Genomic DNA, 121896 nt, shown 5'->3' with positions numbered 1-121896 from the left:
TACTCCCATTTCCTTTTAAAGAGCGAACATCTATTCACTGAAAATACTTTCTTGAGGGTTCACATGCAGAATGTACAATAAATATTACAGTGGGACTATATTAAGGTAAGACTCTGACACTGCCGTTGTCTCCATACGTTCAAGCAGCTTGAAGTCTGGTTTGGGATATTGTAGCACCCTTCATCTATAGGGCATTATCTTCAAAGGCATGGAGGCACCAGAATGTCAGTAGTCTGGAACTGTATATAGGTTGTTTTATGTTTTCCTAAGCATGCACACATTTTTATAAATACATTTTATACAATTTTATAAAAATTTAAATTTTTACTTCAAGGAAGTGCTTTTATGACTTAAGTATATTAAAAGTTCCCCTATCACTACTCATATTGTGGCAGTCACTTCAACACAAGCACTATGATACCTCCCTGTCAATGTGAAAAACTAAAAGATGGCTTATATCTTGGCGAAACAGGTTAATATGGCACATGATTTCATCGTATTACTTAGAATGTTAAAATGTATGAGATGTTTACTTCTGTTTAATATTTATTGGATTATGGGTAGGCTATACATTAAGTGAAACTGTGGAAGGTGAAAGAACGCTTCTGTGTTTAATTCTTGTGTAGAAAAAGAAAGATAGAAAAGAAGTAAGGTTTAAGACAGACATGGAGGAAATAAATGTATAAATGTGCTATAGAATAGAGAGAATACAACACTTCAGGATGTCCGACCAGATGTCTCAGAGTTCAGAAATAGGCTGGACCCTCAAGGAGGGTTCCGTATAAGTCTGAGTGTCTTCCAACATACATGTGATTCATAAAAATAAAAAAATGAAAATAACTGCTTCTCAAAGGTAAGGACTCAGAGAAAGAAGCTGAGAACAATCATTGAGTCAGACCCAGGAAAGCCACAGGTGAGATGTGGGATGCACTGGAATGAACTTAGCCTTAAAGGCTGCAACTTTCTTCAGTAGATTGTACCAAATAACCCTCTTTCCTAATGTGACCTGGTGTCCTTCTTGCAGAAAGCATCTGATATGGGATTTCCCTATGTATGCTGTGAATACAGAATAAAGAAACTGCCTTGGCCTGTTCATAGGGCAGAACTTAGGTAGGTAGGGAAAACTAAACTGAATACTGGGGAAAAGGAGGCAGAGTCAGAGAGAAGCCCTGTACCCACTGAAGATAGATATTGGAACTTTGGCTGGTAAGCCACAGCCATGTGGCAATACACAGATTACTAAAAATGGGTTAAATTAAGATGTAAGAGCTAGCCAATAAGAAGCTAGAGTTAATGGGTCAAGCAGTAATTTAAATAATATAGTTTCTGTGTGATTATTTTGGTTCTGGGCAGCCGGGACAAACAAGCAGCCTCGTTTAACAAGCATCATTCAAGACCTTCACAGATTTGTTTTAAAGACTCAGTATACTGTGTAAAGAAACAGAAAACAGCAGAGAAATGACAAGGGATGACCAAATCTCATGGTGATGCTAAATGAAATGAACCAGCCTTGCAAAAGCAAGTAGCACATTCCCTCCACTATGTGGGATTTAGGGGAGCGAAAAGAGGGACATGGAAATAGACTAGAAAACTAAGGATAAAGAGGGGGGGAGTGAGAAGGAAATTTAATTTTTTAAGATTTATTATTTTATGTGAATGAATGTTTTGTCTGCATGTATGTGTCCCACATGTATGGTTGGTGCCCAGAGACATCAGAAAAATGCACCTTTGTCCAATGCTGGAGCGATGCTGGGATAAGAGAATTACCTGGAGTGTTCCTTCTCCTAGTGATTTGTTTGTTTCTGTTGTTGCTGTCAATAACAATCATTTTATAATGTTCTATGTTTATTAATTCATTTGGTTGCTTTGGAGTGCAGCAAACAACTCACACGTGAAGCCTGATAAGTCTGATATCCAGCATCCTTACAGAAAAGGAGCTTTCATGAGAAGGACCTGTCAATATAGCATGTATGCCACTCTTAGGACAAACCATAGGAGTCTGTGAAATCATTTCAAAGCTATGTAATGCACTTTCCATTTTAATATTAAGTAAAACCAGGATGCAAGATGTGCTGGCCATTTCCCATAGCAGTTGCTTTGCTTTATTTATTTTATAACATCATCAAAAGACACAGTTCAGCTTCTTCACATTTTTCTAATGACATATAGATATGAGTTTCTGATTGGGCTTAGTATTTTACCAGAATAACAGTACCCACATTTAAAATGACTTCGGAGCCGAGCAGTGGTGGCGCACGCCTTTAATCCCAGCACTCGGGAGGCAGAGGCAGGCAGATCTCTGTGAGTTCGAGGCCAGCCTGAGCTAGTTCCAGGACAGGAACCAAAAGCTACAGAGAAACTCTGTCTCGAAAATCCAAAAAAAAAAAAAAATGACTTCAGGAATGCTGTAATGAGCATAAGTATAAATATGCTCAAAGAAGCATAAACCTCAACACTTAGATTTTGAAAATAAATTATTTAGTAATTACTAAGTTCAAATACTCAAAATATATTCCTTAATACAAAATATACATCTATATATCTCAAAACCATGCTGAAAGCAGTGTATATTTTTGCTAAATCTTCAGAATTACATATTCTTTCAAATCAATAGTTTACTATTGGTACAACAACATTTTAAATAAATATTATTTTTTTATTTTTAATTTACATGTATGAATTTTTTGTCTGCATGTATATCTCTGTGCCACATCTAGGCAGTGCCCTGGAGGCCAGAAGAGGGTATTAGATCTGCTAGGACTGGAGTTACTGGTGGGATGTGACCAGTCATGTAGGTGCTGGGATTTGAACCTTGGTCCTCTGGAAGAGCTGCCAGTGCTCTTAACGACTGAGTTCTCTCTCTAGCCCCAATACTGAATATTTTAAATATTTAGCATATTATTAAATAATAATTGTTGTTCAGAAAATATTTCAGTCAAAACAAGTATTCTAATAGCAAGGTTAGGAATATACCAAAAGTTTTACAGAATTTTATTTCACTAAAAGTATTAATTTATAACTTCTTTATCTCAAAAAACTGTCCAACTAATTATAAGTAAAATCCTTTAACCTTTTGTACCAATTAGATTAAGGAAAAACAGGAGAGCCCAGAAATCAAAGACCTAATTCCTAAGGCTGGTGATGAGAATGCTCGGAGTGGATTATTTCAGCATCAGGTCCATGAGGCAAAACCCTTGTTATTGTTGATTATCACTTGAAGTGCTTCCTTCATCCTTTCCATTGTAGAATATTTAGGCAGGTCTAGAATATTGTGACATGTCAATGATCTTGGGTTATCCTCTTCACTGAAAGTTTGAGGACAACGAAATCTTATTCCATCAAACTGTAGGCCTTCTATGTGAAACCTATCGCATCCTGTAAGAAACACTAGAAAGGGACAGTTTTGTTAAGATATTGCATCAAAAAAAAAACCACTCAAGATAAATAAGAAGAAATTAAGGATTATGTTTAATAAATATTGAGTACACTTTTTGTACTGCACAGGAGCAGGAATAGCCTGGAAAAGTCATGACATTTGGGTTTTGTTCTCTACAAATTCATGCCAATAATATATGTTATCTCATTCCTAGAGGGATGAGAACATGAGGGATGGGATGGTTGAGTTGTGGGAGGGACAGGGTGGGTGTGCAATGAAAAAAATATGTTGATAGAGGGTTAGGGAGAAACCTGGTGCCAGGGAAATTCCCAGGAATTCACAAGGATGACCCCAGTTAAGACTCCTACAATAGTGGAAAGGGTGCCTAAACTGGCCTTCCCCTGTAATCAGAGTGACGAATACTCTAACTGTAATCATAGAATCTTTATCCAGTAACTGATGGAAGCAGATGCAGAGATCCACAGGCAAGCACTGGGCTGAGCTCTGGGAGTTCAGTCGAAGAGAGCGAGGAGGGAGTATCTGAACAAGAGGGGTCAAGACCATGATGAGAAAGCCACCCAGACAGCTGACCCAAGCTCCTGGAAACTCATGGACTCCGGACAGTCAGTTGGGGAGCCTACATAAGACTGAAATAGACCCTTTAATTGTGAATAACAATTGTGTGGCTTGGTCTTTTTGTGGGGCCCCTGGCAGTGGGACCATGATCAATGCCTGGTTCAGGAGCTGGCTTTTTGGAGTGGGATGCCCTGCCCAGCCTTGATGCAGTGGGGAGGGATTCAGTCCTGCCTCATCTTAATGTGTCAGGCCTTGTTGACTCCCTATGGAGGCCTTCCCTTTTCTGAGGAGTAGATGAAGGGGGAGAGGTAAAGAGAGAAGGTGGGGGGAGAAGGAGGAAGAGAGGGAGGGGGAACTGTAGTTGGTATGTAAAATTAATTAAAAAATTTAAAATTAAAAAAGAATGACCTGTTACATTAAAAATGAATACCTATTACAATACTTACAGAGGAATTTTTTCTTTTCATCCAAAGTTAATTCGTGGAAAGCCTTCCAAAAGAGTCGAATAGTTGGATGTGCTTTGTGATACTCTTTTTCATAGAGTGAATTCTTGAGAACATAGAAAAAAAGAGAGTTTTAGGGGGGATATGTATTGGTAATTTGGAAAAGTCAGAGAAGGTTTTAGGGAGCATATATATCAATAAACTTAAAAAACTCAGGTTATCACTTACATTTTCAAATTGTTCCCAGTCATAATCAGCATTTCCAATTATTGCTTTCATTAGTTCTTCAGGATGGAACTGTCTAATTATATCCTGGTTACACACTGTGTAAAATCCTCTATGAAATTCCTCATAAATGGTTTTTACAGAAGTATTAAAAATATAATCAACACACCTAGAAACGTACTTTTGCCTTGAGGGAAGAAAAATAAAAAAGATGGCATACTTTATCAGTGACTACAATATTATCTATTTTGATTTTTACTCTATTGAGAAAGGAAAGTATATTTCTTCCGTGTAGTGCTATACAAATCTATACAACACCAGAAGATGAAAACCTGGCCAACTAGAAGAAAGGTCCTTAGAGAATATAAGAGAAGGGTTCAGACTTTGGTATGTTCTGATTTATAATTCCAATCTGAACATAAGCGCTCCTTGACTTTCAATAGAGATATATCCCAATGAGCTCATTAAACATGGAAAACACATTTAATACAGCTAACCTACTAAACATTATAGCTTAGCCACTTTCCCTCACTGGCGGCTCTCCAGCATCCCGAGGAAGCATTGCACTTCATATAACTAGCTTAGAGAATCGTCAAGAATCCAAACTCTGGGGAGGATGCTAACTATGGGATGTCACGTGCTTTCACATCACAAGAAAATAGGGGTGGACATAAGTCCAACCATCTGACCCTTGCTTTTTCCCCTTTCTATGTTCCTCTCTGCCACTGTCATCTTGCTGCCTCTTGTTTGCAGGGAACCGTGCAGTGTAAACATTCTCTTTAGCGTGGCATGCTTCCTCTTTACCTGGGAACTCCTATCCAGTCATCAGATTGCCATACAAAAGTAACGTTCTCAGGGCAGGCACTTCTTTTCCTCCCCCAGTCTCTCTTCTAGCAATAGCTAATTTGTGGAAACAAGTTCTGCAAGGTCTGTCTTAGGCAGAATGCACTTTTCACGGTGTGATAGATATCCTGGTGGCAAGTGACGCAGTGTGAATGTGGTTTGACTCTGTCTCACAAAGATTTATATGTTGACATTTGTTTCTCCAATTGTTGGGTATTATGAAGATAGAAACTTGATCTGACTGTAGTATTTATGATGGGGCCTTGGAGAAAGATTCAAGTAACACAAAATTGCCACATAGAGCCCTGTGATTGAGCTCTGGTGGCCTTCTAAGGTGAGTGAGAAAGACCAAAAGGGACACATGTTCATGCTCCTTAGGTCGTGTCAGGTGCTGCCCGCTCACACTCAAGATGCTAAGATGCTGCCAGCGAGAAAGCCACAATAGATGTACTTCTTAGATTTCCAGAACTATGGGACAAAAAAAAAGTCTGTTCTTTATAAAGTTACCCAGTGTTTGATGTTCCATTATAGTGTTGGAAAGGAGGCTAAGTGGGGTTACTCACACACACCCCCATCTACCCCTTAAACTGCCTTTGTGAACTAACTTGTTTAAACCACCTCTTTTTATCCTCCCCATAACCAGTCATATGCTGCTGAATGGTTAACAGCCATTTTCCAAGAGGAAGGTGGGGGAGAGTAGGGTATAAAAAGACAGAGGAAGGGAAATACAGAGAGAAGGCAGAGGGAGGGAAAACAGAAAGGACAGAAAGGAAAACCTCATTTGTAACATTTGCCAATTTTTCTAATTATTCTTGCCATGACTGACATCAAGTTACTAATACTTTAAATAATAACCTTTGAACATTGATGAAAAATTTGCAATCAGATTCCATAAGCTTATACTAGCTGGTTTATTTGATACATTACATGGTGGTCTATTTGGGTATCTGCTTTCTACCCATTCTGATATAGGTTACACATTTTTTTTTTTTATTTTTGATTTTTCGAGACAGGGTTTCTCCGTAGCTTTTTGGTTCCTGTCCTGGAACTAGCTCTTGTAGACCAGGCTGGCCTCGAACTCACAGAGATCCGCCTGCCTCTGCCTCCGAGTGCTGGGATTAAAGGCGTGTGCCACTATCGCCAGGATTTTATCTTTTTTCACAACTCCATCACTAGTATCTAGAATATAGTTTAGCATAGAATAGGGCCTAAAAGTCTCTTAGATGACAGAAATATTTATTTCTGACCATTTCTTCTCTTCTCCTACTTGTTTATTATTTTAAAAAGACAAGGAACTAAAATGAACATCTGAGAAGTTCAAATATATTTTAAATTGTATTGATACAAACATGTTATGCCTATTCAAAGTGGATAGTTTAGGTCTTAGCTCTTACCTGTTGGTTTGGTTCACAGGTTCAGAGATCCCATTTGAAATTAAGCCAACATCTTTTTGATCCCAGTATATCTGTAACCAAAATGCAATTGACCGATAAATACAAACACAAGCCCACTGTTATTGTCAGTGCATTTTCCCTATAAGATTTAAAATGACTCAAGATAGATAACCATTTTTCAGTTCAGTCTTTTGTTTGTTGTGACAGAGTCTGTATATGTAGCCCAAGCTGGCCTCAAGCTTGCTATTGTGCCCTGTACCTCCTAGGACGCACCACCATGTTCAATTCCAGACTTTTAAACACACACACATGCGTGCGCACACACACACATTTAGTTTCTTGAGATTTTTGAGACAGGGTCTCTCTATGTAATCCTGGCTAACCTGCAGCTTGCTATATAGACCAGGCCAGCCTTGAACACAAAGAGATCCCTTGTTTCTGCCTCTCAGCTGCTGGAAATAAAGGCAGGAGCTACCATGCCCTGCCATATAAAAAAAATTTAAACCCTTCTTAATACATGTTATTTTTGTATATTTCAAGCACAAATTACTCTGTTTAGTTGAGAACATTGGTTGAATCAAATGAATGTTTGCTATATTCATATATAAAAAGTCTGTAGATATAAGCTATGCAAAATGAAGACCAGGTAAGGGAAAAATTTTACAGAAATAAATTATCTTTTAAAATGTGGATATTCCATGTTGAAGTTTCTATATTAAAATGGCAGTGTGGCACACATTCCTTGACATGTGTTCAATCTCCAGCAACTCCTTGCCAAAACAAAACAAAACAAACAAACAAAAAACCCCCAACAAACAAATTAAAGCCAACCTATAATCTAGGTTTTTCTGTTACTCACGGAAAAATACATGTCAAGTTCTTTGACATCACCAGCCTCACAATTGAGAACTTCTTGCAAATTCCTATTGAAAAATTAGTTTAAAATTACATATTTGATATTGTAAAATTTTAAAGTAATAATCATTCAATGGGGAAAAATTAAGTGTAAATTTTCTCTCCTACTCTTTCCCACTCATCTTCCTAGGATTATCTTGATTTAAAATTTGATTTGTTAGTCTACCTTGTTGATACTGCTGCGTATTGTGAAATGATTACACAGAGGAGCCCTTACCTCTAATGTGGGGAGAATTTATTTTGCAAAGTCTGGAGATGTCTTTGGTTGTCATAGTTAAAGGCTGTCATCTAGTGAGTAGTGTTCTCAGACACTATTAAACCCATGACATTTCCCAGAACAATGTCCCACAAAGAGAATTCAAACAACCAGATGCCTGAGATTATAGCACAGTAGATGTTCTTGTCCAAGAGGGAGGAGGCCCAAGGTTTAGACCCCAATCAAACACATTAATAGTAGAAAAGCTAAAAATCTCAAAATTACCAATCTTGAGAAACTCTGCTTTAATAAAAATCTACAACTAATAGTCCATGAAAAAGAATCTTTTCTCTCAATCTTTAGTCAACACTTTAAGGAAAACTTGTTGGCAGGAAAAGGATATTTCATGTAAATTCACTCAGTTACTAGTGACTCTAAGCATGCTTTCATTTTTTGATAAACTATATATATATATGTGTGTGTGTGTGTGTACTTATGGGACTATATCTATTTATAACATATATATTTGTACTTATGGCACTATATCTATTTAAAAATCACATGTATATGCACTTATGGTAGGTTAATTTATAAACCACACAAAGCACTATATTTGTAAACCACATCTATCTACATAAACTTATAGCGCTATATCCCCTTATGAATAATATCTTTGTATACACATACTAATAGCACTGTATATATTTATAAACCACATTTATTAATATAGTGCACTTTTTACATTCCATTTGTAAACCATATCTCTGTACACACACAAATTTATAGTACTGGATCTATAAACCTATAGATATAAACATATATAAATCTATATGCATATAGATTTCTATACCACTGTACCTATGTATAAAACAAATCTATACAACTATCCATTTATAGCACTATCTTTATTTATAAACTACATGTATATATGCATATACGTACCTAGTACTGTATCTACTTATCAGCCATATACATATGCACGTATACACTGCATATATTTATCAATCATATCTATACATGTATGTGCACTTATAGCACACTATGTATTTATAGGCTACAAACAGTAGCTGATGCACATTCTGAGAATGTCCTGAGCACTTTCCACCTTGAAAAACAGCCCAGGTCCAAACTCTTTTTATTGTGTTAGTAGTGATCAGAGGAACATCTGACTTTTCTTCGCTTTGAAGGCTGACAAGTCATGCTAATGATCATCTAAAGGGCACACAGCATTACAAGTGAAGACCTTCCTTGTGTGTGATATGATTTATGCTTCAGCAGCTGGCCTTAATACTGTTATTGACAAGCAACACGTGTACTTACTTCCCCAAGGGAAAACTGAGTTCTTTTAAATCTTCCAAAGTTGTCTTTTTTTTCAGAAGTTTTTTATACAAAGCCAGTGGGAAAGGAAGTTTGACAACCTTTAAATTGGATAGGGAGAGTCCACACAAGATCCCAAAGAAGAAATATCTCTCCTTCTCAAACTTAGGCTAGAAAATAAAATAGAAAAAATCCTAATGTATTATAAATAATTGATGGAGGTGGGTCTTGTATTTATCTGCTGCTTTCATTGGTTAATTAATAAAGAAACTGCCTAGGCCCATTTTATAGGCCAACCCTTAGGTGGGTGGAGTAAACAGAACAGAATGCTGGGAGAAAGAAGCTGAGTCAGGGAGTCGCCATGATTCTCCCACTGGACACAGACGCAGGTTAAGATCTTCCCTGGTAAGCCACCTCGTGGGGCTACACAAAATATCAAAAATGGGTTAGATCAATATGTAAGAGCTAGCCAATAAGAGGTTAAAACTAATGGGCCAAGCAGTGTTTAAAAGAATACAGTTTCCGTGTAATTATTTCAGGTAAAGCCATGCAGGCGGCCAGGTGCCAGGGATGCAGCCCCGCAGCTCTTATCACAACAGAGTGGCGCCCAACGTGCTAATAAACTCCACGTAAAACCTGAGAGGGCTTAAAAAGGACACAGAGAAAATTTAAGACAGCTTTTTGCTGTTTGTGGGTTGCGTGCGGCAAAGAAATTGTCCTGACTCAGCAACAGGAAAAAACTGGCTGTTTTAAAATGCCGGCTTTCTGGGCTGTGCCGCCATTGCGATCTCTGTCTGGCTCCTGCTGGAGACAGAGCTTTTGAATGGAGCATTTGGAGTAAAGTGCTATGGCTTGCTTGATGGCAATGTGGACTGCTGTGTGCCTGGAACTGTGTGTGGCTCAGGGGCACCAAATGGCTCTGAGGCAGGAGGGCTCAGCTCTGCCATGCTGAACTGTGCTGGTCTCAGGTAGGAACTACCATAATTACCATAATAACAGTGCAGTTAAGGTTTGGACTGAGCTGGACACAGGCGGTACCGTATTATCTGTACATGGTGCAACTTAAGTTTTTAAGAAGTGCTTAACATTTTAAAAAATGCTCCTGGATAGTAAAAAAATTACAGATTCACAATAGAACTGATTCATACACTGTTGGATGAATGTACGTAGGCTTAAGAGAGAGAAATATATATATGTAAAATAAAGTTAATGTCTTAATAAAAGGGTAAAGTCTTTAAAGAGACAGAGTACAGATAGTTATAGATTAAAAGAAATAAAGAAAAATAAGCCACGTAAAAATGGAAAATTCACAGAGAGTCTGGATTCTTTGTATTATTATGTTTTCTTTAAAATTTTTGACTGTAAAGGAGCTAAGTACAGAGAGACATTTTATTATATGGGCTGCCAAGCTAAACCAAAATGGATATAAGGGTATTATGATTTCAAAATGTGGGTCTAAGGATATGATGCTTTGGAGAGGGTCTTCTTTTGTTTTCACAGAGGATGAGACTCTGTGGATTGCGTCTATCCCAATATGGTATGATAGACCATGCCCTCCTAAAAGGTTGCTGTAAACACCTTCAAAAAATTACTTCATTCAACTGCCGACTGAGATGACCCTGACACACAGGTTACACCATAAAAGATCTAAATACAGCGCCCCCATTCAGCAGAAAGCAGTTTGGAGAAAAAAAACTGCACCCATATTCCCAAATATTGTTTATGAATATTCTTTTACATTTAAAGGGGGATATGTTATAGATATGAATAATTTGCATTGGTATAGATTTTAAGGTCAATTTTGTTATATGTATATGTATTTCTGATATTGATTAAGGTATTGTGATTGTGTAGTTCATTTAAAAATGTAACGTATATAGGTTGTTAATGGATAATCATCAATAATAGTAAAGCTTGTAGTCATGTTAGTTAGATTTTCTAGATATATAGAGATATATTTCAGTTAGATAGGCATTCTTCATATCTTTCAAAGACTACAGAATATGGCATTTTAAATGTTTTAATAATTTAGAGTTTTTCATGGCAATGAGACACGTCTGCTCCTGGTAGCACCAGCTACTTCAAGAAGAAGATGGGCATAGAAGAGACTCCTTATGGAGTTTGATAGCCATTTGGACATAAAACTGCTCATGCCTGGACTGTTGCATAAACTGGACACAAAGAACCCACAAAAAAAAGGACTGCTAAACTTGCCTAAAGTTGAGATAGTCTTTCGGGGTTTCTGATTCATAAAAGAGTCTACGAGACATTCTGCAGGACACAGCAGAAAGTAACTGAACTGTCTTTGGAATTTTCCTGCTTCATGGAAATGTCTGCTAAAAACCATGGGCCTGTAGGCCGAAGATGGATGCCCCAATGGTACAGAGGAACTTTGGATGACTGACTGTCCAGGCAGCAAGATGTCTCTGTCATTTCTAGAGTTTTCTTATTTCTTGTTTACTTAGGTAATATTATATCCTTCTGGAGTCTTTGATGGAGTTAAAAAATAAATAGATAGTTATAGTTTTCCTTAGTTATGATAAAAGATAAAGTAGATATAAATATTGTAACTGTAATTCTTGCTTGATAACTGTTTTGTTATATGTAATTTTACTATGTTAAAGTTAAAGTCTTTCTTTTTTTTTTTCAATATTTATTTATTAAGTATACAGTATTCTGTCTGCGTGTATGCCTGCAGGCCAGAAGAGGACACCAGATCTCACTACAGATGGTTGTGAGCCACCATGTGGTTGCTGGGAATTGAACTCAGGACCTTTGGAAGAGGCAGTGCTCTTAACCTCTGAGCCATCTCTCAGCCCCAAAGTCTTTCTTTTTTGTTTAAACAGAAAAAGGGGAAATGATGGAGGTGGGTCTTGTATTTATCTGCTGCTTTCATTGGTTAATTAATAAAGAAACTGCCTAGGCCCATTTTATAGGCCAACCCTTAGGTGGGTGGAGTAAACAGAACAGAATGCTGGGAGAAAGAAGCTGAGTCAGGGAGTTGCCATGATTCTCCCACCGGACACAGATGCAGGTTAAGATCTTCCCTGGTAAGCCACCTCGTGGGGCTACACAAAATATCAAAAATGGGTTAGATCAATATGTAAGAGCTAGCCAATAAGAGGTTAAAACTAATGGGCCAAGCAGTGTTTAAAAGAATACAGTTTCCGTGTAATTATTTCAGGTAAAGCCATGCAGGCGGCTGGGTGCCGGGGATGCAGCCCCGCCGCTCTTATTACAACAAATAATTAGTTATACAAAGACACAATTAGACTAATGAAGAACAAATTTTACCCCCCTTTTCTAATTAATATCACAAGTCAGACACAAACTGGGTTTAAAAAGAATAAACATTTTATACTCTTTTAAGTTATAATGAAATTTAAATATCTTCCATAACGTTCTTTCTGTTGTTTATGTTTGTTTGCTTGAGACATACAGGATGTTCTCAAAACTCACTGTAAAGTTGAGGGTGATTTTGCCTGTGCCTCCCCAATGTGGGATTATGGCCATGTGCCAGCATGCCCAGCTTCTTGCACAATTTTTACTATAAATTAAAAATACAGAACATTAAGTAAATAGACTTTTGTTATTGATAGCATATCTGAAATGTAGAAACAAATGCTCAGGTGCAATTACAGTTTTCCTTTGTAACTTTAAGGTCCTGGCCTTCCGACTCACGGAGAAAAACAACCGTGAGGAAGGAAGATGGCCCTGCATTGACGCTTCAAGTTAGCAGAACAAATGCCAGATGAGTGTGATGTGAATGCATACTCAGCAATGCAGCCCCACGTGGAGGTTGACCATTGGAGTAGCTCTCACGGGCCCCTTTCTCACTCTGGCATCCTGTCTTATCGTGGCTTCTCTTAGCCTGCAGAAGATCCTGCCATGATACCCTGTGCCCAGAGTCCTCCCGAGAGCCAGTGAATGTCAGCACTATGTATGCCCTTGGACTTCTAGAGCTCTGATCTACATAGGCTGCTTAACAAAGAACCCAGGTGGCTCATTAAAGTGACAACAAGAATAGCAGGCTAATGCAGCTGCCTTTACTTTTCCTCTCTGCATTGTGTAGTTCTGGGTAGAAAAACAAAACAAAACTTTCCAGGACCAAACTGCAGCCCAGGGGAGGAAGTATCACTAGAGCGACATTCGAGGATCCTTACTCCAGTGTCATTCTTGCTGTTAGCAGTCTGTGGGGGTCAGTAACTCACAGGGTGATAATTCTCCCCACTTTCCTTGACTTAGTAACTCCTCAGAGAGAATTTTGAAATCAGTAAAAAGTAGAGTACAATCTTGAAAGGCCTCTCCTAACCTAGTCTGTTTTCTATCCCTTAATTTGTAACACGTACTTTGGTAAAACTTTCCTCTTTTGTCAAGCCATATACTTTTTTTTTAAAATTGGGGGTATGTGTGTGTCTGTTTTCTACTGAGCAAAACTATGAATATGCATAAAAGTGAGGGCTTTGCTGAATGTGGTGCATGCCTAACTCAAGTACTCAGAAGATAGAGGCAGGAAGATTGTGAGTTCAAGGCTAGCTTGGCATACATAGTTAGACACTGTATAATAAAATGTATAAAAAGACAAAAATGAAAAAAAATTGTAGTCAAATTAACTAACTTTCAAACTCAAAAGTTACCTCTAGTATTCTATCAACAGTTTCTACTAAGTTGAAACATTATATACTATAACTCTCAAAATTAAGGAAAAATAACCACTCCTTAGAGATTACATAATCAGTTTTAGGATATCCATGCAATAGAATATCACTCCACAGTTAAAAAAATAAGAAATGAACTATGAGCACATGCCATGGCATGGATGCATCTCAAAGTAATTATATTCACTTGAAAAAGGCAGATACTAAATTTGACCATATTTAATTTTATTTATATAAAAATATGGTTCACTCTACAGTGACAGGAAGCAGAGCAGTGGTTGCTTAGGAAGGGTGGATGTGGAAGGAGTGTGAGAGAGTCTTTGGCAATGATGTATACATTTGTTATTTCACTGGTGTGTAAGTATGTCATAAAATTGGGTATTTTCTGTGTCTATTATATTTCAATGACACTTCATTAATGCTAAAATCTAATATGTATAGGAATCACCGAGGGGATTTTATATGAGTCATGAGTTCTGATTCTGTAGATCTTGAGTAGGGCCAGAGTGATGTTGTTTTATTTGTTTGTTTTGTTTTGTTTTTCTGAGCTCACCAGTAACAGTTCAAGCTGCCCTCAAGCTTTGCCCCTTTACATGTGCCTTGAACACTAGGGTTAAGTATGCAATATCACACCTACATAAGTCTGGTTTTCTACATGCTGCCAGATCATGCCATGGCACAGCTACTGCTCCATGAGTGAGGTAGTACTCAACATGGGGAAGCCATGTTGTACAGTCCTAATTTTACACTGTTATCTATGGTCTGCATATTGCAGCATTTACTATGTTTTATGAGAAAGACATAACTTACATTGACCGGAAACCACATGTTGGAGTTCTTTTCGGGATACACAAACATTCCATATTTGGGGTCTGTCATCTCTTCAAATATATAGTGGAAGAACTCTGAACTCACCCCTGCACTCTTAGCACTGACTTCGTTAATAAATTCAACCTATAGGAAGAAAATTTATTTCAAGGCTCTTAGTCAAAATATAGCTCTTTGTTTGCCCTTAATGGAAAAATCTTGGGCCTATCCTGACCCTTCCTCGAATTCTCTAGAACTGCCAGACCCACACATTGCTTTACCTTCTCATACTCTATTTTCCTTTAGTGTTTGCTGCCAAGCTGTGAAAGCCAGGAGCCCACTGATTCTCAGGTTGATTAGACCTTGAGTACATGGATGCTTTAGACTGACATACTCACCACTGGAAGAAGGAATAATATCTTGGTATAAATTTTGATATGCTTCAAACTCCCGAGCCATGACATTTTCCAGTTATTTAACCTTATTGACTGTCTTCATATTAGCTTTCAGACTGTGCAGACTTGTCTCTAATGGTCAGCCTTTGGTTTCTCCAGCCTCTGTGTCTGGTAAGCAGCCCTCTCAGTGAGTGTGAGCTAAGCACCTTTGCAGTAAGTTTGTTGCCATAGCACCCAGGAAACACATAGGTTAACCAGCTCCTGCAGCTGGATTTCATGACCCAGTACTGACTTCATTTTACTCTGTCTGCTCTGACAATTCCTTTTCTGGCTAATTCCATTTCTTTCATTCATTTATATATCGAATATATGGTGCTGGAGATTGAATTGGGCCCTCAGGCAGGCTAGGCAAGCACTCTGCCACTCTCTGGCCCTGTCGTTTGAATATGAGCATGCTTAAGCTTCATCCCTCCAGTGTTTGCTCATCTTCTACTCTAGCTGAGAAAGCTTTTCTGCTGGTCTTTGATCAAGCTCTTTGGCCTGGTCAGAACTCATAGTGAGGGCAAGGATTAGGAAGGACAGTCTTGTCATGCTTGGTCTATTTCGTATCTGTCTTGAAGCTAACATATTTCTTCTTAAGGACAGTCATTTTCTATAGAGGAAAGAATGTTCTAGCGATATCCCCAGAAAGTATAAGAAACCTAGACACAAAGGGAGTTTGATTTCTAAAATCAAACTGTTTTGTTTTCGATTTGAATTACACACTGAGAAATCATGCTCTCTGGTCTGAGCGTTATCCTCCAGGATTTGTTTTCTTTGGAAGCTTATCACATTCCATTCCCTTAATGGAAAGGGGGAGCTTCTAGAAACCTTAAGACCTTAATCACCATAGTTGTGAATGCAACTTCTTAATTATGAATGTCTCATCCCACAATAAAAAAGTCCAGCAAGACCTTTTACTTTACCGTTAGTGGTTTCCTAAGGTCAGACTTTTCGGCTTTTCCTAACTCATACAAGGCATCTTCAACCAGGTGACTTCGTCTGACTCTCAGTGTTAAGAGTTCTGGTCTCATGCTTCCTTGAGGTGCCATGGTGTCACACTTTTAGAAAAAAAAAAAAAACAATTTTCAGTTGATTCTCCTTTGGACCTTCAAGGCTATCAGGAATAAAAGCGAATGGTGAAACAGGCCTACGGTCTCTGTGAGTGGAAACTGGAGAATCAAACTTTCAAGATCTGGGGCTGGTGAGCTAGCTAAGAAGACGAAGGAGCTTGCTGCCAATCCTCCTAACCACAGCTTCCTCTCTGGAACCTATATGCTAGAAGGAGAGAATGGACCCAAGCAAGTTGTCCTCTGAACTCCGTGTGTGGATGGCAACATACACACAAACAACACATAAATGTAAACATGTTTTAGAAAGAAATTAAAGACTGCCTTGATGATATACCATGTTCAAATACAAGGCCAGCCTGGTCTACCTGATTCCCCACATTTTTACAAAAAATAACCCTAGCTTTTTTGTTTGTTTGTTTGTTTGCTTCTTTGGTTTTTCTCTTGCTGAAGATCTCACCAGGCAGCCAAACTTCCTTGAATTCATAATACACCCCTCCATAAACCTCCTGAGGGCACAAAGCACCGGGCTTGATTTACATCTAATATTTCTAATAAAATATCTTTTATATCTTACTGCCAAAACTCTATATATACATTTATAATTTAAGGAACGTGCTATTAAACCTTTACAATGTAAGATAATGTAATTATGGGATCAAATAAGCTGTGACATCTTGTGTTTATGTGCAAAAATTAGTGATTGGGCATGAACAGTCAAGTTATTAAAACTGTCTAAGATCCCTTACCGTAGCATCAAACATGCTAAGTGAACAATCTGCCATCAGTCTTCAGAAGCCCAGTTTTATCACCTAAACCTCAGAAATGACTCTAAGGGCTGTGGATGAGACAAGGGGAACTGTCAGCAATAGGAAGAAGACAAAGGGATGACATTCTCTGAGAGGATACGCTCTACAAATCATAACCATCCATGTTGGAAGTCTCTAAAACTGTGCCGCCAGGAGTCATACTGTTTTGGAGCACTGTTCTGACCATTCTAAACAAGAGTGCCTTGAGCCTCCTAAATCATCCATACTTCTTCCCTACCATAGGCCTTGGTCTTGCTTCTGTTAAATTCCTTGGTATTGGAAGTTTAACAATGGCCTTGGCTAACCTTGATTTAACCTTCAACACACCTTGGAGCCTTCAGGTCTACCACATGAAAAATAAAGCAATATTTAGAAATTAGGAAACAAAATAGCTCCCTTGGGGTCTGCCTTACAGTAGTGATTTAATGAATAACAAGTTTCTAGATCAGATGTGACTGCCCTTATAAGTTTTCTGTCATCGTAGATAAGGATGTTTGTGACTCTGGACTGGGGAATTCCTACTGCAGATCTCTGCAGCCACCACATACTGAGACATTTATACAGTTCTTCTAGATTGGTCTGTTATTCCCCTCCCCCCAATTCTTTATTGACTTCTGTGTTCAGGAGTCTGTAGTTCTGAGATGCTTCAGCTACACTGACTTGACTTCTAGACCACATTGTCCACGGTTCTGAGCGATGCACAGACTACTGACTGCAGCAGGCAGAAATACCTGTAATTTCTCTTGCCTAGTGAAGACCTGAATAGAGACTCTCCATCTGACCTTATGGTCCAAATTATCTCCACTTGTTCTCCATACACTTCTGTAGAGAAAATACTATACGTGGAAGGAATTGTTTGAAGGAATTTTATGGGGAGGTTAGGATTGGGGAGGAAAGACTTCACCTTTTCCCTTTATTAGAGTGTCAAGGAGATGAAAATAGGAAAGACTTGATTAAACTAACTGATAACAGTGATTACAAGAGCTACTAACAGCAGATGGGAGCCCTTAGTTTTGAACTGATAGTACTCGGACGTTCCTTGTATCTTGCTTGCTTATTGTAAAAACCTGGAATTTATGGCATAATACATTGGCAAAAGTCATATGTAATTAATGAATATAAAAGGAAATATTTTATTGTTGAAATGGCTTCTTTTGTGGATGTTGTGTCCTAAATTTATTGGTTTTATAGAGATGGTCATGATGTTTAAATTTATAATAAAATAATAAAGTTTATGATGTTGGATTCCAATGAATCATTAAAATCTAAATACCATAAATCAATATAAACCTTTCCTGAGAAATGACCTAGAAAACAAGACTTAGCAATCAAAAAATGTTTTAAAAACTATTAATACACTGTCTAGGGAAAGACCATTATATATCTAACAAGAAACTCAGAAAGAAAACATGTAAATATTGTGTGTAAAAATACAGTTGTGAGAGAGGAACAAAATAGTCAGAGTGGAAAGTAAGTTCTGTGACCAAACAAGCTGTCTTCTCAAAATCAGAAAATATATGTTGGATACAAAATATAGTTATCCCATTTACTATACAGACTTTTATTCTTTGCATGTTGAGCAGTTATGGGTTTCTGTGTTAATTGCTATGCGCTATAAGAAGCTATTTCTTTGATGAAGTTTAAGAAATTCACTAATAATCTATGAGTATAGCAAAAAGCTTTTAGTGGTTGTTTTGATGCCATGTTCATTTAGCAGAATAATAGTAGTGGGTTCTCCGAAAGGCCTAAACCCAGGTTCCTTGGCCCTAATAATGGTGCCAGGTATTGGTTTCATCCCACAGTGGGCTTTAAATTGAACCAGAAAACAGTTCGTTGTAACATGAAGGGGCCTGCTTGTTTGTTGGGGTTTCTGTCCCGCCCAGTCCCCAGCCGTTTAGTCCCAGAGAAAATCACACAGAGATCTCCACAAGTTATAAAACTGATTGGCCCATTAGCTCAGGCTTCTTATTAATTCTTATAGCTTATATTAACCCATTGTTCTTAGCACGTTAGCCACATAGCTCGGTACCTTTTTCAGCCGGGTAGATTACATCTTGCTTCTTGATGGTCTGGGCAGGAATGAGAAGAATGGGCTTCCTCCTTTCCAGCATTCCCCTGTTCTCATTGCCCTGCCTCTACTTCCTGTCTGGTTGACCTGCCTATACTTCCTGTCTGGCCAATCAGCATTTTATGAAAATACATGATTGACAGGATACAGATAATTCTCCCACACCACCTGGTTATTTCCATAACATTCACACCACTGTTGCACCACAGGGCATATCTTGCCAGGACAGCCAGTATTACAGCTTTCAGGATCCACAGATGAGCGAGACTGATGATTATTTTGCTCCTGAGGCAGTGTACTTAGCACTTCCCAGCACCATGAAAACTAGTCAGTAGGGATGCAGCTTCCAAATCTACTTCTTGATTTCTCCATGTTCTATGAGTCAAGTACTCAACATCTTCAGTGATAGGGTCTATATCCTACCCCTTCCCTACAGGCTCAGGGACTTTCACAGAAGAGAGTGTGGGAAAATTGTAAAACTCAAAGGCAGCGCACACAAGGCAAACATAAAGGAAGTGTTTTCAGAACACAATAGGGCAGTTGCACATATGAACTCATAGTGATTGGGACAGCACGCACAACAATTGAGCAGATTCAACCCAGACAAATCCCAGTGTGGAATCATGGGAAGGGGAGAATACAAACCCTCCACTCCTTGCTGAAGAGATACTGGTTTATGATAACTGTTCAGAAGGATGTGACTGCTGGTGGGCTCGACACCCAAGGGGATTTGAGCAGCATAAATTGGAGTAGGGTTTAAAAACGGGGCGGGCATGGGTGGAAAGAAAGTCCATGAAGTTGGGTGGGTAGAGAGGTGAGAATGAATCTGGAGGGGTTTGATGAGATGTTAATATGATGAAAATACAGTATATATGAAATTATCAAAGAATTAATAAAATAGTATTAAATATTGGTGCTTATAAGTCAAGCTCCAATGAACTAAAAAAAAATCTGAAGACCGACACTAAGATCATAGCAATAGTTAAAATCAGATAAAATGAGGAGAGGAAAAGAATAGCTTACTAGGGAAATGATGTCACCTACAGACAGTGAGGACTGGAATGCAAAATGAGAAACTCAAATTAAACCAAATCATGATTGACTGGTCAGACTGGTACAGGTCACAAGGTCATTAGCATTCTGCTTTGGTGAAAGACTGAAAGAAGGGCTTTATACATTGCTGGTGGGAACAAAGATTGGCAAAATAAATACAAAGTTTACTCTAGCAACATTTAATAATTAAAAAGAAAAAGTTAAACATTGAACTGCTTTGTTATGTTAGTAATCAAATAGCCTGGATTAACCAAGAAACATTTTTTTCAGAATTCTAAATAATGATTTAGATATGGTGGGATCAGAAATACTGCTCTATTGAGACCTTAACAAAAGTAAGAGATGAAATAAAATTATTAGGTAAGTGTTAAAGGTTGGTAAGAAATTCTAAAATGGAAGAGGCATGGGGTGACCTCTTAAATAATAAAATCAGTGCACACAAAAAATAAGGTAACTGGAATTAGAAGATTAAAGGATTAAATACTGGAAAGAAATTTGAGTTGGCGTTTTTCTTAAAATACTTCAGAAGAGAAAACTAGTAGTGACTGCAAAATAACTAAAGTGGTAGACCAACACATGTGATAAAATGTTTATACCTGATGACTTGGTCATGAGTACCACTATTTTTATTTTATATATGTTTGAATTGTTATGACAAAAATGGTAACCCATATTGGCTTGAATATCATTTGATTGTGTCTCCAAAGAATCCTGTGAAACTTTGTCTCCAGCGTGGTGATAATTAACTTCTAAACTGGACCTCTGGAAGACAATTATGGGACACTACCCTCAGAAGGGATTCCTATTAGCCACACAGAGGTTATTCCTTATCAGAACACGTTGTTATAAAGTGAGGCCAAACAACACAATTGGCCCCTTCAATAGAAGGAAAAATCCTTTAGTGTTTCTCCTATTTTAATGCTGGTGATGAGAGATAGGGTAGTGAAGAAGTGAGGATAGACACATTGTGATTCCTACATCACACTGATAAACTTCTACAACTACAAGTTAAAAAAAATCACTTTATAAAGTATACAGCCTCTGTTATGTTGTCATGGCAACAAAAACATACATACCCTCAGTTTTGCAAATGAGTCGCATTGCATCAACGTAAGTTTGGATTGCAAATTGAAACAAAATAAAAAGTCACTTAAAACAAGACCAGAGGATTCTGAAGGTAACTAAGAAAAAAAATGGAAAGAAAAATAAGCAAACAACAAATTGGACAATGAAAATAAAAGTAACATTCAATCCCTTCCTTAATTTTATCACTTTATATGTTGCTAGGATCTTTTGAATCTATTTTTAAGAATCTAATTAGCAAGAAGCACCCTGTTCCTTTTGTTCCTCTCTCTGCCTACTTGTCTTTCCTTGTTTGTTTTTAAGACGAAATGTCGTATATCCCAGTTTGACCTCAACCTAACTACATACCAAAAGACGACCTTGCACTTCTTTTTTTTTCAAAATTTAAACTATTTTTCAAATTTTAGATTACTTTATTCTTTTAAGTGTATGGGTGTTTTATTGTTGTATATATGTCTGTACCTCAGATGTGTGCAGTGTCTGCAGTGTCCAAAGATGCCAGAAGAGGGTATCTATTCCCTTGAAAAGGAGTTGCAGACAGATGTGAACCACCATATGGATGCTAGGAACAGAACCCAGGTCCTCTGGAAGAGCATCCAGTTCTCTTAACCAGTGAGCTATCTCTCCTGCCCTGACCTCACACTTCTGATCCTTGTTTCTTCACTGAAGTGTAGAGATTACAGGGATGCACTGCCATACCTGATTTATGTAGTACTGGGAATCAAGAACTCAAGCCTCAATTCATGTTAAGCAGACACTCCCAACTAAGCTACAGCCCAAGCCCTTGGAGGCACATTTATAGGACAATAATTTGTTTTGTGGGCAAAATGTTTTCAATGGCCATATGATTTACCCAATTTAGCATTATAATAAAGACATTTTTAATGCACAGCTGCTAACATGTCCTGCCTTATGTCATGAACATTCTCATAAGGGAATATGTCATACTTACCTGATTGCTATACCTGTAGAACAGTTTGTTTTCCTCCATAAAGAAGTTTGAGATGTCAGAAAGCTCATTTATGATGAAAGTACTTGCTGGCAGTCGACGGTTAACCTTAAAGAGAACATGGCCTGGAATTTCACTTTCTACTAATAAATGATGTAATGCGTGACACCTACGTTTACATGCGTAACTGAATATGCATTTGACAATGATGGAATAAGGGTGTTTTAGACAAGTTGAGTTTGATGGGATAAGCTTCATTCAGCATATTTCATCGAAGAGTCAAGAGTTTTTCACATGGTATCTATCAGTCATTAAAAAAAATCTGGCTTATCCATGTGTCTTTTCTAATGCCAATCCCTCTGTATATTTGCAGGACAGTTGAATTCTCTCCTTTACTTATACTACAAATGCTAGCTGTCTGTCAATTTGTATGTGTGTGTCTTTCTTGCGTTTTCAATTTTACATATATATATATATATATATATATAGCTTGAGGATATCCCTTATATATTTGAAAATAAATATATATAAGATACTTGTAAGCATTTTACAAAGATCTCAATAAATTCAATTAAAATAAAAAATAATCTTGAGGGGGACTAAATTCCATGTCAGAGTAATGATGGAGGTAGTGTAGGCCATGGTAGGAACACAGTGGTGAAGAGCTCTTTCCAATAGGGAATGTTAGGGATGGACCTCAAAGAAGGTGATGTAAGTGCTCTGAAAAAGGTCTTTGGTGACAGAAAAACCTCTGGTGTCACCTAGCATCAAAGAAAGCCACTGGCAATACAAAAGCAAGCCAAGAAGAATAAAAGTTCTGTTAAAGTTTTCTCTGCAGAGGGCTGGAGAGACGGCTGCTCCTCTGGAGGACCTGAAGGTATTGAGTTCGATTCCCAGCACCACATGATGGCTTACAACTATCTGTAACTACAGTTCTGAGGGACCAGGCACCCTCTTCTGGCCTCCATAGATACCAGCACACAAGTTGATGTGGGAGTGATTTCTTTCTAATCTGTTGCTTTCATTGGTTAATTAATAAAGAAACTGCCTAGGCCCATTTGATAGGCCAACCCTTAGGTGGGCGGAGTAGACAGAACAGAATGCTGGGAGAAAGAAGCCGAGTCAGGCAGTAGCCATGATTCTCCCACTCCAGACAGACGCAGGTTAAGATCTTTCCTGGTAAGCCAGCTCGTGGTGCTACACAGAATATTAGAAATGGGTTAGATCAAAATGTAAGAGCTAGCCAATAAGAGGCTGGAAGTAATGGGCCAGGCAGTGTTTAAAAGAATACAGTTTCCGTGTAACTATTTTGGGTGTAAAGCTAGCCGGGTGGCGGGAAGTGGCCCACCGCTCCACACAACAACAAGTGGTGCACGAAGATACATGCAAGCGAAACACCCATACCCATAAATTAAAAATAAAAGCTTATTTGAAAAACCAAGAAGTTGTCCGCAGGTATGGATTGCCCACTTGGATGTAATCAGAAAGCAATCACATATCTAAGAAATGTTTTCTGATTAGCTATGATGTAAGGGTACAACAAGGGTTCCCAGAAGAAATAATGCTCAAAAATAAATAATTTCAGTAAGCATGCATTCAGAGATTACTTGTACTACATACAAAAAATACAGTAAAATGTGTTATTCTTACGTTAGGATTATATGCACAGAAACACAAAAGTGGATCAAAAGATTAGTATCAACGGGTAAAATTAGCAACATTTCAACAAACTAGCGACAAATGGTTAGAAATGTAAGTTTCAAAAGAAGAAGTAAGGCTGAAGGCTATAGCTTATAGTGCTTGCCTAGAGAGCACGGATGAAGCCCTAGAGTCAGCCCCCAGTACCACATACAAACGAGAGGTGTAACACGCCTATACTCTCAGCTCTTTGGAGATGGAGACAGAAGCAACCTAAGTTCAATGTCCTGTTCAATTATATGGTGAACTTGAGGCCAGCCAAGGAAACATGAGTCCCTGACAGAGTAAGAGGAAGACCACAGAGAGACAGAAAAAAAGCTATTTTATCAAAATTATAAACTGTGAGATATGCATCAAGGCAAATGCCTAGAATCTTAGCACTTTGGAGGCAAAGTCAGGAAAACCAAGTGTTCTGAGCCAGCCTTAACTAGATATCAAAATCCTGATCCCATGCTTACCTAGTAGCATCTGGGAGGCCCTAGGCTGTACCTCCAGTACTATGAAAGAGAGAGAAAGAGAGAGGAAGGGAGGAAGGAAGACCACTGAAAAAGTGAGTAAAAGAAAAGGATGATCAAATGACAAAGACTCTGCATATATCTAACTATATGCACATACGTACACATAACTGTAACTCATAATAAAAACAAAGATAGATTAACTTTTAAATAAGCAAACAAATCTTCAAATAATATATATTAACCAACAACTACATCAAAGGATGTTCAGTCTTATCAACTATTAGTCAGCAGGAAAATGCAAATGAAAACAGTCATGAGATACCATTTATCAGCCACGATGGGAGCATAATCAAAACAGCAGGTAATAAGTAGTTGAGAAGTACATGAAAAATATAACTTTCCTACTTTCTCGATAGGTGGACAAAATTGTGCTGGTCTTTGGAAAATAAGCTAGTAGGGCTTCACAGGATGGAGCTTTTGTATGTTTCAACAATTCTACTCTTAGCTATATGTCCAAAAGAAATGAAAACATTTATTTACACAAGAACTTGTACACAACTGTAAATGATCAAGGTGTTGGAATAACCAAAATATTCATCAGTTGCTGAAAAGATAAAAATATGGCAGGCTTAGAAAATGAAAGGAAAAGCTCTATAAAACATAGAGAAAGCACAGAAACCAGAATAGTACAAAGGGACTATGGGGATTGTATTGGCTGGGTTTACTTGTCAACTTGACACAAGCTAAAGTCATCAAGAAAAAGGCACCTCAGTTGAGGAAATGCCTCTCTGAGATCCAGCTGTAAGGCATTTTCTCAATTGGTGATCAATGGGGGAGAACCCAGCCCACTGTAGGGGGTGCCATCCCTGGGCTGGTGGTCCTGAACTCCATAAGGAAACAGAATGAGCAAGCCAGAGGAAGCAAACCAGTAAGCAGTCCCCCTCCATGTCCTCTGCATCAACTCCTGCCTCCAGGTTCTTGCTCTGCTTGAGTTCTGTTTTGACTTCCTCCAATGGACTATGATCTGGAAGTGTGAGTCAAATAAACCCTTTCCTCTCCAACTTGCTTTTTGGTCATGGTGTTTGATTGCAGCAATAGAAACCATGACTAAGAGAGGGAGAGAGTAAGAGAGAAGAAATGCTTGAAAGGCAATAGTAGGATGCAAGTGATAGGAACAGGGAAGTGGGAAAATCAGGGAGACTACAACTGGGGAAGAGTTGGAGGGGTCAGTGCAGAAAGGAAGTCACAGAGCAGGTGAAACTGACATTAAGGATGTTTGAAAAAGCCATAAGAATCATTTTACTTTATACTAACCTAAAATTGCATGATTATGTTTATGTGTGTGTACATATATACATACACATATACACAACACAGACACACATATAATGAATTTATGCCACTTGAGATGACATTGCTCCCCATAAAGACCACACACTATCTAACAAGAACTCCAGTACCACATTAAAGAAATCTTTTTTAGAGTTATCGGTCAAGGAAGTTGAAGAGACTCCCAAAACATTATAGGCTATTGCTGCTGCCTTTGATTACTTTCCAGAGGCTGAAAACACAACACACTTCAGAAAAAGGACTAAGAACATTAGATATGGATCTGGCATGAAAGCCTCCTCCTGGGAATCTAGGTTGTAGTCTCAGAACGTATTTTGAAAGATGCCAAGGGAGGGAGGCAACCAAGAGTTTTACCTAGCTGTGATGCTTATGATTCATGGCAGTGCCAAATATGGCAAAATATTTCTGTAGGTACAGAAACCTTGGTAGTAACCAGCAGCTATCAAATTGAACTTAAGGTCCATTCAACAGAAGGGAAATCATGCCGGGTACTGGAAACCTAAACAACTATGCAGGGAGAGAGAGGTCAGGATCTTAAAGGAGAACCTACAACTACCACTTTACTAGACCAGTATTATTCCCCAAAGCATTCTAAACACCTATCCTTGTATCCACTATAATTGTAGCTCTTACCCCTCATCAAGGATGCTTCCCTTTGTAGCAGATGTGGACCATTACAGCTACAGCAAACTACAACTTATCAAAGTTCAGAGAACAAGTGATCTTGCGTTGTTCAGACCCAATGGATACATCTACGATGCCTACACCTGACTTTCATAGAACACTGTGAAAGAGGGGATGGAGAGAGACTATAACAGATAGAGGACCAGGAAACCTTGTTGTATGATTGTGTTTTCTAGAAATGATGGGAAAGCTTCACCCATGATGCCTCAATAATAAGGTCACTAAATGATGTCTAAGCAATGACAGTACTGATAGATATGCTATTGTGGAAAGTGGAAATGTCACAGTGTTCCTCCCTACACAAAGGACCACAGTCAGCCCGTTAGTCATCTTCAGGGATGATACCCCTAATTGGGTATCTAGCATTAAGTGGCCAGCCCTGGAATCGTTTACATAGAAGCAGGACTAAATGAAGGTGAACTCAACAGGGTGACTTCATACATATATGCATTTCTACACATATGTAACAACAATAATTAAAGACTCCATGAATTTGAGAGAGAGAAAGGTGAGGAGACATGGGAGGGTTGCTCTAGTGATATTTTATTTGTATTTTAACAAATAAAGCTTGCCTGAAGATCAGAATGCTGAGCTAGAGGCCAGGCAGTGGTATCACATACCTTTAATTCCAGTATTAGGGAGTCACACACCTTAATCTTAGCACTAGGGAAGTGGAGACAGGATTGATATGGCTGGGCAGAGAGAGGAATAAAAAACAGGAGGAGATAGAAGCTCGATGCAGTGTGAGGAGCAGTGCGGTCTGAGGACAGGATTGCCCCTTTGGTGTGAGTATTGATAGAGGTAAGAACTCTCTAATAGCTGGACACTTTGTTTCTCTGATCTTCAGCATTAACCCCTATATCTGACTCTGGGTTTTTATTATTAATACCAATTTTAGAATCTGTGCTACAGGTTGCAGGGAAGTAAGGGAAGGGGGAAATGATACAACTGTATCTTAATTTAAAACATTTTTAAGAGCCTGCTTCAGGGCAGAGGAGTCCAGAGAGCCAGCAGGGAGTGTTCCTGCTACTGGGGCTTCTTTGTATTGTCTCATCATGCCTCCCAAGCCTGCCTTTTTATCTGAAAGATCCTTGGAGCCCTGCAAGAGACCCTGCTTCCCTGCTGAGCAGATCAAGAGAGCACAGCCTGCTTCGGGGTGGAAGGGATCTGAGAGCCTGCTCCAGTGCTAACGGGACCTAAGAGAGGGCAGACCAAGAAAAACTCTCAAGTACACAGTCAGCCACAGCAAAAATTGTACCAAGACACCAAGACTCTCCTGGCCTCATTTGAAGGAAGAGATGGGCAGGCGCCAATGCAAGAATTCCTCCAACATCCTGAAAAGCATTATGTTAACACCAGAATCCAGCGAATACACAACAAGAAGACTTGAGCATCCTAACTCAGAAGAAGTAGAAGTAAACGAATTTAAACATAAACTAATGAAAATTATGGACACCCTTCAAAAAGAAGACAAAAACTCCCTTAAAGAAATGGAAGAGAAGACAAACAAAAAGTTAGAAGAAATTAATAAATCCCTCAAAGATACCCAAGAAAACCAAGAAAAAGCAATCAAACAGGTAAAGAAAATAGTTCAAGACCTGAAGACCAAAATGAAGGTAATAAAGAAAACACAAACCAAGGGATGGCTGGAGATGGAAAATCTGGGTAAACAAACAGGAACTCCAGAGACAAGTATAACCAAGAGAATACAAGAGATAGAAGAAAGAATTTAGGCTCTGAGGATACGATAGAGGAAATAGACTTATTGATCAAAGAAAAGAGCAAATCCAACAAATTCTTAATAAAAAAACATGCAGGAAATCTGGGACACCATGAAAAGACCAAACCTAAGAATAATAGGGATAGAAGAAGTAGAAAAAATTCCAGCTCAAAGGCCCAGAAAATATATTCAACAAAATTATAGAAGAAAACTTTCCCAACCTAAAGAAGGATATTCTTATGAAGATAAAAGAAGCTTACAGAACACTAAATAGACCAGATTAAAAAAAAATGCTCTCACCATATAATAATCAAAACACAAAACATACAGAATAAAGAAAGAATATTGAGAGCTGCAAAGGAAAAAGGTCAAGTAACATATAAAGGTAAACCTATCAGAATTACACTTGACTTCTCAATAGAAACCTTGAAAGCCAGAAGGTCTTGGATAGATGTGCTGCAGACACAAAGAGACCATGGATGCAGGCCCAGACTACTATACCAAGCAAAGCTTTCTTTCATTATCAATGGAGAAAACAAGATATTCTAGAACAAAAACAGATTTAAACAATATGTAACTACAAACCCAACATTACAGAAAGTACTAGAAGGAAAACTTCAACATAAGGAAGCCAATAACACCCACAATAGCACAGACAGCTGACAACCCTCCACCAACACAACTCAAAGAAGGGAAACACACAAACACTACCACCAAAAGAAAGTAACCAGAGTTAACAACCACTGGTCATTAATGTCGCTTAATATCAATGGACTCAATTCACCTATAAAAAGGCAGGTTAAGAGAATGTATATGAAAACAAAATCCAACATTCTGCTGTTTATAAGAAACACACCTCAACCTCAAAGACAGACACTATCTCAGAGTAAAGGGTTGGGAAAAGGTTTTCCAAGCAAATGGACCTTAGAAACAAGTGGGTGTGGCTACCCTAATATCTAACATAGTTGATTTCAAACTAAAATCAATCAAAAGAAATGGAGGACACTTTATACTCATAACAGGAACAATTCATCAAGATGAAGTCTCAATCCTGAATATCTATGCCCCTAATATAAAAGAACCCACATATGCAAAAGAAACATTACTAAAATTCAAATCACACATCAAACCCCACACACTAATAGTAGGAGATTTCAACACTCCTCTCTCACCAATGGACAGGTCAAACACACAGAAACTTAACAGAGAAATAAGAGAACAGATGTAAAGAAGCAAATGGACTTAACAGACATCTATAGAACATTCCACCCAAACAGGAAAGACTATACCTTCTTCTCAGCATCTCATGGAACCTTCTCAAAAATTGATTACATACTCAGTAACAAAGCAAACATCCACAGATACAAAACAATTGTAGTAACCTCCTGTGTCTTATTGGATCACCATGGAGTAAAGTTAGAATTTAACAACAATTCTACCCCCAGAAAGCCTAAAAACTCATGGAAACTGAACAGTCAACTACTGAACCACCCCTGTGTCAAGGAAGAAATAAAGAAATTAAAGTCTTCCTTAAATTCAACGAAAATGAAGACACAACATACCCAAACTTTGGAACACTGTGAAAGCAGTGCTAAGAGGAAAGTTCAAAGCACTAAGTGCCCACACAAAGAAAACAGAGAAATCTTACATTAGAGACTTAACAGCACACCTGAAAGCTCTAGAGAAAAAGAAGCAGACTCACTCAGGAGGAATAGAAGACTGGAAATAATCAAACTGAGGACTGAAATCAACAAAATAGAAACACAGAAAACAATTCAAAGAATCAATGAAACAAAGAGCTGGTTCTTTGAGAAAATCAACAAGATTGGTGAACCCCTATGCAAACTAATCAAAAGGCAGAGAGAGAACACTCAAATTAACAGGATCAGAAATGAAAAGGGGGACATAACAAGAGACACTGAGGAAATTCAGAGAATCATTAGGTCTTACTACAAAGGCCTATATGTCACAAAATTGGAAAATGTAAAAAAAATGGACATTTTTTAGATAAATACCATATACAAAAATTAAATCAAGACCAGGTGAACAATTTATATAGACCTATAAGTCATGAAGAAATAGAAGCCGTCGTCAAAAACCTCCCAACCAAAAAGAGCCCAGGACCAGATGGTTTTAGTGCAGAATTCTACCAGAACTTCCAAGAAGAGCTAATACCTATACTCCTCAATGTGTTCCACATAATAGAAACAGAAGAGTCATTGCCAAATGCTTTTTTTTTTTTTCGAGACAGGGTTTCTCCATAGCTTTTTTGGTTCCGGTCCTGGAACTAGCTCTTGTAGATCAGGCTGGCCTCGAATTCCCATAGATCCGCCTGCCTCTGCCTCCAAATGCTTTTTATGAAGCTACAGTTACCCTGATACCAAAATCACACAAAGACTCATGCAAGAAAGAGAATTACAGGCCAATCTCACTCATAAACATCGATGCACAAATTTTCAACAAAATACTGGCAAACTGAATCCAAGAACACATCAAAAAATCATCCATTATGATCAAGTAGGCTTCATCCCAGAGACGCAGGGCTGGTTCAACATATGAAAATCTATCAATGTAATCCGTCATATAAATAAACTGAAAGAAAAAAAACATATGATCATTTTATTAGATGCTGAAAGCAATTGACAAAATTCTACACCCCTTTATTATAAAGGTCTTGGAGAGATCAGGAACACAAGGATCATATCTAAATATAAAGCAATAAACAGCAAGCCGACAGCCAACATCAAATTAAATGGAGAGAAACTCAAAGCGATTCCACTAAAATCAGGAACAAGACAAGGCTGTCCACTCTCTCCATATCTCTTCAATATAGCGCTTGAAGTTCTAGCAATAGCAGTAAGACAACATAAAAAGATCAAGGGGATTCAAATTGGAAAGGAAGAAGTTAAAATTTCATTATTTGCAGATGATATGATAGTCTATATAAGTGACCCCAAAAACTCTACCAGAGAACTCCTACAGCTGATAAACACTTTCAGTGATGTGGCAGGATACAAGATCAACTCAAAAAAAAAAAATCAGTAGCCCTCCTATACACAAAGGATAAGGAAGCAGAGAGGGAAATCAGAGAAACATCACCTTTCACAATAGACACAAATAGCATAAAGTATCTTGGGGTATCACTAACCAAGGAAGTGAAAGATCTATTTGACAAGAACTTTAAGTCTTTGAAGAAAGATATTGAAGAGGATACAAGAAAATGGAAAGATCTCCCATGCTCTTGGATTGGGAGAATCAACCTAGTAAAAATGGCAATTCTACCAAAGGCAATCCTTATCAAAATCCCATCAAAATTCTTCACAGATCTTGAGAGGACAATGATCAACTTTATATGGAAAAACAAAAAACCCAGGATAGCCCAAACAATCCTATACAATATAGGAACTTCCGGAGGCATTACCATCCCTGACATTAAACTCTATTACAGAGCCACAGTAATGAAAACAGCTTGGTATTGGCATAAAAACAGAGACGTTGACCAATGGAATTGAATTGAAGACCCAGATATTAATCCACAAACCTATGAACACCTGATTTTTGACAAAGAAGCTAAAATTATACAATGGAAGAAAGAAAGCATCTTTAACAAATGGTGCTGCCATAACTGGGTGTCAACCTGTAGAAGAATGAAAATAGATCCATATCTATCACCATGCACAAAACTCAAGTCCAAATGGATTAAAGACTTCAATATAAATCCGACCATAATGAACCTGATAGAAGAGAAAATGGAAAGTAGCCTGCAATACATGAACACAGGAGACTACTTCCTATGTATAACCCCAGTAGCACAGACAATAAGAACAATGAATAAATGGGACCTCCTGAAACCGAGAAGCTTCTGTAAAGCAAAGGACACAGTCATTAAGACAAAATAGCTGCCTACTGAATGGGAGAAGATCTTCACTAACTCCACATCAGACAAATGTCTGACCTCCAAAATATATAAAGTACTCAAGAAACTAGACATTAAAATTCTAAATAACCCAATTAAAAATGGAGTACTGAACTAAACAGAGAATTTCAAATGGCCAAAAGATACTTAAAGACATTTTCAACTTCCTTAGCAATCAGGGAAATGCAAATCAAAACAACTTTGAGATACCATCTTACACCTGTCAGAATGTCTAAAATCAAAAACACCAATGATAACATATGGTGGAGAGGATGTGGAGTAAGAGGAACACTAATCCATTGTTGGTGGGAATGCAAACTTGTGCAACCACTTTGGAAATCAGTGTGGTGGTTTCTTAGAAAATCGGGAGTCAACCTAACTCAGGACCCAGCAATACCACTCTTGGGAATATACCCAAGAGATGCCCAATCATACTACAAAAGCATTTGTTCAGCTATGTTCATAGCAGCATTATTTGTAATAGCCAGAACCTGGAAACAACCTAGATACCCCTCAATGAAAGAATGGATAAAGAAAGTGTGGCACATTTACACATTAGAGTACTACTCAGCGGGGAAAAAAACAATGACATCTTGAATTTTGCATGCAAATGGATGGAAATAAAAAATACTATCTTGAGTGAGATAACCCAGACCCAAAAATATGAATATGGTATGTACTCACTTATTAGTGGATTCTAGCCATAAACAAAGGACATTGAGCCTACAGTTCACGATCCTAGAGAAGCTAAGTAATAAGGTGAACCCAAAGAAAAACAGATATAGATCCTCTTGGAAATTGGAAGCAGACAAGATCGCCAGGCAAAAGTCGGGAGCATGGAGGTGGGGGTGGGGTGAAGGTAAGGGGAGAGGGGAAGAGAGAAGGGAGAAAGGAAGGGTTGGGGAGAGCTTGGGGGAGTGGGATGGTTGAGATGTAGGAAGAACGGATACGGGAGCAGTGAGGAAGTTATCTTTCTTAAGGTAGGCATTGTGGGGTTGGCAAGAGGCTTGACTCTAGAGGGGTTCCCAGATGTCCACAGGGATGTCCCCAGCTAGGACCCTGGGCAGCGGAGGAGAGGGTCCACAAACTGGCCTTGTGCCGTAGTCAGAATGATGACTATCTTGAATATCACCATAGAACCTTTGTGCAGTGACAGATGGAGAGAGAGACAGAGACCCACACTGGAGCACTGGACTGAGCTCCCAAGGTCCAGGTGAAGTGCAGAAAGAGGGAGAATATGAGCAAGGAAGTCAGGATCACAAGGGGTTGGTCTGCCCACTGAGACAGTGTGCCTGGTCTAATGGGAACTCACCAAAGCCAGCTGGACTGGGACTGAACTAGCATGGGATCAAACTGGACCCCCTGAATGTGGCTGACAATTGGAGCAGACTGAGAAGTCAATGATACTGACACTGGGATTTGTCTTTACTGCATGTACTGGCTTTTAGGGATACTATTCTTTTGGATACATACCTCCTTAAGCCTGGATGGATGGGGGAGGGACTTGGACTTCCCACAGGACAGGGTACCCTGCCCTCTCTTAGGACTGGAGGGGGAGGGGGCAGGTTGAGTGGGGGAGCAGGAGAGAAGTGGGAGGAGGGGAGGAAATGGAAATTTTGAATGGTATTTATAAAGTAATAAAAAATTATTCGAAAAAATATTTTTGAAGCATGGGCTGGAGAGATTGTTCAGCAGTTAAGTTGAGCTGCTCTTTCAGAGGTCCTGGGTTCGATTCCCAGCAACTACACGGTGACTCACAACCATCTGTAATGAGATCTGAGGCCCTCTTCGGACCTGCAGACATATATGCAGGCAGAACACTGTATATATAATAAATCTTTAAAAATATATATTTTAAAGGTTTTTAACTGTCTGAGACCTAAAGAATTATTATTTAATAAATTGGTGTAGGCATTCCTCTAGAGGATCCTTACCTCATGCACATGTTTCATCACTTCTAAAAGAACTTTCAGACCATGTTGATCCTGCATCATTAAACTTGGATACCACAGCTGAGAGATGGCAATGATAGTGGTCTTTAGCATCTGGACCAGTGCACTCAGAGAAGAAATGTCCAAAGATTTCCAGCATTTTTCTGAGGGTATGAAAATCAAATATGGTAAATACATTCCTCCTCTCAGCCCTAAAATCCTGAAGTTTCTTCTGGGTTATTTATAACATATCTACCATCATAACCATAAGAAATATCCTCTATGGATATTATCATAGACACCACACTACTCAACAGATGGATTGGAAAGCTTTATTCTGAAAAAAAAATCGTTAAAATTAAAGAACTCAAACTCAGGATTTGAAGAACCTTGTTAATGGCTCATACTTATGATTAGTTTATTGACCATGTTTTTCTTTGTGTTTATTGATTTTATTTGATTTGCTATTTCTGAGATAGGGTATTGTTATGTAGCCCAGGCTGGCCTTGAACTTCTGCCAGGCTTCTCACCTCATCATAAGAGTATTGATTTCTTTACATCCAACCTAGCAACTTTGTCAAACAGCTGCAAAAATCTAAAGCTATTCAGATGAATATGCAATCAATATTATTCATATTATGCCTGCTTTCAGATTTCATAAACAACTGCATACAGATACACTTACTTTAAACAGCAGATAACTCACTTTTCACATTACTGAGATTAAACTGGATTTTGGTACTTTTAAATAGGAGTTCTCAGACAATAACTTTAGTAAATATTAAAATCAAAGTTCTCAGAAGGTGTTGGCAGGAAGATGGCTATCCTGGGTTACAAGAGACTCCATCTCAAAAAACAGCAACCAAAAAGGTTAAAATAAATTACCAAGCTAATGCAATTAAATGATATTACTGAGATGCATAACATGCAGATCATGGCCTCAAGTACACAAGAGATTTAGTACACTGCATATTCCAAAAATAAAACTTATCACTTAACAAGGGTGAAGGGGAAATTGAAAACTTGTCAGAAAGAAACAAAATCTAACTTCCATAAACTATATGGGTTAAAGATTTAAACATGAAAATTATAATAGGAAAAGAAATTCTGACATTTTAGAAACATGGATGAACTCAAGAACTTGTTAAATAAGCCAGGAACCTGGAATGTTTTCCTGAGCGTACACTAAAAACTTTGATCTCATAAAGGTTGAAGGAACAGTGACCATGGAAAGGAGGATAACTGACTGGTACAAGTGGGGTTGGAAGGACTTCCAACATCACAACATCGTAAGGCAGTTAATAGTAATAATTAATTGTTTAAAAACAGCCAGTAGAGAGAAATTCAAATGTACCCAACATAAAGAAACAATAAATGTTTGAGATAATACATATGTCAGTTACTTTGATCTGATTTGTATACACTGTAAAAATATCATACTGGGGCTGAAGATGGCTCAGCAGTTAAGAGCGCTAGCTACTCTTATGGATGACTGAGTTTGATTCGGAGCACCCACATGGCGACTCACAACCACCTGTTACTCCAGTTCTAGGGGATCCAACATTGTCTTCTGGCTTCCTTGGCCACAGGCATGAATGTGGAGCACAGAGACACATGTAGACAAAGCACTCAAGCACATTAAAAAAATCGAAGATAAAAAATGTCATACTGTACTCCACAAATATGTATAATTAGTATTAGGGAAGGGAGTGCAGAAAAATGCACAGATCAATAAAAGTAATAAAAATATCTTTAAAAATAAATAAAATGGTAGTGCAAAGGATTGGGAATACAGCCTAGTAGTAGCCTGTCTGCCTAGTATACACAAAGTGCCAGGTCCATACATACATACATACATACATTCAAAAATTATGGTGGGAACCTGGAAACTTTTTTTAATTTAAGAGTGAGGCAGGCCTTTTGAAATGTAACTCCTAGATCTAGAAAAGAAAAGCACTTTTTGAGACAAATTTTCATATAACCCAGGCTTCACTGTTTAGCCAAGGCTGTCCTGAACTCCTTCCTGGTCTTCTTCCTCTACCTCACAAATGCTGGAATTACAAAGGTTCACTCCCACACCCAGAAAAATCTCTTGAAAAAAATGCAAATGCTGGAGCTAGAGAGATGACTCCATGGTTAAGAGGCAACCGAACCCAGGTTCAGTTTCCAACACCCACATGATGATTCACAACTGTTTGTAACTCCAGTTCCAGGGCATCCGATATTCTCTTCATGCCTCCACCAGCTCTGGTACATGTATGATGCACATAAATTCACTTAAAGTGTACATACACAAATTTTATTTATATATATTACATATATATAATTTATATTTATATTTATTTATATATTTAATTAAAAATACACTGCTCATTCAATCAATACAAATGCACATACCATTTATTTTTAATTCTGTAACTGTGCTTTGCATTTTCCTTTTTCTTGCATGTCTAAGTTTATGTCCATCCAAGAAATACACGTCCTCACTACTATAGCAGCAGAAGAATGGAAGCACCGAATAGCACTGGCAATGTGAGAGTGATGGAAACTTTAAAAGTTGGTTTAACATAGCCCTTAAGCAACACCTGATCTCTCTCTTGAGAGAGGGTTGTTATAAAAGTGCATGTGCACACACATGCACACATGCACCTGCACAGAAGACAGAGCAGGATGTCCAGTGTCTTGATTAATCATTCTATGCCTTATTCCTTTGAGAGAGGTTCTTCCACTGAATCTGGAGCTATTCTAGTAGCCACAAGCCTCAGCTCTTCCCCTTTCTCTGTTTCTCACAGCTCTGGGGTTACAGGTACCCTCAGTCATGCCAGCTTTTCCTGTAGGGGCTGAGGACTGGAACGTGTGCACTTACCCACTTAGCCATCTTTCCAAGGACCAAAACAGGGAGTTTTGATGTTCACGCACAGAACTTAGAGTTTGTAACCTTTTTCTAAGATGCTTCCGGGATCGTTTATAGTTCACGTGTATAAACTTTTGTATTTTTTAAGCATCAGACCTTCAACATTCACTTAAAATTATGAAAATACCATGATTTTGAATAAAATAACAGTGATAAGTTTAACCTTGCTTCTTATCACTCTTCATTAAATGCTTGAAGTTTTCACAAAGTGAGCAAAAATTGTAAAGTCTTCACAAAACTTCACATACCATGTACTCGAATAGGTATTATGAAATGTATTCAATGTTTGCGACAACTTCTACCTCAAATGTGACTCTACTGAATATATTTGTAGAATGATATAAAACTTACTCAAGAATTCAAGTGATTCTGTATTCATTTTATAAATAGCCTTTGCAAATTCAACTGTCAGGGTCTCCCAAAAGTTCCTGGGACATTCTGGGAGCAAAAGAAAAACCAATAGAGCATCTTGATGTGAAGAATCGTATGGAAGACCTTTGATAATCATATTCTGAAGACATGTGATTATCTGTGAACAAAAGGGGGGCAAGGAACAAGGCTGGGGTTATACGAGACACATTATTGTGAATGAATACAAGTTATGACTGCAGGCTTTACTCAACTGTCTTCCAGTTAGGAAGTTCATTTAAGCCCTTCTGAAGCTTATCGATAAAACGCCATCAACTCTTACACACCATGTACCTTTGAGATAGAACTCATCTGAGCCTGCTGCCCATTTCATTTTAGAGTACTTGGAGGAAATAAAGTGAAATCACATGGAAATGGATGTACACAGTAAATAGTTGGTTTGAAACTAACGCAAAGGCCCCCAGAAACAATTCTGTAAGCTAATTGCTGTGGCTCACAGGTGGAGTCCATTACTCAGAAGGCTGAGGTGGGGGATGGTGTGAGCTCACAAATTAAAACCAAGTGGAGTGAGGGCTTGCCTACTGTGTCTGAAACCCTGGTGTTGACTCATATAAACCAGATGTGTTGTGCAACACTCAGAGAAAAAAGAATCAAACGTTCGAGGCCACCCAAAGAGATGGAGTCCCATCTGTGATATGGCAACCTTGTCTCAGAAAGAGAAAAGACGAAATGGGAAGAAAATGCTTTTACCCTCTCTCACACACAGACACACACAAAACCCACTTTTGTCTTTTTTTTTTTTTCACAGTCTACGTAGCTCTGAATTGATACTTATTTTACTCAGGGGTAGACTTTTAAGATACAACATACATAAAAGGTAACAGTAGGAATAATTGGAGGTTTGGTGGTGGTGGTTTGTATTTTATTTTGGAAAACAAATTTTATTTGGAAAAGTAAGGAGTCTTTCTGTGTACTTCAGGGTGACCTGGATGAAACCCTTGAGCCCTTGAGTGTCTTTACCTCAGCCTCTCAAGCGCTAGGATTACAGGCATGGGCCACTATGACTGTCTATATGGTTGTCTTTATATTTGTGTGAACATTTATTGAGTATGGATCACATGCCAAGGGATCACATGTGAATTATATTAATAATTGTGTGATGTAGTTTTTTGCTTTGTTTCTAACCTTTTTCCCTCTACAGATGAAGAGGAGGAATCTCAATTAAAATACAATAGAGAGAGAAAACTACTCAATTTAAGATAGCTCAAATACCCATCTATCTGGCCCCACATTGTAGGCCCATATTTCTGTATGGTGTGGCAGCCAGGCGATAAAGCCATAGGCCCCATCCGAAGGGGTCACGTAGCTCTGCAGACAAGCTGTCTCTGCCTAACAATGGTCAGGACGTTTGGAGGATATCTTATAGAGATGCTAATTCAGGCCTACATGACAGCTAGCATACATGTAGATTACGGACGTGACAAAAGGCCATTCACCTGGTTACCTAGGATACGAGTCTAATGTATTTTCCCACTCAATTTATGTGTTGGTATATAAACTGTTTGGATAATAAACGGGGGGAGATCTTCTGGAGCTCATCAGGAGAAAGGACCCTGAGATGCCCTTCCATGATGACCATGTAAATTGTGTCTGATTATTCCTTGCGTCTCCATACCAGTCCAGTTAGGGAAGATAATTATCTGTGTTGGTCCTGCACGGCCTCCAACACCAAATCAGCCTTGAAGAGAAACATTTTGTCCTATCTTCTTTCATTTTCCTTCTAGTGTCCTGTCAGATGGCATTTCTCAGTGTCCCCTGGAGCTGAGTGGAGCCCTGTGATCGAGTCCTAGCATCTGAATGTTAAGGAAAAATGCCACCCTTTCAGTTACGGCCTCTATGGCTTCTCATGTGACCAAACTCAGGAGAGCCAATGAAGGATTGTATAGTGTTAGGGTCTTAAGACATTGGAATGAAGCCAGAGTAAAGAAAAAATATCTTTGAGAAAGTTCTCCTCCATCCCTCATTGGACCTTAGTGAGAGGATTAAATCTTCATTGGATTAGGTCCTTGAGGTTCAGAAGTTGTCTGTCAGAGCAGCTAGCATTAAAATTCTAGTGGATCTTTGCTTTGTTAACTATAGTGTATATCTGTACATGACATAGGGCTAAATAAGATGATATATGCAACATTGAAGTGTGAAATTCTCCATGTTATTTTATTACATTTAACCCACTTACAGTTTGTTCTTTTCAGGTCTAACAGAATTCTTTAATTTTAAATAATTGAGTTTATTTTATCTTATTTGAAGACAGGATCTTATGTACTGCAGACTAGCCTCGAACTTGTCTCAGGGCTGACAATGAGCTTAAATTCTTTGAATTTCCTGACTCTACTTCCGGACTGCTATAATTACAGATGTCTTTCACCATGTCCTGTTTTTAAAGGGTTCTAGGGAGCAAATAAATAATAATTTCTGTGGATTGCTAGTAGGTGTTAAATAGAAAAGCTCATCACAATGTCAATAAGTCCAAGAAAAATAAATAGTAAAGTTAGACTTCTTTCTGTACATGACATCATGGAGTCTTGGATTTACTATTGTACATGATAATTCACAACACTGTGCAGCATTATTTCCCAAGGGATTTCACTAAGAATCCCCTTCCATGAACTTCCCATGATGTAAAGACTTCTCAGAAATACACGGAGAAGAACACCTGGAGTTATCTCCCTATCAACTAAATAAATTCTTGGCCCAAATGTACTGGATATCTACTATTCTTTATTTTGAAAATGAGAATATACTATTTATTACATAACAACCAAAAGTTCCCCCATTCTCTTCCAAATGTAGAATGTACTTGGATCCCTTTAAATGGCATGGGGATTAGCCATATGTATATATGTGTGTATGGTAATGAGAATTAAATTATGATTCATATAAGTAAGTGCACTATTACTGAAGATTACACCAGCACTGAGATTACTTTAAACTGAGGTAAACTGAGATATAGCTATGGCAAAAACAGTCATTTTGGAGCTCCTCCTACATCTGATTCAAGCAGAGACTCTTAGGAGCAAAGCTGTGATAAATCCCTTTGAGGTAGCTTTATTAATAAGAAGGAAATCAAGCACTCAGACCACATACACCTGGATGAGGAACTGTATAAGAAACACCACAGGTGAACATTTTTTCTATCTGTCTCTGTAGAAACCCATCTTTTCTGCCCATAGATGTCCTCTCTCTCTTTCTCTTTACCCTAGTAAGTTAGTACATAAGCCCAGTCCCTAACTTTCAATACAAATGAATACAGCCTGTCTTCCTTTCTCCTGAGCAACAGATTGTCTGTGTCTCCAAAAAGTTCATATGTTGAAATCCTACCCTTCAATACAGTAAAGAATTAAGACAAAAATTTTTGTTGATGTTTAGTTCATATAAATAGAGTCCTCATCAATGGGATTAGTGGCCCTATAAGTAAACCCCTATCCCTTTCTTACTACTACATGAAAACACAATAAGGACATAGTCTTCTATCAATTTCCCCCTTATCAGATACTGGTTATGGTGGCATCTGAATCTTAGAGCTTCCAAATATCCCAGCTCCAAAGCTCTAAGAAGTCAGTTTCCTTTGTTTGTAAGACACCCATACTATATACTATGTTGTGGTAATCCCAAAGTGCCAAGACATCCTGATAGCTGTCTATTGCTAATTTGCAGCTTCCTGTAATCACAACCTAAACTTGTAGTTTCCTTTCTACACAGTCCAGAACCACAGACTTTAAAAACAAACTTAAAATCATAGGTAAAGAAAACATTACCTAAAGAAAGGACAGGATGAATAGGTAGCAGAGGTGGTGTAGGAGGTCCTTCTGTATTTGTGTTGCTTTCATTGGTTGAATAAAGAAACTGCCTTGGCCTTTTGATAGGGCAGAACTTAGATAGGCTGGGAAGACAGAACTGAATGCTGGGAAGAAGGGCAGTGTGGCAGATGCCATGAATCTCCTGCGTGAGACTGAAGCTGGTTAGAATCTTTCCCAGTAAGCCTCAACCTCATGGTGATACACAGATTGGTGGAAATGGGTTAGATCAGCATGTGAGAGTTGGCCAAAAAGAGGCTATATATAATGGGCCAGGCAGTGTTTAAATGAACACAGTTTCTGTGTGATTATTTTGAGGCTAAGCTAGTGGGTGGCTGGGACCAAAAGTGGGCCCCCTCTCCTACTACACAGAGGTTCACCAGAAATACATCCAGAATTCATCTCAAAACAGACATGGGTCTTTTAAAACCACTCTTCAGATGATCTCCTGCTTCCTAAACCACAGTTCTTTTCATGTGCATTGGTAGATAGATGTTTTGTGTCTCACTATTGCTTTCCTCATACTGAAAACAAAAGACTACATCTGTTGTCCATTTAGTGGTTTAAAAAGAAATAAATGCCACCACCTATCACAATGTCTGGATAATAGTACCTTCATAATGGAGACTAGCCCCCTGTTTAGTCTCATTCACATGTCCTGGCCACCTACCTCCCACCAAAACTAAGCTGTTATTATATTATTCCTATAAAAAAAAGTGTGATTATGCTGTATCTTAAGTAAGTCAAATAAATAGTAGCTGTTACCAAGGAAGAAATCCATGGCACTTCTGCTAACTTCTTGAAGACATCCCTTGCCATTATTAAGTCCACATCAATGAAATTCTTCTCTCCAGGATCTCTATAAATACAGCAAATGTTAAAAACACATAAACAGATGAAAAAAAGAACAGCATGATATTATTTTGTTTTTATCTTACCATGCACAAAATATTTATTTAAAGCTTTCTTCTTTTCAAAATGACAGACTAGAGTGACACGGAAATTGTTCAATGTGCTCTTGTTAAAAAAGGAGAAAACAACAGCTTGTTATCTCTATGTCAGTAGCATCAAGTATGGGCTGCAATTTTAGCAGGATTTTGTTTTATGTCATTTTACTATATTCTACTTTATGGTACTAGGATTGAGCCCAGGGCTCAATCTCAGACAGAGGGCCTTACACCTAGTATAACATATACACAAAGTTACAACTTGATCCCTAGCAAGATGTTGTATACGAAATCCAAGAAGCCATCAACCCAGACTGTCAGTTTATTCTACAGACCGAATTGCCTCCTCTCCACGTATGGTTATATCTGTTTGTTTCCTTACTTATTTGCATATTTATCTATTACCTTTTGAAACAAAGTCTCACTCTGACCAGGCTGATCTTGAACTTGTGATCTTCTCACCTCAGCTTCTAAGTGCTAGGATTACAGGTGTGCACCGTTATGTTTAGCCGCCATTTCGACTTAAGTCTTATATTTCCATGGTTACATTAGAGTTGGAGTGATGCAATAATAGTGGTTTTATTGTGCCTTGTCAGCACAGAGGTTTGATAGTTCATTTTAGAAACTTTTTGAAAGATGCATTAACTCATTAATGGAAAACATTAACACACAGCTTGTGCATTGGGAATCTCTGAATCTCCTACCTCAAAGCCCTGCCCTTGCTATTTCCACCAGCACTGGATTCTTACTCAAGTCTTCTCAACCCCACCTCTTTCTGCACTGAAATAATGCCCAAATCCTGTCTAGTTAGCAGCTTGATTTGGTCATATTTCATGACCAGTATCGAGCAAGTCTAGCAGCTTAAAAAATAATAAAATAGTTTGTGCTTGCTGAATTAAATATCACTATTGATATTAGAATTAGAATACTTATACAAGTTCTAGCTGTAAATTTCTCTCCAAAATTCTTTCTCCTTTGCAATCTTTGCCTAGAAGTTTAAAATCCCCAGAAAGTGGTCATGGATATGTTTCTTCTTTTTAAAAAATGGTATTGTAGAAGAGGAAGAGGACACTTCTGCCTTGTTCTTGGCCCTGAGAACTCTTTGGGTAGGTCTAAAACATCAATTAGTATGAGGAAGATTATCAAAAGAAACACATACAAGTTTTATTAAAATTACATGTACATAGGGACAAGATAAGTCTGAAGAAATGACAAAAGCATGGTGCTCTATACTTTTAAACCAAAAAATATGTTTTTGAAGGAATGATAAGACGAATAGGTGGGTAGACTCAGGCAGTAACTCTTAAGGATATGAGTAGGAAGAGTGTGCATGTATGAGTGTGTGTGCGTATGTGTGCATGAGAGTGTGCACACACATGTATAGCTATGAAGGTTACTCCAGTGAGTATCCATATGTGTTCCTTACAACTCCCCTTACTATTCGACTTTCTTACTTTGATATAGGGTGACACCTTTCCCTTGGCCCTTAAATTTTGATTGCTTGCTGCATGTAGAAAGAAATAGGCCAGATAATCTGTTCAGTAGTTATCATGCTCTTGTGGGGTATTTGTACACAGGTATATTGCTGTGATTGCTATAATAAAAAGCTGACCAGCCATTAGCTAGGTAGGAAGTATAGGAGGGACTTACGGCAGAGAGAGGAAGTAGGAGGAAGAATCTAGGTGCATGAGGACACAGAGAGGAAACAGGAGGTGCAAGATGGAAGAGGGGTAAAAAGCCATGGAGTAAAACATAGATTAATATAATGGGTTAGTTTAATTTCTAAGAGCTAGTGGGACAAGACTAAGTTCTAGGTCAAACTTTCATAATTAATAAACCTCCACATTGTCTTCTGTGAGCTGGCAGCCCAAAGAAAAACCTGTTACATCATGCCTTAGGTGATTTCAGCTAGAAATAATCAATATACGAATTTGGAATATTTTGAGTTTGTATGATCTTAACTCCTGAACTATTCGCATAGGAAGATTCACCTTCATACAATAAGAGAGTCTGAGGCTAGAATAAAGAAAGTGGACGTCATGTGCCAGAGAGTCTTTCCCTTCCAAACTAAAAGGGACAAATGGGAAGAGATGGCAGAGTGAGTATAGGATGGCGGCTATTCATTACAACTACTCTTAAATAATTATTCATGCTGTTAGGTAATGTCAGCACTTGGGAGGTGGGGGCAGGGGGATCGGGTATTCAGGATTCTCCTCATCTACACACAAGACCAAGATTAGCTGGACTACATGAGTACTACGTGGACTACCAACTCTGTCCTAAAATTCCAAAACAAATTGACTAAACTAACCAACTCTCAGAATCAGACCTACTATTAAACCAAATGAGAGAGAAATTAAATTTTTGCGATATATGAAAAACAAAACGAACAAGGTCTCATTTCTTTATTGATCTGACTCAGCAGGAACCATAAAATGAACGTCTAGTTTGTAAACAGTAAAGAAATATCAGGCAGAGCTGATTATCCGTAGTTATAATAGCCTGAATAAAACACCATTCCCTCCAACAAGACAATAGAGGAAAACCATGGAGGAGTTAGTTTATAAAATGAAAGAACCCTTTGTCAACCAGAAAATTCTCTATGTTGGACTCTGTGTGCTGACAAAATTCACACTCAACCTGGCACTAAAATTTTCATTTTAAATACCCCCAGTATTTTAAATTAAGGTAATTCCCATTGAAGTTTTACCTTTTCTTCAAAAAGCTTGCAGTCAAACAAGCAGAAGATGAAAATATAGTGCTGATTTCTCTGTAAATATAATTAAAAAAAGGCAAAGTCACAACTGGACAGAGTGTCTAATCTTCTGAAATTGTGAGGTAACATTATCATATACCTGGTTCTCAACCTGTGGATCATGACCATTGGAATTATTCAGATATTTCCATTATGATTCATAACAATAGCAAAATTACAATTATGCTGTTGCAAAGATAATAATTTTATGGTTGTGAGTCATTACATTATGAGGAACTGTATTAAAGGGTTGCAGCATTAGGAAAGCGGAGAACTACTGTCATATACACATGTGCCGTGTGGTACTTATAGCCAGCCTAGGATTCGTGTGGCCTGTGTACTGCAGGCTAGATACTCTTAAAGCCTCCTTTATCTTATGTCTGAATAAAAAACAGAGCCCCACATTCATTATTAATATCCAGTTATGAATATATTACTTGTGGTGATTTCTACTTAGTCTCACTAAAATGCTTCATAGTTGACTTTCTAGGCATTTGAATAAAATCCACCATACTGAAGGCCTAAATTCTGAAATGCTAGTGAGTCAGCTATGAAAACCTGAAAACAATGCAGCTTACTATTAAGATTCATTCCTACATCTGCCTTCCTTAGAAAGATATGTGGGGTATACATTCTCTCTGTAGTTCTGGTATACTAAATAAAAGACTAATTGCTATGCACATCAATGGCTGATCCAACCAAGAAGTAGAAAAAGAGAATCACACCCAAAATAAAAATCCTACCATGACAAAGTCAAACCTTCTTTCTTACAGCTAGGACAACATGATCAACATTTGAGAAACATGGGAGTGGCTATAGGTCATCAAGCTGGGTCACCTTTCGGCTTCTTCACGCTCTTTATTTCTTCTTGCTGTTATCCACTTCTGTACCAGTGACTGGTCGATTCGATTAATTTCTGGCAGAATTTTCATGGAAACACTTGTAGACCTAGGATCCTTCAATGAAGAAAATAAAGGCAAAAATGACCAGGAAAACGCCACATGTATTGAGTAACAATCAATAAAGCATCTGGCACACACGAGTCCTGCCTTCTCGGGCAGATGTTTGGTCACTTGCGCTTTGACGTCAGGATGGTCCGAACATTTGGCTTCCTAACTTGGGTCATTTCACTTGATCTGCATTTTAAAAAGTGTAGTAACACAAGAAACATTGAAAACAGAGACTGAAATGGGTGCTTATAGATCAAAATTCATCTTACCATTATTCACATGGCCACAAGATGAAAATAACACATGCCAATCAGTAGGTGAATGCAATTTAAATAAGATAAATATATAATATGCAATAAAATTATTTAGGATTGAAAAAATGATATATTAATATAAGCTGGATATATCCTAAAATATGCTAAGTTCAATAAATCAAATCAAAACAGAAGGCATTATGTGATTCCACATGTAAAAAGGATGTCCATATACCAACTTTGCAGAAAAAGCAGTGAGGAATTATTATTTAATAGATATCATGTGTCTGTTTGGGGTGATTAAAAGATTTGAGAGGTAGTGACAATCTTTGATTAGGCTATGTGTTTTAAATGGTAACCAGTACCACATATGCACATCTTAAATGTAATTTCAGATAGGGCCTCACTATATAGCCCAGACTAGTCTGAAACTTAAAGTCCTCCTACTCAGCCTCCCGAATACTGGGTCCTTGGTGTGATATATATATATATTTGTTTTTTTATTTTATTTTATTTTATTGTTATTTATTTATTAATTTATTAATTTATTTATTTAATTATTAAAGATTTCTGCCTCTTCCCCGCCACCACCTCCCATTCCCCCCCTCCCCCATCAAGTCTTCCTCCCTCCTCAGCCCAAAGAGCAATCAGGTTTCCCTGCCCTGTGGGAGGTCCAAGGACCACCCACCTCCATCCAGGTCTATTAAGGTGAGCATCCAAACTACCTAGGCTCCCAGAAAGCCATTACGTGCAATAGGATCAAAAACCCATTGCCATTGTTCTTCAGTTCTCAGTAGTCCTCATTGTCCGCTATGTTCAGCGAGTCCGGTTTTGTCCCATGCTTTTTCAGACCCCGGCCAGCTGGCCTTGGTGAGCTCCCGATAGAACATCCCCATTGCCTCAGTGTGTGGGTGCACCCCTCGCTGTCCTGAGTTCCTTGCTCGTGCTCTCTCTCCTTCTGCTCCTCCTTTGGATCGTGAGACTTCAGTCCAGTGCTCCAATGTTGGTCTCTGTCTCTGTCTTCTTTCATCGCCTGATGAAGGTTAATATTCAGGAGGATGCTTATATGTTTTTCTTTGGGTTCACCTTCTTATTTAGCTTCTCTAGGATCACGAATTATAGTCTCAATGTCCTTTATTTATGGCTAGAAACCAAATATGAGTGAGTACATCCCATGTTCCTCTTTTTGGGTCTGGCTTAACTCACTCAGGATAGTGTTTTCAATTTCCGTCCATTTGTATGCAAAATTTAAGAAGTCATTGTTTTTTACTGCTGAGTAGTACTCTAATATGTATATATTCCATACTTTCTTCATCCCATTCTTCCATTGAAGGGCATCTAGGTTGTTTCCAGGTTCTGGCTATTACAAACAATGCTGCTATGAACATAGTTGAACATATACTTTTGTTGTATGTTAGGGCATCTCTTGGGTATATTCCCAATAGTGGTATTGGGGAGCGAGAGGTAGGTTGAACCCGACTTTCCTGAGAAACAGCCACACTGCTTTCCAAAGTGGTTGCACAAGTTTTCATTCCCACCAGCAATGGATGAGTGTGCCCCTTTCTCCACAACCTCTCCAGCAGAGGCTATCATTGGTGTTTTTGATTTTAGCCATTCTGACAGGTGTAAGATGGTATCTTAATGTTGTCTTGATTTGCGTTTCCCTGATTGCTAAGGAAGTTGAGCACGATCTTAACTGTCTTTTGGCATTTGAACTTCTTCTGTTGAAAAGTCTCTGTTCAGCTCAGTGCCCCATTTTATAATTGGATTGATTAACCTTTTATGGTCTAATTTCTTGAGTTCTTTATATATTTTGGAGATCAGACCTTTGTCAGTTGCGGGGTTGGTGAAGATCTTCTCCCAGTCAGTGGGTTGCCTTTCTGTCTTAGTGACAGTGTCCTTTGCTTTACAGAAGCTTCTCAGTCTCAGGAGGTCCCGTTTATTCAATGATGTCCTTAGTGTTTGTGCTGCTGGGGTTGTACGTAGGAAGTGTTCTCCTGTGCCCATGTGTTGTAGAGTACTTCCCACTTTCTCTTCTATCAGGTTCAGTGTGTTTGGACTGATATTGAGGTCTTTAATCCATTTGGACTTGAGTTTTGTGCATGGTGATAGATATGGATCTATTTTCATTCTTCTACAGATTGACATCCAGTTTTGCCAGCACAATTTGTTGAAGATGCTCTCTTTTTTCCATTGTATACTTTTAGCTCCTTTATCGAAAATCAGGTGTTCATAGGTTTGTGGGCTAAAGTCAGGGTCTTCTATTCGATTCCATTGGTCGACTTCTCTGTTTTTATGCCAACCAAGCTGTTTTCAATACTGTAGCTCTGTAATAGAGTTTGAAGTCAGGGATGGTAATGCCTCCAGCCGATCCTTTATTGTATAAGATTGTTTTGGCTATTCTGGGTTTTTTGTTTTTCCATATAAAGTTGATTATTGTCTTCTCCAGATCTGTGAAGAATTTTGATGGGGATTGCATTGAATCTATAGATTGCTTTTGGTAGAATTGCCATTTTTACTATGTTGATCCTCCCAATCCAAGAGAAAGGGAGATCCTTCCATTTTCTGGTGTCCTCTTCAATTTCTTTCTTCAAAGACTTACAGTTCTTGCCAAATAGATCTTTCACTTCCTTGGTCAGAGTTACCCCAAGGTATTTTATGCTATTTGTGGCTATCATGAAAGGTGATGCTTCTCTGATTTCCCTCTCTGCTTCCTTATCCTTAGTGTATAGGAAGGCAGCTGATTTTTTGGAGTTGATTTTGTAACCTGCCACATTACCAAAGGTGTTTATCAGCTGTAGGAGTTCTTTGGTAGAGTTTTTGGGGTCGCTTATGTATACTATCATATCATCTGCAAATAATGAAAGCTTAACTCCTTCCTTTCCAATATGGATCCCCTTGATCCCCTTATGTTGTCTTATTGCTATTGCTAGAACTTCAAGCACTATATTGAAGAGGTATGGAGAGAGTGGACATCCTTGTCGTGTTCCTGATTTTAGCGGGATGGCTTTGAGTTTTTCTCAGTTTAATTTAATGTTAGCTGTCGGCTTGCTGTAAATAGCTTTTATTATATTTAGGTATGACCCTTGTATCCCTAATCTCTCCAAGACCTTTATCATAAAGGGGTGTTGAATTTTGTCGAATGCTTTTTCAGCATCTAATGAAATGATCATATGTTTTTTTTCTTTCAGTTTATTTATATGGTTGATTACATTGATAGATTTGCGTATGTTAAACCAGTCCTGCATCTCTGGAATGAAGCCTACTTGATCATAATGGCTAACTTTTCTAATGTGTTCTTGGATTCGGTTTGCCAGTATTTTATTGAGAATTTTTGCGTCGATGTTTGTGAGTGAGATAGGCCTGTAATTCTCTTTCTTGGTTGGGTCTTTGTGTGGTTTTGGTATCAGGGTAACTGTAGCTTCATAAAAGGAATTTGGCAATGACTCTTCTGTTTCTATATTGTGAAATACATTAACGAGTATAGGTATTAGCTTTTCCTGGAAGTTCTGGTAGAATTCTGCATTGAAACCATCTGGTCCTGGGCTTTTTTTGGAAGGGAGATTTTTGATAACTGTTTCTAATTCTTCGCGACTAATAGGTCTATTTAGATCATTCACCTGGTCTTGGTTTAGGTTTGGTATATGGTACTTATCTAAAAAAGTTTCCATTTCTTTTGCATTTTCCAGTTTTGTGGCATACAGGCTTTTGTAGTAAGATCTAATGATTCTCTGAATTTCCTCTTTGTCTGTGGTTATGTCCCCCTTTTCATTTCTGATCTTATTTATTTGTGTGTTCTCTCTCTGTTGTTTAATTAGTTTGGATAGGAGTTTGTCAATCTAGTTGATTTTCTCCAAGAACCAACTTTTTGTTTCATTGATTCTTTGGATTGTTTTCTGTGTTTCTATTTTGTTGATTTCTGCCCTCAGTTTGATTATTTCCAGTCTTCTACTCCTCCTGGTCGCATCTGCTTCTTTTTTTTCTAGAGCTTTCAGGTGTGCTGTTAATTCCCCAATGTATGCTTTCTCCGTTTTCTTTAAGTGGGCACTTAGTGCTATGAACTTTCCTCTTAGCACTGCTTTCATCGTGTCCCATAGGTTTGAGTATGTTGTCTCTTTGTTTTCATTAAATTCAAGGAAGACTTTAATTTCTTTCTTAATTTCTTCCTTGACCCAGGTGTGGTTCAGTAGTTGACTGTTCAGTTTCCATGAGTTTGTAGGCTTTCTGGGGGTAGCATTGTTGGTGCCTTCTAACTTTAATCCGTGGTGATCTGATAAGACACAGGTGGACACTGATATTTTTTTGTGTCTGTGGAGGTTTCCTTTGTTTCCAAGTATGTGGTCAATTTTCGAGAAGGTTCTATGAGCTGCAGAGAATAAGGTGTATTCTTTCCTATTTGGGTGGAGTGTTCTATAGATGTCTGTTAAGTCCATTTGATTCATTACCTCCAACAATTCTCTTAATTCTCTATTAGTTTTCTGTCTGATTGACCTGTCCATTGGTGAGAGAGGTGTGTTGAAGTCTCCTACTACTAGTGTGTGTGATTTGATGTCTGCCTTGAGTTTTAGCAATATTTCTTTTACATAAGTGGGTGCTTTTATATTAGGGGCATAGATATTCAGGATTGAGACTTCATCCTGCTGAATTGTTCCTGTTATGAGTATAAAGTGTCCCTCTCAATCTCTTCTGATTGATTTTAATTTGAAGTCAGTTTTGTTAGAAATTAGTATGGCCACACCTGCTTTTGTCTTAGGACCATTTGCTTGAAAAACCTTTTCCCAACCCTTTACTCTGAGTAGATGCCTGTCTTTGTGGTTGAGATGAGTTTCTTGCAAACAGCAGACTGTTGGATCCTGTTTTCGTATCCAATCTCTTAGCCTGTGCCTTTTTATAGGTGAATTGAGACCATTAATATTAAGTGATATTAATGACCAGTGGTTGTTTACTCCGGTTATTCTTATTGCTTTTGGTAGAAGAGTTTGTGTGTCTCCCTTCTTTGAGTTGTTCTGTTGAAGGGTCACTAGGTGCCTGGGTTATTGTAGGCAGTGTTGGCAATGTTGGATTCCTTGAGTTGTGATTTTCCTTCAATTACTTTCTGTAGGGCTGGATTTGTGGCAATGTATTGTTTAAATTTGTTCTTATCCTGCAATGTCTTGTTTTCTCCATTGATAGTGAACGATAGCTTGGCTGGGTATAGTAGTTTGGGTTTGCATCCATGGTCTCTTAGTTTCTGCAGTACCTCTATCCAGGACCTTCTGGCTTTCATGGTTTCCATAGAGAATCAGGTGTAAGTCTGATCGGTTTACCTTTATAAGTTACTTGGCCTTTTTCCTTTGCAGCTCTTAATATTCTTTCTTTACTCTGTATATTTTGTGTTTTGATTATTATATGGCGAGGGGACTTTTTTTTTTTTTTTGATCCAGTCTGTTTGGAGTTCTGTATGCTTCTTGAATATTCAAAGGAATATCTTTCTTAAGGTTGGGAAAGTTTTCTTCCATAATTTTGTTAAAAATATTTTCTCTTCCTTTGAGTTGTGCCTCTTCTCCTTCTTGTATCCCTATTATTCTTAGGTTTGGTCTTTTTATTGTGTCCCATATTTCCTGAATGTTTTGTGATGAGAATTTGTTGGTTTTGGTGTTTTCTTTGATCAGTCCGTTTATTTTCTCTATGGTGTCTTCAGAATCTGAGATTCTTTCTTCTATCTCTTGTAGTCTGTTGATTATGCTTGTTTCTGTAGTCTCTGCTCGTTGACCTATATTTGCCATATCCAACTGGTCCTCAGTTTGTGTTTTCTTCCTTGCTTCCATTTCAGTTTTCAGTTCTTGGACTGTTTCCATTACCTGTTTGATCGTTTTTTCTTGGCTTCCCAGGGTATCATTTATGTATTTACTCATTTCTTCAAACTTTTTGTTATACTTCTCATCCATTTCTATGAGGGCGTTTTTTACATGTTGTTTAAGGGACTCTATTGCTTTCAAAAAGTCAGTTTTTTCCTCTTCTCCTGTGTTAGGGTGTTCAAGTCCTTGTGTTGTAAGATCATTGGGTTCTGGTGTTTTCATGTTGTTTTTCGGATTGTTGGGTGAATTCTTGCCTTGGCGTCTGCCCATCTCCTCTTATTGATGCTATCTGCCTGCCAGTGCCTCTGCTGCCTAGGCCTGCCTGCCGGTGCCTTTGCAGCCTGGGCCTGCCTGCTCTCGTGCCTCCGCCGCCTGGGCCTGCCTGGACCGGTGCCTCCGCAGCCTATGTCTGCCTACCGGTGCCTCCGCCACCCGGACTTGCCTGCCTGCTGGTGCCTCCACCACCTGGGCCTGCCTGCGCGCCGGTGCCTCTGCCGCCTAGGCCTGCCTGCTGGTGCCTCCGCCGCCTGGGCCTGCCTGCTGGTGCCTCCACCGCCTGGGCCTGCCTGCGCGCCGATGCCTCTGCCGCCCGGACTTGCCTCTATATATTTTTTTAAAAGAATAAAAATTAAAGTGGTTGAACACAGGGCACATGCCTATCATCTCTACACTCGGGAGGCTGCTGTAAGAGGATCCTAGTGCCAGCTCAACTAGATACATACTGAGAGCTTGTACGAAAAGATGAAGAGCAGGGAGCAGCATTAGTGTTCTGTTGTAAAGTATACCTCCGGCTCTACTGAACTGGTCAAGAATGGCAACATTCTATATCATTTTGCTTTTCAAGAATGAAATAAAATCCTCTTGAACAATATGTGTAACCACTATGTTTCAAGTCCTCCACCCCATACTGGTGATGGGGTCTGAGCAGGACCTTGTTCACATAAGTGGAGGTGCCAATGAGCCACACCTCCACACCCTACCTGTGCTCCTTGATCTAAATCCTGGTGACTTTGAAGTTTATCAAAAGCAAGGTTTATTTTCTCTTACATCCAAGGATCTCAGTACAATGTGGCACCCCCTACTGGCACTTATGTGTCAATTATTTTCTTCAAAGTCCTTAGCCTCTCTGTATATATGACATCGGACTGTGCCGTCTGTCGCTCCTTTCTTGGAAGCTTCATCGGTCCGTGTCGCTTGTGTGTTCACCACTACCCTTCTCACCATGCTTCCTGTCCTCACTCACGGCAGCTTCAAAGTTGATGAATGCCATCTATCTTTAACTCCAATATCTCGGCTCCCAATCTCGCCTCCACTCCTTGCTGTCCTCATTTTAGCTAGTCAAGACCTGGATAAGCTTTCTAAAGTGAAGTGATTGACACCTGGGGATAGAGAATTCTTTGTTGTGAGGCTCCGACACTAGTAGGATATTTAATGCTTACTGCTCCTAGCCCTTATCCACTAGACACCAGCAGCAGTCATCGTCAGGGTACCAACCTAAAATGTCTGCAGAGTCCTCCAAATGATTGGTAGGATGCTTAATCACACTTACTTGAAAGGTGCCACTTTATTTCCAGGGCATCAATTGGACTATCATTAAGAATTGCTCCATTTTAAGCAACCATTTGCAACGGTCTTTCTGCCCATCGCAAAGTGTTTTCTTGATTCATTTCTTTAAGATGAAGGCCCGAGTCCAGTATTTTTCATGCCCTCTGTGATCATCATCGTCCTCTTCAGCTCGCTTAGCTCCCAGGCTTCACTATATAACCACCCCACAGCTCCTTTATGTCTCCCTTATCGTACTATGAAATTTCAGATGTTCAAGTCTGGATTACTCCAAAGTCAATTTCCAAAAGGCAAATGCCACTGAAGACAGCTTCACAGCGTGCTGACCAACCACAATCACTGGTACACATCTTCCTTCGCCTTTTCTCACATAGCCTGCTTCTCTCACGCTCACATCCGCCTTGGTCATCAAACAATAACAGACCACTAACTCACCCCCATTCGCTGTCACAGCGGACTGTATTTCTGCTCTGGCATCTCAGTTCTGTGCTTATCATAGTTGTTGTCAACTTGACATAAAGCTTAGGGATTCTCAACTGAATTGACTCTATCAGATTGCCTGTGTTTTTTTTTTAATCTCTAGACCATTTCCTTGATTAATAATTGATGTGGGTAGTGCCATCCCCAAACAGGTAAGCCTAGGATGTATAAAAATGGTAGTGGAACAAGCCAGTAAGTAGTGTTCCTCCATGGTCTCTACTTCAGTTCCCGTCTCCAAGTTCCTGCCATCAGTTCCTCCCCTGACTTCCCTTCTTGATGGACTGTAAGCTGTAAGCCAGTTCAACCCTTTCATTTCCTATTTGCTTTTGGTCACAGGGTTTATCCCAGTGACAGAAAAACAAACTGATTCTGCACTGGACTCGGTTTTCTTCCTCCTGCTCTGGGACATTCTTCTGCCACTCCTTCAGAGAATCATGAAGAACCCTCCCGTGATCTTCTAATTTATCTTTCTGTCAAAATGTCTCAGATGTCACCAGACTTCCTCTCCTCATCTTGTTCTGACTACACCCCAGGCAGATTTCTTGCTCTCTGTTAAAACAATACAATCTTCCTTTCTTTCCCTTCCCTTTTCTCCCCTCCTCTTCCCTTCCCTTCTGTGACCCTCTGACTTGACTTTTGTGCACCGAAGTTTCACTGGATAAGCCACTTCCTAGACCCCGTGCCAGGAACTGTGCTTTCATGTCTCCTTTACTCCTCCTCTGCAGTCTAAACACCCACAGCCTGATTTTGTGTTTCGTTCTCCCCTCTGTTCCAGGCATCTCCCCTGCCCCATCGTTCCTCTCTTCTTTTGTCCTAAATCTTACCCCCACTGCCTCCATTCATTGCCTACCATCCCCACTTTGGGGTCAAATCCAGGTCTTTTGCGTGCTAGACGCATATTCTGCCATGGAGCTACATCCCCAGCCCTCTGTTCATTATTTGAGTCAAGGTCTTGTTAAGTTGCCCACTCTTCAAAACCATTCTATGTGAGAAATCTGAAAACATAAAAAACCCTAGCCTGAAATCAAGGGAAAGGTGTGCATAGCTCAGGGGGAGTGTTTGCCTAACATATACAAAGCTCTGGGTTTGGCTTCCCAGCACCAGAAAAAGAAATAACTCCTGAAATCTAGAGGGAAAAAAAAAGTTTAAAAAGAAATAACACCTACTGATACCTGATGAGTTGTAGCAAAGTTGGTATATGCTCCAGCAAAAATGTCTTTGACTTGAATATCCACAAGCTCTAAAAAGATAAAAAAAAATGTTCAGAATTTTACCTGAAAAAATTAATCGATACATAACTAAATCAAATTATTCATTTGTCAGAAATTTATACTCTCCTAACTTTTTATTACAAAAGCATAATAATTTAATTTTGACCAAATCAAATGTTACTTATTCACTCAATAAACATTTTTGTTTCTAGGCATTTTCACAATGAGTTGGGGTTAACATGCTTAGGCATTTGCTTAAATATATCAAAGAATGTTGTTAAGATTATTAAGTAGCCAACTTGACATCTTTTCTATTGGTTAAGTCTTTAGAAATGATTACCCATACTCCAGTGGGGGAAAGTGGCAGTTTAAAATTAAAGAACTAAGAACCATAAGCATAGTTCAGTGGGATCTTGCGGAAGAAGGCTGAACGGCATGTCTTCTTTAGTTAACCAGCTGTGCTGGAGAAAGCACTCGTACCTTTTGCGGAGAGCAGGTGGGTGACACCAGGGTTCTCTGCTTGGGCCTCCTGGTGGGTTGGGTTGCTTGTGAGACTTGGTCCACAGCCTACAGATACCACCTGACCAGTGGTGTAGACATATGCAAGGGTGTGATAGCTGCAACATAAAGTACAAATACAATGATATGATATTCCAGAGAACCGGACACTCCTGAGTTCAAGGAAAAAACAAAACGATACATTTACCTTCACCACGCAGCCAGCTGTCTCATTACAGAGCTAGTGTTGCAACAAACCAGGTGACGTCACGACAGGTGCCATTAACTTACTAAAAGTATTAGCAATGGGGATTTATTTTAGTTCCTATCACATGGCTTTTTGTTTTTATTTGAAATCGAGTCTCGTGTAGACCAGGCTTCCTACTATCTCTCCATGTCGCACAGGATAATTTTCACTTTCTGATCCTTCTGCCTTCATCTCCCCGTGCTGGGCATAGAGGCATAGCTCACCACCTCCACACCTGGTACCACTGCCACGTCTAGTGCGTATGGTTGTGGGGAACCTACTCCAGGGCTAGGTGAGTGCTAATAAAGGGGTTAAATTCTTCCACTCTCACAACTGAATTCAGGTTTCTGGTTTCTGAGAGCTGCAAAGGGGCCATTTATCCACAGCATCCTTGCATTCAGAGATGAGGGAAAGAGCACAGACAAGGCCTTAGTCAGTGCTACAATATCTCAAGGATGAATCCAGCAGCCCCCTTCTGAGTCAGGTCTGGACTTGCCCAAGCTTGTGCAAGTATGTCCCAAAATGGTAAAACTAAACCTCAACTAATTAAAAGCATACTAGAGTATCTGCTGCTTGCTTAACCAACTATGTATGAGATGAGTACTGTCCCTGAAACTCCCCTAACTGCATAAGAGGATCTGGGTGCCTTTCTTCATGGTTGCCATTCTGTACAAGAGGCTGACCCCACATACGCTGGCTGTTTCTGCAGAATAAACACTCTCTGCTTTTGTATACTATTTGAGTCTAGGGTCTTCCTTCAGAATTTTCTTGGACCCTTACTCTACCAGCAAAGACTCTACCAGCTTAGCTACATATCTTGTATTTATGTACTTATTCTTAATTTTTAAAACTTAGCATGTAAACTGGGTGGAATGGTGCACACTTTTAATCCCAGCACTTGGGAGGCAAAGGCAGGCAGATCCCTATGAGTTCAAGGCCAGCCTGGTCTACAAGAGCTAGTTCCAGGACAGACGTTAAAGCTACAGAGAAAGCCTGTCTCGAGACCCACATTGGAGCACTGGACTGAGCTCCCAAGGTCCAAGTGAGGAGCGGAGGAACGGAAAACATGAGCAAGAAAGTTGGGACCGCGAGGGGTGCATCCACCCACTGAGACGGTGGGACTGATCTGGTGGGAGGGAGCTCGCCAGGGCCAGCTGGACTGGAATTGATGGAGCATGTGATCAAGCTGGACTCTCTGAATGTGGCTGACAATGAGGGATAATGAGAAGCCAAGGACAATGGCACTGGGTTTTGATCCTACTGCATGTACTTGCTTTGTGGGAGCCTAGCCTGTATGGAAGCTCACCTTCCTGGACCTGGATGGAGGGGGGAGGACCTTAGACTTCCCACAGGGAAGGGAGGAGACTTCTTGGGACTGGAGAGGGAGGGGAAGGGGGAGGAGGAGAGAAGGAAGGGGGAGGAGCGGAGGAGGTGGAAATTTTTGATAAATAAAAATAAATAAGAGGGAGTGCGGGCCCCTGCTGCTGGGGCTGCAAGGTCTTCTGTGCTCTCCTGGAACCGCCCTGCCTGCCTCCTTCTTCCCTTGGTCCCTGGCTCATTGGGCTACCAGTTGTCCCTGTGTAGGTGCTGAGAAGTTCCATCTGGACGGGTGAGTGTGTGCTATCCTGGGGCGGACTGTCCGGGAAGAGAGCACAAACCCCCTTCCCCCAGCTCCTGCTGCAGGGCTTTCTTTGCTACACACGCCCCCCCCTTCCCCCAAGCCTGCCTTGTCTGCAAGGTCCTTTGCTGAGGATCAGCTTCCTGCTCCTACACTAAGGTTACCCACCCAGAGCAGTGAGTGCCTGACTAGCAGGCAGGCCTCCAGGTCCCCGCCAGGGAGTGCAGGCCCCTGCTGCTGGGGCTGCAGGGTCTGCTGTGCTCTCCTGGAACCGCCCTGCCTACCTCCTTCTTCCCTTGGTCCCTGGCTCATTGGGCTACCAGGTGTCCCTGTGTAGTTGCTGAGAAGTTCCATCTGGACGGGTGAGTGTGTGCTATCCAGGGGCGGACTGTCCCAGAATAGAGCACAAACCTCCCTACCCTAGCTCCTGCTGCAGGGCTTTCTTTCCTACACACGCCCTCCTTCCCCAAAGCCTGCCTTGTCTGCAAGGTCCTTTGCTGAGGAACAGCTTCCTGCTCCTATACTAAGGCTACCCACCCAGAGCAGTGAGTGCCTGCCTACCGGGCAGGCCTCAACAACCCCCGAAAGGGAGCACAGGCACCTCCAGCCTGTGCTGCAGGGTTGCCTGTGTTCTATTCGACCCCGACCTACCCCCTGCATTCGCTCTTTTGTCCGCAGGTCATTGGACTACCAGATGTTCATGTTTTGGTGTTGAGGAGTCCATCTGGAAGTGAACGGTTCCTGCCCCTACACTGAGGAGATACACCCAGTAAGTTAGTCACAGCAAAGACTGGACCAAGACACCAGGCCTCTCCTGGCCCCATTTGAAGGAAAAGATGGGCAGGCGCCAATGCAAGAATTTCTTCAACAACCTGAAAAGCAACGTGACATCACCAGAATGCAGGAATCCCGAAATAAGAAGAATTGTACACCCTATTCCAGAAGAATTAGAAGAATTCAACCCTAAAGTCAATTATATGAAAATAATAGAGGACCTTAAACAGGAGGTGAAAAACTGCCATATTCAATTAGAGATTACAAACAAAAAGGTAGAGGAAATGAATAAATCTCTCAAAGATACCCAAGAAAACGAAGAGAAACAAGAAAAAGTAATCAAACAGGTAAGGGAAATGGTTCAAGACTTGAAGAATGAAGTGGAAGTAATAAAGAAAACACAAACCGAGGAAAGGATGGTGATGGAAAATCTGGATAAACGAACAGGAACTACACAGACAAGTACTACCAACAGATTACAAGAAATAGAAGAAAGAATCTCAGACACTGAAGATACCACAGAGAAAATAAACACACTGATCAAAGAAAACAGCAAAACCAACAAATTCTCATCACAAAACATTCAGGAAATCTGGGACACAATAAAAGGACCAAACCTAAGAATAATAGGGATACAAGAAGGAGAAGTTCAGCTCAATGGCCCAGAAAATATACTTAATAAAATTATAGAAGAAAACTTTCCCAACCTTAAGAAAGATATTCCTTTGAAGGTCCAAGAAGCATACAGAACACCGAATTGACTGGATCAAAAAAAAAAAAAACATTTCCTCGTCATATAATAATCAAAACACAAAACATAAAGAATAAAGAAAGAATATTAAGAGCTGCAAAGGAAAAAGGTCAAGTTACTTATAAAGGTAAACCTACCAGACTTACACCTGACTTCTCTATGGAAACCATGAAAGCCAGAAGGTCCTGGATAGATGTACTGCAGAAACTAAGAGACCATGGATGCAAGCCCAGACTACTATACCCAGCTAAGCTTTCATTCACTATAAATGGAGAAAACAAAATTTTCCAGGATAAAAACAAATTTAAACAATACATAGCCACAAATCCAGCCTTACAGAAAGTAATTGAAGGAAAATCACAACCCAAGGAGTCCAACAATGCCCACAATAACTCAGAAATCTAACGACCCTTCACCAGCACAACTTGAAGAAGGGAAACACACAAACCCTTGATGGAGGAGTTACTTTCATTTAATAAAGAAACTGCCTTGGCCCATTTATAGGCCAGCCCTTAGGTGGGTGGAGTAAACAGAACAGAATGCTGGGAGAAAAAAGCCGAGTCAGGAGTCGCCATGATTCTCCCACTCCAGACAGACGCAGGTTAAGATCTCCCTGGTAAGCCAGCTCGTGGTACTACACAGAATATTAGAAATGGGTTAGATCAATATGTAAGAGCTAGCCAATAAAAGGTTGGAACTAATGGGCCAGGCAGTGTTCAAAAGAATACAGTTTCCGTGTAATTATTTCGGGGCATAAGCTAGCCATGCGGGCGGCCAGGTGCCGGGGACGCAGCCTCGCCGCTCCTATTACAACAGAGTGGCACCCAACGTGCTAATGAACTCCACGTAAAACCTGAGAGGGCTTAAAAAAGACACAGAGAGAATTTAAGACAGATTTTTGCTGTTTGTGGGTTGCGTGTGGCAAAGAAATTGTCCTGACTCAGCAGCAGGAAAAAACTGGCTGTTTTAAAATGCCGGCTTTCTGGGCTGTGCCGCCATTGCGATCTCTGTCTGGCTCCTGCGGGAGACAGAGCTTTTAAACGGAGCATTTGGAGTAAAGTGCTACGATTTGTTTGATGGCAACTAGACTCACTGTGTGCCTAAAAGGAAGTCATTTTGTGCTGCGGCTCAGAGGCACAAGCAGCTCCACCATGCTACTGGTGCAATATGCAAGAATCAGAGGCACGAGAGGCTCCGCCATGTTGGACTGGGCGGGGCAAGCAGGCAGTACCTGTTTTTGACCTAGGAATGTCACAGCTTAGATTCTTAAGCGCTTAGCGATTTAAAAACACAAAGCAAAGTGCTCATGGATAATAAAAAAATTACAGATTCACAATAAAACTGATTCAGACACTGTTGGATAAATGTACGTAGACTTGAGAGAGAGAAAAAATATATATATAAAAAATAAAGTTAATGTCTTAAAGTCTTTAAAGAGACAGAGTACAGATAGTTATAGATTAAAAAAAATAAAGAAAAATAAGCCACGTAAAAATGGAAAATTCACAGAGAGTCTGGATTCTTTGTATTATTGTGTTTTCTTTAAAATTTTTGACTGTGAAGGAGCTAACTACAGAGAGACATTTCATTATATGGGCTGCCAAGCTAAACCAGAATGGATATAAGGGTATTATGATTTCAGAATATGGGTCTAAGGATATGATGCTTTGGAGAGGGTCTTCTTTTGTTTTCACAGAGGATGAGACTCTGTGGATTGCATCTATCCCAATATGGTATGATAGACCACGCCCTCCTGAAAGGTTGCTGTGAACACTCTCAAAAAATTACTTCACTCAACTGCCAACTGAGATGACCCTGGAACACAGGTTATACCATGAAAGACCTAATTAACGACGCCCCCATTCAGCAGGAAGCAGTTTGGAGAGAAAAAAACTGCGCCCATATTCCCAAATATTGTTTATAAATATTCTTTTACATTGAAAGGGGGATATGATATAGATATAAATAATTTACATTGGTGTGGATTTTAAGGTCAATTTTGTTATGTGTATATGTATTTCTGATATTAATTAAGGTATTGTGTAGTTCATTTAAAAATGTAACATATATAGGTTGTTAATGGATAATCATCGATAATTGTCAAGCTTTTAGTCATGTTATATTTTCTAGATGTGCATAGATATATTTCAGCTAGATAGGCATTCTTCATATCTTTCAAAGGCTACAGAATATGGCATTTAAATGTTTTAATAACTTAGGACTGTTATAATGAGATACGTCTGCTCCTGGCAGCACCAATCTACTTCAAGAAGAAGATGGGCATCGAAGAGGCTTCTTATGGAGTTGGTTAGCCATTTGGGCAAGAAACTACTCTTGCCTGGACTGATGCATAAACTGGACACAAAGAACCCGCAGAAAGAGGACTGCTGAACTTGCCTAAAGGTGAGATGGTCTTTCGGGGTTCCTGATTTATAAAAGAGTCTACGAGACATTCTACAGGACACAGCAAAAAGTGACTGAACTGTCTTTGGAATTTCCTGCTTGATGAAAATGTCTGCTGGATACTATGGGCCTGTAGGCCGAAGATGGATGCCCCAACGGTACAAAAGAATTTTGGGTGACTGTCCAGGCAGCGAGATGTCTCTGTCATTTCTAGAGTTTTGGCTCTCTTGTTTGCTTAGGTAATATTATATCCTTCTGGAGTCGTTGATAGAGTTGAAGAATGGTTAGTTATAGTTACAGTTTTCCATTGTTATGATAAAAGATAAAATAGATATAAGTATTGTAACTGTAATTCTTGCTTTATAACTGTTTTGTTATATGTAATTTTACTATGTTAAGGTTAAAGCCTTTCTTTTTGTTTAAACAAAAAAAGGGGAAATGATGGAGGAGTTACTTTCATTTAATAAAGAAACTGCCTTGGCCCATTTATAGGCCAGCCCTTAGGTGGGTGGAGTAAACAGAACAGAATGCTGGGAGAAAAAAGCCGAGTCAGGAGTCGCCATGATTCTCCCACTCCAGACAGACGCAGGTTAAGATCTCCCTGGTAAGCCAGCTCGTGGTACTACACAGAATATTAGAAATGGGTTAGATCAATATGTAAGAGCTATCCAATAAAAGGTTGGAACTAATGGGCCAGGCAGTGTTCAAAAGAATACAGTTTCTGTGTAATTATTTCGGGGCATAAGCTAGCCATGCGGGCGGCCAGGTGCCGGGGACGCAGCCCCGCCGCTCCTATTACAACAAACCCTACTACGAAAAGAAGGAAAGAAAGAAAGAAAGAAAGAAAGAAAGAAAGAAAGAAAGAAAGAAAGGAAAAATGACCGGAGTTAACAACCACTGGTCATTAATATCACTTAATATCAATGGACTCAACTCACCTATAAAGAGGCACAGGCTAAAAGATTGGATACGAAAACAGGATCCAACATTCTGCTGCTTACAAGAAACACACCTCAACCACAAAGAAAGACATCTACTCAGAGTAAAGGGCTGGGAAAAGGTTTATCAAGCAAACGGACCTAAGAAACAAGCAGGTGTGGCCATACTAATTTCTAAGAAAGTTGACTTCAAACTAAAATCAATCAGAAGAGATGGAGAGGGACATTTTTTACTCATAACAGGAACAATTCATCAGGATGAAGTCTCAATCCTGAATATCTATGCCCCTAATATAAAAGCACCCAATTATGTAAAAGAAACATTACTAAAACTCAAGGCAGTCATCAAACCACACACACTAATAGTAGGAGATTTCAACACTCCTCTCTCACCAATGGACAGGTCAATCAGACAGAAACCTAAAAGAGAAATAAGAGAATAGTTGGAGGTAATGAATCAAATGGACTTAACAGACATCTATAGAACATTCCACCCAAATAGGAAAGAATATACCTTCTTCTCTGCAGCGCATGGAACCCTCTAGAAAATAGACCACATACTCGGTAACAAAGCAAACTTACACAGTTACAAAAAAATATTAGTAACCACCTGTGTCTTATCAGATCACCATGGATTAAAGTTAGAATTCAACAACAATGCTATATCCAGAAAGCCTACGAACTCATGGAAACTGGACAGTCAACTACTGAACCACACCTGGATCAAGGAAGAAATAAAGAAAGAAATTAAAGTCTTTCTTGAATTCAATGAAAACGAAGACTCAACATACTCAAACCTATGGGACACTATGAAAGCAGTGCTAAGAGGAAAGTTCATAGCATTAAGCGCCCACTTAAAGAAAACAGAGAAGGGGCTGGAGAAATGGCTCAGTGGTTAAGAGCACTGACTGCTCTTCCAGAGGTCCTGAGTTCAATTCCCAGCAACCACATGGTGGCTCACAGCCATCTATAGTGAGACCCAGCGCCCCCTTCTGGCATTCAGGCACACATGGAAGGAATGTTGTACACATAATAAATAAATAAATCTTTAAAAAAAAAGGAAACAGAGAAAGCACACATTGGAGAATTAATACCCACCTGAAAGCTCTAGAAAAAAAAGAAGCAGACTCACCTAGGAGAAGTAGAAGACTGGAAATAATCAAACTGAGGGCTGAAATCAACAAAATAGAAACACAGAAAACAATCCAAAGAATCAATGAAACAAAAAGCTGATTCTTGGAGAAAATCAATAAGATTGATAAACCCCTATCCAAACTAATCAAACAGCTGAGAGAGAATATGCAAATTAACAAGATCAGAAATGAAAACGGAGACATAACCGCAGACACTAGGAAATTCAGAGAATCATTAGATCTTGCTACAAAAACCTGTATGCCTCAAAATTGGAAAATGTAAAAGAAATGGACACTTTTTTAGATAAGTACCATATACCAAAGTTAAACCAGGACCAGGTGAACAATCTAAATAGACCTGTTAGTCGCGAAGAATTAGAAGTTGATATAAAAAACCTCCCCACCAAAAAAAGCCCAGGTCCAGATGGCTTCAATGCAGAATTCTACCAGAACTTCCAAGAAGACCTAATACCTATACTCCTTAATGTATTTCACAATATAGAAACAGAGAAGTCATTGCCAAATTCCTTTTATGAAGCTGCAGTTACTCTGATATCAAAACCACACAAAGATACAACCAAGAAAGAGAACTACAGGCCAATCTCACTCATGAACATCGACACAAAGATACTTAATAAAATACTGGCAAATCGAATCCAAGAACACATTAGAAAAATTATCCACTATGATCAAGTAGGCTTCATCCCAGAGATGCAGGGCTGGTTCAACATATGAAAATCTATCAATGTAATCCATCATATAAATAAACTGAAAGAAAAAAACCATATGATCATTTCATTAGATGCTGAAAAAGCATTTGACAAAATTCAACATCCTTTTATGATAAAGGTCTTAGAGAGATTACGGATACAAGGGTCGTACCTAAGTATAATAAAAGCTATTTATAGCAAGCCGTCAGCTAACATCAAATTAAATGGAGAGAAACTCAAAGCTATTCCACTAAAATCAGGAACACGACAAGGTTGTCCACTCTCTCCATACCTCTTTAATATAGTGCTTGAAATTCTAGCGATAGCAATAAGACAACATAAGGGGATCAAAGGGATTCAAATTGGAAAGGAAGAAGTTAAACTTTTATTATTTGCAGACGATATGATAGTGTACATAAGCGACCCCAAAAACTCCAGCAAAGAACTCCTACAGCTGATAAACACCTTTAGTAGCATGGTAGGATACAAGATCAATTCCAAAAAATCAGTTGCCCTCCTATACACAAAGGATAAGGAAGCAGAGAGGGAAATCAGAGAAGCATCACCCTTCACGATAGCCACAAATAGCATAAAATATCTTGGGGTAACCCTAACCAAAAAAGTAAAGGATCTATTTGACAAGAACTTTAAGTCTTTGAAGAAAGAAATTGAGGAGGATACCAGAAAATGGAAGGATCTCCCTTGCTCTTGGATTGGGAGGATCAACATAGTAAAAATGGCAATTCTACCAAGGGCAATTTATAGATTCAATGCAATCCCCATTAAAATCTCATCAAAATTCTTCACAGATCTTGAGAGGACATTAATCATCTTTATATGGAAAAACAAAAAACCCAGGATAGCCAAAACAATCTTATATAATAAAGGATCGTCTGGAGGCATTACCATCCCTGACTTCAAACTCTATTACAGAGCTTCAGTATTGAAAACAGTTTGGTATTGGCATAAAAACAGAGAAGTCGACCAATGGAACCGAGTAGAAGACCCTGATTTTAACCCACAAACTTATGAACACCTAATTTTTGATAAAGGAGCTAAAAGTATTCAATGGAAAAAAGAGATCATCTTCAACAAATGGTGCTGGCAGAACTGGTTGTCAACGTGTAGAAGAATGAAAATAGATCCATATCTATCACCATGCACAAAACTCAAGTCCAAATGGATTAAAGACCTCAATATTAGTCTGAACACATTGAACCTGATAGAAGAAAAAGTGGGAAGTACTCTACAACATATGGGTACAGGAGATCACTTCCTACGTTTATCCCCAGCAGCACAGACATTAAGGGCAACATTGAATAAATGGGACCTCCTGAAACTGAGTAGCTTCTGTAAAGCAAAGGACACTGTCACTAAGACAAAAAGGCAACCCACTGACTGGGAGAAGATCTTCACCAACCCTGCAACAGACAAAGGTCTGATCACCAAAATATATAAAGAACTCAAGAAACTAAACTTTAAAATGCTAATGAACCCAATAAAAAAATGGGGCACTGATCTGAACAGAGAATTCTCAACAGAAGAAATTCAAATGGCCAAAAGACACCTAAGGTCATGCTCAACCTCCTTAGCGATAAGGGAAATGCAAATTAAAACAACTTTGAGATACCATCTTACACCTGTCAGAATGGCTAAAATCAAGAACACCAATGATAGCCTTTGCTGGAGAGGTTGTGGAGAAAGAGGCACACTCATTCATTGCTGGTGGGAATGCAAACTTGTGCAACCACTTTGGAAATCAGTGTGGCGATTTCTCAGGAAATTTGGGATCAACCTACCCCAAGATCCAGTAATACCACTATTGGGAATATACCCAAGAGATGCCACATCAAATGACAAAAGTATCTGTTCAACTATGTTCATAGCAGCATTGTTTGTAATAGCCAAAACCTGGAAACAACCTAGATGCCCTTCAATGGAGGAATGGATGAAGAAAGTGTGGAATATATACATATTAGAGTACTACTCAGCAGTAAAAAACAATGACTTCTCGAATTTTGCGTGCAAATGGATGGAAATAGAAAACACTATCCTGAGTGAGGTATCCCAGACTCAAAAAGAGGAACATGGGATGTACTCACTCATAATCGGTTTCTAGCCATAAAATAAAAGACATTAAGCATATAATGTGTGATCCTATAGAAGCTAAATAAGAAAGTGAACCCAAAGAAAATCATATAGTCATCCGCATGGAGAGGGGGAAGTAGACAAGATTCCAGGGCAAAAACTGGGAACTTGCGGGTGAGGTGGCATGGGGCAAAGGGGAAATGGGATGAGAAATATGAGAAGGGGAGGATGGGAGGAGCTCGGAGGATTGGGATGGTTGGGATATAGGAAGGATGGATACGGGAGCAGCGAAGTATATATCCTATCTAAGGGAGCCATCTTACGGTTGGCAAGAGACTTGACTCTTGAGGGGTTCGCAGGTGTCCAGGAATATGTCCCCAGCTGGTACCTTGGGCAACTAAGGAGAGGGAACCTGAAATGACCCAATCCTATACTGATGAATATCTTGCATATCACCTTAGAACCTTCATCTGGCGATGGATCGAGGTAGAGACAGAGTCTCAATTTGGAGCAACGGTCTGAGCTCTTAAGGTCCAAATGAGGAGCAGAAGGAGGGAGAACATGAGCAAAAAATCAGGACCACGAGGGATGCACCCACCCACTGTGACAGTGGAACTGATTTATTGGGAGCCCACCAAGGCCAGCTGGTCTGGGACTGAATAAGCATGGGTTGATTCCGGACTCTCTGAGCATGGCGGTCAATGAAGACTGATGAGAAGCCAAGGACAATGGCACTAGGTTTCGATCCTAATACATGAACTGGCTTTGTGGGAGCTTAGCCTGTTTGGACGCTCACCTTTCTGGACGTAGATAGAAGGACCTTGGTCTTCCCGCAGGGCAGGGAATTTGTACTGCTCTTCAATATCGAGAGGGAGGGGGAATGGAGTGGGGGGAGGAGAAGAGGAGTGGGGATAGGGGGAGGGAAGTGGGGGGAGGGCAATATTTGGGAGGAGGGGAGGGAAATGGGAAATGGGGAGCAGGTGGAAATTTTAATTAAAAAAGAATAAAAATAAATAAATAAGTAAAAAAAAAAGAATGAAAATAGATCCATATCTATCGCCATGCACAAAACTCAAGTCCAAATGGATTAAAGACCTCAATATCAGTCTGAACACACTGAACCTGATAGAAGAAAAAGTGGGAAGTACTCTACAACATATGGGTACAGGAGATCACTTCCTACGTTTATCCCCAGCAGCACAGACATTAAGGACAACATTGAATAAATGGGACCTCCTGAAACTGAGTAGCTTCTGTAAAGCAAAGGACACTGTCACTAAGACAAAAAGGCAACCCACTGACTGGGAGAAGATCTTCACCAACCCTGCAACAGACAAAAGTCTGATCTCCAAAATATATAAAGAACTCAAGAAACTAGACTTTAAAATGCTAATTAACCCAATTAAAAAATGGGGCACTGAACTGAACAGAGAATTCTCAACAAAAGAAATTCAAATGGCCAAAAGTCACTTAAGGTCATGCTCAACCTCCTTAGCAATAAGGGAAATGCAAATTAAAACAACTTTGAGATACCATCTTACACCTGTCAGAATGGCTGAAATCAAAAACACCAAGGATAGCCTTTGCTGGAGAGGGTGTAGAGAAATTGGCACACTCATCCATTGCTGGTGGGAATGCAAACTAGTGCAACCACTTTGGAAATCAGTGTGGTGATTTCTCAGGAAATTTGGGATCAACCTACCCCAAGATCCAGTAATACCACTCTTGGGAATATACCCAAGAGATGCCCTATCATATGACAAAAGTATCTGTTCAACTATGTTCATAGCAGCATTGTTTGTAATAGCCAGAACCTGGAAACAACCTAGATGCCCTTCAATGGAGGAATGGATGAAGAAAGTATGGAATATATACATATTAGAGTACTACTCAGCGGTAAAAAACAATGACTTCTCGAATTTTGCATGCAAATGGATGGAAATAGAAAATACTATTCTGAGTGAGGTATCCCAGACCCAAAGAGAGGAACTGGGGATGTACTCACTCATAATTGGTGTCTAGCCATAAATAAAGGACATTGAGCATATAATTTGTGATCCTAGAGAAGCTAAATAAGAAAGTGAACCCAAAGAAAATCGTATAGTCATCCGCCTGGATAGGGGAAGTAGACAAGATTGCCGGGCAAAAACTGGGAACTTGCGGGTGAGGTGGCTTGGGGCTAAGGGGAAATGGGATGAGAAACGTGAGAAGGGGAGGATGGGAGGAGCTTGAGGGATTAGGATGGTTAGGATATAGGAAGGGTGGATACGGGAGCAGTGAAGTATATATCCTAACCAAGGGAGCCATCTTAGGGTTGGCAAGAGACTTGACTCTAGAGGGTCTTGCAGGTGTCCAGGGAGATGTCCCCAGCTGGTACCTTGGGCAACTGAGGAGAGGGAACCTGAAATGATCCTATCCTATACTGATGAATATCTTACATATCACCTTAGAACCTGCATCTGGCGATGGATCGAGATAGAGACAGAGACTCAGTTTGGAGCAACGGTCTGAGCTCTTAAGGTCCAAATGAAGAGCAGAAGGAGGGAGAACATGAGCAAGGATGTCAGGACCACGAGGGGTGCACCCACCCACTGTGACATATGAACTGATTTATTGGGAGCCCACCAAGGCCAGCGGGACTGGGACTGAATAAGCATGGGTTGAAACTGGACTCTCTGAACATGGCGGACAATGAAGGGTGATGAGAAGCCAAGGACAATGGCACTAGGTTTCGATCCTAATACATGAACTGGCTTTGTGGGAGCTTAGCCTGTTTGGACGATCACCTTTCTGGACCTAGATAGAAGTGGGAGGACCTTGGTCTTCCCGCAGGGCAGGGAATTTGTACTGCTCCTCAGTATCGAGAGGGAGGGGGAATGGAGTGGGGGGAGGAGAAGAGGAGTGGGGATAGGGAAAGGGGAGTGGGGGAGGGGCAATATTTGGGAGGAGGGGGAGGGAAATGGGAAATGGGGACACGTGGAAATTTTAATTAAAAAAGAATAAAAATAATTTTATAAAAAGGTTATAGCTTAAAATAAATAAATAAATAAAATTTAAAAAAAGAAAGCCTGTTTCAAAAAACAAACAAACAAAAACACAGCATGTAAAATATTAGTCTACATCATGATGCTCTCAAAAGTTTTCTTTTGTTGTTTCTTTTTGCCAGGTGTGCTCACATCTCCCTGTGTCCCTCTCACCCTGTAGCATCCTTTCTGACCTCATGTCACAAGCACTCCATTGCTCTCCTTCCACAATATGTCTTTTCTTTCTTTTTTTGGTCCCCTTTATAGTTTCATGACATATCACGCTTTCACCCACTTGCATGCATAGAGACTAACAGTAAAAGCTAAGATTTGCCTGAGAGAGAACATGCGCTTGTTTGTGTCTGAGTCACCCCCCTTAATATAGTAACTTCCAGATCTATTCGCTTTCCTAAAAATTTCACACTCCGTTTTTCTTGATAGCTGAAGAAAATTCTATTGTATATTTGTATCACATTTCCGTTACCAATCGTCTATCAAGGGATGTCTAGGCTGATACAATTTCCTTGCTTTTGTAAATAGTATGTAAGTATTCATGGGAAGATATGGATTCCTCTGGGTATGTGCCCAAGAGTGCCACAGCTGGGTCCAATGGTAGTTCTGCTTTTTAAGTGTTTGAGAAATCTCCATGCTGATTTCCATGGTGACTGCACCAGTTTAAACTCCCACCAGCACTAGATTTTTTTTTCCATCCTCATCAAGATTCCTTGTGCTTTTGTCCTTGGCAACAGCCATTCTGACATGGGTGAGGTGGAATCTCAAAGGCTAAAGATAGTACACACGTTTACAGATCATTTGTGCTGCCTACGGAGAGAACCATGTGCTCATTTCATGGCCCGTTTCTTAGCAGTTTGGGTTTTTTTCCCCCTATGTTCTAGATCCTAGCCCTTTGTCTGAAGCAGCTGGCAAGAATTTTTTTTCATTCTGTTGACTGTCTCTTCACTCTGCCAGTAGACTCCTTGCTTCCAAATGCCATGCAATTCAATTTGTTAATTCTTGGAGCTGCTTCTGTTTTATTGGAGTCCTGCTCAGAGAGTTCTACCATGCCTGAGTCGTGAAGGATTTTCCTCTTGTCTCCCTCTAGCACTTTGAGGGGTTCAGGTTTCAAATTAAGGTCTGTAATCCACTTGAGTTAACGTTTTTCTGTCTCCTGTATCTGTGCATGGGTAGTGTGCAAGCATGTAGGTAGGTATGCCCACATGAGTGTGGGCAAATGTACATGTGTGTTTGTGGGAGCCGTAGGCTGATGTCAGAAATCTTATTCCTTATTGATGGAGGTGGGTCTTGTATTAATCTGTTGCTTTCATTGGTTAATTAATAAAGAAACTGCCTAGGCCCATTTGATAGGCCAACCCTTAGGTGGGTGGAGTAAACAGAACAGAATGTTGGGAGAAAGAAGCCGAGTCAGTGAGTCGCCATGATTCTCCCACTCCAGACAGACGCAGATTAAGATCTTTCCTGGTAAGCCAGCTCGTGTTACTACACAGAATATTAGAAATGGGTTAGATCAATATGTAAGAGCTAGCCAATAAGAGGCTGGAACTAATGGGCCAGGCAGTGATTAAAAGAATACAGTTTCCATGTAATTATTTTTGGGCATAAGCCCCGCCGCTCATATTACAACACCTTACTCATTAAGATGAGGATCTATTAATGAGGCCAGGCAAAGACTGCTGAGATGACTAGTCTCTGTGGGGTACCTTGTCTTTGCCTGGCAGGGCTGGAATGACAAGTGGACTGCCATACCTGCCCCCGGCCTTTACGTGGGTTCTGGGGATATGATCTCTGTCCTCATGCTTGTGCAGAGAGCACTTCAGTCCCTGGGCTACATTCCAGACTAACTTTAATCCCAGCACTCGGGAGGCAGAGGCAAGTGAATGTTTGCAAGTTTAAAGCCAGCCTGGTCTACAGAGCCAGTTCCAGGACAGGCTTCAAAAGCTACAGAGAAACCCTGTCTTGAAAAACATAAATAAATAGATAAAAGTGTAGCCACATGTTTTAGGTTTCTTCCTTCCTTCCTCCGTTTCTTCGTTCCTTCGTTCGTTCGTTCGTTCCTTCCTTCCTTCCTTCCTTTCTTTCTTTCTTTCTTTCTTTCTTTCTTTCTTGATATTTTGAAACATTGTTCAGCTTGTTTTTGTGTTTCTAAGTAATAAGCTTAATACTTTCTATTAAAACACTTTTAAAAAGCTCAATACCTTCCACACTCTATCATTGAAACAGGGCCACCAAGTCCTTCCACGGGTTGTGGGCCTCTTCTCTCACTTTGGGGACTGTGCTGAAGCCGCCCAGAGCTATTGTCTCCAAATGTAAACACTTTCCCATCCTGCTTAAAAATAAGGAATCAGATTAATTTCATGTTTTAAAATATAACTATCACAAGATGAAAGCAATATGTGAAATTGATTTTTGTATTTTATAAGTTGATTTATACACTTCTATAAATTTATTCCAAAATTATCTATATTCATTTAAAAATTTCCAGAAACTTATTCTAAAATTATCCATCTTATTATTCCAAAAGTTATTTAAAAATTTATCTATGAAATTTCCTTTAAAATTATGCACAAAATGTTAAAAATATATTATACGTTCAAAATTGCTATGAGAGAGGCTAGAAAGATGGCTTAGCACTTAGGATCATGTACTGCGGAGGACAGAGATTGATTCCTAGCTCCATATCAGACAGCTCACCACCTCCTGGAACTCTAGCTCCAGAGAATCTGAATCCTCTTGCCCTTTCACTCATTTACACACATACACATAGACACACACAGACACACACTTCTAGATTTCTCTTGTCAACTAAGATTAATATAATTCAAACAATTGAAGTCATGGTTTTAAAACAAGTAATAAAAATAATAAAATAATTTGTTGGACTAGGAATATAGCTAAGTGACAGAGCACTTATATTAATTCCTATGGTCCTCATTTTATCTATTGAAATCACAGTTGTTAGTAGTAATAATACTATTTAAAAATCATTTGGCATATAAACTTTCTTTCTGGCATTGAAAAATCAGCTCCAAAAAGTCAAGGATTCTACCACTGATACACTACCTGGTCCTGCAGAATGCAGTCTTTAAACAAGCATTTAAGTTATAGAAATCATTTTCAAGCCTGTTCTTTATGATGGTGAGACCTCTCTGTCCCATTAGAATACACTGGACAGTCAGGATAAGAGGCGGAGGAAACACTAACCAAACTGGCTTGTCGTATCAAGCAAGGAATGTGATGAAGTGTGTTCTTGTCTGTGGAGTGGATTATTGAAAACGATACAATAAATTTTTCTGTGTACCTGCACTGACAGTGACAAATGGCCTAAAATGGCTTCTACATTTGCTTCTACTACAGTATCTTGAGAAAGTTCCTGATTTATGTTCAGTTTTCCTCTTTAGACATTTGCACATTAAGTAGGTATGTTTTGATATTGAAATCCATCTTATGTCATATTTGAACATTTGCATTTTTAAATTTATATATTTAAAATCATAATTTCCAAGAACTGGAGAGAATGACTCAGCAGTTAGGAACACTTGTGTCCCAGCAGAAGACATAAAGTCTGTTCCCAGCACCCACAAAGAGTCTAACAACTGTCTATAACGTCAGTGCCAGGGACTCTGGCCCCCCCTTCTGGCCTCCATGAACACTGTGTGTGCATGTGATGCTCAGACATACAGGCAGACAAAACATCTATACCCACAAAATAAATCTTTAAAACAAAACCTAAATTCTATTATAGTGCTATTAGGAGGTGAACTGGGGCCTTTGGTAGATTATTCAGCCATGAGGGTAAATCCTTCATTGATGGAATTATTCTCTTTATAAAAGAAGACTCAAGAGAGGATACTCTGACCCCTTTCGCCACATGAGAACACATCAACTGACTCCTAGGAATCAGAAGGGTACCCATCATCATATGTAAGTCTGCTGGGTACCCATCATCATATGTAAGTTTGCTGGCACCTTGATCTTGGCCTCCCTGGCTTCAAGAACTCTGAGAAGTGTGTGCATCCCAATTGACAGGGCTTTGTTACAGTAACCTGTACAGACTCAGATCGCTTGTTTTTCACATTAGACAGGACACATATGATTTTACCGTTTCTCCAACGTCTAAACAGGAGAAGCACGTTTGAATTACCTGGGTAAGCACTGCAGTGTGCTCGTAACCACAGCTGATATAAACCACACCCAAACTCTTCAGGGCACCAATTGAATTAGGCTTGTGGATTTTCACTGCTGAAAGAAAGCAGAATTTCTAGAATATAAGAGAAAGACTCAGAGACCAGTGTGGATTACAAAGTGAGACTCTGGTGTGTGTGTGGTATGGTAGCTCAGAATTCTTTATAATTCTATAACTTTTGTAGTATCTACATTTCTGTCTTATAGCTCAACAGGATTTTAAAAGTGAAAAATTCTAGAAAAAATCAAGCAATTAACCTCAAACATACCAAGGCTCCCAATACGTTTTCATAATTTGTGTTCATTTCTGATATATAGTAGGTGCCAGAACATATGTTAGTGACACAGAGAATAAGAGAACTCATCTTAAGAGAGTTAGATAGGATGTAAGTGATCTCCAAAGTACTGGCATATAGTAGGTGCTGATATAGATTGGCCAGATTCAAAGAGACAATGGAGGAGAATGGAGTTCTTTGAGAAGACTTCTTAATGAATTGGATTTTAGAGCGACGGGTGCCCAGAGACTTTTTTTTTAACACAGGAACTAATCATTTCCTGTAATATAATCAGTGATTCCCAAGCCCAGAAGGCTGAAGCCTGACTGTCACTCACAGACATTCTCAACTTGGGCATCAAGAGCTTTAAAGGTAGACAAATGGTTTCCATCCCAAGCCCAGAGCTTTGCAAACATAAGTTACCTGGCAAAGGAACAATAAGGAAATCAGTTAATTAAAAATGCTAATCGGTTGACCATAAAGTAGCAAGATTAGCCTGGATGATCCAGGTGGGCCAATGGTATTCCTTTAACTGAGAGAATGAACGCAAAAGAGCCAGTGTCACAATGGCATGACTTAAAACAGACGCCATCTGCCACCGCAGACTTTGAAGACACAGGGAATATCCTATTTGTGTTAGAGTTCTATAGAAGCTAGGAAAGACAACAGAGTGGATTCTCACCCAGAACCTTCAGGAAGCAAGGCAACCCTGCTGCCTGAGACCAGGTAACAGACTACTGACTACATAAAAAGTGCATTGTTTTGTATAGCTAAAAGTTCTGTGGTGTTATCCCAAAAGCAATAGGACACTGATACAGTTTCCCAGGCGATGCTAACGTGGCAGGGTTTGGAAACCACTGTGATGTGCCATTGAGCAGGCTAGTCTTTCAGCTACAGAGGAAGAACTATTTCCTTACCTTTGGCTTCTTCCCCACTGAGGGCCAGCTGCCCAACACTGTTGCTTCCCCAGCCAAATGAAGTCCCCATGAGAGACAGAGCAAAGCTGTGATTGCCACCCGCAGCCACCTGAGCCAATGGGATTCCCTCCAGGGACTTCACCCTCTGGGGGCTGGCTTGGGAACTGTAGTTTTCCAGGCCCAGCTGACCGTGACTGTTACTTCCCCATGAAAACACTTGGCCATCTACAAAAATAAAGAACATTTAAGAATTGCACACCAATTACCAAAATAGTAAAAAATTATCACCTTAGTTCCACACTTCTTTTCCTGTTTTATTGAAGTATAATTGACAAAAGAAACATATATATTTGAAATGTTGAAGTAATATTCTAATATCCAATACACTCTAATAAATGCCAGAATTAGTGATTAAATTGCCTCACACAGGGCTTTTGTTGGTGATGTTTTTTGCAAATTCTGCTTGCAGGGCTGGGGCTGCTCAGACTAAGCAAGGTCTTGGGTTCAGTGATCAGTGCCAAGTAAATAAACAAACAGGAAGTGGAAGAAAACAAAACCCTGTATTCTTAGTCAAGGTCGCACATTATTGTTAATGGTAGGTACATTACAGAACAACAGGTTTCCAGACTGCATTCATCTATACATGAACACTTCATCTCCCTTGCCTGTGCATTCCTCGCAACAACCATTCTGCTCTGTTTCTAGAAATCCAGCTTCCTTTGATTTTACATGTAAGTGAAGTAGGTAGTAGTTGTCTTTTTATGTTTGGCTTAAGTTACTGCTATAATACCCTACAAGTTCACCCATGGTGTTGCAAGGGCACAGTTTTCTCCTACTCTGTATTGTACTTCAGTCAACAAACCTTCAAAAAGTAAAGCAAGGATAAAGGAGGAAACAAGACTAAAATTTTCTGATGAGAGGCAAGGCATAGATGTCATCAAGTTCATATTCAGGAGCCCCTTCAAAACAATGTCCATTCTTTTCCTTTGCAAAAGCAAATACTTGGAGTTGCCCTTGACTTGTGTTTCCTATAGCATTCAAACTAGAATCCTAACTCTCACCTCCCTGCTGCCAAGTCTATGCAGAATACAACCATTTCTCATCTCTCAATTATAACCATTTTAGCCAAGTCACCATGGGAAATTATAGTAGCCTCAAACTATTTCACCCCCCACCCACCCACCCCATCCCACCCCCTGCTCCCAACAATCTTTTCTGCCAAGGGGGGTCAAAATGAACCTGTAACAATTTAATTCCAGTTCCCAAATCACGTCATCCTGCAGCTGCCTTCCAGGGATCCTGGCACCCCACCCCACCCCCAGCCACTCTTCTCTTTGGGAGTCACCCTATAACAGGCTCCTTTCCACTAGGAACCTTCTGCTGGTCAGTGTGATAAGGAGACACGTGTAACCCTTCTGCATGCCATGGCATGACCCTTCCTGACTCTGGTCACCCCGTGTGGACTGGGATAGATCCATTCTCCAGTCCAAGCCGAGTACACACATCCCGTTCTAGAGTCCAGTCTCACAGCATGCCTTGTCCACGTCAGAAACACAGCCAACCAGAGAAGTCCACACACCCTTGTCTTCTTGTAGAAACAACATGAAAGATGAAGACAGTATATACACCCCCAGATACACCCATCCCGTAAAAGGTTCTTCAATGAGAATTACTCAGATGATCAATGAGGTACAGAACCTAAAAAGAACAACATAAACTTCATCGAAGAATTCAAGGAGTTAAAAAAAAGGACACAGTTTAGTGAACATAGAGAACAAATGCCTGTCTCATATTAAAAAAAAAACAAACATGAGAGAAATGATGAAGCCAATATGAATTTGAGATACAAATCTAATACAAAGATAGAAATATTGAGGAGCACTTAAGCAGAAATGGAGATGGAATTAAAAAGAAAACACCAAAACACTTTCAAAGCTCAATAACCCAGGGAGAAAACTCAGAGGAAAGGCTCACAAGTAGAACTGATCAAGTAAAAAATGTAGTATCAAAAACAAAAATAAAAAAAATTAGACAACAAAAGAATGTGAAAACTATTTTAAAAGATAGGAAGCAAACAGGCATTAATTGTGAGAAAGCATGAAAAGACCAAATCTTGGCACTAAGGCATGGATAAAGGAGACAGATTCCAGGTGAGTGTCATAACCAGAACTTAGCGTGATCACAGAAGGATACAGTCCCAAACTAAAGAAAGACCTACCCAGAAAGACACAAGAAACACACAGAATACCAAATATACAAGACCAGAGAAGAAATTCCTCAGAGGATACAACAGTTAAAACATTAAAATGTACAGAAGAAAGGATATTGAAAGTTGCGAGAGAAAAAATAAATAAAATAAAACCCATCATAATATCTTATTTCTCAATGAAAACTCTGAAAGCAAGAAGAACTTGTAGCAATGTATCCAAGTTCTACAAGACTACAAAAACAAAACTGTATATCTGTACCCACTGAATTTATTAGCCATATATGAGATAGAAAGAAAAAAGTTTCTGTGATACAAACATGCTAACAGAATTCATACATACAAAAGCAGACCTGAAAAGAATATTGGAAGAAATGCTTCAGACTGAAGACGGGAATAAACATAGCTAAGAGACTGCAGAAAGGAAAAAAATGAAGGTATAATCACTAAAACACAAACTAAGAATAAGAACACAGACAATAAAAAAAAGAACAAGACTGCAATCAACACACACCTTTAAACAATAACTTTAAGTATTAATGGAATTGACTGTCAAATTAAAAGACAGAGGCTGAATTTAAAAAAAACAAAATCCATATTTCTGTTAATTACAAGAAAACAATTGTAGTTTTAAGGAAAGAAACTACTCTAAAGTAAAAACATAGAAAAAAATATTCCCAACAAATGGGACCAGAAAGCAAGCACGCATTGCCATCCTAATATTTGAAAAAAATAGACTTCAAACTAGAATGAGTCAAAGAGATAGTTAAAACTCAAATAAATTAGAATTCTTCTATTCATTGTAATCAAGGGACCGGTTAACCAATAAAACAGAATCCTAAACATCTAGGCACCAAACTCTAGTGCACACAACTTCATAGCAACTATAGGATCAGAATTAAAGACACAGATTAACACCAACCCAATAATAGCAGATGATGTTACCACCCCACTTTCTCTAAGTATAGCGAGGTTTAGAGGCTATCTAGAGAAGAAAACATATACAAAGAAATATCAGAATTTTATGACATCATACTTCATATGAACCTAACAGTTATCTTCAGAATATTCATCCCAACACAAAAGAACATACATTCTACTCAGCATCCTGATGTGGGAGTGCCTTTATCTATCTGTTGCTTTCATTGGTTAATTAAAAAAGAAACTGCTTGGCCTTTGATAGGACAGAAAATTAGGTAGATGGAGTAAACAGAACAGAATGCTGGGAGGAAGAAGGCAGTGAGCCAGATGCCATGCCTCTCCTCTCCAAGCAGTCGCCATAGCTCTCCTCTCCGAGATGGATGCAGGTTAAGAATCTTCCTGGTAAACTACCACCTCGTGGTGCTACACAGATTATTAGAAATGGGTTAATCAAGATGTGAGAGTTAGCCAATAAGAGGCTGGAACTAATGGGCCAGGAAATGTTTAAAAGAATACAGTTTCCATGTAGTTATTTGGGGTAAAGCTAGCTGGGAGCCGGGCCATAGCCCTTTGCTCCTCCTCATTACAGCATCCCATGAAAACTTGTATAAGATAGAACATATACTATGACACAAAAAAATTCTCAACAAATTTAAAAAAATTTAAATAACTTAGTATCCTATCTGACCATAATAAAACAAAAAAAAATTATCAACAAGCAAATCTCTATCAATATACAAACTCACTGAGATAAAACAGCTCATCACTTGGAGATGAATGACAAATGAAGAAATCAAGAAAAATAGTTCTCAACTTTCTGGAAATGAATTAAAATAAGAACACAACACACACAAACATCTCGTATACGTTAAAAGCAATCCTCAGGGAGAAATGTATAGCTCTGAGCTCCTATATTGAAAACTAGAAAGATTTTAAATGAATGACTTAATGATGCAACCCAAGAATTGGAAAAGCATGAACAAACTAATCCCAAAATCAGCAGATGGCAAGCTATAATACAAATCAGTACAGAAATAGTTTGAAATAGAAAAAAAACAAACAATACAAAATATCGACTCTACTAGGTAAAAAATATAAAAGAAGTAGATTAATTTCACTATTCATCCAAACCACTAAAGTTAATTCAAGAAGTGATCAACAACCTAAATAGGCCCATAAGAAATAAGGAGATACGAACTGTAATAAAAACCCTACGAACTAAAACAATCCCTGGCCCAGATAAATTCACAGCAAAACTCTGCTGGACTTTCAGAGAAGATGTATAACCATTACTTCTTAAATTATTCAAAAGGAAAGAAACAGAAAAAAACACTTATCACTCTATACCATAACAGGGTAAGAACAGGGCAGATAAACCAAAACCACAGGCCAATATCTTTATGAACATAGTTACAAAAATGCTCAATAAAATACTTTTAAACTGTGGTGGCATACGTGAAAAAGATCGCCAAAGTTGGCTATATTCCAAAGACGTAAGGATGGCTCAACATATGTAAGTCAATAAACAAGTAATGTAACTAGATGTAAGGAAACAAATCACATGCTCATCTGAGTAGATACAGAAAAATTCTTTGACAAACTCCAACAGATTTTCATAATAAAAGTCCTAGAGAAACTAGGACTGGAGGGAGCAAACTTCAAATTAATAAAAGCTACATATGACAAACATCCTAAATGGAGAAAAGGTTGAATCATTCCCATTAAAATCAGGAATGAGGCAGAGCTGTCTATGGTCCTCACTCCCTTTCAATATAGTGCTCCCATGCTCGTGAGTAGATAGAGATAATATTGTGAAAATGGCAACCCTACCAAAAGCAATGAACAGATTCAGTGCAATCCTAATCAAAACCTCCACAACATTCTTTATAAAAATAGAAAAAAAATCCAAAAACTCACATGGAACAAGAAAGACCCTCAGTAATCAAAGAAGCAAGCCTGTTCAAATAAACAAACAAAGGAAAAAATACAACTAGAGTGATTATCTTTCTAAATCTCAAAATATATTAAAGAGATATAATAATAAAAACAGCATGGTACTGGCACAAAAACAGACATATAAATCAGTGGAACAAAATAGAATGCTAACTATGAAAACACATTACAAAGATGCTGAAAGCATACCCTGGAGAAAAGGGAGCACCTTCAACAAATGGTGCTAGGAAAACTGGATGTCCACACGAAGAATACATATCTACTACACTGCCCAAAGATTAACTCCCAAGTGGATTAAACCTTCGATTTCAATCCTGAATCTCTAAAACTGATTGTAGAAAACATCAGCAGTACCATGCAATGGTTTGGAAATGACTTTAAGACCAACAACTAAGAAGTGAAATCTCATAAACAACAGGTCAAAATGCAGAGTACATCTAACTATTGTGTGCACCGCCCCAACTGATGATAGATCTACAACACAACCCTGACTCTTGGCTCAGGGAAGACGAGAGACAGAACGTGTCAGATGACAGAAAATCTACTCAGAGAGTATATCTTCTAGATAAGACAGAGAAACTGCAATATGACTGTTGTATAAGACTTGACCAATGATATCAGCTGACAAGCCACAATCAAAGGGAGAAATCTCTCAGAGGCCTTCCCCTAGAAGAAGAACTACAGGCAATAATGACTGCTGAGAGAATGAAAACCAGTCTTCACCAGGGATGAGTCCCAAAAATATTTGTCCAATGTCAAGTGCTCAGCTCTGGAATCATATACACACAAGCAACTCTAAATTAAATCAGCATGACATATATATATATATGTATGTAGGTGTGTATCAATAAGAATTAAAGATTAAGAGGCCATGAGTTTGAGAGAGGGAAGAGAAGGGGGAAATAATATGATTATATTTAATTAAATAAAATTATAAATATAACATAATTATTATAATAATATATAGTTTACAGAAATATACATATATGTGCATATCTCCAGGACTTAGAAATATCTCTGTGTAGGAGCTCTTGCTTAGCATGTCTTGCAGTTCAATTCTTAGAATTGATTTTTCGAGACAGGGTTTCTCTGTAGCTTTGGAGCCTGTCCTGGATCTTGCTCTGTAGACCAGGCTGGCCTCGAACTCACAGAGATCCACCTGTCTCTGCCTCCCGAGTGCTGGGATTAAAAGCGTGAGCCACCACCGCCCAGCTTTAGTTTCATTTCTTTTCTGTGAATTATTGCACATAAAAATACCAATAATAACTGGGTTCTTTTATGTTAATCATTTTTCATTTAATTTGAAGCCACCATGACACTCCTCACAAGATAAAGTTGATTTTCTCCTCACCATGCCCCATCAAGAAATCTGAGCTGAGGATGAGGATGGTGAGGTATGAGAGAGATCAGTGGGAAAATATACGGTCCTGAATCTGACATCCCGACTTTTCTTTTATCTAAAGGTTCAATTTACTGATGAGGATGAGACATTAGGCATAAAGGCAGTGCTAAAGTTGGCCATTCATGTGAAAGGGAGATCCCGGATTGCAGTGAGACACACACTACTTTGAATAAGAACAGAGACATTTGAAAAAAAAAAAATGAAGACCACCATATCTGATGAAACCTACAGTTAAAATGTTCTAAATGCAGCTAGATGCCCATGCCTTTAATCCCAGTACTGGGGAGGCATAGGCAAGCGAACTTTGTGAGTTCAAGGCCAGCCTGGTCTACAGACTGAATTTCAGGATAGTCAGAGCTACACAGAGAATCCCTGCCTCGAAAAAAATAAATAAATAAATTTAAAAAAGTTCTAAATGCATTCAAATGAAACTTGGTGGATCTGGTGGATTAAAAATCCATGGTTATAATTTATATTTAAAATATTTTTCTAGTGACATTCAGAGGCTCCCAAAGTATTCTTTACCTTCCGATAATGCCAAGGAGTGGTAGTGTCCACAGGAAACTTGGATTATTTTTATGCCATCTGGAAATTTTATGTTCCTATAATGAAAAAGTCACAAAAGTCTGTTAAACCTTGTTTAGGAAGAATTAGCAAAGAAATTACAGACATTTAAAAGTATTCTAGATAATGCATCAGATCTTAGAGAATAATTTTATCCTCTTGTGCTTCTGTAATACCATTATCTCAAAGAGCCACACTGTTTTTTTCCTTCCTTCTTTTTGTGATTTTAACTTCTGAGGGGAAGGGTTTCCCTCCCAGCCTCTAAGAACTCCAGATCATCTCTGTCCCCTTGTGAAGACGGGGTAGCAATTGGGGTTCCCCCACTTATTTTGCACCTTTTAGATCTCTTCATTAGGCCAGGCAGACTATTCTTTCCCACACTGACCCTGCTAATGCCACTCCCACTGTTATAATTTCCCTGGACAGTGAAGGAGACAGCAGCAACCTCATTCATCTAACCATATTCTTTGATCATGCATCACTAAGTGACAAGACATTGACTACCTAGAAGGACCTGCTGTCCACTCCTTCCTAATCGAATTTCTTCATTTCAAAGTACAGCATGCAGCCCAAACCACATTCCATCAGTTGGTTTGTTTGGTTTGGTTTGGTGTAGTTTGGGTGTTTGGAGTCTTTAAGAAGAGGAGGGTGAGAAAAGGTTTCACATAGATCTAGCTGGTTTCTGACTCCCTAGGCAACTGAGGATGACCTTGAACTCCTGTCTCTATCTCTGTAAAGGTCTATGTATCCTAGAGCTTCACTAAAAGAGTATGACATGTTCCATTAGGCTTTTTCATCATAATTTCATTCATTGAATATTTGGGAAACACATAGGATGTGGCTTAATGTGAGAAGCTCTGTTCTACTCAGATGCAAGGGAATCAAGTGATATTTCTTTCTGAACTCTTGGTTTCATGATAGTTTGTACTTAAAATAGTCGTTTTTGATTTTTCTTTACTGTAGGAGTACAAGTGCATCCCCGTATGTATATTATAAGAAATAAAATTAGGACTCAAGAATCACATATCATCTCATTCTGATTTTCTCCTTCATGAGCTCTAATTAAACAATGGGCTCTGCAAATGATTTTCTGACCACTTCTCTTACCCTTGAGGCTAGGGATACCTTAGCCAAGGTCATCTTTGTGTCCTGATGTTTGAGTACCTATCACGCAAAATTATTGGGGAAAGGAGTGAATTAAAATACTTACATAGGTATTAAGTTGTTTTCCTTACATACTCCAATCCCCAGCTGCCCTTCCGAACCTGCTCCCCATGCAAAGACCCTTCCTTTGCGGCAGACAGCTATGGAGTGCTCCTTCCCACAGCTCACGAGGTCAACGTGCAGAGTAGCCAATGACCGGATTTGTTCTTTGGAAACAAAAATGAAGAGAAAACTCCCATAACGTTATAAACTTCTAGAGTTTAAGACAGTAATTGCCTTCAAAAAGCAAGACTTTGGGTTGGAGAGATGGCTCAGTGGTTAAGAGCATTGCCTGCTCTTCCAAAGGTCCTGAGTTCAATTCCCGACAACCACATGGTGGCTCACAACCATCTGTAAAGAGGTCTGGTGCCCTCTTCTGGCCTGCAGACATGCACACAGACAGAATATTGTATACATAATAAATAAATAAATATTTTTTTAAAAAAAAGCAAGACTTTACTCTTTGACTCCTTCAATGTCTGTTAAACCAAAGTCTAGAGACCTTACTAAACACCGGGAGGAAACAACCCAATATGCTCATAGTACATATGGGGAAACACAGCGGTGTTATTCTGACTGCCTGGACACAACTTGGCGGCAAGGCTTATCACCTTGAGTTCCTACATAAGCAAACTGAAACCCAGCTGTTAATGATGTCACAGGCCAGGGAAATGAAACTGAAACACGCCCAGCTAACCTTTACACAGAGAATAAAAGCTGTCCAGTAACTTTAACCAGGCTCTGATCATTTTAACCAAGAGAATTATTTTGTCTTGCTCCCTTAAGCTCTGTATAAGTTTGTGGAAATTTCTGCCTGGAATCTGCTCACTCCCCTCAGAGTGGCCTGAGCCCTAAGACTCTAGTGCTGGTCTCTTCACGAGTAACAAATGCTACCATGAATGCTTTAGGCTATTAATGTACATAGGTTATCTTTTTACTTCTTTCTGCTTTTTCTGTTCGGTTCTTTTTTGCAATACTAGGGTGGGACTCTAGGGCCTCTTTCATGTCTGGCAAGGGCTCTATCACTATTTCTTGATGGTCCCACACAGTAAAGTCCCAGGCTCCTTTCTTTTGTTAAATAGAGTACACAAGTTCCTGAAACTAAGCACCTCTTTGGGTTTTATTTTCTTTCTGTGAATTCCCATGCAGACAAATTACTCTCTAGGTAAAAGATTGATAAAATTGAATGCTGTTTTTTGCCTGTTGGTTTTTTCCTGCTAAATTTGCAGCTTTCAGGAACTGCACCTAAAAGAACAGAGGGCTACTGTGTATTCAAATTATTCTAAACACATAATCAAATATGGTTAAGGCCTGGGAATGTAATATAGCCCAATGGTGGAATGGATGCTTAGCATATAAAATGACAAATAAACAAACCAAAAAACCCTAGAACTTTAGTTAGATCCATATTTATAAGACTATGAATCAGTATAATATATTAAAAACCCCAACAGATAAATATATTTTGGTAAAAACACAATTTGTTTAAATACAATACTTTACAACGACATGATTCTATAAGGATCAAATACACACACAGAAAATAAGACAAGCCCTGTTATTAGAGCTCTTGGTGTGACTACAGGTGGCTTCTTTTGAAAAATAATTTTTATTTATTTTTATGAGCGTGTAAGATACTGTGTGCATATGTGTGTGCTGGTGACCCAGACATCAGATCCCCTGGAAGTGATTATAATCTGGCACATAGGTTCTAGGAACCACTGAGCGATCTCTCCAGACCCTACAGGTGGCTTTTTTTTTCTAGGTTCCTACAACAGCCTTAATGCCCAAAAGTGATATTATACTTTTGTTTAAAATTTGGAGAAAAAATGTTGCGGGGCATTGTTAAATTAGTTAGAGGTGTACAACCCGCTCGGTCTGGAAGACAACCCCCACCCCCTCCCCTGAAAGTCTGAAAAGTCAAGGGGGAGGGGCCTTTTAATCTGTCTAGAGAAACGCAGTTCTGATTGGCTCATCGTTTCTCAAAGAAGAGGAACTGGAAACCGAAACAAACGCAAACTAACTCTAGAGTCCTGGGAAACGGAAACCACTGACTTGAGCAGCTCAAAGCAGGGAAACTGGCTTCCAAGTATCCTTGGGGGAACCGGCTTCAAAGTATCCCTGGTCCAGCGACCGAGGCGTCCACATCCCGTCCCATTCGGGCATCCGCTCCTGGGCTGGGTACTCACTTGGCCGTTCGGTATTCTGCTCTGTCTTCTGGCCCAGCTGGCCAAAGCTGTTGTCCCCACAGGAGTATACCCGGTGGTTGCTGAACAGTAGCAGAGAGTGGCGCTCCCCACTGGCTGCCTGCAAGAGCTCACCGCCCAGGCGCTGAGGCTTGGGACAGTCCGCTGTCCAGCGGAGGTACATCTCGGCACAGCCCAGCCACCTGCGACTCTGGCGCATCAACTGGGTCAAATGGGCTCCCAATGCGAGTGACTGGGCTTCCTAACTCCTCCCAGGAATGGTACTTTATCTCTGACGTCAAGATTCTTTCTTTCGCGTGAGTGTCCTCTTGTCTGGTGCCTCTAACCGCTTCCTCCACGCCCAGCAGGCTTCGCCCTGCAGGTCATCTTAAAACCTGGCTGCTTGAGTTTGAAGCGCTTGAGTAGCAGAGAAAACAGAGAAAAAGAAAGTATCTCCACCATAATCAAGCCACTTCTGAGTCCTGCTATCTGGACAAATTGCTAGGTTTGTGAGCTATTTATTAAGTGACAAATTCACAAGGTATAGAAATTTCAGTGGCAGCTGACATTCAGAAATTACGCTTTCCTTGGCAACCCTGGCTAAGGTTCTTTTATTCCAGTCTTGATTATTAATTTTCAGATCACACATTAAACACCACAAGGTAAATCTATCTATAATATATAGACCATAGAGGGCATACAAGGGGTTAAAGGGTAAGCAGTTTCCAAGAAGCCTAGAATGCCAGAGCTGGAAAACCTATTAGAACGCAATAATGAACCCCTGACTCAGCTCTAGGATTAAGCTGTTGTCCCCCTGAGTTCAACTTTAGAGGCAATATTGAGTCCAATTGCAAAGGCTGAGGGCAGGGTCCAACTACAGAGGAAGTAAAGCCTTCATATCAAAATTGTACAAACCCAGCCCCTTTAGATATCAGTGGTGCCATTTCTCAGAAAATTAGGAATCAATCTTCCCCAAGACCCAGTAATACCACTTTTGGGTATATAACCAAAGAATGCTCAATCGTACCACAAGGACATGTGCTCAACTATGTTCATAGCAGCATTGTTTGTCATAGCCAGAATCTGGAAACAACCTAAATGCCCCTCGACCGAAGAATGGATAAGGAAAATGTGGTAAATTTACACAATGGAGTACTACACAGCAGAAAAAAATAACAACATCTTGAAATTTGCAGGCAAATATATGGAGCTAGAAAACATCATTTTGAGTAAAGTAACACAGACCCAGAAAGACAAATATCATATGTACTCACTCCTAAGTGGCTTTTAGACATAAAGCAAAGAAAATCAGCCTACAATTCACAGTCCCAGAGAACCTAGACAACAATGAGGGCCCTAAAAGAGACATACAGAGATCTAATCTACATGGGAAGTAGAAAAAGACAAGATCTCCTGAGTAAACTGGGAGCTTGGGACTATGGGAGAGAATTGAAGGGGAGGGGAGAGGAAGGGAAGGGAGCAGAGAAAAATGTGGAGCTCAATAAAAATCTATTTAAAAGCCAAAAAATTAAAAATTAAAGAAATAGAGTTCAAAAGAAAGCCACGTAAAGGTGAAAAATAAAAAACAAAAACAAAATTGTACAAACCAAGTCAACAGAAAAAATAAAAGAGCCCCCAAAGAAGGCACTAAAATCAGAGACCCACCTACTCACTCACTCTCACCCACTCACTCACTCACTCACTCACTCTCACCCACTCACTCACTCACTCTCACCCACTCACTCACTCACTCTCACCCACTCACTCACTCACTCTCACCCACTCACTCACTCACTCACTCACTCTCACTCACTCACTCACTCTCACCCACTCACTCACTCTCACTCACTCACTCACTCACTCACACTCACTCACTCACTCACTCACTCTCACTCACTCACTCACTCTCACTCACTCACTCACTCTCACTCACTCACTCTCACTCACTCACTCACTCTCACTCACTCACTCTCACTCACTCACTCTCACTCACTCTCACTCACTCACTCACTCTCACTCACTCTCACTCACTCACTCACTCTCACTCACTCTCACTCACTCACTCACTCACTCTCACCCATCACTCACTCACTCTCACTCACTCACTCTCACTCACTCACACTCACTCACTCTCACTCACTCACTCACTCTCACCCACTCACTCACTCACCCACTCACTCTCACCAACTCACTCACTCACTCTCTCTCACTCACTCACTCACTCACTCACTCACTCACTCACTCACTCACTCACACGTTTGGGAGTCCTGTAAAAGCACCAGACCGAAAGCTATAGGGCATATGCAGAGGACCTGGTGCAGTCCCAGGTAGGTCCTCATCTAGCTGCTCTGTGAGCTTAAGTGAATTTTGCTCAGTTGATTTAGAGGGTCTTGTGTCCTCCATCCCTTGTATCCCCCAATTCCTTCTGCCTTCTCTTCCACTAGGATTCCAGTAGAGTTCTCTGAGTTCTAAAGGGAGGAATTTAATGGAGATATCTTCTTTAGAGCTGTGTGTTCCAAGTTCTGTCTGTCTGTCTACCTGCCTACCTTCCTCCCTACCTTCTCTTTCTCTTCCTCCTCCTTCCTTTCTCTCTCTCTCTGTCTCTCTCTCTTTCTCTCTGTCTCCCTCTCTGTCTCTCTCTCTGTCTCTCTGTCTCTCTGTCTCTGTCTCTCTCTCTCTCGTCTGGCTGTGAGTCTCTGTGTCTGTTCCCATCTGCTTCAGGATGAAGTCTTTTTGATGATGGCTGAATAAGGCAGTGACCTAAGTATAGCAGAATTTCATTGAGAGTCGTTTTATTGTTACCTTTTCTCTCTTTTTTTTTTTTTCAAGGCAAGTAGCATTTGGTTTTAACCTAGGTCTCTGGACTATCTAGATTCTGGTGCTTGGTCACCTAAGTAGTTTCAGGTATGGAGTAGGCCTTAAGTCAAATCAAACATCAGTTGGTTGTTCCCACAAAATTTGTGCCACCATCCCCCTGGCATATTTTTCAGGCAGTACAGATTTGTGGCTGGGTTAGTGTTAATGCTTCTCTTTTGGTGGCCTTCAGAGTGCATTTCCATGTCATAGACACTAGAACATGGGGGTGAAGGTTTTATGTAGGCACCAGCTTGACCTCTCTATGTTCAATGAGTTGTGTGGGTTTTGGCTTCAGCAGTGAAGCCCCTGCTATCAGTTTGTTGAGGGCAACTTATAGTCTTGGCAATAATCTGGGTTGTTTGGGAATTTCATAGGGACCCTTTCAGCCAACAATTCAATTGGATGAAACTTGGTCCTGGACTGGAAGCTTCCTTTGGGGACAAGAGATGCTGCTTTGTGGTTCTGTCTCCCTTGTTATTTAGTAACTTCATTAGGACCACCTTTATATATTTTAGGAAGTTTCCACTGAACTAGGTTTCCATACTGCCCCTGAAATGCTTTTCAATTCTAGTTGTCCCTCCCTTAGTTTCCCTGCTAAATCCCATCCCTTTTTCCCTTCCCACCAGGTCCTCCCATTCTCATACCCCCTCCAGACCATCCATAAAATCTAGTCTATTTCCCCATCCCAGGAAGATCTATGTGTCCCCCTCCCTAGTCCCTTCCTCTGCGCCTAACCTCTCTAGGTATATATATTATAGCTTGACTATCATTATTTAATGATTAATAATGAGATATAAGTGAATACATACCATATTTATCTTTCTAGGTCTGGGTTACCTCACTCAGGATAATTTTTTTTTTAATTCTGTTCATTTGTCTGAAAATTTCATGATGTTGCTTTTTAACAGTTGACTAATACTTTATTGTGTAAATGTACCACATTTTTATCCATTCTCTAATGAGGGACTTGTAGGTTGTTTCCAATTTCTAGCTATTATGAGTAGAACAGCAATGAACATACCTGAGCAAGTGCCCCTGTAGTAGGATGGAGCATCCTTTGGGTATATGCCTAAGAGTATCTTGTATCTGTTGAGACTTGCTTTGTGGTCAGTTTTGGAAAAATTTCCATAAGGTACAGATAAGAGGGTATATCCTTTTGTGTTTGGGCAAAATGTCTTGTAAATAACTGTTATGTCCATTTGGTTTATAACCTCTGTTAGCTCTAGCATTTCTCTGTTTAGTTTTGGTCTGGATGACTGATGGAGGAAGGTCATTGGTTAATTAATAAAGAAACTGCTCGCCCTCATAGGTTAGAACATAGATAGGCAGAGTAAACAGAACAGAATGCTGGGAGGAAGAGGAAGTGAGCTCAGATGCAGGGCAGCTCCTCTCAGAGGCAGATGCGATGCAGCCAGCCACCAGGTCAGACATGCTGAATCTCTCCCGGTAAGACTGGTGCTACACAGATTATTAGAGATGGGTTGATCGGGATATGAGAATTAGCCAGTAAGGGCTAGAGCTAATGGGCCAAGCAGTGTTTAAAAGAATACAGTTTGTGCGTTGTTATTTCACAATAACATAAGCTAACCAGGCGACCAGGAGCTGGGCAGGAATGTTGCCCGCAGCTCCCCTCAACAGAATGGCACCCAGACAAGGACAACTATATCCACAGAAAGTCTGAGAAAGCTTGGGAAAGAGTAGAGTAAAGTATGTTTTCTTGGTAGCAGCAATTTCTCAGGTCTGCTCTGCTTATTAGAGGCAAGCAAGCGCTCTCATCTAAGAGAGGCTTCCTGACTCAGCTTTAGCTGCAAAACCCTGCAGCTCTTAAGAGGTCCTTCCATGAAACACTTGGTGTTGATAAATGCCGACGGAATGCTTGTTTGTTTTCAGCAGTAGCAGGAAATAAGCTGAGTTGTTTTAAAATGCCAGCTTTTTTTTTTTTTGTGGGCCGTCCTACCAGGGCAAACTCTGACTCTTTGAGGCAGGAGGTCAGCTACAGAGAGAGCATTTGAGTGTTGTAGCCTGCTTGCTGGCAAGGACCTTCAAACGCCATAGAGTTGTGGCAATAAAAATGGCTACAGCCTATACCTCCACCATGAGGCTGGAAAGCTAAGGAATGGGCTGGATCCAGCCGCCAAAGTCACAGCTTTAATCCTACCTATATTGCTCAGTAAATTAAAGACTCATGTGGTCACAAAAAGAGAGATATTCAGTAAAAGAAAGATTCAAAGTTAAAAAAAAAAGTTTAAATGATTTACAGTATGTTAAAAATATATGCAGGCTAAAAGTTAAAGTTCTCAAAAGTAAAAAAAGGAAGAAAGAAAGTAGTTGGGTGTGGTAGTACACACCTTTAATCCCATCACTTGGGAGGCAGAGGTAGATTGACCTCGGAGTTGAACTCTGTGACTTCAAGGTGTGGTAGCATACACCTTTAATATCAATGCCTGGGAGGCAGAGACAGAAGGATCTCTGAGAGTTCAAGAACAGCCTGGTCAACAGAGTTATTCCAGGTCAAAGATATACAGAGAACTTGTCTCAAAAAAATTAAAGTAAAAATAAACGAAATAGAGTTAAAATAAAGCCACACAAAGATGGAAAATACACAGAGAATTTTGATACTATATGCTATTATGCTCTCTGAATTGTTGAAATGCTGAGGAAAGAGCAAAAGCTGCTAAAAGATATTTGTTTATAAATGCTGCTGAACTAATCCAAGACAGATATTTTGAAAATACCTTGACTTCAGAATTTGGATCTAAGGATATGATACTTTGGAAAAGAGATTCTTCTTTTGTTTTCACAGAGGATGAGACACTGTGGATTACTTCTATCACAATATGGTATGATAGACCACGCCCTCCTGAAAGGTTGCTGTGAACATCTTCAGAAAATTACTTCACTCAACTGCCGACTGAGATGACCCTGGCACACAGGTTACACCATGAAAGACCTAAATAACAGTGCACCCATTCAGCAGGAAGCAGTTTGAGAGAAATAACTGCATCCATATTCCCAAATATTGTTTATAAATGTTCTTTTACATTTAAAGGGGATATGATATAGGTATGAATAATTTGCATTGATATGGATTTTGCTTTAGTGATTTAAATTTAAGTTCAATTTTGTTATATGTATATGTATTTCTGATCTTGATTAAGGTATTGTAATTGTGTAGTTCACTTAAAAATGTAATGTATATAGGTTGTTAATAGATAATCATCTGTAATAGTCAAGTTTGTAGTCATGTTAGTTAGATTTTCTACATGTACATAGATATATTTTAGATATGCATTCTTCATATCTTTCAAAGATTATAGAATATGGCATTTTAAATGTTTTAATAACTTAGGCTTTTCATGACAATGAAACAAGTCTGCTCCTGGCAGCACCAATCTACTTCAAGAAGAAAGAAGATGGGCATCGAAGAGGCACTTTATGGAATTTGATAGCCATTTGGGCAAGAAACTGCTCTTGCCTGGACTATTGTATAAACTGGACACAGAGAACCCACAGAGAGAGAGAACTACTGAACTTGCCTAAAGATGAGATGATCTTTCGGGGTTCCTGATTCATGAAGGAGTCTGCGAGATATTCTGCAGGACACAGCAGATAGTGACTGAACTGCCTTTGAAATTTCCTGCTTCATGAAAATGTCTCTGGATACCACTGGCCTTTAGGCCGAAGATGGATGCCCCAATGGTACAGAGGAACTTTGGGTGACTGTCCAGGCAGCGAGATGTCTCTGTGATTTCTAGAGTTTTGTAAGTTGCTTACTTCTCATTTACTTAGGTAATATTATATCCTTCTGGAGTCTTTGATGGAGTTGAAGAATAGATAGATAGTTATAGTTATAGTTTTCCTTTGTTATGATAAAAGATAAAGTAGATGTAAATATTGTAACTGTAATTCTTGCTTTATAACTGTTTTGTTATATGTAATTTTGTTACGTTAAAGTTAAAGCCTTCCTTTTTTTGTTTAAACAGAAAAAGGGGAAATGATGGAGGAAGGTCATTGGTTAATTAATAAAGAAACTGCTCGCCCTCATAGGTTAGAACATAGATAGGTGGAGTAAACAGAACAGAATGCTGGGAGGAAGAGGAAGTGAGCTCAGATGCAGGGCAGCTCCTCTCAGAGGCAGATGCGATGCAGCCAGCCGCCAGGTCAGACATGCTGAATCTCTCCCGGTAAGACTGGTGCTACACAGATTATTAGAGATGGGTTGATCGGGATATGAGAATTAGCCAGTAAGGGCTAGAGCTAATGGGCCAAGCAGTGTTTAAAAGAATACAGTTTGTGTGTTGTTATTTTGGGGCATAAGCTAGGCAGGCGATCAGGAGCCGGGTGGGAATGCCGCCCGCAGCTCCCCTCAACAGATGACTTATCTATTGGTGAGGATGGATTATTGAAGTCTCCCACTATGTATGAGAATGAGTACCTGATTTAAGCTGTAGTAGTATTTCTTTTACAAATGTAGGTGCCCTTGTGTTTGGGGAATAAATGTTAAGAACTTTAGTATCCTCTTGGTGGATTTGTCTTTTGATATATAGTGACTTTCTTATCTCTTCTGGTTAGTTTTGGGTTGAAGTCTATTTTGTTAGATATTAAAATGACAACACCAACTTGTTTCTTAGGTCCATTTTTTTGGAATACTTTTTCTAATACTTCCCCTGAGTTAATGTGTATCTTTGATGTCGGAGTGTGTTTCTTAGATGTAGCAAACGTTGTGGAATATTATTTTAACTAGGAAAAGATGTGTTACATTTGCTTATGCGGCAGAATATTACTTTAACTGTGTGAAAGTATGTTACATCTGCTTCTGCTGCCTTTGTTAATGATGTAAACATGTGTTACATTTGTTTGTACTGCATCTAATTGTGTAAAGACATGTTGCATTTGTTTTGCCTTGCCTACCTAAGGCATCTGATTGGGTCTAATAAAAAGTTGAATAGTCAATATTTAGGCAGGAGAGGGATAGGCAGGGCTGGTGGGCAGAGGTAATATTTACGAGGAGAAATCTAGGCTGGAAAGAGAAGGAGGGGGAGAGAATGAAGGAGAAAGAGACGGACATACTGAGACCAGAAATCAGGCAGCCACCAGCCAAACATGAGAAGCAGTAAAAGTAAGATTTATAGAAGGAAAGAAAAGTAAGAAAGCCTCGGGGCAAAATGTAGATGAAGAGAAACAGGGTAAGTTATAAGAGCTAGTGGGGTAAGCATAAGCTAAGGCCGAACATTCACAACTAATAAGAAGTCTCCATGTCATGATTAGGGAGCTGGTTGGTGGCCCAAAGGAAAGTCTGTTAAGCAAAAGAATAGGTCCTGGTTTTGCATCCATTATGTTTATCTGTGACTTTTTATTGGGGGAATTGAACCCATTGATACTGAGAAATATCAGTGACCAATGATTATTGGTTCTTGTTATTTTGTTGTTTTGGGTGGTGGTGATGGTGTTGGTGGTAATAAATGGGTGTGCGTGTGTGTGTGTGTGTGTGTCTTTCCCTTATTTTGATTTGCAGGTCTGGGAATATTTATTTCCTGTATTTTCATGATTGTAGTTAACCTTAGTTTGGAATTTTCAATCTTGCACCTTCTGTAGGTCTGGGTTTAGATAAATACTGTTTAAAGTTGATTTTATCATTGAATGTCTAATTTTATTCATCTGTGGTAATTGAAAGTTTTCCTGGATATAGTAATCTGAACTAGAGTCTGTGAACTCTTTAAGTATTCTCAACATCTGTTCATGCTCTTCTGGATCTTAGAGTCCCCATTGAGAAATCAGGTGTAATTCTAATAGGTTTGCCTTTATATGTTACTTGGTCTTTTCCCCTTGTAGTTTTTAATATTCTTTCTTTGTTCTGTATGCTTAGTGTTTTGATTATTATGTGGCAAGGGTACTTTTTTCTGGTCCAAATCTATTTAGTGTTCTGTGTAATTCTTGTACCATTATAGCAATCTCCTTCTTTAGGTTAGAAAATTTTTCTTTTATGATCTTGTTGAAAATATTTTCTGGGCCTTTGTGCTGGGTTTCTTCTGCTTTCTTATTTACGTTATTCTTAGGTGTGGCCCTTTCATGGTATCCCAGATTTCCTGCATGTTTTGTGTCTGGGATTTTTTTAGATTTAACATTTTTGTTGACTGATACATCCATTTCTTCTATTGTATCTTTAACGCCTGTGTCTTACATCTCTTGTATCCACTGGTGAAGCTTGCTTCTGTAGCTCCTGTTTGAGTTCCTAAATATTTTTCATTTCATTTCACTCCCAGAAATTTTTGTTTTCTTTACTGACTCTATTTCCAAATTTGGCTCCTAAAGAGTTTTATTTATTTCTTTATACTGTCTGTGTTTTCTTGGACGCCTATATGGGGTTTACTAACTTCCTCTTTAAGGACTCTATCATCTTCAAATAGTTGATTTTAAGGTCTTTTTCTTGTGTTCCAGCTGTGTTGAAGTACTCAGAGCCTGCTGTGGCAGGATAGCTGGGCTCTGGTGGTGACATTTTTGCCCTCGCTGTTGTTGATTGTGTTCTTATGCTGACATCTAGGCATCTGGATTTGGGGCGATTTATAGGTCTAGGTGCTGATTTCTGCATTTGTCTTTGTTAGGTTTGTGATTGTGCATAGGGTCAGAAAGGAAAGGGAGGCTGTATCTTGGTTCCTGCTACAGAGCGGGGATGCGACTGAGGGAACTGGATCTCAGGAGCAGTAGGAGTGGGGTGGGTCCAGCTTCAGCCCACTTGTTGCCCTGGGAGGAGAGGCCCTTGGGTTAGCAGGGGGTGACTGCTGGGGCTGGGGTCTTGGAAAAAGCAATAAGAGGAGTGAGGAAGGTTAGAAGTGGAAGGAAGATCTCTGGGATCTACCGGAGATGGGAGCAGGGAGGCAGGGAAGCGCCCACTGGTGTTCTGATGCAGAACTGGGGCTGAAGCTGGGAGAACAGAGCACCTGACATATTCTTAAGAGGTTAAATAATGCTAATCTTGGTTTTAATGAAATGATACATTTAATGAAATTATCTCCTTTCATAATCATCTTATTTGCTGTGGTCGTTTGGTTACTCAGAATTCCCTTCTTACATGAGCCTAGTTTTAGTGTCTAAATGGCTCAAGTTTTGCCACTGTCTCTATAAAAAAAATTTTCTCATTATTCAGTATAATTTGGATTTTAAGAATTGTTATATCCAAAAGAAATTCCAATTCTCCAAACTCCAAAAAGCAGTACACATGTCCAGAAATGAAAGTCTTGGTCCAGCTCGAGCCAGATTATAGAAGGATTGCTGGCAGTTAGAGAAAAGCCAGCATTACCCAGGAAGTTGTGAAAAGGTTTTTGTCTGCCAAAAGAACTCATTCCCTTGACTCAGGCAGAAGGATCCTGTGGTTCTTCATTGACACATACTGTGTTTGCCTATCAAAGCCCCTGCTGACTCCAGGCTAGTCCCTGCCCACAAGTACCCACCCATTCTCCATTCCAATGTCCTAGCCCTGCTGACCTACTCCTCTGCCCTACACTCCCGGGCCTGTTCCAGCTTACAGGCTTCCCTCCCCTCAGTTATTAATTTTTCCTCCATGTAACAGGCTACTCTCTGCTATCCCCACTCTTGCTCTTCCTTGCCATTTCTGCTTCCCTATCGCTGGCCATGTATCTTTTTCTCTCTGCTCTGGATTCTTCCAGATGCCTCTGGATGTTTTCTCTCTCTTATCCACAATAAAAACCTTCCCCTAATGGAGTGGTCATTTTGGTAGTTTCCTGCCCCAGCCCTCTTCCCTCTGCATACATCTGGTCCCGAAGACCTGGGAGGAGCACAAAAGCCACCACCTTGGAAGGGGCCCATCTGTCATAACTGAGTCAAGCCACTGATCTGACCCTTCTGAGATGTGAACATTTGCTGTGGTGGCTTCCACCACCTACCATATTTCACTTAGAATTCTAGAGTTCACCTCTCAAGCCACTTAGCTACTTGCTGTAACCACCCGTCTCTCCTTGCCCACTGGGAAAGTGTTCTCTCAGTTTCTCTGGCTCTTGGAGCCTGCCTTGCCCTCCCAGATGTCTATCACTTGGAAAGGTTCTGCCTCTCCTGGGCAGCCTGGAATCTTCTGTACACTTCTCCCCTGTGATTCAGGGTATCTCTCTGCTAAGGCACTTTACCCCTCTCCTCTACTAGAATTCTCCCACTGGCAGAGTTCCTATTTGTGATCCTTTTCCATAAATCTCTCCAGTTTCACTCTTGCTCTGCTCCTGGCTCCCTCCCCTCCTCTCTCTCAACTCAGTCCTGGAATTGCTCTGTAGCTCTCGCTCACCTACTGGTGCCTACACTAGCCACTGGCTCTCATTAGACTCACTGACTCTTCACCTGCCTCTGAATCTCACACACACACACACACACACAACACCACCACTTGTTCTCAGAGACCCTACAAAGCCTCACTGTCTGGCCGCAAACAGCTTAGCGTCAGTATAAACTAGACAATCAGTCTCAATGGTCACAAAATGTCACACTCAAGTCTCCAGATTCTCACAGATGATTACAACTTCTGCTACTGCACAAGCAAATGATCCCCCAAATCACTTATCTCTTGGCTTTCTCTACTATCCACTCTTGAAAATCTCTACACTTTCTCTACTCTCTGGTCTTGAAAAATCTACTAAGACCATTGTCTTAGTAAAACTTAACACTGTCCTCTGTGTCAGCCAAAGACTTATGACCTCTGCACCCCTGCAACAAAGCCATCGAGATTACCAAGGAGGGTCCCAGACTGACTGTCCTGGCAGTGGATAAGTCACTGTACAGAAGTCACTTGGTCTATACTTCCTGGTCAAATGTATCCTTCTCAGATCTCTGTGATGGCCTTGATGGAGGGCCCTAGCCTTATCAGACAGTTTAGTAGCACCAAGATGACCTCTACCAGGCTCTCTCATGAGGTTATTTTGCCAGGTCAGTCCATTCATAGCTAAAATGTCTGCTTTAACCTTTGACAACATTTGGTTTTACAGTAAGTTTCAGTACAAATGATAGGTGTGTTACTTGATGATACAGGTTAAAATAATTCTAAAGTTTAAATTACTTGACTCTCTTAAATTTAAAAAAAAGGCTTTGTGGTGGAGGCTTAATTACCTACCAGCCTAATTTGTTTCCATATGTAAAAATCACACCTTGCTTTGCCTAGACTAGATCTCCCTACTAAGTCTCCCATTAAGAAAAGGCAAACTCAGGTTTCCTGGCTTACAGGTTACATGCTAAAAAAGACAAAATCACAAAACCGGTTTCACTGTAAAAAGCAAACTCAAGCTACCATGCTGTTGTCTAGGAAGTGATTCAAGGTTTGTAAAAATGATACTTCAACATTAAATGTAGGTGGAGACTGCTTGTTTGTTTCCTGGCCACCCAGACCTGAATAATAACAAAGAAACTATATTAATTACAACACTGCTTGGCCTGTTAACTTAGTTTTCTTATTAACTAACTCTTATATCTTAAATTAACCCATTTCTATTATTTTGTATTTTACCACAAGGCTCATGGTTTACCTGTAAGGTTCCTGGGCATCTGTCTCCTTTGGTGGCTACGTGGTGTTTCCCTGACTCTGCCTTCTTTCCTCCTCTATCTGTTTGAAATCTCTGCCTTTCTCTGTTCTGCCCTGTTGTAGGCCAAAGCAGCTTTATTCATTAACCAATGGTAGCAAAGCACATTCACAGCACACAGAGGGAATCCCACATCACCTCCCCCTTTCTGTCTAAATAAAGGAAGACTTTAACTTTAACATAGTAAAATTACATGTAACAAAACAGGTATCAAGCAAGAATTACAGTTACAATATTTATATCTACCTTATCTTTTATCATAACTAAGGAAAATTATAATTATAACTATCTTTTCTTCAACTCTATCAAAGACCCCAGAAAGATATAATATTACCTAAATTAACAGGAAGTGCATTGTAAGCAACTTCCAAAACTCTAGAATTGACAGAGACACCTCGCTGCCTGGACAGTCACCCAGAGTTCTTCTGTATCATTGCAGCATCCATCTTCAGCCTACAGGCCCACAGTATCTGGCAGACTTTTCCATGAAACAGGAAATTTAAAGATCTCTTATGCTTTGTACTGGCAAAGTTCATCAGTTGCTTTCTTCTGTGTCCTGGAAAATGTCTGACAGTTATCTCTTGTGGGTCCTGCATGTCCAGTTCATATAGCATATCAAGCAGTCCAGGCAAGAGCAGTTTTTGCCCAAATGACTAACCAACTCCATAAGGAGCCTCTTTGATGCCCATCATCCTCTTGAAATAGATTGGTGCTGCCAGTAGCAGATGCGTCTCATTGTCATGAAAAGTCCTAAGTTCTTTTTTGTTTGTTTATTTGTTTCTTGCATCTGTCGCTTTCAAAACTAAGTTCTTAAAAAATTTTAAATGCCTTCTTCTGTTAGCTTTGAAGGGTTTGAAGAATACCTATCTGTCTGAAATATATCTTATGTATCTAGAAAACCTAACAAACATAACTACAAGCTTGACTATTATAGATGACTATCTATTAACCTGAATTTTTTCATTATACATTACATTTTTAAATGAGTTGCACAAACACGATACCTTAAACAAGAGCAGAAATATACATTTAACAAAATTGATCTTAAATTTATATCAATAGACCAAGATCCAGACAAATGCAAAGTATTTATCTTTATATTATATCTCCCTTTAAGTGTAAACAAACATTTATAAACAATCATTTAAGGAATTGGATCATTGTTCTCTCTACTACTTCCTGCTAATTGGGGGTACTGTTAATCAGGTCTTTTATGGGTATCCTGTGTGGTAGGTCCATCCCAGCCAGTAGTCCTGAAGCTGTCATGGATGTTGGACTATCTCAGTCATCGCCTCAGGGAGTCTTTTTTTATTAAACCATATTAGCCAGTAAGGAATCCACATTCTTTTATCCTCTGTGGAAATAAAAGCAGAACCACTTATCCAAAACAACATATCCTTAGACCTGAATTTTGAAGTCAAGATACCTTTAAAATATATATGTTGGTTTAGCTTACAGCCCATACAATGAAATGTCTCTCTGCACTTAGCTCATTCACAGTCAAAAAATTTAAAGAAAATACAATAATATACATAATCCAGGTTCTCTGTGTATATTTCATCTTTACATGACTTATTTTCTTACTCTATTACCTTTCTTACAAGTGTAATCTTTATTTTATTATTTTTACTCCTTTAATCTCTGTCCATACTCTTATATTATAACTATCTACACTCGTTTTCCTTTCTCTCCTAAGCCTTTATACAATTATTAAACCCACTGTGTCTCATTTAGAGGTCTTTTATGTCTGAATCTGTCCTATAGTGTATCTGAAATATTTTTCTGACAAAGGACATTCTAAAATGGTAAGCAGTGTGGTCGCAGCAACCCTAGATACTGGTTCTGCCTCTCTCAGCCTTTTTAACATGGTAGAGGTAATTCTCCGCTAGCTTGGGACTGTGAGTGGGAACTGAGCTCACCACCTCAACTCTGGTAAGCAGTTGACTCATACTACAACCAAGTAGCTTGCAGCATGCTGCCCACAAACCCCACTCAAGTGCTCAGCCTCCTGAAAGAGCCACACTTTGTGCTGCCAGCATGAATCAGGAAGCTGCAGTTTCTTACTCTGAGTCAGTAAGCTGTGTTGTTTTTTTTTTTTTTTTTCTTTCTTTCATTCTGCTTTTGGTTTTGGTTTTGGTTTTTCTTTTTTTTTTTTTTTGCTTGTGTGTGTGTGCGTGTGTGTGTGTGTGTTGTGGTTTTTTGAGACCATGTTGCTCTGTGTTGCTCTGGAGCCTGTCCTGGGACTGGCTCTTGTTCTACACCAGGCTAGCCTTGAACTCACATGTACCCACCTGCCTCTGCCTGCCCAGTGCTGGGATTAAAGGCATGAGCTGCCAGCCCCTGGCCAGTAAGCTTTTTCTTAAAGGAGCTGCAGCGCCCCTGCTTGCAGCCAGCAAACAGAGCCCTTCTGGGAAAAAAAAAATATGCAGGTACTACACAGTCCACATTGGCATGCCAATTTGTAGGCGGAGACTGCTCATTTGTTTCCCAGCCACCCAGACCCAAATAATACCACAGAAACTATATTAATTACAATACTACTTGGTCTTTTAGCTTAATCTTCTTATTAACTAACTCTTATATCTTAAATTAACCCATTTCTATTATTTTGTATTTTACCACAAGGTTCATGGTTTACCAGTAAGGTTCCGGGCATCTGTCTCCTTCAGTGGCTACATGGCATCTCCCTGACTCTGCCATCTTTCCTCTTCTATCTGCTTGGAATTCCCACCTTACTCTATTCTGTCCTTCCGTAGGTCAAAGCAGCTTTATTCATTAATCAATGGTAACAAAATACATCCACAGCATACAGAGGGGAATCCCACATCAATTAGTCATATAATGCTGACTTCAGAGTTCAAAGTTTAACCTTAATAAATGGAGTTGGTAACAGTTATAATAAGCACTGGCTACTAAATTTCTCTTTTTTATAAAAATCATAATTACAGACTCAAATTTTTAAATTTCCTTTGGACATGACATAATAACTAGTTTTTAAAATTGACAAAAGCTTACTTTAAATCTTCAAAAGGAAACTCCATTTGGGGTACCTATATTTTAAATTCAAAATCTTACAGTCAAAGAAAGTAAATTTGTTTCTATTTTAAATGTGTGCGTGTATGTGTACTGGGCCAGACCAACTTTTATCACTATGAATATACAGAAAATTAAACATTGTGCAAGGCATTTTAATATACTCAGATGTTTAACAAACTTTCTGTTTATTGTAGCTAGAGATACCCAAAGATTTGCATTAACTCTTCTCATCAAATTATACAAAAGACATCAATATCTAATAGCAACAGCATTCATGATGTTTTATACTATAGGTATTAATATTTCTAGATTAAATTAGTAACTACGGTGTCTGTAGTATAATAAGCCAGAATTTGTAAAGAATTATCAAACAGCACTTGGATTTTGCTAATAGACAGGAAATGAGCACTACTACGATGAAGCCTTCTAGAGTCTCATTGCATCTCTAACCATTAGAACAAAAGCTAATGTTTGCTTATGGCTACAAGGAGTATCAAATTCTGATACCTAGCCCGTCGGATTTTCTGTTTCTATCACTATCAATATTTGGCATGTAAAAAGAAAATCTTGTTAAAAGAAAGTATAGAAAGATACCATTTTGTTATCTAATCTTTTCTGTAGTATAGCTTTACATATACTTTTCGAAACTAAGTAATATCAATAAAATACATCAGATCAACTCAGCATTCACATAGAAGAGCTATGATAATTTAAATACTGAAGATCAGTCAATCTTAGGGCTACAGATAACCATGTTACATTGAGTTAGACAACAGGATCAAGCCAGACAAAAATCCTTAAAGAGAGAGAGGGAGAGAGAGAAAGAGAGAAAAAGGAGGGAGGGAGGGAGAGAGAGAGAGAAAAAAGAATTTACTAAAATACCCCAAATGTAAATATGGTAGCTCATAGAACAAAAATAAATTTGTGGAAACAAATTCAGCTTTTTAAATTTTAATTTTAAGTGTAATGATCTTATATGTCACATGTAAATGTTATGTCAGGTTGGGAGGACAAGTGGGAGGAGTCTTATCTAGATCATGATGGCTAATAATTTGATTTGATTCAATTTCTTTTTTTTTTTGTTTTTGTTTTTGTTTTTGTTTTGTTTTTGTTTTTGTTTTTCGAGACAGGGTTTCTCTGTAGCTTTGGTGCCCGTCCCGGAACTAGCTCTTGTAGACCAGGCTGGCCTCGAACTCCCAGAGATCCGCCTGCCTTTGCCTCCCGAGTGCTGGGATTAAAGGCGTGCGCCACCACCGCCCGCCTTGATTCAATTTCTTAATGGCTTTACCAGCTATTCTTCTCTGCTGAAGGCCACTGTCCTGCTCTCTACTTGGACTCCTCTACATCAGATCCTAGAAAGTAGAATCCTAGCTGTATGAAAATAATTGTGTGGCTTCCTGCACATCCGAAGTGTGATGCTTGGCCAGCAGGGGGAGCTGTGAATATGAATTCCTGGGAAGATGTCTGTGAAGGCATGTGGAGAGTATATAATGTTGCTTTTCAGAATCTAACTACAGTTTATGTGGGGGTGTCTACAGTCCATAAATAACCATTGTTTTTTTTCACTTCTGTGTTCAACTTAACATTCTGTGACTAATAGATGCAAACCTATAATGTATCAATTTAACAAAATTTAGTTTTCAGCCCATCAAAGGACTACTTCTCTTGGGTGTTTGCTTATTTTGTGCTAGAGCTTTCAGATGTGCTATTAAGTTGCTAGTCTGAGACCTCTCTAATTTCTTTACGAAGGCACTAATCCGATTTAAAAACGGGGTACAAATCTAAACGGAATTCTTAACAGAAAATTCTCAAATGGCCAAGAAGTAATTAAAGAAATGTCCAGGGGCTGGAGAGATGGCTCAGTGGTTAAGAGCACTGCCTGCTCTTCCAAAGGTCCTGAGTTCAATTCCCAGCAACAACATGGTGGCTCACAACCATCTGCAATAAGGTCTGGTGCCCTCTTCTGGCTTTCGGCATACACACAGACTATTGTATACATAATAAATAATAAATAAATATTAAAAAAAAGAAATGTCCAACATCCTTAGCCATCAGGGAAATGCAAATCCAAACTACTTTGAGATTTCATCTTAAACCTGACAGAATGACTAAGATTAAAAATACAAATGTCAGTTCATGTTGGAGAGGATATGGAACAAGGGGAACACTCCTCCATTGCTGGTGGGAGTGCAAACTCATGCAGCCACTTTGGAACTCGATATGTCAATTTTCTCAGAAAATTGGGAACTGACCTATCTCAAGACCCAGCTATATATTAGACATATACCCAAAGGATGCTCCACCTACTACAAGGACACTTGGTGAACTATGTTCATAGCAGAAACTGGAAACAACTTAGATGTCTCTAAACAGAAGATGGGATAAGTAAATTGTGGCACATTTACACAATAGAGTATTACTCAGCTATTAAAAACAATGACATCATAAAAACATTCAGATAAATAGGTGGAACTGGAAAAAATGTTCTGTGTGAGTTAACCCAGCCTCAGAAAGACAAACATGGAATGTACTCACTTATAAGTGATTATTAGCTGTAAAGTAGAGGATAACCATGCTAAAATCCACAGATCTAGAGAAGCTAGGTAACATGAAGAGTTCAGGGTGGCGGGGGCGGGGGGCGTATGAATTTTCCTGGGAAGGAGAAATAGAATGGACATCTTGGATGGCGGGGGTGGGGGATGGAAACAGGAGGGATTAGGTGGTGGGAGGAAGGAGAGAGGTAATGGGAGAGACAACTGGAATTGGGGGGCATCTCAGCTAGTATTGGGAGCATCTTGGGGATGAGCTAGACACCTAGAACAGTGAAAACTCCCAGGAATTTATGAAGGTGCCTAAGACTACCAGCGAAGGACAATATGGAGCCTGGACTGGCCATCTCTGTAACCAGGCAAGACTTACAGTGAAGAGAAAGGGACACCAACCCAGCCACACAACCTAAACCCATAATTTGTTTTGCCTACAACATGTGCTGATAAATAGGTGGTGAAGAAATTGTGAAAGTGGCCAACCAATGACTGGTTCAGCTTGAGACCCATGCCACAAGAGGGAGCTAACTCCTGGCTCTGCCTGGAGGACCAGGACCCAGAAGCTGGCTAGCCCAGAAACCTAGGATAGAATCAAACATAACTGGCAAGGAGTACCAATGTATTCATGAAGCTAAATTAAAGTGGCATGTCTTTTTGATATGTTATCAGTGCTTTATCTATGGTGAATAAACATTTGTTCATGCCTCCCATCCCAGAAAAAGTTACACAACAGAAGGAAGAGAGGTATTAAAAGGAAACCCAATATTCAACGGAAATCTAAATAAGCCTTATAGTTTCACTTCCTTTTAGTTAACTTCAAAAATCACTGGCTTAGGGGCTGGAGAGATGGCTCAATGGCTAATAACAGCTGCAATTCTTGCAAATGGTCTAAGGTCAGGTCCCAACACCCATGTCAGATGGCTCACAATCACTTTTGTGTATGTGTGTGTGTGTGGCCTTTAAGTAGTTCATTAAGACACAGTTCATATCCCATTTAATGAATCTACTTGAAATTTAAAAAAGCTGCTCAGTTGGTAAAGTACTTGTCTATCATGCACAAAGCCCTGGGTTTTATCCTCAGCACCACATAAAACTAGTCTTGGTAGCATACACCTATAATTCCAGCGTTCTGGAATGGGCAAGAGGGTCAGAAATGCAAAATTGGACTGATCAGGGTAAAGGCACTTGCTGTCAAGACTGATGACATAACATCAATCCTCTAGACTAGTGGTTCTCAACCTGTGCGTTGTGACCCTTTGGGATCAAATGACCTTTTAACAGGGATGGAGATATCCAGCATGTGAGGAGTTTACATTTCAATTCATAACAGTAGCAAAATTACAGTTATAAAGTAGCAATGAAATAAGTTTGTGGCAGTCACCACAGCATGAGGAACTCAAGGGTTGTGTTGTAAATCTCAATCTTATGATCTTACCAATAAAGACTTGGGAGTCAAACGTGGGGATGGGGGGCTCCTAGCCCAGAGAGGCAGAGGAGCAACCAACTGACATTCCTCCTTAGACAGCATCTCAAAAAGAGTGTTTCCCTTCCATCGTTCCAAACCAAAAAGGACGGTAAAACATATAGTCCTTCCTCACTAATTCCCATTTGTTTCTCTATCATTTTCCATAGTCCCTCCAATTCTATGGTTACTTCCTGTTAACTAGTTGCTGGCTCTGACCCAAGGTTGATTTTATTTCATTAATGCAGTCTCTGGGTTCATAGTGTGATCAAATATCTCGCTATAGGATTGTACCATTAGGAAGGCTGAAAACCACTACTCTGGATCCACATTGTGTGGAAAGAACAGAGGCTTGTAACTTGTCCTCTGACCTCCACACGTGGCATCATACATGTACACACACACACATACACACACACACACAGTCATAGTTTTCTTTCTGTTGTGATAAAATATCTTGATAGAAAGCAAGTTGTGGAGGAAAGAATTTATTACATTTACATGTTACAATCCATCATTTAGGAAAGGCAAGACAATGCAGGAACCAAAACAGAGACCATGAAGGAACACATCTTCCTAGCTTGTATACAGATGAGGTTTACCAGCCAAATCACAGTACCACCCACAGTGAACTGGACTTTCTCCTATTGAAGGAGAAACTGCCACCCAGCCTACACAAGTCACAGTTGCCCTGCTCAAGTCAGCAGCATGAGCATGTGCGGTACATTCGTCTTCCCTGAGCAAACCTAAGGCTTGCTGCTACACCCAGTGACTGCTGATGCAGAGACACCTGACTGGAGATATCAATGAGGAGAGGACAACGCAGCAGAGTCGGCCACCCGAGCCAATGGGACCTTGGAAAGAGGAATATAAACAGGCCCAGCTTCCTTATTAAACAAGTCTGCATGAGCTCTGCTACTCACTTGATTCCTGGTTGCATCTTTGACCCTGGCGCCTTCTGGTGCCTTCTCACCCTCTCTCCCAAGGGATGTTTAAGCAAAGTCACCTGCAACCTATCAATCATTAATCAAGAAAACACTCCACAGTCCCGCCTACAAGCCAATCTGATAGAGGTATTTTCTCAACTTGAGGTTCCTTCTTCACAGATGACCCCTATCTTTTGTGAACTTAACAAAAGGTGCAATTGACCCTTTGTCACCTTGACACACAAACACATCACTATTAAAACTATAACCTTTATTTTCTTGCTTAGCCGTAAGATTTCAAGTTACATCACAATATAAAACACTATAACTTTTAAAAGCCCTAGTGCTTAAAAAAAATTCCAACAGTTTAAAGCCCAAGTTATCTTTAAGAATTTAAATTCTCTTTAAGTATGGGCTCCTGTAAAACCAAAAGAACTTTTATGTTTTCTTATTACAAAGGGAAAAGGCCAGGGTGTAGTTAAAATCAGATCAAAACAAAACTCCAACAGTGTAAATAATTCAGTGCCTATAATCTGGGATCCGCAAGCTTTTGGGTTCCAGTGGGCTTGGGCAATTCCACTGGCCAGGTTCTGGCATCCACAGCACCCATACTGTGTCTCAAAAGCTCACACCAGTTCTGCTCCACACCTGCTGCCATCCTTGGTGGCCATCTCACGGTACTGGTGTCTCCAACATGTTGTGTTCATTACAACCGAGAGCCTTCTGGCCTTTCTTCAGTGATCTGATCTTGCTGCAAGGTGCCAAGCCTCGGCATCTAACCGTGACCTCTTCAAGTCTGTAATTTTCATGAGTGAAACCAGTAACATGTGGGAGACTCTTACATATTACTAAATTCTGCTTCCAGCTTGCAGTACAAGCCCCTCTGGACCACAGTTTCTGTGTAGTTACCCAGAGGAAACATTTCCCAGAAGATTTTTGCCTCAATGATGATGGTCTTTTGCTCCTCACAGATGACAAGATACTGCTTGGATTGTCATGGAAAATAGTGTGCAATCTTATGAGATCTTAACCTGTCTGATCTCATTCTACCTATAGGTACACTGTATCAGCATTAAATTAAATTATAGGACACTCTATTGGTATCCTCTGGAGAAGGACTAAGTGTGTGATTCAACTACAGCAGAAAACAGTATAGGAATTGCATAGGTTGTTACCCTATCATTCAACAAATCTATGTATTCAAGAAATTAAAACACACCCATAGAAACGCACGAATATAAATCCTTAATCATCAAAAAGTAATTAGGCAGGTCTGGAGAGATGGCTCAGTGATTAAGAACATTTGTTGTTCTTACAGAGGTTCCAGCACCCACACTGTGGCTCACAACGTGGGATCCAGTGCCCTATTTTGGCCTCCAGAGGTACATGCCATGCACACAGTTCAAAAGTAAATAAATAAAATCTTTTTTTAAAACAAGTTTCCAGGCAGACATGGTGACACATGCCTGTGACCCAGCACTTAGGGGTTAGAAGCAGAAGGATAAGGAATTCAAAGACAGGCTTGCTAAGTATTAAAATTGATGTTGATTTGGCTACATGAGAGCCTTCACAAACAGATAAATAAATAAACGAACAAATAAAAAAATAGAGCCAATTGTGGTGGCACATAACTGTATCCTAGGAGGCATTTAGTAGGCAGAAGCAGAGAGATTACCCATGAGTTCCAGGCTGTGTGGTATACCTAGTGAGTTCCAGGCCAGCTAGGACTACAAAATGAGACCCTGACTCAAAATAAACCAAAACTAAAGTAAAGTCAAAACAAAAAAGAAATGTGACCAAATACTGGTGAATAAAACAAGTAAAGGTGATATAGTCATACAATAAAATATTATTGAATAATGAGGAAAAATAAAATTTTGTTATATGACACTGGTAAACCTTGAAACATGCTAAATTAAGAAAGCCAATCTTGTATTATCCCATTCACACGGAACTTTCATATTATATTATAACTTGTAAACATTTATCTTTTAAAAGAACATTTTAAATAATGTGTCTTGCTCATATACACTAACAGTTCTTCACACGCCAACTCCCCCAGGATCCATAATCATATCTCACTTCATGACCTCTTCTTCATTCACTTTTCTTTTATATCAAACAGTTTAATTAATGAAACCACTATCCACATAGGTGTGGGGCAATTCACCCCAGTATGAGCAACCTACCAGTGGACATGCTCCAGAAAAGTGAGGTCCTTCTCTCAGCAGCCCGTGACTGTCCATAGCTCCTCATCTATGGGAGGGACCTTAAGAGCTGCTCCCCATCCATGATGGAATGCTAACATTTTACATACTGGACAGGGTACTAAACTTGTGAGTTCATGAGTGCAATGATCATGTCATATCCAGACGACAACATTATTTTTAACACATATTCTTTCCTCCAGATATTACCTTTTTTCTGTTTTCTCTTTAATAATGTTTCCTAAGTCTTGGGGAAGGTTGATATTGATGATCTATTTAAGGATGAGCACCAAACAGTCACTATTCTCAGCACTTTGGCCTTTTTAAAATGAGTTTCTGTGTTGAGTGCTGCCCTCAGCAAAAAGAAGCTTTTCTAACCAAGGTTGAGATCAGTACTATAAATGTAAAGACAGAGAAGACAGTTTGAAATGTTCATTTAGCTAAACAACTGTTCGCAGACTGTTTCTCTGTCCCACCAGGTAGGTTCCAAATAATGACATGGAGACTTCTTATTAATTATAAAAGTTTGGCCGATAGCTTAGTCTTGTTTCTAACTAGCTATTATAACTTAACCCATTTCTATTAATTTACTTTCTGCCTCGTGGCTGTATTACCTTCACTCTGTACTGTTCCTGCTGCTTCCTCTTAGTTCTGCAGTCTCCTTCTGACTCCGCCCTTCATCTCTCCAGCATTCTCTGTGCCCCCAAAATCCTGCCTAGCTATTTGCTGTTCAGCTTTTTATAAAACCAATCTGAGTGATACATGTTCACAGTGTACTGAAAGATTATTCCACAACAAAGAACAGTAGTAGTAAGCTTCCCCACTAAGGTCCATGACCTCTAAAACTTTGTTTTGACTAGGTTTACAATATCAGGCAAAAAAAAAAAAAATCCCTTCCATAGAGCAAGTGTCAAATCCAATCAGAAAGTGCTTGGTTACTCCATAACCATCATGTCAAGGTTGCAACAGTTTCATGTTGCAATCTCTGCCTCACAAGCCAGGATTGTAGCATGTGGGTTTCACCCCTGCTTAATACCATTAAGAACTGTTTTCTCCCAAAGCACTTTCTGACATTATGAGAGCTGGCTAGAAAGAAGGTTCCAGGTCAATATTCCAGTTTGATTTCTCTGTATCCTACCTACACTTGAAATACATTATGCTTTCAACAATAGGGCCTTAATATATAGTTATTGATGGCAACCAAGAACAATGCCAATTTGTTTATAGACAAGGAGATCCGCCTCATATTTTGTAATATCATTTTCTTTACAATTTGATAAAATTCATTTGTGTCTGTATAGCATAATTGTTATCCATTCATCTGCTGATAACCATCTAGACCTATTGCATTTCCAAATTGTAGTGGATAGAGCCACAATGAACGTGGATTGCAAGTATCTGTAGTAAAATATGATAAACCTATTTTTGAAGGGGAGGTTCAAGACAGGGTTTCTCTGTGTAACAGACCTGGTGGTCCTGGAACTCATTTTGTAGACCAGGATAGATGTAAACTCACAAAAATCCACCTGCCTCTGCCTCTGAGTGCTGGAATTAAAGGCATGCCTAGGTGGATATGATGTATTTTCAATATATGCCCTGGAATAATATAGCTAAGTCAAATGGTATTTCTACTTATAGATTGTAAGAAACTGACATAATTGAAGCACAATTAATAAAAACTTGGGGAGAGAAGAACTTTTAATAAATTAATAAAATATATTTATAAAAACTTCAGGTTCAACCTGAAGACCTGAAAAACAAAGCAGCCAGCCACTTGCTCTTACCTTGACCTCAGTCTGAAAATGGCGATCCTGCCTTGAGGAATCTCAGAATGAGACTGTGACTGAGAGCTGTCTGCTCCCATTTTATAATCCTCTCTAGTCTGGGGATTAAAAACATGCACCACTGGTATTAAAGGTATGCACTGCCCAGTTTCTATAGCAACAATGTAGCTACTGGGATTAAAGGTGTGTGTTACCACTGCCTGATCTATGAGACTGACCAGTGGGGCTGTTTTACTCTCTGATCTTCAGGTTAGCTTTATTTATTAAAATACAATTGAAATGCCGCTACACATACTGATTTCCAAGATAATTGTACCAGTTTACACTTCTCCTAACAGTGGATAAGGTTTGCCATCCCTTACATTCTTACTAGTATTTATTGACATTTGTCTTTTGGATTATAACCATTTTGATTAAGGTGAGTAGAATCTCAAAATAGTTTTAATTTGTATTTCCTAAATGGCTAATGACGTTGAACACTTTGAACATTGTTTGCCGGGCATCTTTATTATTTTGACAACACTGCTCAATCCATGGCCCCTCTTTTTAATTGGATTGCTTTCATGATGCTTGAGTTCTGTGTATGTTCTGATCCTCTGTTGGATTCCCAGCAAATTTTCTACCTTTCTATAGACTTCCTTTTCTCTATATTCCCAGATGACCCTGGCTTGTGTCAAGATAGTCAAAAGCACATCAAATTCTTACCTTGATTTCTTTCTCAATATATTTGTCATTGATATATAGGAAGATTTCTAATTTTGTATTTAAATTATACTACACATTATCAGTTTTTATATTAGTGTAATACTAGTTTCATGGAATTTAGTAATGTTCCTTTTGCATTTTATGGAGTACTTTGAGAAACACTGGTTGTAGTTCTCTAAAGAGGAACCTTCTTCAGCAAATGGCCTTTAACAGGCTAGACCAGGTTGGGGTATGACTCAGGGTACAAAAAAAGCTATGTTCCCGCCCCGCTTGGCCTCTTCTTCCTGTGAGCCACACCTGGATGTCAAACCCCGTTCTTATTTCTTCGCTGTGATCTGTGAGCTTTCTTTTAATAAAGAAAAACCTTAGAATACTCTATTCGAAGTGTTTTGGAATTATTTGACTTGCGTTTCCCCCATTTGACGCATTTTGCATCGTAGGGCACCCCATGTGAGAACAAGTCCACGCTTAGCAGGAACCTCCCAGTTCTCCAGCCTGGGCATGTTTTCTTGCCTATTAGCAGCCCATCCTCTGCTGATAAGGAACCTGATGTTCCCTCCTGGCTGCTTCTCTAGCCAGAGATCCCTGCGGTGTTTCTTCCCTCAGCATAAAGCACACACTTTGTGTCTCGCGATTAAAAGCTTTGGGCTTTCTTCTTGTTCTGAACACCAACTCTTGGAATCGCTTTGATTGTCCTTAATAACTTCTCTTAATTTGTTAAAACATGTTTATCAGTATCTTAAGTAGGCGACAGCACAGAACCAGAGCGAAATTGTACATTCTATGCTGATACAAATAAATCAGGAAAGGCAGGTTACAAATCAGAAGATTTAAGTAAGGAGAAACAAAGCCTTTACAATTATGTCCAAAGATAGAATTATATGCTATTTTCATGGTACTAAGGGATTTTAAACAACCTCTCAATATAGTTATTGATTCACGATATGCAGAAAGAGTTGCGTTGTATCTTGAAAATGCTAAATTTATACCAGACGTTATGGAACTGACTTTATTATTCAATCAGGTTCAAGATATAATCAGAAATAACATAACACACAGCAGACCCCATATGGGTCTGCCAGGTCCTCTAGTACAAGGTAATGCAGAAATTGACTGATTATTGATTGAAAGTGTGCTGAAGGCCTCAGAATTTTATTAAAAAAATCATGCCAATAACAAAGGTTTAAAGATAGAGTTTCCTATTGCATGGAAACAAGCTAAGGAGGTTATAAGGAGATGCCCTACTTGCTCTTTCTATAACCTTCAGTACCAAAGGGTACTCAAAGGAATGAAATCTGGCAAATGGATGTGTTCCACTTTGCACCCTTGAAAAGTTAAAATATGTACACCACTCCATTGACACTTATTCAGGTTTTCAATGGGCAACTGCCTTGAGCTCAGAAAAGGCTGATTCAGTAATCACACATTTATTAGAAGTTATGGCCATCATGGGTACACCTGCACAAATAAAGACAGACAATGCTGCAGCATATGTCTCTAAGAAAATGAAAGGTTTTTTTGCTTATTATAACATAAAGCATATTACAGGTATACAAAACAATCCTACAGGTCAGGAAGTTATAGAAAGATCAATTTGAACTATAAAGGATATGCTAAACAAACAGAAAGGGATTATACCCCCAGAAATGATTGCATAATGATTTATTAACCTTGAATTTTCTTAAAGCTAATGAGAAAGAAACAACGCCAGCAGAAAGACATTGGATAACAGAAAAAACTTCTGAATTAAATAAATTGGTGTATTTCAAGGATGTGTTGACCACACAATGGAAACCAGAAGATGTGCTACGTTGGGGAAGAAGTTTTGCTCCTGTTTCCACAAGAGAAGAAAAGCTATGGATACCATCAAAATTAATAAAGATTCAGTTTGCAAAAGGGAAAGCTCTTGAGATAGAGGAAAGACAGCTCATCCACAGAGGTGACAACCATACAGATGGTAAGGAAACCTCATAAGGGTTGGGGCAGGGTTCTGTTCTTGTCTTTGCAGGAAAATACTCATCTTCAAAAAGTCAAGAGACCTTGGACATTTAGATGCCTAAATGGAAAAAAAAACAACTACCCAGAAAGGATTACCAAGTAAAGAAGAATATGACTCATGAGGGCAGGTCATATGATGGTAAAAAATTCATTCTCTAAATATTTATATATTTATATCTAACTTCCTATAGAGTTACAAAATCACTTAAAAATCAAAGCTGGCCTTGGTGTTGGACAATGGCTCTGTCCTCCTCTAAATCCAATCATGTTGTTGAAAGAAAAATTCAGAGTTTCTGTCTCATGTCAGGAGCCATCTGGTATGGGACAGAAAGAAGAAAGAATTTAGGAAAAAAAATTTACTTTTCTTCATACCTATTTTGTTTATATTGTATCTTTTAGTTGAATATGTGTCTATATGAATAATGTTTAAGTTTTCTACAATGAACAATAGATTTTCATACAGTAATCTTTGAAGTTTCCAGGAAGAAGATGGGGCCCACAACAATGACTCCGTCTGGTTGATATGACATCATGATGCTGATAGTACTGATATAAGACTGGTTTTGGGTACCAGCTGCTCAAGATGGTTCCAACTTGGTTAGCTGAAATGGTGAACCTTCTTACAACATTCTGGCCAGAACTCCAAAAAGAACTTTAGAAAAACCCTATCAACTACTCAAAGAGCATTTGCAATTATACCAGACAATAGTTTTGAAACTTAACTATCATTTTACTTTTACATCCCATAGGAAGAAAAATCACCCCCATGACAGCTGAAAGCAATTCTAGAACATGGTACCTCCTCTCCTAACAAAGTTTGTCCTCAGGGTTAGGGACATCATTTATGGCTTGATTATTACTTGTATAGGGTTGGGGGTTGGGGTGGAAATTATGTAGGCCCAGAGAGCTCCTTGGGAAAAAAAGGGAAATTGGGTGGGATAATAGGTAAATTACTGTGAGCTTACTCATACTACTACTAATAATAGTGAGTAACAGAGTAAATACTTGTGAGTTATTGTTTATGAATAATTTATATTGGTATAGATTCTTGTATATTGATACAAGTTCAAATTATATTTGTTATATTGAATATGCTCCTATTCCTGTTTACAATAGTTGTTTATCAATGCAAAGTTATTTTGTCAGATTGTATGCATGCATGTTTCTACATCTGCTTAAGATATTTTGTATATTGATCCAATTTTAGGATCATATTACATTATATATTTCTACCTCTGATCAAGATGTTTATACATGATTTACACTTTGAGGTAATTGTCTCCCTTTACTGCACAGTTGTTTAAAAATTGTTTAATATTCTGATATGAAGTCTTAGTCTTTAAGTTATATAAGTATTAAATATTATAGGTCAATAGTCATTCATGTTTATCATACATATAGTCAGACTATTTAGATTCTTTAGCTAAAAAAGAGATTGTATTTTGCATAGATAGGTAATCTTAAACCACTTCAACCACTGTTGAACATGGCATTTAAATAAAAATTTAAATAATGTGTCAACATCTGTTGACATGAGACACAGTGGCTCCTGTCAGCACCAATCTATTCCCAAGAGAATGTCGAGCATTAAAGACACTCCACTTGGAGCTTGTTTTCTTCGTGGCACAACTGGCCTTTGGGCAAGGAACTGCCAATACCCCAACCACTGACAAAGTGCATGGTGTCTGGACTGTCCAAGGAGGATACAAGAAAAAAGACTACCAAACCTTGCCATGACGGGGTAAGACAGTTTTGAATTTTTTTACTGTCTCTGAAAATGGTCTGTCAGTTACTCTAGGTCTTAGCCAAAGTTGGTTGCTTCAACATTGCAAATGAGACTTTGGCTGATTGCCCAGGTAGCCAGTTGTCTCTGTCATCTACTGCACATTTTGGAAGTTGCTTGATTATATTTCCTACCTACTCAAACAATATTATCTCTGTTCTCAGGCCTTCGATGGGGTTGAAGATTAGATAGTCATAGTTACTTTCCTCTTATGATATAGCCAAGCCATTTCTAATACAAGGCTTAGACTTCTTAGGATAAAGTGATTATATTAAAACATTTAGCATATGCTCCTTGCTTACTATTGTTTATTGTAATTCTAATTTTTATAGTTGACATCTGTTCTTAGTGTAAATAGTTTTGTATTGGGTTTGGAACTCTCTTATTTAGACAAAAGGGGGAGGTGATGGAGAACCTCCTTAAGTCAATAGCCTTTAACAGGCTGGACCAGGTTGGGGCGTGACTTAGGATACCAAAAAGCCAAGATCTTACCACACTTGGCCTCTTCTTCCTGAGAGCCACACCTGGATGTCGGACCCCATTCCTATTTCCTTGCTGTGATATTTCTTTTCATAAGAAATACCTTAGAATACTCTATTTGGAGTTAGCTTAGGATTATTTGACTTGCGTTCCCCCCATTTGATGTGTCCTGCATCAGTTCTTGAAGTCTGGTAAACGCTAACTCCATCTGTGAATCCTTCTGGGCCTGAATACTCTTTTTTATGGTGATGGTGGTAAGATTTTTGAATACTGCTTCAAGTTCACTGCTCATTACAGACCTGATTATTCATCTCATTTTGGTTTAATTTTGACAGGCCCTAGTCATTTAGAAATCCATCCATTTCTCCTAGACTTTCTAATTTAGTAGGATATACATTTTCAAAGGCAAAACCCAGTTATTTTCTGAATTTTATTGGTATGTGTTGTAATGGCTTGATTTTCATTCCTAATTAAATTAATTTTTGTCTTCACTTTCTTTCTTTTGGTTGTTTTGGCTAAGGGTTTGTTGATCTGGCTTTTTTTTTTCTTATCAAAAACCAACTCTGTTTTACTGATCTTTGTATTTTGTTTCATTTGCTGTGGTTTCCATTATACTAATTTTTGCTCTTTTTTTTCATTGCATAGATTTTTGCCCTAATCTTAATGGTTTCTTTTCCATTCTCTGAATTTAGGTTTTACTTATTCTTCTTTTACCATAGCACCAAGGTATATTATTATTTATTTGACATTGCTTTGATGTCTTAAAACAGGGACCTATAAACCTTCCTATTTGGAGTGTTTTCATTGTACCCTATAGATTTTTGGTATGTTGTGCTTTCATTTGTTTCTAAGAATTTTTTTTAAATCCTTTATTGCTTCAAGGACCCATTACCAATCCAACAGTGAGCTGTTTTGGGTTTGCCTATCTTCTCAGGCTTCTCTATCTGTTGATTTTAGTCTTACTCTATTGTGATCAACAAAATTCAATAAACAATTCCAATTTTCCTATATTTACTGAGAATCGCTTTATGTCCTAATATATGATCTATTTTATAGAAAGTCACATGGGTTTCTAAAAGGAATGTATATTCTGTGATGTTTGAATATACTGATCTATAGATGTTAAGTTCATTTTGTCTATAATGTGATTTGATATTTCTGTTTAGTTTTTGTTGGGATGGTCAATCAATTAGTAAGAGCAGAATATTGAAATAACCCACTGACATTTTTCTGGCTAATCTGTAACTTTACATCTAGTAATAACTGTGTTATAATGTTGAGTGCACATATGTTCTAGGTATATATGCTTAGAATTCTATGTCCTCTTGATGGATTATTGTTTTGTTCAGTATAGAGTGACCTTCTCTATTTTTCATAACCAGATTTTATTTGAAATCTGTTTTTTTAAAGATATAAGAATAGCGTCTACTTGTTTTTTAGGTCGGTTTGCTTAGAATATATATTTCCATCTTTTTACCCTAAATTAGTGTCTGTTTTTTATGTTGAGATACATTTATTGGAGGCAACAATTGGATAGCTACTAGATTGTTATTGATTCAATCTAGTATGAGTATCCTTTGGTAAAATTGAGAACACTAATATTCAGAATTTTTATTGTAAAATGTGAATTTATTTCTGTCATTTTGTCAGTTCTGTAGTGTTTCCCCCTCTTCCTCTCTTGATAGACTATTATTCTTTTGTCGTTTATTCTTTCTTATGTCTTCATGATGGATTTGCTTTCTTTTCAGTCTGAAGTTTTGAGTAAATTTGTCTTTCTTTTCAGTCTAAAGATTCCGTATGAAGAACTGTAATAATGGCTTAATAGTCAGAAATTTCTTTAGTCTATTTTCATAGTGAAAAGTTTTGAGTTCTTATTCAATCATGACTGATGGTTTTGCATATATAGTGGTCTATGTAGGCAGTTGTGTCTTTCAGAACTTGAAATAAATTGCGTCAGAGCTTCCTGGCTTTTAAAATTTCTATTGACAAGTCTGCTGTCATTCTGATGACATGTCTGTATGTAACATGGTATTTATTCTTTGTCACTTTCAATATATTTTCTTTGTTCTGTTTATTTAATGTTTAATTATAGTATGATGGTGGGAGGTTCGTTTTTGGCCTTGCCTGCCTTGTGTTTTAATGCTTCCTGCATGGAGATCTCTTTCTGTTTCTGTAACTCTGGGGAATTTTTTTTTTTGAAAAAAAAAATTTTCCGCCTCCTCCCCCCCTCCTATTTCCCCACCCCTCCTCCCGTCCCTCTCCCCCTACCCCCACTCCTCTTCTCCTCCCTCTCCAGTCCCAGGAGCAGTCAGGGTTCCCTGCCCTGTGGAAAGTCCAAGGTCCTCCCCCCTCCCTCCAGGTCTAGGAAGGTGAACATCCAAACTGTCTAGGCTCCCACAAAGCAAGAACATGAAGTAGGATCAAAACCCCGTGCCATTGTCTTTGGCCTCTCGTAAGCTCTCATTGTCCGCCATGTTCAGAGAGTCCTGTTTTATCCCATGCTTTTTCAGTCACAGTCCAGCTGTCCTTGGTGAGCTCCCAATAGATCAGCCCCACTGTCTCAGTGGGTGGGTGCACCCCTCGTGGTCCTGCCTTCCTTGCTCATGTTCTCCCTCCTTCTGCTCCTCATTAGGACCTTGGGAGCTCAGTCCGGTGCTCCAGTGTGGGTGTCTGTCTCTATCTCCATCCATCGCTAGATGAAGGCTCTATGGTGATATGCAAGATATTCATCAGTATGGCTATAGGATAGGTTCATTTCAGGTTCCCTATCCTCAGGTGCCCAAGGAACTAACTGGGGACACTGCCCTGGGCACCTGGTAGCCACTCCAAGTTCAAGTCTCTTGCCAACCCTTAGGTGGCTCCCTTAACTATATGAGTTTCCCTGCTCCCCTATCCAACCTTCCTATATCCCCAATCATCCCGTTTCCCCAAGTTCCCCTCATCCTCTCCTTCACACCTTTCTCTCTCCATCTCTCTGGGGAATTTTTTGTTATGACCCTTTTAAAAATAATTTCTATGATTGTAGAATAAGATTATACTCCTTCTGTGCCTATTTTCTCAACAGAAAGTGCTGCTTACAGAGTACTGTGTAAATGTTGGAACTCCCCAAGGACCTTCTTACTTTTGTTCTTGTTTGGTAGTTCCAGCTCCTCTAATTTATCTTCAGATCTTTAGTACTTTCCTTGATCCCCTTTGCTGGAGAGACTTTCCACAAAGCTTCTTTGTTTGACTTACAGTTGTTTTTACTTAAAGCAGTTAAGATTGGTTTTTTTTCACATTTCTGTGCATTTGCTGAATTGTTCTTTCACATCTCACCTACCTTCCTCATTTCCTTCAGCTGTTTATGTTATCATTGGGAGTTTTTTTTCTTCTTTCACTTATTTGAAAATACTCATAATCATTCTTTGAATTATCTGTCTGGGATTTCACTGTAGCTAGATTCCATTACTATATTAATAATTTTGGGAGGAGATATTGCTTTGGATTTTTGTGTTTCTTCAATGGGACTGATGTAGCTGGGTTTTTTCTCTGTTTAGTAATCAGTCATAATCTTTCTATAGAAGAATTTGCAATGATACATTTGAGGTACACAGTTCAGAAAGTAATTCAGGACCACCCATAAAGCACATAAAAAGTACAAACTTTATATTTTTCTCAAGTAAAATTTTAATTATGAGAGTAGCATAGTTGCTAGATATTTCCACTCTGAAAGTTGATTAATGACAGTGACTCCTTTTACTTCAGTAACTGCTTGAAGATAAACCATCAAGGACAGTATGAATTATATACATATTTAAGTTAATAAGATTAGCATTGGGTGGGAAATAGTGTAAGCAAGGATAGGGTGAGTGACAGAATATCTTTTTAAAAAAATAAATGGAATAAAGTAGCTTGGTCTGGGGGAAATTGGGTGAGTGAGTATAAGCATGAATGACAGATTGTCTTTTAAAGAAAGAAAAATGGAGTAAAGTAGCTGGGAACAGGGTATTAAACCATTGTTAGATTCAGGAGGTCCCATTTATTCAATGTTGTCCTTAATGTCTGTGCTGCTGGGGATAAGCGTAGGAAGTGATCTCCTGTACCCATATGTTATAGAGTACTTCCCACTTTTTCTTCTATCAGGTTCAGTGTGTTCAGACTAATATTGAGGTCTTTAATCCATTTGGACTTGAGTTTTGTGCATGGCGAGAGATATGGATCTATTTTCATTCTTCTACACGTTGACAACCAGTTCTGCCAGCACCATTTGTTGAAAATGCTCTCTTTTTTCCATTGAATACTTTTAGCTCCTTTATCAAAAATTAGGTGTTCATATGTTTGTGGGTTAAAATCAGGGTCTTCTACTCGGTTCCATTGATCGACTTCTCTGTTTTTATGCCAATACCAAGCTGTTTTCAATACTGAAGCTCTGTAATAGAGTTTGAAGTCAGGGATGGTAATGCCTCCAGACGATCCTTTATTATATAAGATTGTTTTGGCGATCCTGGGTTTTTTGTTTCTCCATATAAAGTTGATTATTGTCCTCTCAAGATCTGTGAAGAATTTTGATGGGATTTTAATGGGGATTGCATTGAATCTATAAATTGCTGTAAAGCAAAGGACACTGTCACTAAGACAAAAAGGCAACCCACTGACTGGGAGAAGATCTTCACCAACCCAGCAACAGACAAAGGTCTGATCTCCAAAATATATAAAGAACTCAAGACTCTTGCCAACCCTTAGGTGGCTCCCTTAACTAAGAACTCAAGAAACTAGACTTTAAAATGCTAATGAACCCAATAAAAAAAATGGGGCACTGAACTGAACAGAGAATTCTCAACAGAAGAAATTCAAATGGCCAAAAGACACTTAAGGTCATGCTCAACCTCCTTAGTGAAAAGGGAAATGCAAATTAAAACAACTTTGAGATACCATCTTACACCTGTCAGAATGGCTAAAATCAAAAACACCAATGATAGCCTTTGCTGGAGAGGTTGTGGAGAAAGGGGCACACTCATCCATTGCTAGTGGGAATGCAAACTTGTGCAACCACTTTGGAAATCAGTGTGGCGATTTCTCAGGAAATTTGGGATCAACCTACCCCAAGATCCAGTAATACCACTCTTGGGAATATACCCAAGAGATGCCCTATCATATGACAAAAGTATCTGTTCAACTATGTTCGTAGCAGCATTGTTTGTAATAGCCAGAACCTGGAAACAACCTAGATGCCCTTCAATGGAGGAATGGATGAAGAAAGTGTGGAATATATACATATTAGAGTACTACTCAGCGGTAAAAAACAATGACTTCTCGAATTTTGCGTGCAAATGGATGGAAATAGAAAACACTATCCTGAGTGAGGTATCCCAGACCCAAAAAGAGGAACATGGGATGTACTCACTCATAATCAGTTTCTAACCATAAATAAAGGACATTGAGCATATAATTTGTGATCCTAGAGAAGCTAAATAAGAAAGTGAACCCAAAGAAAATCGTATAGTCATCAGCCTGGATAGGGGAAGTAGACAAGATTGCAGGGCAAAAACTGGGAACTTGAGGGTGAGGTGGCATGGGGCAAAGAGGAAATGGGATGAGAAACATGAGAAGGGGAGGATGGGAGGAGCCTGGGGGATTGGGATGGTTGGGATGTAGGAAGGGTGGATACGGGAGCAGCGAAGTATATCCTAACTAAGGGAGCCATCTTAGGGTTGGCAAGAGACTTGACTCTAGAGGGGTTCGCAGGTGTCCAGGGAGATGTCCCCAGCTGGTACCTTGGGCAACTGAGGAGAGGGAACCTGAAATGACCCTAACCTATACTGATGAATATCTTACATATCACCTTAGAACCTTCATCTGGCGATGGATCGAGGTAGAGACAGAGACTCAATTTGGAGCAACGGTCTGAGCTCTTAAGGTCCAAAAGAGGAGCAGAAGGAAGGAGAACATGAGCAAGGAAATCAGGACCATGAGGGATGCACCCACCCACTGTGACAGTGGAACTGATTTATTGGGAGCCCACCAAGGCCAGCTGGTCTGGGACTGAATAAGCATGGGTTGAAACTGGACTCTCTGAGCATGGCGGACAATGAAGGCTGATGAGAAGCCAAGGACAATGGCACTAGGTTTCGATCCTAATACATGAGCTGGCTTTGTGGGAGCTTAGCTTGTTTAGACGCTCACTTTCCTGGACGTAGATAGAAGACCTTCGTCTTCCCGCAGGGCAGGGAATTTGGACTGCTCTTCAGTATCGAGAGGGAGGGGGAATGGTGTAGGGGGAGGAGAAGAAGAGTGGGGATAGGGTGAGGGGATTGGGGGGAGGGGGCAATATTTGGGAGGAGGGGAGGGAAATGGGAAAAGGGGAGCAGGTGGAAATTTTAATTAAAAAAGAATAAAAAAAACATTGTTAGAGTTCACAGATTTTAGAAACTGTTAAAACTATGATACTTTTATTTATTTATGTTTGTATGGTTTTTGAAAATATATTCTTCTCTCACATAATATATCCCGCCCACAGTTTCCCCTCTCTATATTCCTCCCAGCTCCCCTCCACCTCTTCTATCCCCTAGATCCACTCCTCCACAAAAGACAACAATCAACCCTCATATCAAAGCTGGACAAGACAACTCAACAGGAGGAAAAGAGTCCTGAGAGCAGGCAAAAGAGTCAGAGATACCTGCTTCCACTGTTAAGTGTCCCACAAAAATACTAACAACCACAACACATACATAGAGGATAGGGTGCTGGCCCATGCAGGCCCCATGCTTGCCAACTCAGTTTTTTCAAACCTGTGTTAGCCGTGCTTAGTTGATTCAGTGGTCCATGTTCTCCTGGTATCCTCCATCACCTCTGACTCCTACAATCTGCCCCTCGCCTCTTCTGTGAGTTTCCCCTAGTTCTGAGGGGAGGGACTCGATAGAGACCTCCAATTTAGATTCTCTCTGCACATAAGGTCTGGCTGTGGGTTTCTGTATCCTCTTCCATCCACTGCTTGAGGAAGCCTCTATGATGACAACTGGAGAAGACACCAATGTATGCGTATAGCAGGATATCGAGGACCATTTCATTGACCATTTTATTGATTTTTCTTTCCTTTTTCTTTTTTTTCCAGTTGTATTTGACTCTACCCTAGGTCTCTGAGCTATATAGTCTCTGGTTGACTATACTCTGCCCATTCAGGTAGTATAGGGCATGGGCTCCCTCTCAAGTTAACCCAAACATTGGTTGGCTACTTCCACAAGTTCTGTGTCACCATTGCTTCATGCATCTTGCAGGCAGGACAGGTTAAGGGGTTTGTGGCTGTGTTGGTGTCCAGGTTTCTCTTTCAGTAGCCAGAAGAGTACCTTCTTGCACCAAAGAGACTTCTTCATGGGAATAAAGGCTCCATGTAAGCACCTGGTCAACCTCTCTATGTTCAATGATTTGTGTGGATGTTGTCCTTTGTA

The 121896-nt window shown here is 39.4% G+C and overlaps 1 protein-coding gene across 1 annotated transcript; it reads right to left on the bottom strand.

The window, feature by feature from the left end:
* Positions 1-3028: 3028 nt before the first annotated feature.
* Positions 3029-85339, bottom strand: Herc6 (HECT and RLD domain containing E3 ubiquitin protein ligase family member 6). Its single transcript, XM_057778396.1, has 23 exons — positions 85121-85339; positions 82939-83098; positions 81690-81766; positions 74683-74907; positions 73450-73547; positions 71504-71631; positions 55588-55724; positions 55063-55136; positions 45650-45768; positions 44768-44827; positions 41876-41969; positions 37239-37416; positions 33977-34137; positions 22220-22324; positions 21261-21365; positions 16111-16245; positions 14754-14897; positions 9289-9455; positions 7717-7780; positions 6858-6928; positions 4624-4807; positions 4399-4501; positions 3029-3387 (listed from the first exon to the last, which is right to left on the bottom strand). Exons 1-23 carry the CDS (start codon positions 85335-85337, stop codon positions 3173-3175), a joined length of 3021 nt encoding a protein of 1006 aa, XP_057634379.1. The 5' UTR covers positions 85338-85339; the 3' UTR covers positions 3029-3172.
* Between the last annotated feature and the right edge of the window lie 36557 nt (positions 85340-121896).

The sequence above is a fragment of the Chionomys nivalis genome, chromosome 1 (genome assembly GCF_950005125.1).
Source record: "Chionomys nivalis chromosome 1, mChiNiv1.1, whole genome shotgun sequence".
Lineage (NCBI taxonomy): Eukaryota > Metazoa > Chordata > Mammalia > Rodentia > Cricetidae > Chionomys > Chionomys nivalis.
The sequence above is the reverse complement of the archived record's forward strand: the minus strand, read 5'-3'. Positions and strand labels throughout refer to the sequence as shown.

Excerpts from the sequence above, each read along its gene's own strand:
- Herc6 (XM_057778396.1), bottom strand. The coding sequence starts at position 85,337 with ATGCGCCAGAGTCGCAGGTGGCTGGGCTGTGCCGAGATGTACCTCCGC. Across the intron at positions 73,548-74,682 it reads CAGTGGGGAAGAAGCCAAAG|CAGTGAAAATCCACAAGCCT; the intron begins GTAAGGAAATAG and ends GCTTTCTTTCAG. Across the intron at positions 16,246-21,260 it reads ACTCATTTGCAAAACTGAGG|TGTGACACCATGGCACCTCA; the intron begins GTATGTATGTTT and ends TTTTTCTAAAAG.